We start from the raw sequence: 113974 nt of genomic DNA, 5'->3' as shown, positions 1-113974 counted from the left end.
AAGGAGCACCAGGACACAGGACCAGGGGCTCCGAGGATGAGGAGAGAAGCAGCAAATGGGGGTATGACTAATTGTGCACAGGACCTCACTTTCCCCGGGGGCTTGGCAGGCCCAGGGAAACACTGAGCCCAGAGAGCAAGCCCTGCATCTCTGCCCCTCTTGCCGATGGAGCAGGGCAGCTGTCTCCGAGTGGAGGGGAGGGTGGAGTGCCAGAAACAGAGTCAGTGAGCCAGGCCCCAAACTCGAGAAACCAGCTGGAGATGGCGGTCAGGGCTGGATGAGTCACTTCCCAAGGAGCTGGGCTTCTTGCCTTCTCATGGCTCCTCTGCCTTCTGATCGTTGTCAGTGACCAGAGCCACCGCCAAACCATGCTCTCTCTGTTGTTTGGCACTTCAGCTTAAGGATGAATGAGGGCCTTTAGGAACTCTGTCCCCTCTCCTGCTCCCCATCCTCCGTTGCATGACATCTAGAAGCCAAGACCTATTTCATGTGTTCTGAAGCTGGTCGCAGTCCTGGGCTGGGAGGGAGGCACTTTGGCAACTGAAGGGGACAAGACTGGGAGTGAGAGGACCTTGGGGCTTCTGACCACAGGGCTGACCTTGGGGGTACCTGAAGCATCCCAGGTAGAGAATGGGAGAGAGATGCAGGGGGAGGAACACCAGGCAGAACCAGAGAAAGAAAAATAGGACTGGGGAGTGGGAAAGAGGGGGGAAATTCTTGGGCACAGTCCTAATCATAGCCTTGAAATGAAATTTACTGTTGCACTCAGCATGGGACGCCAGCCAGCGCTGCCAAACCAGCCCCTTCTGTTTGGATTAGGCAATGACATCACAGCCACACCGGTCACTCCCAACAGCAAAGGAAGAGGAGGATGGTGGGAGGGTGGGAAACCTGAGCCTCCTGTTTCTGGGCTTCCAGGGAGGGGAACCCAAAACCTCCAAAACTCAGCCTCAACAAACCCCTGCTGAGCTGGGCAGCCAGTTCTCCTGGTGTCCTGCCCCTTGCCCCTGGCCAGACCCTGGTCCCCAGAATGCCAGCTGAGGCTGCTTCCTGCAAGCCAGGGATAGAGGAGCCCTGGGTTCCCATCTCCACTCTTGGCCCTGCTCCCTAACCTACCCATGAAGGAAGCACATGACCACATGCCCAGGGCCAAGAGGAAATAGCCTGGGCATGAGAAAATGCACAGCAGCGGGCCTGCGAGGAGCCCCCGCCTGTATCTCTAGGTCCCTTTGTTTTTCACAGGAATGAATTCTAAAGTAGGATCCAGAGAGAGACCAGGGCAGGAGATATGGGAGACAGACAGGTGGGATGTGGGAGGAAGGCAGAGCTCAGGTGAATCATGGACCCTCCTGTACTCCCAGAATGAGGGTGTGCAGGACAGGACCTTTCTGCGTCCCAGGGAGGAGAGGTTGTGTTATCTCAGGGTCCACATGGACCAAGGTTGGCAAAGGCTTCCCTGCACCAGAGCCGCCTCCCTGGAGGAGGTGTATAGGTACTTTCAGTCCAGCTATTGGGGGTCAGATGTGGAGTCTCTTGAAGCCAGTGACTTCATTGGCTTCCTATTGAAGCCCAGGACAGCCTGTCTCCCTGCCTACTTGTTGGAGTCACTCTAGACCAGGTCAGGAGAACATGGTTGGTGTTGGAGCTGCTGCTTGGACCTGCTCTGCATATCAGGAGCAGGGGTTGATATCCAGACAGGTTTGTGAGGTGGGGGCCCTGGCTCAAGGTCACCTTTGCCCAGACGGGAGCGGGATGGGGAAGTGACAGGTGCGTAGGCAGAGAGTGAAGGAGAGAGGAGAAGCCCCTCCTTCTAATGCTGTCCTATGTGATGGCGTGAAATACAGCCATGGACAGACTCAGCAAAAGAATACCCCAATGGGAGGCATGCACCCAGAGCAGTGCAGGTAAGGGATTTCGAAGTAAATGTCTTGAGGAGCCACCACCAGGGCAGGCTTTAATAATAGTGTGAGTCAGAAAGCACAGAAACACCACCTTATTTCTACCCTAGGAGCTCCCTATTTTAGGATTGAACCTTTATCTGAACATTGTTTTCCCTGCCCAAAGACCTGGATAGGACCTCTGTCCTGTCACCTAAGTCCCCACCACCTGAAGCCACTCCACTAATGTTTTTTGGTGAACATGCATGTGTTTAATTTCCCATAAATAAAACATCAGGCCCTGGCCGGTTGGCTCAGTGGTAGAGCGTCAGCCTGGTGTGCAGGAGTCCTGGGTTCGATTCCCAGCCAGGGCAGGAGAAGCGCCCATCTGCTTCTCCACCCCTCCCCCTCTCCTTCCTCTCTGTCTCTCTCTTCCCCTCCCGCAGCCAAGGCTCCATTGGGGCAAAGTTGGCCCCGGGCACTGAGGATGGCTCTGTGGCCTCTGCCTCAGAAGCTAGAATGGCTCTGATTGCAGCAGAGCTTTGCCCCAGATGGGCGGAGCGTTGCCCCCTGGTGGGCATGCCGGGTGGATCCCGGTCGGGCACATGCGGAGTCTGTGTGACTGCCTCCCCGTTTCCAACTTCAGAAAAATACAAAACAAAACAAAACCCCCCCAAAAAAATCACGCATGCTGGCCCTGGCCAGTTGGTTCAGTGGTAGAGCGTCAGCCTGGCATGTGGAAGTCCCAAGTTCGATTCCCGGCCAGGGCACAAAGGAGGGGCACCCATCTGCTTCTCCACCCCTCCCCCTCTCCTTCCTCTCTGTCTCTCTCTTCCCCTCCCGCAGCTGAGGCTCCGTTGGAGCAAAGGATGGCCCGGGCGCTGGGGATGGCTTTGTGGCCTCTGCCCCAGGTGCTAGAGTGGCTCTGGTCGCGGCAGAGCGACACCCCGGATGGGCAGAGTGACGCCCCAGATGGGCAGAGCATCGCCCCCTGGTGGGTATGCCGGGTGGATCCTGGTCGGGCACATGCGGGGGTCTGTCTGACTGCCTCCTCGTTTCCAGCTTCAGAAAAATACAAAAAAAAGAAAAGAAAAATCACGCATGCTGTTCACTTATGGACACTTAAAAAAAATCTTTTTAATGTTCCTTGCCCTCCTTCTCTCCCCTGAGAACGAATGTAGACAGATGGGTGTGTCTGGGACACTCACTGATGTGCACGGAATCTTGTTTATGTCTCTGTATTTTCTTTTCTCACGACCAAAGATTTTTATCAGTGAGTGCTTGTCAACTGGAGTGTTGTGCCTGCCCCTCCATACCCCTGGGGAGACATTGAGCAATGTCTGGACATATGTTGGTTTGTCACAACTTTGGATGGGGTGATATTGGAATCTGGAGGGTGGAGGCCAGAGATGTTGCTCAACACCCCAGAGAGCACAGGATGTCCCTCATCAGAGAATGATGTGGCCCAGAGGTTAGCGGTTCCGAGGCTGAGAAAGCAGGCCCTAGCTGAAGACAGTGAGTAATGAAATTAATAGAATGAAATGGAAATGTGCTTTTGAGTGTCCACCACTGACCATGAAGATGCTATATGGACTGTGCAGTGCACTGTGGCCTGTCTTCATGCTGCAACTGGCTCAGTCATTCTTGACTCCTTGTCACCTTCAGGATGTCCTACAGTAGGCAGTCTCGCCAGGGAATGCTAGGTGACACCACTTGCCTACTGTGGTCATAAGTTTGATGCTCAGAGTGGATGGGGGCCCATTGTCCAATGGAAGCTAGCTGTCCATTCCTGTCTGAGAACCACGCATCACAAACCACAGAAACCTCAGGACAGCCAGGCACATGGACCCCTCCTTATACACCCACATATACATATCCACCCTTTCCCTGCTACCCTCAGGCCTGTCCAAACATTTTCACTCTTTTTTTTTTTTTTTGTATTTTTCTGAAGCTAGAAATGGGGAGAGACAGACAGACTCCCGCATGCGCCCGACCGGGATCCACCTGGCACGCCCACCAGGGGCGACGCTCTGCCCCTCTGGGGCGTCACTCCATTGCGACCAGAGCCACTCTAGCGCCTGGGGCAGAGGCCAAGGAGCCATCCCCAGCACCCGAGCCATCTTTGCTCCAGTGGAGCCTTGGCTGCGGGAGGGGAAGAGAGAGACAGAGAGGAAGGAGAGGGGGAGGGGTGGAGAAGCAGATGGGCGCTTCCCTTGTGTGCCCTGGCCAGGAATCGAACCCGGGACCCGTGCACGCCAGGCCGACGCTCTACCACTGAGCCAACCGGCCAGGGCCACATTTTCACTCTTTTGAATCCAACTCCCTGAGTGTGTGAGGCCAGTTTTCATGCTTGTGCACTGTAGAGCATCTGGCTCTCCGGAACTTGCCAGAAGGAGTGTAGGGGCTTTAGCTCCCATCCCGCTATCTCTAGGGAGAGGACAGTCCAGGCTCAGGAGGGAATGGACCTTCTCCAAACTGGGAGTCCCCTGGAAAGAGGGCTTCCAATGCTCCTCTTTGAGCTCCATGGACAGAGCCCAGCTGGCAGGGCCTCTTGCAGAGGCTGTAAGTTCACTCTGACTCTGTTTATCTGACGTGCAGGAGGAGGCATTGGCACTTCCTCCTGGCCCTGGATAGCACTAACTCTACCAAACAAAGCCCAGGATGAGTTTGCTGGGTGTGTGTAGACTGGGTGGGAAGGCTGACAGCCTTGCTGGGTGTGGTGTGTTGGAAAAGCCTCTTTGTGAGACTAAGGAGGCAGGGGCAAGGTTAGCGGGAAGTGGTGACCTCAGGAATGTGTTCTGAGGGTCTCAGAATCACCTTCCCCAGCTGGCCTGGCAAGGCACTGCCCCCTCCTGTCTATCTTGTTGGGAGCCAAAGATACAAGCCCAGGTCCAGCAGGATGTGGTCAGAATGCACACAGGGGTGGGGTCTCCAGTGACCAATGGAGCTTCCAGCCTTGGGTCCTTCTGCCTCCTTCCCTCTCTTGCCTAGGTGTGAGGTAACCTGACCCTGTCCTCCCTCTTTGGGGCCAAGCTCAGAGCCGAAGCCCTTTCTCTGAATTTCTCCTGCCTTGCTGCCTCCTCTTGGCGCAGGTGCAGAAAGCATGTGACACTATTATACGAACAAAAGCCGAAAAAGGGACTTTGAGTTTGTCAGGAGAGCTTAGAATACTGCTCTGCGCAGTTAACTTTTGTCTGTTTTACAGTGCACAGGACCAGGAGGGAATGGTTTTCCACTCCTTTAGTATCTTCCACAGCCATATCTCGTCAGCACCACACGGTTGAGCAGGCAGTTATTCTGTGTCATTTCTCTCCCCTCACATCTCCTGAGCCTGACTATGAGTGTCCTGCCGGCAAGAGGGAGGTCCTGTGTGTAAATGCCCGCAGCCACGAGGCTCAGGGCAGGCTCAGGAGTCCCCAGGGGTCATACTTCATCATACTACACATGCCTTCCACACCTCTAAGATCCTCCGCCTTTCCGGAACACAGAACTGTTTGGGGGAAAAGTTGTCAGGCTCCCACATTTGTGGGGTAAGGGAGGGATATGAGATTGGAGCCCAACAAATCTTTTCATCCAATCCTACTGCTTCCTGGGCTCCTGGACCCACCCCCTGGCTCTTGTTGGCTGGTCAAAAGAATTATGGCCAGTTTATATAAAATCCTATTTTGTTCATAGTAACCACTCCTCCTCCCTTTCCAACTGAACTGACTAAGCCCTCTTAAAATTCTAAGGCCTCCGTTTGAAAAGGAATCCTCAGTAGGTTTCAGGAGGCCACCACCCACAAGGGCATGGGGCGGAGGCCGCAGGGAATGACCCCTGTCTCGAAACACATACCCCTTTTGCTTAATCTAAGGGACCCCAGGGAGGCAATGTACACCTTCCACACCAAGCTAAAGGGGAAGGGGAAGGGATGGTGGGTGGGCTCCCTGGTGCCCTATGGAGTCGGCTGCCAGTCCCAAGCGCCGAGTCAGGGCCCACTGGGTGCTGTCCTCCCCCATCGCCCCCTGCCCCAACCTCTGGCGACTTGGGAGGCTACGGGATATAGCTCAGAGCCGTGAGAAGCCAGACGCGCACCGCCGAGCCCCCAAGCTGAGCACAACAAAAGCCGGGTTTGGGGAAGGGCCAGGGAGGCGCGGGAGGCGCGGGGGCGGGGCTGCCGGAGCTTCCCGAGCCCCATTGGCCGCCCGCGGAGCCCCGCACCCTCTGACTACTATAAAGAGCCGGCTCGGGCCGAGCCCGTAACGCACACGTCCATAGAAGGCAGTGGAGGAGCTAGGATCAGGCCGCGCGCGCTCGCCTAGCCACCCCTCCCCACCGCTTTCTTCTCCGCGAGTCAGCCGCTCCCACGCCCCCACCGGCCCCGCGCCGCCCCGGTTGACAGAGACCCGAAAAGTTTGTGCAGGCGAGTGTGGGCCGGGTGCGGAGGGCGAGCCCCAGCCCGCCCAGAGGGAAGTACCCCGAACCCAGGCGGCGGCGGCCGAGCCCCGAGCCCGCGCCCCCGGCCCGCGCCCCCCGCCCGCCATGGGCGCCGCGGCCCGCAGCCTTCGGCTCGCGCTCGGCCTCCTGCTGCTGGGGACGCTGTTCCACCGGGCCGACGCCTGCAGCTGCTCCCCGGTGCATCCGCAACAGGCATTTTGCAATGCAGATGTAGGTAAGGACGACGGCCGCTCTAGCCCTGTGGGTGCCCACCACTCCCGCGGGCTCCCTGCCCTCGGCGCCCCCTCGAGTCCTGCAAGTTGACGCCGCAATCGCACTTTCTTTTTCCCCTTCCTCCACGCCCTCCACTCCCTTTCTTTCCCTCTCGGCCGAGATGCTTCTCAACCTCAAAATTCCACCGAAATTCCGCTGCAGCTCCAGCCCCAGCCCCAGCCCCAGCAAAGGGAGCCAGAGAACAGAACGGGTTTTGGTTTTGGCAGGCGGAGGGCCCTGGGATGCCAGCGCGGGGGTGGGGCGGGGAGCGAGAGCAAGGGACACGCGCGTAAGCAGAAGGTAGTCTTGGCCTCGATGGGGACCCCAGGAAGAAACTTTCCATGTGAGATGGCACTTGGGCTTCTCTGGGGGTGGGACTGGATGGGGAATGACTTATCTGTCTTGGCCTATATCCCCAGCCCCATTTGGGGGCTAACTGGGTTAAGCGGGGGCAGATGGACACTTCCCTCCCCTGGGCAAGCTCAGGGCTCAGAGGGGCTGCTCAGAAAGGCCTGCAGAGCCTAGGGCCGACTCCTTGCTCCTGTTCTTGCCCAGGAGGCAGTACACACAGGGCTGGACAGGAAGGAGGGTCCTGGAGTGGCTTGCCGCTGGTGACCACTTTTCCAGGACGTCCACAAAAGCTGGAGTTTGGTGCCTGGTGTGTGTGTGGTGGGGGAGGTGTATGGCTGCCTGGAGTCACCGGAAATATCTATTACCTTCAGGACTCCTTGCCCCACAAAGGTGGGAGCTAGTGAGGGAGGAAGAGTCCAGGTATTTGTTTGGTCCACAGAGAGGCACCAGGGTGGAACCAGTTGGGACCCAGAGGTTTGTGTCCAGGTCAGACACTTGATATCCCTGGCGAAGGTCAGCCAGGTTGCCCTGAGGTAAGTTCAGTTTAAGCAAATGGACAGATGCACCATAGGTGGGCCTCTACAGCTCCCTGACTTCTCAACAGGTGGATTTTCTGCTCCTGCGTCTCAGCCAGCTGAGCATCCTGTTGATAGGCCAGATGGGGTGAGGCAGGGCACCCTTCACCTGCATGGACTCCAAGCTGGGGTTCCTGGGTTTCTCCTGTTGTCAACTGTTCCCCCCCACACACATTCCCCACACCAGCCATGGCTCCCGGATACACTCTAATTGGCAATTTAAGCTGCCTCTGCTGCCTAGCCTGGGAGATCTTCAGGTGCTCCTACCTGTGGGTATCCCATAGCTCAGGACACCTGGGCCTGGGGCATACTTGAGGGGTAGTTTCCAATAAACCTGAGTTGAGGGGAGTGAGGTCTGTTTTGGAGCTTGGCTTGATTTGAGGGGGAAGGATAGGCTCCTTTAATGGAGAAGCCAGGATCAGCCTTCCCACAGGGTGTCCCCTAAGAGTCTAGCCCTGTCCAGGCATCTTTGCTGAGAGAGAGAGAAGCCATGCTTCTGACCAGTGAGTCATGGGGCAGAATCAGGCTGAGGCCCAGGAGGCATCTTGGCTCCCAAGAATCCTGGGCGTGCCTCGCAGCAGCCGAGAGGGAAAGTGTCGGACCTTGGGACCACTCCTCAGCTTCACCTATCACTTGGTGCTTGCGCAGTGTCAGCTGGGGTTGCAGCTCTTTCTGCTCTGGGATTGGATCAAGGGCAGCCAGGGGTCAGGGTGGGAGAGCTTCAGCATACCTGGAGTCTCCTTTGTGCTTTGTGTGTTACTCTGTCCTCTGCTTGCACCTCCTGGCATTTGTGTCCAGATCATTACATCAAAATCCCTATTCAGCCAAAACTCTTAACCCTGTCCCAGCTCTGAGGCCCAGCAGGGCACGCAGATGCCAGCTTTGTACGGCAAAGCCCATGGGTTAGATTTCTGGGGCTGCTGGAACACAGGACCACACACTGGGGCTTAAACCAACAGGAATTACTTCTCTTGCAGTTTAGGTCTGAAGTCTGAAACCAAGGGATGGGCAGGGCTGGTTCCTTTGGGAGGCTCTGAGGGAGGATCCATCCCAGGCCCCTCTCCCACTTCTAGTGGCCCTGGCCCTCCTTGGCACTCTGTGGCTCATAGACATATCACTCCAATCTCTGCTCCGTCTCCACACAGTTTTCTTTTCTATGTGCCTTGTGTCTAAATGTCTCTCTTCATTTAAGAACACTAACCATTGGATTTAGGGCCCACCCACATTCCACGTGACCTCATCTTTACTTGATCACATCTGCAAAGACCCTATTTCCAAATAAGGCCTCATGCACAGGTCTGGTTGGACATGAATTTAGGAGGATGCAATCCAAGCGGGGCTATCTGGTCTTGTTCCACACTCAGCCCTTCTGTGCTCCAATGGCTTGGGCTACGGAGCCGAGACATCCCCGGGTGAGGCCAGATGGCCTAAAGTAGACCTCCCCAGGAAAGCAGTGGCCTTGCCACACCCCTTCTCCCGTAGTACAGCTTATGCCTTCCTCTGGTTCCCCCTTGCTGGTTAAGAGCAGGATTACCTGAGGTCTTTCAGGATCACTGAGGACTGGGTCCCTTTGCAGATGCTGAGAGTCTGGCTCAGACCTAGGCTCCTGTAGTTGTGAAAGCCCCACAGGTGATTTTCATGCCACTGGAGCCTTGGCCTAGAGGTCTGGGAGAGGGTCACGGCCTGGTGCAGATAAAGGATGCTACAGGCTGGCTGACCTTTAATGCCACATGCTGGCTTCTATCATTGTTGGCTGGATATTTTTTTAAATTTGTTTTTATTCATTTTAGAGAGGGGAGAGAGAGAGAAGGGGTGGGGTGAGGAACAGGAAGCATAAACTCCCATATGTGCCTTGACTAGGCAAGCTCAGGGTTTCAAACCAGTGACCTCAGCCTTCCAGGTTGATGCTTTATCCACTGCGCCACCACAGGTCAGGCTGTTTGTGGGATTTTGTTAAATGGCGTGATATATGCAAGAGGCAGTGGGCTTAAGAAACAGATTTCTGGGCCCTGGCTGGGTAGCTCAATTGATTATTAGAGCATTATCCTGACATGCCGAGGTTGTGGGTTCGATCTTTCATCAGGGCACCTACAACAATCAACCAAAGATGGCATGTATGAGTGGAATAACAAATTGGTGTTTCTCTTTCTCTGTTTCTCTAAAAACCAATCAATAAAATTAAAAAAATAAACAGATTTTTGTTTGCCTGTGTAAGGATCTCTGGGAGGTAGCTCCCAGTCCTGGCAGCTGGTAGGATTGAAACTGTGGTCTGCAGCCAAGAGTTCATGATGTGGTTTTGCAATTGAGGATGAAGAGGGTGGTAAGAGGTGACCTGGGCTCCTGAGCTCCTCTGCTCCCTGTTCTTTCCTGGAAGGGAGGACCAACAGGAAGCCTTTCATGTCTCAGAGCACCTGTTAATAGTGTGCTGGCCTGGTTCCCCTGCCTAATGGAGCCCTGAGCGCTGCACGGCCCCAATGATGAGGCAGGAGCACAGAGCAGGGAGCCTGCAGCAAGGGACTTGAAGCCCTGGTGCTCGGGCCGGTTTCTGGACCCAGAGAATCAAATCTCCCCCTCCAGCCTGGGTAGAGGTGGCCAAAGCCACATTATTCCAGAATGCTCCGGCACCAGGTGCAGAAGGGCTCACAGCCAAGACCATGCACTGGCTGCCAGAGTGGACAGCCAGCTTTGTGCGTGCACTGGTGGGGGCCAAGCATGGCCACCTGGAAAACACACAAGCACTCAGAAACTGCTTTGTTGTTCCCCCTGACACATGCTGGGGAAGAATGAGGCAGATGAGGTTTCTTTGCATTGAATCAGGCCTCGAGTGCGTGGGAGCTGGGGTGAGGTGGTGATTCCTTCTGCAAAGTGCATCATTGATCTGTGTTTTGTAGAACCGGGTTTTATTTCTGGCTGTTTTCAACAAGCAGTTGTGGAGGTGCTGACTGCACCTAGGGTGTGTGAGGAAGAAACAGAGTATTGTCCCTGCCCTCAGGAGGGGAGGGCTAGACACCAGTGCCATGCATTGAGGAAATGGGTTTAAAACTGCATGGGTCAGGGTGAGCTGATGCCCTGCAGGCGCCCCACCCCTGCCAGGGCACAGTGTAAAGAAAGTCAGATTCATTGTGCTTCAGGCAAATAATTAACATGTAACTGTGAGCCAAGATGACATGCATTCCTGGGACCTGCAGATACAGGGTTTGGATGGAGGTTGCAGAGGGCCATGCCGGGGACTGGAGCTCCTAGGTTCAGTCTTGGACAGTGTGCCTGAAAGGATGTGTTCTTGCAGAGGAATGACTTGGAGTGAGTTGCTGGCAGCTCCTGGGATGGAAGACCAAAGAGGGAAGAGCCATGTGCAGGACATGGAGGCTGCACAGCGGTTATGGCAGGTGGTTGGAATGGAGCTCTCTTGGCGTCACGCCGTCCTCCTTATCTGTGACCTGAGGACATGGTGCCAGCCAGGAACCCGCTCCGTCCTCCAGAGTGTGCAGGCCAAGGGTTCGTGAGCTGTAGGGGTTTGGTCACCTGCCTCTTCACTGCTGTCTCAGCTGGGTTGCCAGGCAGATCCTGCTAGTGTGGATCTTTGGTGACATTTGAGTGCATGGAGAACGCAGTATAGTCGGCTCCCAGGCTTATGGGGGGAAAGGGCGCTCACAGCTACCCTAGTTCTGAGGCAGACCCACTTGGTTCAATGCCCAAAGTGCTGGTGGGGATGAACTCTTTAGGTTCCAAAATAGCTAAGAGATATGTTTGGAAGACCCCAGGCAGCCGGAGGATGAAAACACAGCAGGAGTAAAAATAAGCTTGGGAGGAGATAAAGAGGAAGAGCAAGCAGGAGAACTAGGAAGTGGTGGGGCGTATAGATGTCCCAAACTCCTCTGCCAGGAGCTTGGCTCAGATGCCTGTCCTGGATACTCCTCCACCCCCAACATGCACACCAAACCAGGGACTCAGGGCAAGCGGTCCCATGAGTGGGGAATCTTTCTGGAAAGAGTTGAGAAATAAGGTTGGGGAGCGTGAAGAATCTTAGATCTGAGCACATGTCCCCACTTCATTGTCAGTGGTGGCAGCATGAGGCATGCATGGGTGTGCTCAGCAAAGGGGCTAATAGCCCCGGCAAAGGTGAGAGACTTCTGGGACCAGAGCAGGCCTGAGTGGAGGGGTAGGGGATGGGGAGACCCAGGAGGTTAGATTGGGACAAGATGTTGCTGCTCTGGTTTGTCACATGGACCATCCCAGGGACCCAAAGTGAGCCATTGAAGATGTGTTCTGTAGGAGACAATAGGAACTTCCCAGGAGTTTGCTGAAAGGCAGACACCTGAGCTGGTGTCCCAAATTGGGACTCTTGCAGCTGGGGTAGGAGGAGAAAGAAGGCTCATCAGGGTGTTAGGGAATAGCCTTTGGGCTTTGACCTTAGTGCCAGGGACCAGGTGTCACCTAACATGGTCAGGTAGCCCAGTGGTGTCATGTTCTCTGTCGGGTTCTGCAGAGATACAGTGGTGTTGGGGTCTTAATTAGAAAGTCTCGCCCTGGCTGGTTGGCTCAGTGGTAGAGTGTCGGCATGTGGAAGTCCTGGGTTTGATTCCCAGTCAGGACACACAGAAGAAGCAACCATCTGCTTCTCTACCCCTCCCTCTCCCTCCTTCTTTATCTCTCTCTTCCTCTCCCATAGCCATGGGTCAAATGGTTCGAGCAATTTGGCCCTGGGCACTGAGGGTGGCTCCATGGCCTCACCTCAGGTGCTAAAATAGCTCAATTGCTGAGTAGTAGAGCAGTGGCCCAGATGGGCAGAACATCGCCCCCTAGTTGGCTTGCCGGGTGGACCCTGGTCAGGACTCATGCATGAGTCTCTCTCTCTGCATCCCCTCCTCTTACTTAATAAAAAAAGAAAGAAAAAGTCTCTATGTGTTGCTGTAGCACATGGTAGAAAAGGTGTGAGTGGACCTGGGAGAGAGAGGAAGTTGTGCATGGGGTGGGCAGGGGGACAGAGTTCGGTGGAAGCAGGGAACAGAGATTTGTAGCAAGCATGGTTAGGTTAGGATTTGCACTGCAGCCCACCTGCCAGGCCAGGGGAGAGATCTTAGGCACATGCCCCCTGCCTCAGTTTCTCCACCTGCAAACAGGGCATGTTGATTTGCCTACCTCCTAGGAATGGAGGTTGAGGTCAAATGCTGCAGGCAGGGTCACAGGAGGCTTTCAATGCTGGGGAGGCATTAACCTTTTCTGTGGTGGACCCCACGCTGGACACGTGCTCTTCATCCAACCCCTAGCATGGTTATCACACAGGGAAAGGAGCTCAGAGTGTCACAAGCCGTGTCCTGGTGCCTCCAAGAAGCAGCTGGAAGTGGAGTGGGGTGGGGGTGGAGGGATAGGGGAGACATCATGATCGTTCTGTACAGGGAAATGATGCTGACAGTAAGGACAGCGGCCACAGCTATCATTGTTCAGTGCCAAGTGCTTGGAACTATACTCTGCACATTCTTGCTGTTAACTCAGTCAATTCTCCATCATTATCCCCATTTTACAGATAGACTGAGCCCCAGGTAATTAAGTAACTTGCTCAGGGTCACACTGTTAGCAAATACAAGAGGAGCACTATTTTCAAATGGTGGTGGGGGGTGTTAACAGAGAGAAGAGCCTGGTACATGATTGCTTGTGTGGGGGGGTTGGCCTCTGGGGAGCTGTGGGTGGTTGGCTGCTTGGATGGGTGAAGGGTAGAGGGAAGGGGGGGCACGCCAGAGGGCTGGACTTGTTTGTGAGATTTTCCCATCCACTGGAGATGAACCAAATAAAATTAAGCTCTATCCCGACAGCAAAATATTAAGCAGTCATTTTAAACAGTATATGGCATCATGTTTGTGACCTAGAAAAATGTTCAGCAGGTGTGCATTTAAGAAGTCCAGTTTGGTCTGAGTGCTTTCACATTCTCAACATTGTCCCTCTCCCAGACTGAGTCATGGGCCTGACATACATTTCTTAAAATGTACAACACTTATGTATACATTTTAAGGAGAAGTGAGCAAGCGAGCACCCAGAACATCGCTGCCACCCCCAAAACCTCTCATTTATCCCTCCTGGTCCCAACCCTCCTTTTTCCTTAGAGATGACCATTGTCCTGGGTTTTTATGGTGACAATTCCTTGATGTTTCTTTATACCATTTTACTACTGCTTTGTGTCTTTGTCTCTTTAAAAAGAGAAGTGTGGACACACATCAATGCATGGACAGAGAAAAGTCTGGAAGGTTAGGAATCCATAGAAATTCTTGGCCATGGATAAGATCAAGGGTGATTTTATTTCTTTTTGTTTATCTGTATTTTCTGAATTTTCTCTGACAGACACGATAGTTATGTAATTATTGAAGGCATCGGGGATGGGAGTGGAGAGACAGGGCAGGAGGCGGGCTGTTTTTTAAATCAGTTTTGCAGAGGTATCGTTCCTGGGCTGTTTAGGTCACCCGTTTCGAGTGTACCATTCATTGGTTTTCTGTGCCTTCGCTGAGTGGTGCAACTGTCACCACCACCGATTGTGCAATATCCTGAGGACGGGCCTCTGGGCTGGATTTATCTGATATGTTCAAGATAAGACTCAGGAGGGGCATTTCTGCCTGGCCATTAGCAGCTGGGCTGTGTCCTTTCTGGTTCCTCACACAGGAGGCACATGGTGGCCCTTCTGGGCTTGGCCGACCACGCCAACTGCCACCAGCTTGCTGTTTGTTGTAAACAAGGATTTGGTAGGACACAGCCATGCCCGTTGGTCATTCGTAAGGTCGGGTCCACAGCTGCTTTTAGCCCTGGTAGTGGAACTTGGTTGCAACACAGACCACAGGGCCTGCAGAGCCCAAATCAGGTGCTTTCTGGTCCTTCAGGAACACTTTCCCTGAGCTCTGGGCTAAGTCACAAGGACTAACATGCAGGGTGAGCTTCCTGGTGTGGGCTCGGTCTCTCCTCTGGTTACCTGTTCCCTGTGTTCCAGAAGCAGGGCAACTTAAGAAGAAATTATGCCTGTGGCTGTCCTTCTCCAAACTGACCCCAAAAGTGCAACACACATACCCCCCTTTTCTGGGCTCTCAGCTTTCCTGGCAACCCTGTTGGGGCTGAGCACCTTTATAGACTCGGCTGAGCATGTGGATCCTGCACTGGGCTTGCCAAGACCCCTGATTACAGGCGGAAGCCCTGGTTGGAAAGCATTTCAACAGCCGAGTCTTAAGGACAGAATGAGGAAGTGGTTTTAGAGAAAAGAGTCAACTGGAAGGCATTGGGGAGGAAAAGTCTGGCCTTTGGAGCCAGCCCAGAACTGGTTCTGAATCCTGACTCTGTGCCACTCTGAGCCTCAGTTTCCTCTTCTGTAAAAGCAGGATTAACTTGCCTAGGGTTGTGCCATAGTAGACAGTGAGTCAGCTTCTGACGAATGGGTCAAGTATGCAAGAGCATGGAAGGGGCTCAGGGGATGTCAGTCCTATAGACCCCTAGCTAGGATCTGACACTCTGGATGATGCTTCTGAGGAACCTGTGGCATCCCTGGAGCTCTGTCCCTGGAGCTCTTTAAGGGACAGTTATGTACTATGTGGGACAGGAAAATAACCACCCTGGCTGCATTCCTGGCCAGCTGTTCTCTCTGTCCCACCTAGGACATGGGCACACACTTCTACCCTGGGGGCTTTTCTCCAGCCCTCTTCACATTTCACCTTCAGTCCTCCAGGGTCCCTGGGAGACAAGGACCTGCCTGGGCCCGCTGCTGCGCAGAGACTGGGAGGTGGTGTTAGAGCACAGCTGCGAGGCACATCACCAGTTTCCAGTTCTCGGTTGTGATTTCTGGGCTCCTTGGCCCAGTTGGCTCCAGGGCAGGGATAAAGGAGCACATTTAGAGTGGTCTTTGCTTTTGGGGCACTAGTTCTGGAAAGCAGGCATAAACCCCCCAGGCAGACATTCACCCATCATATGTCTCTTAGAGTATCAATTGTCTGGGGCTCTTCAGTGCAAAAAGACCTCACATCTCCTTGTTCACAAGGACTTAGTGAGGGTAGGTGTCCTCTCCTGTCTGGACAGGAGTAAATGACGACATGCCCAGGATTGTGCGGCTGGCGGGTGGTGCCTGGAGTGTCAGAAGTCCGAGCCTGGCTCTGGCTCTGGCTCTGGAAACAGAAGCGGACATCACACCCTGGACTTTTCTGTTGCTCTGTTCCATCTGACCCAGAGGCTCGTTGTCCTTGGAAGGGCTTGACAGCAGGTATGTATATTTTCTGAACCGGGGCAGTTTAAAAGGACGTTTTGGCTACACCGGTCAAGGGCTTTCACAGGAAGTCTCCCCTTTGATCTAGCAACATTTTATTGGGGGGATTTTTCTGAGAGAAGAAATGGATGCACAAAGCTTTCTATCACAAGGATGCTCATTTCCATCTTGTTTGTCTCAGGGACATGTTGGGAACATGTGTACACTACAACAACTGGGGGAGGGGTGAATAAATCCCAGCTCCCAGCGCTGTGCCCAACCCAATGGTGTGGAATTTTTATTAAAATATCAAGTGTTCAGATAAATGAGGGGAAATCAGACTTTCTTTTTTCCTATTTTTTTCTGGGATGAACTGGGATGAGTGCCATTTTGAGAGTTCGCTAACGTATGAATCTAATTGCAGTCAAGAGGAGTGTGGGCTCCAAACGTTGACAGCTGGGTTGGTCCTGTGTCGGTGGCGGAACCCAGAGCAGAGTACCACTCCTGACAGTTGGGATCACTTGAGCTGTGTCTGGGGGACCCAGCCTTTGGAGAAATGTCTTCAATGCAGAAATGACCTGGAGAGGACGGAACATTTGGAAAGGCCATCAAAGGCCCCCATAAACTATAGTGTTTGACTGCCATGCTATCACCCACCCCCACCCTAGAACTTGTTCCTCACTGGAGGATGGGCACACAAGACCATGCTAAAGGCTGAGGGATCAGGGATTTTCTCTGGGGAAGGAGCAGGTACAGACTTGGCATCTATAGGACCAAGAAGAGGGACCCAGAATAGTGGGTGAGGAGTAGACTTTGGTTGAAACCTCTGTGGAGGAATAGGGACCACATGACCTTGCCAAGGGCCCTTCCAACCCCAGAGAAAAGCTTTTATTCCAGTATCAGCTCTTTTGACACTTAAGATCCCTGAGATCACCGAATTCCAGCCAAGTTCCTGCTGTTGACTCGAGAAACCATACCTCGAGGTGGGTTGTTTGGATTTCTTGGGGTCACCATCACATTCCCCCAGTGACATTTATGAATGGCCAGATTTATGGAGGGTGCCGCTAGCCCCAGACATGGGGTCAGGTGTGTTTCTTATTTTATGTGGATGGGTGGATGGATGAGTAACAAAGGGGGCCCGGGCCAAGATTCCTTGTCTTCCACCTCCCCTTGACTTGGCTCGACAGTGGCATCTGGAGGAGAATGTGCCCGCAACCTGCGTGGGGACAGATGCTGTCCCTCCAGGAGAAAGGGAGCAAGTGCCGTCAGGGAGCCCTGAACTTGAAATGCGGCAGCTCAGAAGAGGGACACCCCAATGAGGAGCACTGTCATGTGCTTTCCAGCTGGCTGAGGGCAGACTTTCTCTCTGCACAGCCCTCCAGAGACACCAAGAACATGCGCACACCAGGGACCTTCATGATGCTCCCATGTGGCCGTCCTTCAGCCTAGTACCCCAGCTGTCTGAGCCAAATCTTTATGACTGGTGGACCCACAGCAGGTGTCCTGACAGGTGCTTGCCGCCTGTCTGGTGCGTCACTATCCCTGACCTCAGTCCTGCTCTGACATCACAGCACAGCAGCTCTGCTGTTCCCGTGGCAGCAACCGGGCCACAGTTCACCAGCTGGGCAGATGCTGGCTGCTGGTGGAGGTGGGGAGCTGCCATTCCAGCCAAGCCTGGTCAGTAGGTCTGGCAGACCGTCCAGGGCTGAGGTTTCTGTTGTACCCACCCAGATCTGTTGCCATGAAAGGTTCTTTCTGTGCCTTGCTGTTTGGCACAGCTCGGAAGAGGCCCTTAGGAAGTGGCCCCATGTCCAAGGCTAATTTAATTCGCAAGTCCCTATATCTGGGGACTGTACCTTTCTTTATACATTTTGATCTGGAAGGGTGGTGGGAGGGGTTGGGGATGAGTGCGGTTGCTTGGAAGAGTGGAAGGTGATAGAGAGATCATTGTGCATCAAGACAGCTCTTGGTAGTGGGGACCCTACCAAGGTTGGCTACCTGGAGTCTGTAAGGTCTGGGGGACACTGATGATTGACATGGTCAAGAGACATTTAGAAAGCCTTGAGTTGGGTCAGCCATAAGCGGCCCACCCGGTAGCCTGGAGTCTCCGGTAAGTGTGGGAGAGTCCATGCCTCCTCTCTGTCTGTGTGAAGCTGGTCCAAGAGATAACAGAGACATGGTGAGCCTGAGCTGCCCCCGAGCTGGCTGCCCAGCCACCTCAGTCTTCAAGAGCTGTCCCAGTCCTGTCCATGCATCAGGAGGGGGTTAGACAGAGTCACAAGCCCCACCCTAGGATATGGGTGAATGACCTGCTCGAGGGGCCTGGCCAGGACTTCTATTCTACCAGGACCACCCCCCACCCAGGGGATTCTGATGCAACCTGTCCAAAACCCAGCAGACTTGAGGAACCATCTTGCCACTCTGCAACTTAGCTGTGTCAGGAAGTGGCCACCAGTGGAGGCTGTGGATAGCACACTGGGTGTCACAGAGTGTATTTTAGAGTCTAGAATTCAGAGAAAAGGAGTTTAAAAATGTCTCTGATGTTTGTTTTATCTGGACATGGCTTGGATGCCTCCAGTGATGGGTGTCTCCCTATCTACCAAGTCAACTCAGTGATTTCAACACAACCCCGCAGAAAGTTTCTTCTTTCCATCGGCCAATTCCTGCCTCTCTCTAATGTGTTCTCGGTAGTCTAGCTCACTCATCTGGAGACACGCACAGTAAGTACCACCCCCTTCCTCAAACAGCATGCCAGGCATTGGGTATTTCTAATGATGATGAGTGTTGCTAGCATCTGTACAGATAGATATCGCTATTATTATTCTCATTTTACAGATGAGTAAACTGAGGCTCCCAGAGTTAAGAAACTGACCCTAGGTCACACAGTAAATACTCTTAACTATCCCAGTATAGGCCCTGGCCGGTTGGCTCAGTGGTAGAGCATCGGCCTGGTGTGCAGGCGTCCCGGGTTCGATTCCCGGCCAGGGCACACAGGAGAAGCACCCATCTGCTTCTCCACCCCCCCCCCCTTCCTCTCTGTCTCTCTCTTCCTCTCCCGCAGCCAAGGCTCCATTGGAGCAAAGTTGGCCCAGGCGCTGAGGATGGCGCCATGGCCTCTGCCTCAGGCGCTAGAATGGCTCTGGTTGCAACAGAGCGCCGCCCCAGATGGGCAGAGCATCGCCCCCTGGTGGGCGTGCCAGGTGGATCCCGGTCGGGTGCATGTGGGAGTCTGTCTGTCTCCGCATTTCCAACTTCAGAAAAAAAAACCAAAAAACCAAAAACAAAAAAAAAAACTATCCCAGTATATTGTTCTAGACCCTTCTATCACCTGTAAGCCCTCCTTAAAACGTTCTTGGTTCCTTAGGACTTTTCTTTCTGTGACAGGTTTTTCTGTTTCTCCTTTTATTGTCATCCTGAACTCTGAGGCTGCAGCCTTTCCTCCCATCCTTACTACTCCTGTTCTCTGATTCCTGTCTGGGAAGACACACAGTTCTCTGTTATTCAGGTGTTTCCTTATTTAGTAAAGATGTCATTCTCCTTTAGTGTAAATTTTTTATTAGATTAATTCCTAGGCATTCTATTAGTTATATTTTGATCTTGAACCTTTTTCCTCATGACGTTGTCTGAGTGTTCTGGTTATCGGTGCCTCTTATCTTTTTAAAGTTATCTAGACCTGTGGCTGAGTGCCAGCCCCTTGTGTGTGGTACCCATCCTTTGTCTTTCCATCTTGGCCATGCTTAGATATTGACTGCGCCTTCCTGTGAGCCACGCACCCTTCAACGGCTTCCTGGGCCATGTTCTTGTGCCCCGTGGGGTGGAAAGTGGCGGGTGCTCCTCGGATGTTAGCACTCCTGCCCATGTGCCCCTTTCACACTGGGGCCCAGAACATCTAGTGAGCTCTGGCTGGACCAGATCATTACCCCACTTGTTCCAGGCATTTCTGTCAACACAGGTAAAAATCACCTGGGCTCTTTGGGTGGCCACGTGTCTCTGCCGACTCCTGGCTCCAGCCTTCTCATTTGTCTCTTTGCTTCTTTGGACCTCCACAGTTGGATTTGGGGGCCCACCTGTGAGTTGTCGATGTATTCCCACTTCCTTTGTCTTGTTTGATTTGTCAGGTGTACGGCTGGTAAAAAACCTGAGCTGGAGGTTTGCTTTCTAGCACCACACTGGTTTCCTAGCTCCCAGTGGATAATTGTGTGCTGTGGGCGTCCGGTTTCTAGAACTGATAAGCTTCGATTCCACACTCTTGGGCTTGACTTGGGGAAGAGCCGTCAATGCCCCAGACTGTATGTAGTCTACTCACATACAATTTTAATAAACTGCTTCGTGTGGACGCCAGTCCAGGGTGGTGTGGAAACTGTGTGGGAAAAGGACCGAGTGCCATTAGACGGCTGACATAAAGTTCCAACCAGGGAAGACACAGGAAGGTATAAAAAGTTGACTTAAAAAAACAAAAACAATTTAGCCTGACCAGGCAGTGGCGCAGTGGATAGAGCATCAGACTGGGATGCAGAGGACCCAGGTTCGAGACCCCGAATTCGCCAGCTTGAGCGCAGGCTCATCTGGTTTGGGCAAAAAACCCACCAGCTTGAACCCAAGGTCACTGGCCCCAGCAAGGGGTTACTCGGTCTGCTGAAGGCCCACGGTCAAGGCACATATGAGAAAGCATCAATGAACAACTAAGGTGTTGCAACGCGCAACGAAAAACTAATGATTGATGCTTCTCATTTCTCTCCGTTCCTGTCTGTCTGTCCCTGTCTATCCCTCTCTCTGACTCACTGTCTCTGTAAAAAATAAATTTAAAAAACCAAACAAATAAACAAAAACAACAATTTAGCCTGACCAGGCGGTGACGCAGTGGATAGAGCATCGGACTGGGATGCAGAGGACCCAGGTTCGAGACCCCGAGGTCGCCAGCTTGAGCGCGGGCTCATCTGGTTTGAGCAAAAGCCCACCAGCTTGGACACAAGGTCACTGGCTTGAGCAAGGGGTTACTTGGTCTGCTGAAGGCCCACGGTCAAGGCACATATAAGAAAGCAATCAATGAACAAACAACTAAGGTGTCGCAATGAAAAACTGATGATTGATGCTTCTCATCTCTCTCCGTTCCTGTCTGTCTGTCCCTATCTCTCTCTGTCTCTGTCTCTGTATAAAACAAACAAACAAAAAACCCCCCAAATTTATATTCTGGGGTCACTCAGCTTAGAGGGACCCTGTCCTATATGGGATCTTCCCTTCCTTCCCCCCAGCCCCCCCCACACATATTAAAAGCTTTGAGACATTCCCTGTATCAGTGGTCCCCAACCTTTTTTGGGCCACGGACTGGTTTAATGTCAGAAAATATTTTCAAGGACCAGCCTTTAGGGTGGGACAGATAAATGTATCACGTGACCGAGACAAGCGTCAAGAGTGAGTCTTAGATGGATGTAACAGGGAATCGTCATTTTTTAAAAATAAAACATCGTTCAGACTTAAATATAAATAAAATGGAAATAATGTAAGGTATTTATTCTTTCTCTGCAGGCTGGTATCGGTCCGCGGCCCAGGGGTCGAGGACACTGCCCTATATTATAGTCCTGAAGCTATTCCAGAGTTTTCCCAAAAAGGGCAAATTATATCTATTCTCTGTAGTCTCAGAAGAGAGAGAAGTGAGGAACTTTTACCTACAAAGTAAGCTTTAATTATATGGAAAGGTGCTGTCTCTGGCCATGCCAGCTCATGGACAGCCCTTTTATATCTGTTTTTTATGTGTTTCAAAGAAGAAAAAAAAGGCTAACTCGCGTCACCCAGGTGCTGTCTGTGGGCCTTCAGAGCAAGGCTGGAGCAGTGTCCCCATTGGTGCGGAGGTCAGGGGACGTCTGCGGAGGAAGAAGGAACAGGCTCTAAGCTGCAGTCATATTGGTAGAATTGGGGGTTGTCCATTTGGGTGTGTGCAGTTCTGGCTCTGGGCCTGGGTGTGGACATGTGAATGAATGACAAGGAGCCTGATAGCTGTGTCCAGCTACGAAAGGAGAGCCAAGTCATGACCCGCTGTGCCGCCCCCATACCCGCAGGCCAGGACTGCCCGCTTGGTGCGATGGTCAGCTAAGCTTATTCCTGGGCCCCGGGGCCGCATTTTAACCAGCATCTCAGGTGATAATGGTGCAGGTGGCCTATGGGCGAGTCTGGAGAGTTGCTGGTGTTGGCACTGAAGTTACACAGCTGAACTGGAGCAGCTGTAGCCTCGGAGCCGGAGGAGGGGTCAGGCGTGGGTGTGGGGGCCTGATTGGGAGACTCTTGGAGAGGCTCATGGGAGACATGTGGGGCTCAGCTTCTATGAGCGAGAAGGCTGGCGAGGAGGGACAGATCAGACACGGACATGGAGTGGAGACCATTTCTAGGGCTTCGCTGCTCTAAGCGTGGTCCGTGGGCCAGTGGCACATTCCCTGGGAGGTCCTGAAACATCAGAACCTCTGCTTTGTCCCAGGCCTGCTGAGTCAGAACCTTTTCATAGACTCGAGAAGCACCCATGCTAGGTCCTACCTTTTGGTGTTTAGGTAAAATACTTGAATGGGAAGGGGAGGGTGGTCTGTTTGATGAGCACAGGTCCCTCTCAGCACCTCTCTGTCACAGGAGGTCAGAAGTCAGGTGAGGACAAGCCAACCCAGGACTGAGTCCTGGCTCCCAGCTCAGACCTTTCTCAGCTGCAGCATAGGAGCCAGGATTGGGGATCTGCCTGCTTGGACTGGAATCCTTGCTGCTCCACTTATGAGCTGTGTGGCCATAAGCAAGTTGTTTAACCTCTCTGAGACCCAGTTCCCACATTGGAAAGTGGGAAAAGGAATAGAGCTCCTCTCCCACAGTGAGATGGGAAGACTGTGTGGGAGGGTGTACATGGAGGGTGTGAGCAGCCTGAGTCACATGGGTCTGCCATCAGTGAGGTCTCCATCGTAATCAGGGCCATGTCTATAGGTAAGCTCCATTTCATCTTGTTTTCTTCGCGTACGTCACCTTGTTGCGTTGTTTGGTTCAACGTCAATGAATGTACATATAGTCCTGGGGCTCAGATCATATGGCAGGGGGCTCTAGCCAAGAATATGGTGCATGCAAGGCTGTTGGAGGCTGGCACAGGGAGAAAGGTGGCAATCAGGATACCAGTTCATGATCTGAGAAGAGGCAGCTTTGAGTCCTATTGTCCCTGGAGACCTTCAGGCCCCCTGTCATGACTGTGCTCTCCAAAGGGTGTGACCTCTGTGCACTGGTTACTTGGGGAATGTGCGTACAAGGCATGTACACATTCTCCAGGCCTCACCATGGTGAGCGGCATGGCATCAGGGAGGGAGGGTCTCTAGTAGCACTGTCACCGTAAAGCCCTAACAACTGCAGGGCCTGGGTCTTTGTCATGACCACCACTAATTAGCTGTGTGACCACTCGCTTCGTGCAGGCAGGCCCATTTAAAAGCTCTGATACAGGCCCGTGAGGATTGGTCATGGGCAGCTATATCACCTGAATGGCCTTAGGTGGGCAGCATGATGCCTCTTGTCAATGTGAGGGAACAGGAGGTCGCGGGGGATGCCTGCAGGGGCTGTAGTTCCCCTGAGCGATGGACAGCAGCTGGCGTAGGGCAGCCTGTTCAGGTCTGGGGGCCAGGATCAGAAGCCAGGGGGTGACTCTGACCCCCTAGGATGCCCAGGGCACAGTGGTCCCAAGCTGAACAAGTGAAGAGGGTTTTCAAGGTTACAGTGTGGAGGGCAGGGAGACATCCATGAGGATCCAGTTACTGAACTGTGGTGGGACTACAATTCTGGATTCAAGATCTCTGCCCAGATGGTTGATGTTTTTATCCATTTGTGTATTTCCAGGGAAACCCACTTATTAGCAGTGGGATTCCTGACCCAGAGGGCCTGACTCAGAATGAGGGAGTGGGTGCTCCTAGTGGGAGGGGCCCATCCAGGGTTTACTCACTGTCTGCTGCTTAACAGAGGGCCTGAGCCAGGCCCAGAAATAGACTTTGGTTCCTGGGGTGCCATTTGCTCCATTCTGTCCAGGTATCTTCCAAGATCGTTGAAGGGACCTTTGCAGCTGCTCAGATCTCTCCCCACCTGTTTGGATACCCTGTGGCCACTCCCCAGCAAGGGGGAAGCTCCGTTTCTGGCATTTGAGACCCAGACTCCACCCCAGCGCCTTGCCGTGAATTGGGAAATTAATTTCCTCTGAGCCCCCATTGCTCTGCGTGGCACGTGCTTTTGTTTCTCATGGGCATAGACTTAGAGTAGAATTGCTGGATCATAGGGGAGTGCTACCTTTATGTATGTATGTGTACACACACACACACACACACACACACACACCTGCCAGGCTGATTTCCATTTTGTGTTCCCAGCAGCTGTGTGTGACACTCCAGTTGCTCCCTGTCCTCCCAACACTTACTGTCTGTCTCACAGTAACCATCCGAGCAGGGGTGGAGTTGTGTCTCCTCTTAGCATCATTGTGCAGGTCCCTAACAACTGTTGATGTTGAGCGTGTTTGTGAGGTTTGTCAATCCCAAGTACATCTTCTCTGCTGACCATTCGTTTCAACCTTTTGCTCATTTTTCAGTGGAATCCCTTGTCTTCTGACGGGGTTGTGAGAGTCGTTTATGTGTCCTGAATTCAGGCGTTGTGTCAGATGTATGACCTGCAGTGTTTCTTGCCAGTCTGTGCCTTGTGCTTGTGCTTGATAATGGTGTCTTTGGAAACGGAATGGTTTTTTCATTTTGATGGTGCCCTGTATCAATTTGCTTTATCGCTTGTGCTGTTAGTGTTGTGTCTAAGATGTCTTTGCGTAACCTAAGGTCACGAAGGTGCACTCCTGTTTTCTTCTGAGCATTTATAGTTTCAGACCTTATATTAAGGTCTATGACCTGTTTTGAGTTCATTTTTGCGTGTAAGGTATATAATTTTGTCTATGGTGAGATAAGGTTCTAAATTCACTGTTTTTTTGCATATGGATATCCAATGGTCCCAGAACCATTTCTTAAGGAAAAAATAACCCTATGCCCCCCTCCTCCCCTGAGTTCAGTTGCTTTGGCCCCTTTGTTTAAAACTTCCATCATCTTGTTTAGTGTGCCCACTTTCCTCCCTCTCCTCTTGTTCATTATGGTGGTGGGCACACTGGTAGAATATAATATTAACCACTGTTCTAAGTGGTCAAAGTTACCAAAGCTGATAGCAGTGAGACCAGCCAAGGTTGGTCACAGTCACTGTGGTTGACCTGAGAGGCCTGTCTCAGCCACTTGCCAGCTGTGTGTTTTGGGTTCAGGTTCTTAATCACTTCCTGCCTCAGTTTTCCCACCTGTGAACCAGGGTGATAATAGCTCCTCGCTCCAAAGGTTACTATAAAAAAGTGCCTGGAGGCCCTGGCTGGTTGGCTCAGTGGTAGAGCGTTGGCCTGGCGTGCGGAAGTCCCAGGTTTGATTCCCGGCCAGGGCACACAGGAGAAGCGCCCATCTGCTTCTCCACCCCTCCCCCTCTAGACCTTCCTCTCTGTCTCTTCCCTTCCCGCAGCCCGCGGCTCCATTGGAGCAAAGATGGCCTGGGCGCTGGGGATGGCTCCATGGCCTTTGCCTCAGGCACTAGAGTGGCTCTGGTCACAACAGAGCAATGCCCTGGATGGGCAGAGCATTGCCCCCTGGTGGGCATGCCGGGTGGATCCCGGTCTGGCGCATGTGGGAGTCTGACTGCCTCCCCGTTTCCAGCTTCAGAAAAATACAAAAAAAAAAAAAAGTGCCTGGAATGGAGCTGCAGGTAACACAATGGTTCTGTAATTGAGGTAGTGTCTCTGCAGCTAGGACCTTGGGCTCTGATGGCTCAGCCTAGCTGCACACAGACCAAGTAAGAGCAGGTGAGGGTGGCCGAGAGGATCTCCTGCAGATGGAAGTTGTCCAGGGAGCTGCTTCTTTAGTTCACAGGCTGGCTGGCTGGCTGGCTTTGACCTCAGTGGCAAGTGCTGGCAGACACTACTCCATGCTCACCTGGACGGGCCTGAGGCCGTGTTACTTCCTGATGCCCAAGAGGCCTCCTCTGATAGTTACATGAGGAAAGAGCTGGGACTCAGAAGAACAGAAATAACACCAGCTTAGTCTCCCCTCTGATTGTTTGCAGTGGATTCTAGTACCAAATGTGCATACACACTCACCTGTATGCACACATGCACAGTCCTCCTCCCCATACATTCCTCCCCGCTTACACGCCTCCCTGTGCACACGCTTCCCCATGTACACACCTCCCTGCTTAAATGCCTCACCCTGCACATGTTCGCTCCCCCCCAGCCCCAACACACACACCATGCCTAGCAGGCTCCTCCTCCTCTACCCTGTCCTCCTTTCGTTTATAAATAGTTCTCCTTCCAGAGCACCCATCATTTGCGTCCTTTTTCCCCGCCTCACACATCTGTTTAGAACAGGACTCTCAGCCTTGGCACTGTGGACGTTGAGCCAGATCATTCTGTTGTGATCCTAGCACCTCAGGGCCATCCTGTGCGTTGTGGTTTGTTTAGCAGTGTCCCTGGCCTCCACCCACGCGGTGCCAATAGCACCTCCTTCCAGTTGTGGCAAAGATGTCTCCAGTCATTGACACAGGTTTCCCATTGAAAACAGTGGCTCTACAGGACCTTCTTAAAGGTGTGCAAGACAGAAATTTGGAGACAGAGAATGGGCCCTGGGGCGGGTGTGGAGGGAAAGAGTGGTGGGGACACGTTTGTGTCTGTCCCCTCATTCAGAGCCCATGTGCCTTGTCCCCAGGGCCTTGCTTACTCTCTAGGCAGCAGCATGTGTCCTGCCCTTCATGCTTGACGTGGAACAGCCATAGCATCTTGTGGCTCCTCGGCATCTGGCGCCCTTGTTCCCCTGCCCTTGGCTTTCACCAGCTGTCCTCCGAAGCCATGTCTGTCAAGGTCTCCGGCATGAAAAGGAACATCAAGAGAGCCGCCCACCTGAGTCCCCATCCCAATGACAAAGTATGGCAGAAACACAAATTGCTGCACGTCCAAGAGAAGGGAGACCTTGCTGTGCAGAGAAGCCTGAACCGTAGGCAGTGGAAAAGCTCTCAGCTCCAGCGCTTGGCCAAAGAGCTAAGGGCAGAGTGGCAGAAGGCCCTTCACCAGCACATCCGAAGCCTGGAAAGGCTATATAGAGCACATCTACTAGGTGTGGGAGGACGGTGGGCCAGGGAACATGACTCGGGGGGGCAAGCCCAGCGAGGAGCAGCCTGGCAGCCCAGGGCCTGGAAGAAACAGAGCACCACCAGCAGAGGAGAGAGGTGGCACAAAGAAGAACTGGTCAGGCTGAACCCCTGGTGCACCAAGTCCTGGAGGAGAGTGGGTGGCATGGAGAAGAACGGGGCCAGCAAAGTCGTGGGCCTGCCGCATCCTTCCCCCAGCCCCCCTGACAAGAATCAAGGGAAATGGGGGCCTTCAAGGAAGACCAGTGGTGGCCACTGTCCCTCTGATCCTCAGACAAATGGAGGCCTGGGCACGAGAAAGCTCTGGACTACTGCAGGGGGGGTCATGCTTCAGGGGGAAAGGGAAAAAGACCTCACCCAGAGCAGGAGGAGGCAGCCGGGGAGGACTGCTCGTCAGGTTCCAGGCCTGGAAAACAACTGTCTGGGTCAGAGTCCCAAGGGCTCAGGGGATGATTTGGAACAGCTGGGACCAGTCAGCTCAACCCATGGATGGAGAGCCTTGCCCCAGGCATCCCTGTGCCAGTGCGGTGGCAAGAGCAAGTGGCAGAGAGAGCTGCAGTGGGCCTTTGAGCAGTTGTTTAATATAAACAGGAAGCTGAAAAGACACCTGACCTTCTACCTTGAGTGCAGGCTGGGGTTGGACGTGCACCCCAGTGAAGAGCGGGGCTTCTCAGAGGTGCACAGACACCAAGGTGCGACCCAGAGGGAGAAGACAGTGGCAGATGCCAAGACAGAGATGGTTACTGCTGGGGGAGCCACACATCTAGCCAGGGTGGACACCTGCCAGTCGCTGTCCAGAGCCGACCTGCAGAAGTTACTGAGCAAGCTCGGGAGCCAGAACTATCAGATGTTGGTCAAGCCCACGTCCAAGGAGGAGAGGAGCCTGTTGTCTCCCAAGGCAGGAACACCTGTCAGTGAGGAGAGCCCACTCTGGCGTGGCTTAGAGTTCAGATGTGAACCGGCCAGACTGGACGCACTGTCACTGCAGCTTCACCTGCCAGAACAGGTGGACAGAGCGGGCTCAGTGGCATCCAGACAGAAGCACAGAAGGGAGCAGAGAAGACTAACACAGCTGGAATTGCTTGGACCCCCAGGGTTGAGCTTGGAAACCCACAGCCAGACCTCACGTGAAAGTGAGAGGGGGAAACAGATGAGAGCCCGCCCGGCTCATAGCAAGGGTTTCTCCTCCTGGAACCAGGAGAAGGAAGGGGGATGTGAGCATGGTCCCGCTTTCTCCCCAGCCAGCAGTGGCAGCACCACCGATGACGAGGGCAGCAGGCATAGTTGGAGGCTCCGTGACCTTCAACAGCAGATTGTGGAGCAAAACAAGTTGCACAAGCAGTTTCTTGAAGAAGCCAGGAAACACTTGCGAGAGTTTCAGATGATATGTTAAAAGTGCAAGTCCCACTATGATTAATACATACATCTCTGATGCCCAGGCATGATGCCGGAACTTGGACCCAAGCCTGTGAGATCTGTGTTTGTTATCGGTCCCCTGTCCTCGTTCCCCCATTGTGACTTTAAAACTGAGTCCTACTCAGGAGGGCTCCCCTAATATGGAAACAGGAACCCACGTGGATGCAGTGATGACAGGTCTGGCCAGGGCAGCACAGAGACAGGCCCCAGAGCCACAGGCACAGTCCAGGTAAATTAGTCACTTCAGTGTTAGATGAATAAACATGGGGCTTTCAGGGTCGTCCAAGATCAGACAGGCACGGTTTCAAAAGCTACATCATCAGTTGCTTAGCTGCGAGGGGAGGTACTAACATAAGGGTTTAACTAAAACCTCTCTTCCTCTTTCATACCAGCAAATGACATTATTTAAGGGGACATTACTGGCCTGACCTGTGGTGGCGCAGTGGATAAAGCGTCGACCTGGAATGCTGAGGTCGCTGGTTCAAAACCCTGGGCTTGCCTGGTCAAGGCACATATGGGAGTTGTTGCTTCCTGCTCCTCCCCCTGTTCTCTCTCTCTCTATCCCTCTCTCTCTCCCCTCTCTCTCTAATAAAAATGAATAAATAAAATTTAAAAAGTAAATAAATTAAAAAAAGAGGACATTACTTAGTAACATCCTTGTAACTAATATTAATAAATGGATGGTGGGGGAGAGTGAGAAGAAAGGAAAGGAGGGAGCCTGACCAGACAGTGGCACAGTGGATAGAGCGTCAGACTGGGACACGGAGGACCCAGGTTTGAAACCCCGAGGTTGCCAGCTTGAGCGCAGGCTCATTTGGTTTGAGCACAGCTCACTAGCTTGAACCAAGGTCGCTGGCTTGAGCAAGGGGTCACTTGGTCTGCTGCAGTCCCCAGTCAAGGCACATATGAGAAACAATCAATGACAACTAAGGAGCTGCAATGAAGAATTGATGCTTCTCATCTCTCTCCTTTCCTGTCTGTCCCTATCTGTCCTCTGTCTCTGTCACAAAAGAAATAAAAATTAAAAATTAAAAAAAAAGGAAGGGAGCCCTGGCCGGTTGGCTCAGTGGTAGAGCGTCGGCCTGGCGTGCAGAAGTCCCGGGTTCGATTTCCGGCCAGGGCACACAGGAGAAGTGCCCACCTGCTTCTCCACCCCTCCCCCTCTCCTTCCTCTCTGTCTCTCTCTTCCCCTCCTGCAGCTGAGGCTCCATTGGAGCAAAGATGGCCCGGGTGCTGGGGATGGCTCCTTGGCCTCTGCCCCAGGCGCTAGAGTGGCTCTGGTTGCAACAGAGCGTCGCCCCCTGGTGAGCAGAGTGTCGCCCCCTGGTGGGCGTGCTGGGTGGATCCCGGTCGGGCGCATGCGGGAGTCTGTCTGACTGTCTCTCCCCATTTCCAGCTTCGGGGGGGGGGGAAAGAAGGGAGGGAGAAAGACTAAAGGAAGAAGGGGAGGAAGAAAGAAGGAGGAGGAGGAAAGAGACAGACGGGGAATTGTTTCCAGGCACTTATCCCTAGTTGGCCACCGTGCGGGGCTGCCAGTGGTGGGGGGAGCTGGGTATCCAGTCAGTATCTTCTCCCAGTATCTAATCAGCAGCCATGGAGACCCCACACTGGGTAGATTTTATCTGCCAGTTGCATCTTGGGACAGGGGATGGGGGGGATGACAAACTTTTTTCTGCCAAAAAGCCAGATAGTAACTAGTTGAGGCTTTGCAGTCTACAGTGTCCACTATGCACCCCTGTGTAGACAAAGTATAAATGAATGGGTATAGTTGATTCCAAAAATAGGTGGGAGTTAGACATGGCCCTGAGCCATAGTTAACTGACTCCTGGGCTAGCATATCAAGGGGCTGGTCCCCAGCTTCCTCTCATCTCCCTTCCAAGGTCTTCAGATACACTGAGTTGAATCAAGTATACTTTAGTTGTGACACATTTGCACCATTGGTCCATGAACGGCCTCTTCCTTTTATGCATATTTTATAGACAAAGTAGTAAACAATTGTGAGCTCACCATGCAAACTCGAGATCTGGAATATTTGCTGAAAGGCAGCTTGTTACTTCCTCTTGCTGAATGCCCCCCCCCTCAGCTATATGCCTCCTGACAGGGGTGGTGTGGTGGGGGGGGGGTGAGGAGGTGAAGGGGTGGGGGGTGCGGGGTGGGGGAATGGGGGGAGGTTGCCTTGCATTTCATGATGTAGATCTATACAAAGACACACCCACGAAGTGCTACATTGTTGAGTTTGACTTGTGTTCGAACTTGATAAAAAGGATGTTATATCATGGGTGTCCTTTTGGGAGTTTTTCTTGGACTCAGCTCAGTTAAGTTATCTGTACCACAGGCTGGTGTCTTACTCATTGTGCTGCAGTCTCACTCATTCATCATGTGACACTCTGAGCCATTGTCCCAGCATCATTGCTTCTTTGTCTTACATCTGTTCCCAAGAAGAACTGCATCCCTAATGTATTTGGATCCAAAAGGCTGGGAGTCAAAGCATGCTCAGGGAAGATTTGAGCACCATGCAGGACGTGGGTTTAGGAAAGGTCCCATTGTTCCTTTTCTACCCCCCCAAATGTTGATCTTATGCTGTTTCTCCTTCACTAATACTGAGTGACTGACCTGCCCTGTTGAATGGAGATGTACAGTGAACTTCACACATGGAAAGTCCTAGGACTTAAGTTCGGGGAGGGGGGGTCTAAGACAATGAGACAGTGATGACAGATGGCAGTGGTAGGATGCCCAGGGAGGTGTGGGTGACTGACCAGTGGCATGTCCCCAAGAAACCTGAGCCTGGCCTCCCTAAGGACTATCAAGAACCCCCCAAACATGCCCACTTGTATAGAGCCGTAACAGCCTCTCATGAGGTGGTTTTGGCTTTGTTTTTAAACCCCTAGCTTGCGTGAGGTTTAACCTTACACCCAGCTCACGCTTTTATCGTGTGGGTTTCCACTGTCTGTCCGTGGCTTTTCCACGTGACATAGAGTGCTCCCTGCCGGTTTATGTCTGGTAACTGCTTCCGAATGGCAGGGGCAGGGCTGCAAAGGGGCCCAACAGTTTGATCTAAGAACAACGTGATCGAGAAAGCAACCCTGTGACGGGCAGGGCTGCCCTTATGAGGATGACTTGTGGGAGAGGGTGCCGCCTTTTGGTTGATGCTCAGCCTTGCGTGTGACAGGACCACCTGCCACTCTGGTCTGCCCCTGTGGGATCACCTCGGCCTAAGAGCTTGGTGCTATGGGATCACTGGGTTTAAAGCCGTGGCCACAGGGGACCCAAATATTGCATAATGCGTCCTTCCTGACTTGTCCTGGAAGCCACAGCCTAATGAATGGACTGACCTGCCTTTGAGTGGATTATTTCTGTTTTCTGTTCCAAATGTCAGATTTGTGGTCCATGAGTTCTAGGTTAAGAATCGCCCCTTCTTGGCCACACTTGAGCTAAAAGTAGGTGTGGGAGACAGGCAGCGAGACACGGTGCAGGGTGACTCATCTCTGCCCGGACAGTTACACCTACACGGTCCCTTGGCAGAAGGACAAGACACCCTGCCCTTTCCCACCTATCCCATAGAAGGCTACAAGAGGACGGGCACTTCTTTGCCCAGGCCAGTGGTGTGGGAAATGAAACCCTCACAGTGAAATCCCCAGGGCCTGCCCCACCAAAATATGGCCCCCAGTGATTCTTAAGACTCATCTCTGCAAGATCCCTGTCTTTGCTCCTCTTGGTCACTTAGATGCAGCTGAACTGGGGTGCCGAGGGCTCTGCAGAGCACCGGAAGGCAGGGTGCAGTGCCTGGAAGGTTTCCGAGAAGCACTCAGTGGCATGAGGACCCCTGACACATGGCTGCATGCACCTTCATCCTCTGAAGCCCTTCCCTGGCCCTCCCCCGTGGGTGCTTCCTCCGTGTCTTCCAGAGCTTCCCATGGGGTTATTGCTTCTGCTTCTACATTTGGGGGCAGCTTCCCTGTTCCTGTCTCACTCTATCTCCTAGAACAGGGGTCCCCAAACTACGGCCCGTGGGCCACATGCAGCCCCCTGAGGCCATTTATCTGGCCCCCGCTGCACTTCCGGAAGGGGCACCTCTTTCATTGGTGGTCAGTGAGAGAAGCATAGTTCCCATTGAAATACTGGTCAATTTGTTGATTTAAATTTACTTGTTCTTTATTTTAAATATTGTATTTGTTCTCGTTTTGTTTTTTTATTTTAAATAAGATTTGTGCAGTGTGCATAGGGATTTGTTCATAGTTTTTTTTATAGTCCGGCCCTCCAACGGTCTGAGGGACAGTGAACTGGCCCCCCCTGTGTAAAAAGTTTGGGGACCCCTGTCCTAGAACCTTCCTTGTCCAGTCACTTCCTTGCAGCTCTGCCTTCTCCCCAGACCTCAGGGATTTAGGAAGGTGTCCATGGCCAACCGGATGGTAGACAGGTCACCCTGTTTGTCCGAGGGGTTTGTAGGGAAGGGTAGCATTGGCTGTGCGTGCTGCCGAGGTCCACTGTTCATAGGCAGGAAAAGCAAGCAGCATTCACCCTGCCATGCAGGCCTCTTGCATAGCTGGGCTAGGGGGCATTGTTAGTTTTGGGCGTGACCCCACATTCCAGGTGTGCTGCCCTGCTGGTCCTCACACTTGTCTGCTCCCCCTACCCCCACCTAGCCAGGTGTATAGCCACAGTATGTGTGATAACATCTGGGACCTCAGAAATATAAGATAATAGGAAAAATAAGATTTTCAAAGTCAGGGGAAGCTGGGGATCTTCTCTGACCTTCAATAATTCTTCCAGTGCTGGGAGAGGCAGCCAGATGCAGATGTCATGCTGCCTCTAGTCCCTTCCTTCTGTGCCATAGAAGTGCCTCCATTTCTTGCAGATAGGGTTCTGACCCCCACCCTGTCCCGGGCTGGAGACAGGAAGGCTGATTGACACCCACCACCATGCACTACAGCTCCACGGGCTTTATCTGCAAGGCTGAGCCAGTAAGGACTAGACCAGGGGTCCCCAAATTTTTACACAGGGGGCCAGTTCACTGTCCCTCAGAACGTTGGAGGACCAGACTATAAAAAAACTATGAACAAATCCCTATGCACACTGCACATATCTTATTTTAAAGTAAAAAAACAAAATGGGAACAAATACAATATTTAAAATAAAGAACAAGTAAATTTAAATCAACAAACTGGTATTTCAATGGGAACTATGGGTCTGCTTTTGGCTAATGAGATGGTCAATGTGCTCCTCTCACTGACCACCAATGAAAGAGGTGTCCCTTCTGGAAGTGCGGCGGGGGCCTGATAAATGGCCTCAGGGGGCTGCATGCGGCCCACGGGCCGTAGTTTGGGGACCCCTGGACTAGACTGCACCATGGGGCACAAGCCGCCCATCACCCATGTGAGTTTTCTCCACAGTGGACACGGAGGTTCCAGCACTTACACCCCCTTTTCTGTATTCTCATTGAGAAACAGCAGACTGGGGTCAGACCACAGACCTCAGAGTCCCCACATCATTCATGCTGATGGGCCTAAGCCATGGGCCCAGACCTCGAGTAGTCACTCCCAAAAGTGGGGCAGCCTGTGGAGGAACAGGCATGCCTGGGGTCACCGCCCACCCACGGCAGCATTGGGCAGGACCCTGGTCTGCTGCCCCTTAGTGCCAAGCTGTCCAGATGGCCTCTCTGGGCCCTTCCTTAGCTTTAGGGTGGGGAGGGTTTGAGGGGCATCTGGGTCACCCCTCAGAGACTGTCCAGGCCTCCTCCCTGCCCCACGCTGCTCCTGCCGGTTGCTCCAGGCCCTGGGCTTGCAGGGCTGAGCTTGGCTGCTCCTTGGGGTCTTGGCGGAGGAAGTGAGAGCAGCAATCCCCTCCACAAAGCTGCACTGTTCTCAGCAAATCCTCCCAGGAGAGGGTGCATTTTTTTCAAATGATTCAGCAGCACGTGAACGGGAAGGGCCGAGCTCAGAGCTTCAGGAATGTAACCAAGGTCTCTGACATGAGATCCCACAGAGCCCACACGGAGGCTGGAGGAGGGCGTCCAGGCTGGAGTCAGGGTGGTGTCAGGGTCCTGGGGTGTTGGGGAGGGCAGCTGGACGGTGATGCTGCAGCTTTATCCTGCATGGCGGGTGCTTGCGTGCTTAGAGGAGACCATTTCCTCCTGTGCCAAGATTGGGGTGGAGGGAGCAAATGGACAGGAAATGGAGATGGGAGAACCGGTCTCCATGGAGACAGGCATCCAGTGGACTACGGCTCACAAGTGTATGCTGAAATTTACAGCGGCATTGGGCAGGCCTGGCAAATGCCCAGGTACCAGGATCATGGGCAGCATGGCCTGGAGCTGGGACTTCACCTCATCACTCTCCCTGTCCCACCCTCAACCCCAAAACACATCTGCTCTGACAGTTGTCATTCCAGACATTTCTAGTCCTGGCCCGAGAGACACTGGACAAGTCTTGCCCTCATCCTGGACGGGCATGGCTCTGCCTAGACCTAGGGGCATCTGCTGGTTCTGGGCATGGGCAGGTTTGCAGGGGCCTGAGGGTGAGTCTGGTCTCTCACAGCCACTGCAGGGACAAAAGAAGCCCTTGGTTTCCCCTCAGCAGTTCAGGGCTGTTTTTAGTTACTAAATGACAACCCCTTTTTTTCTCGTTTCCCAAAAGGAGTGAACTTGGAGGAGGTCTGCCCCACCGCTGACCAAAAGGGGCCAGGCTTGGAGGCCCGGGAAGGCACACTGAGTGCTTGGGGAAACCCTCCGCGGTGGTGGCCGCCTGTGGCGGTGTGGGGCTGAGCGGACAGTGAGGCTGGAGGGGCTGGGCGCTCCCATGGGCTTCGTGGCACCTGGTCAGCACTGACATCATGTGTCCCTTGTGACATCTCCCAGGCTGCTCAACCGCACCATTCCTTATGCAGCTCAGGGTGTGGCCTCGAAACCCGAGTGTCAGAACAGACCTGTAATCTGTGCATGCACGACCCTCTTTCTAGGTCACTGGCCCCTCTAGCCAGTGAGGTCAGCCCACCTGCTAATGAAGCAGATGCAGTTCTGTGGGAAAGGGGCAAAACCTTTGCTATGCCCCCAAGGTAGCCTGAGTCAAGTTTAGTTAAATGCAAGTGGTTAGGGATCCTCAGTAATTGAGGAGCAGTGCCCCCCTCCTTCCAAGTGACAAGCCATGGGAGCTAGTTGCAGGCATTTGTGAGGGCTTTAGTAGCTCTGACTCAAGGGTGAAAATGTCTAAATTCTCAGCGCTCTTCTTTGGGACGTGCAGACAAGTGTGTAACACTATAGCCCCACTACCACTAAGTACCCCAGCAGAAAGGGGCACACCTGGGGAGCCTGGATCCTCTGCCCAGCCTGGTGTGAGTGAAGGCTGGGTTTCATCTGAGAGAAAATGTTTCTTTCTGAACTCCTCTGAAATGGTTGGCATGTCATTCTACCTAGAGACACAGAAATGGAATGACCTGCAGAGGACGTTTGCACCGTTTGCATCTAAGAAATGTGCAGTCCTTCTCTGCAGCCAGCTGGCCCCCTGTGATGACCACACACAGCTGCTAGCAAACCAAGGCTCACGATGCTCTCGGCTGATGGTCATTGCAGTCACAGTGGCAAAATGACCCACCCGCTCTTTTTTTTTTTCTTTTCATTTTTCTGTAGCTGGAAACAGGGAGAGACAGTCAGACAGACTCCCGCATGCGCCCGACCGGGATCCACCCGGCACGCCCACCAGGGGCAACGCTCTGCCCACCAGGGGGCGATGCTCTGCCCATCCTGGGCGTCGCCATGTTGTGACCAGAGCCACTCTAGCGCCTGAGGCAGAGGCCACAGAGCCATCCCCAGCGCCCGGGCCATCTTTGCTCCAATGGAGCCTTGGCTGCGGGAGGGGAAGAGAGAAACAGAGAGGAAAGCGCGGCGGAGGGGTGGAGGAGCAAATGGGTGCTTCCCCTGTGTGCCCTGGCCGGGAATCGAACCCGGGTCCTCCGCACGCTAGGCCGACGCTCTACCGCTGAGCCAACCGACCAGGGCGACCCACCTACTCTTGATTGGGGCCAGTAGGGTCTTTGGCAAATGTGCTGGCCAGTCGCAGGCCCCCATATCCCCTTCCTGACAGTGAACGGCACTGGGAGCATGGGTCTCTCATCAGAGGGACAACTGGACATTTTCCATAGGGCTGTGACCAAGACCCAGGAGCACCCTGTCCCTGCCTATACTCACCTCCCAGGTCTGAGGTGGAAGCTGCAGGAGGTGGGCTGGTTGGGGACGGTGCCGTCTGCTGACACTGAGCCAAGACTGCCAGCCTGAGTCAGTGCACACATAAGGCTCAGATGACCCAGGGCCAGATTTTGACCTTGTATGAGATGGATGTTTTTCCAAATCCTGGATTCTTGCACTCTTCTGGGCAGATGTGTGACATTTCCATCCACCAGCAGTGCAGGCACCGGGGACTGGGCATCAGAGTGTGCTGAGAGAGGGGACAAGACAGTGACTGCCTGCCGGTCACTGTTACTATCCACAGGTGTACAGGTCCTTGGGGTTGGGAGCCCATACCAGCAGAGTGGTTCCATTGGGAAAAGTCCTACAGGGTATATTCATATTTATGACTGGCAGGAGGAGCCTCCTGAGATCAGTGGGACCCAAGGCAAGATAATATAGAGAATTCAAGTGTGACATAAATGAACTTAGAGGCCATTCTTTTGTGGGGTCTGGCTCCCCCAGAGAGTACACACACAGCTTGTTCACCTCCGTTGTGTCCCCAGGAACTTCCATGGGCACAGTAGGACTCAGACATTGTTCGACATGGGAGGCGACATGAGTCTTGGCCTAGGCTGAGTATGCTGTGCCTCCAGGCCGGCTCAAGCCGTGTGGCATGCTGGGGACCCCTGAGATTTGCGGCAGGCCCCTTGCTGTCCCCTGCTCCGCAGGACAGCAGTAGGACAGCCTGGCCTCCGTTGGTTTTTCCCTGGGTGGCTGTCATCTCTCACAGTCTGAACGTAGCCTGTATTCTTTGGATCATCGTCCATGGTCTTGACTTTCCACCCACTCAGTGCTTTTCCATCCCAAATCTGGCGGCTGGGGATTGTTTTTGCAGGCTTCTAGCAGGGGGAAGTGACATCATGTGGTATCTGTGGCCCAGGGTGGGGAGGGGCCCTGCGGTGGTGTGTGCTTTGAATTAAGCGGATGGGTTGTGCATTCCAGTAGCTGACATCTGGCGGTGAATTCATCAGCCAGTGTGTCACCCTTGATCTCAAACCCAGATGTTGTGTTGATGGCAGAAGGGAAAGACGAAAAAACAAAGTCTGAGCCACTCGGGGTAGGGGAGGCCATCGTTTTGAGGAGCGAAGCAGAACATGAGTCTTTATGAAGACTCTCCCTCCTCCTGCTTCCCCTGGTTCCTGCAGGGGGGGGGGGCTCTTGGGGCTCATGGCACAGAGCAGCCCAGTCCTGGGTGGAGGGGCAGGGCTGGGGCTGGTACTATACCCCAGGGCCAAACACCAGACCCAGCACATAGTAGGTGTTCAGTAAACACATGCTCGGGCCTGGATTTTAGTTTCTTCCTGGGTTCTCTGGGTCTCTTTGCTCTCCCTAGCCCCTTCTTTAAGTGGCTCGAGACCCAGAGGGGCCGTTCCCTCACTCTGGGAGGCCTCCATCCTGGAGGCAATGGCAATGCTGTTGCCGTGGGTGCAGGAGCTGCGTGTCTAGAGAGCTCCCCCGCCTCCCTCCCTGCCCACCCCTGGCCATTGGAAACGTGTGCTTGTTTTCCTGTCTGTTGTTGACTGGCTCCTCCCTAGGGTGGATGCTCCTGAAATCCAGGTCTGTTACTGAAGACCCTCGCACACCTCATCCTTTCTCTCTTCGGACAACAGGAGGGGCCCATGTTTTCGGGGTTTGCCCTTGAAAAGCAGCCCAACCCCAAGCTCTTGAGTTTGGCATGGAAGACCACCCCACTCCAGCCTCGTGTAGGGGCAGAAGGCGAGGGTCAGAGCTGGCTGGGGTCCATGGTGACGCCACTCAGCCCTGCCCACCTGCCCTCCCTTGGACCTGTTAGTCCACTTCCCCTCCTACCTTTACCCACAGAGTCCTCAGGCTAGGATGAGTCCATGTTCAAGGCTTTGCATATACTCTCCCCCACCTGGAGCTCTGACCCAGACGGTCGGTCCCTGGCATCTTCGGGACAGGTGTGTGTCCAGCCCCTCCTTCTATCCTAGGTGTTGATATTTTGGGGACGATTTTCCTAGAACTGGCCCTTTTCTGCCTTTCTTGATTCTCATTATCTCCCATTTTGCAAACATGGTGAGGAGGTTCCCACCTGGAATTCAGAGAGGTCCCGAAGAAGCTGAACTCTTATTTCGCATGGACCAACAGAGTTGGAGAGCCTTCCCGCCCTGTACCCCACCCCTGTAAGCTGCTGGTGGCCTCAGGGCCAGTGAGCAGTCTAGTCTTAACCCCACATGTCTACCCTGGCCCCTGGGTTCCCCCAGTCTCTCTTTTCCTGACAGTTTGCAAAAAGAAAGTGTGTGGTTTGAGCCCCAAACAAAGCAGATGCATCCAGGAGCTATGTCACACCTAGACTTGGGGTTCGAGTCAACTGGGACGGGCTCTCTGGACCTGAGCGGTGAGCGGACACAGTTCTCACCCAGGGAGGGGGAGACATCTCGCCAGTCTCCGCAGTGCTGTTCTCCTGAACTAGACGTAGTTATGTGCCGGGCCCTGTGTTACACTCACCACATCTCCTGTCCTTACCACAGCCTGTTGGAGGCAGGTACTGGTGGTGCTGTCCGTGCTGCTCACGTGGTACAGTATTTCAGCAGGGCAGGGAGCTTCCCTGGGACCACTTGGCATGTAGGGGATGGGCTACAGTAGGACCTATCTTATCTCTGTGTGGTCCCTTTCAAATGATTACTCAGACTGCCTGGGCACCTGAGGGGCTCTTGTAGGAGAAAATGCATGGACCTCAGGGCACAGAATGGAACCGAACCTTTGCGCTGTTTGCTTATTTTCTTGTTGCCGGTGGTATTTACTAAGCACCTGTTCTGTGTTACACAGTGTGCAGAGTACTGGTCTTTGAAAAACCCTAGAACCATTGTCTCCTTCGTATGCTCCTGGTTCATTCAGCACCATGATGGTGGCACAAAAGAGAAAACCTATGAAAGGGTTAATCTGGTCCATTTACTGATTTGCATAACAGTTTTTTTGTGTGGTATTGCAATAAGGTATAGGTCAGGCAGGTAACTAAGAGGGACCGAAGACAAACCTCGCCAGGCTGCCAACCCATGTATCTCAAGTTCAGCAAATGTTTACTCATGTTTGAACGCTCACTGTTCTCTGGTCTGTTAAGATGCTCCCAGGGCCCTGAGCAGACAGGCATGCAGGTATTTACAGCAGAATGTGCCACAGTACAGCATTTCCCAGAGGAAAACAGGAAAGGGCAATTTTAGATGGGTCTTGAATGATGAATAGAAATTCTCCAGGCAGGGTGGGGGAGATGGCATTTGAGGCAGAAGAAAGTTGCTCTCTGATCCAGAGGTGGGGACACCCCGGGGCAGGTCCAGGCTTGGAGGAATGGCAAAGTGGGAGACTCTGAGGCAGCCGAAATGGCTGTTGGCTGGCACCAGGTTGCAAAGTGTTTCCTTTTTTTAGATGAGGGATGTGGGCAGCCAAGGTAGATGTTTCAGCTGGAAGGGATGTGACTATAAAAAGACAACGGGTGCTGGGGGTGGGAAAAGATGCTAGAAACAGGGTGACCTGCTACCAAGGGCAAAGCCCTCTGTTCCAGGTGGCCCACCGAGTGGTGTCGGCTGGGTGTGACTGCAGGTTGGGGTCTGGCTTAAGCTGGGAAACAGGAACCTGCGGCCTGGGCCAGTCATGACTCAGCTCCAATAGAAGAAATAAGAATGGAGTTCGGGCCTGGGTGGGGTGCTGGGGCCACAGTGTGGGCTCTGGTACCAGTGCAAGATTTATAGATCAGTTCTGGGGTCCAGGGGGATGGGCATAGATGGGGGACTCATATGCCTGGGCCTCCCTGTTCTTTGGGAAAAGACAGCCCTGGCCAGCAGTTCCTAAGATCTGAGCTGCCTGCTGTGGGGTGGAGGTGGGATGTTCCTATGAGCTGGGAGTGTCTGCTCCTTATTTCTCATTTCTCTCACATTCACACAAATGTGACGCTCACCCAGAGTGACCCTGCACAGCTGTATTTTGGAGGGCAAAGCTCTTAAAGCCATTAAGACAGTGTGAGGCACCAGCTGACAAGCTCCAAAATGAAAAAAGGGAGGGCTCTGACCAGATGACAGCATGAGCTGCTGACCCGCGAGCTGTCAGGTTACAGGGTAGAGCAGAGTCCTGGTTAATTGCTGGTAGGAAGCTGCGTGGTGCATGGCTCCAGAGCAGCCTTGGGTGCCGGGGAACATTCCGGAACCTTTCCAGCCCAACCTCTTCCCTCGTCCTTCATCTTGCGTGCTGGTCCAGGATCATCTTTCTTTCCACTTGGCCTCCTTCCTCAGCATCTGTCCCTGAGGTCTGCCATGTGAATATTCCCTCACCAGACTCGGTGCTTTTTTGGTTAAAACATTCTGATCATTCTGTCATGCCCCTGACGGAATATGTGTTAATACAAAGAATCATCCACAGGACGTTTTCTGGGGATATTTTTAGGACAGATTAGGAGGGTGGCAGGTTAGATTCAAGACCCCCAAACCTAAATATGATGGGGCCTCTGTAAGTTAGGGGACTACTCCTCTACCTCAGCCTGAAAAGGTGTTTGCCTGTGGGCTGTGGATGGAGGGCAGGTGGGGGAGTCTGAGCATCTGAACTCATGACCTAGGACCCGGCCAGTGAATTTGCTCATCTGCTTCCCTGGCCACCACTCCATGCACCTTGGAGAGAATAAAAGGAGCCCCAAGGCCCTCATGTCTGACAGCAACAGAGAGTTTTATTCTCAGAGACCAGCAGAGGGATGGGAGCTGCTGCTTGGCCCCTAATCAAAGAATCCAGGAACCAGGAGGAGTCTCAGTGTCACTTCTTGGCCCGCCTGCTCAGCTCATGGGGCATCCAAGGCCCTGCTGGGGGCTGGGGTCCCCTGTCCTTCGCCTCCTGGCCTCACTGCTGCCCCTTCTGCATCCTCAGAGCCAGGACAGTGCTACGGGGACTCTGCTCACTTGTATGTCTTTGTGTTTTGCAGTGATTAGGGCTAAAGTGGTCAGTGAGAAGGAGGTGGGCTCCGGAAATGACATCTATGGCAACCCCATCAAGAGGATTGAATATGAGATCAAGCAAATAAAGGTAAGGGTGAAGGTCACCACATTGTTCCCTCTGGTGGGGCAAGCTGCAGGAGGTTCTCGAGTGAGGCTGGGTCCCCAGAAGCAGAGACCATGCAGACCCGTCCCCCCACCCCATCTTGAGGTGCTGTTGGGTCCCTGGACAAAGTTCCCGACAGCCGTTGAGCAGACAATAGGGTGTCAAGTTCAAGTCTATCTGATTTCCCTTAACTCAAAAATGGCTGGGAAGTTGTGGGCGTGGTATGGTCCCATCACCTGGGTTATTTCAGAAGTGTGTTCTCTTCCTTTTTTTTTTTTTTTTTTTTTTTTTGTATTTTCCCGAAGCTGGAAACGGGGAGGCAGTCAGACAGACTCCCACATGCGCCCGACCGAGATCCACCCGGCATGCCAACCAGGGGGCAATGCTCTGCCCACCTGGGGTGTTGCTCTATTGCAACCAGAGCCATTCTAGCACCTGAGGCAGAGGCCATGGAGCCATCCTCAGTGCCCAGGCCAACTTTGCTCCAAAGGAGCCTTGGCTGCGGGAGGGGAAGAGAGAGACAGAGAGGAAGGAGAGGGGGAGGGGTGGAGAAGCAGATGGGTGCTTCTCCTGTGTGCCCTGGTCGGGAATCGAGCCCGGGACTTCTGCACGCCAGGCTGACGCTCTACCACTGAGCCAACCGGCCAGGGCCTGTTCTCTTCCTTTTGATGGGTTAATAATGGCACAGCTTCAGGTGGAATCACCATGTTCACCTGAGATTCTGTGGAGGGTTCCGTGATGCCCATCCGTGCCTGAGCTTTGTGGGGTTTGGTTTGAAGACAGCAAGAACTTGGCTATTGCCACTGGGAGCCCTTATTCCCGCAAACTGGTGGGGGGTCCAGTCTTGCCTGGTTAGCTTAACATTCTAAGAGGAGAATGGAGGATTTGTGCACAGGTGAGGTTGGGGAGGTGAAGGTAAAACTGAAACTAAGGCCTCGCTGGTGACCAAAAAGATGATTCGCCTGGTAGGAGAGGGCCGGGCAGGCGTCTGGAGGGGGAGGTGATGGGTGTTTGTTGGTTTTGGTTTTTTTTTAGTGTTGTTTGTGTTCAGGGGCACGTGGCAAGGAGCCCATACTCAAGAAGGAGGCGGATGGCGGGAGGAGGGACATGGGGAGATTGGAAGGCCTAGCACTTAAGAAAGTTACTGTTGTCACAAGAACTAGCTTGGTCTATAAGAGAGAAGAAAACCCTAGGCTTCAGGGGAGGGACAGCTTTGTGGTCATAGTTGTCGCCACCCATATTGAATTTTGTTCCAAAAATAAGAAGTAGAAAATAAACATTAAAAGGTCAGTGACATGCTTACTCCTTGCATCTGTGTCATTTAAGGGGGTGACCTTTTACTCAGTGCCCAAGTCTGTATTTATGAAGCGGGAAAGAGAACACCTCTGTTCTCACAGCTTCATTAAGGTGTTGTGAAAGGCAGGTGTTAGCACTAAGGCAGGGCTTTTAGCTCTTGGTTGAAAGATGTCACATGGCTGCTACCAGCATAACCTTTCTTAATGTGGGTTAGAGTGTAGCCCTTGGAAAGCTAGCTTATCGTGATGTTGGGGATGAGCCTGTGTCATTTAAGTTTGCTTATGAAGCTCTCAAAGCCCTGGCCAGATAGCTCAGTTGGTTAGAGCATCGTCACGAAGTGCAGAGGTTGTCAGTTCAGTCCCCACTCAGGACACATACAGGAACTGATCTGTGTTCCTTTCTCTCTCTACCTCCCTTCCTCTTGCTAAAATCAATTAAAAATAATGAAACTCTCAAAAAAAATGAACCTAATAAAAAACACCTAAGCTGTTAACGTTGGTTTAGCCACGGCCAGAGTCCTACAGAGAGTCTTGTGGAGTTGCAAGGCCTGCTGTGTCCATGTTCTACAGCCGGGCAACCTCCTTCGTGTGTGGTCCTGGTGCCTGTGTGCCTTTCCCCTGTCCATACACCCGGCTTCCATTGGGCTGTACCCCTAACACCAGGGTTGGTTTGCCAAAAGGCTATAAGTCAATCAGAAATTGAGCCATCAGATCTACTCCCCTTACCCAGGAGTTGCTTTCTGATTGCAGGGGTGCCTCTCAGCTTGCTTCCCCCTCCACCAAGTAGCCAGTGTCTGGTTAGAATCCTGGAAGAGTATGAAGGTGGTGCCCTTCAATGATGGGCCACAAGCACCTGAAGACACATGAGCCCCTCATTGATGGCAGGGAGAGCACAGGTGTTGTCCGAGATGGGTCCCTGCAGGTACAGCCACACTAAGCAATGAATGACTCCAAAGAACTGCTCTGCAGTAGGAGCAACTGTCTTCTGTCCATCTCACTGGTACACTCTGTCCCCTTGTCCATGCCGGCAGCACCATGGGCGCCGGTGGGATTGTTCACAGGTCTGCGTGGGAACGGAATTTGCCGGCTATGCAGCGCTCTCTGCTAACCTTTCCTCACCCTCGTCTTTCCAGATGTTCAAAGGACCTGACAAGGACATCGAGTTTATCTATACGGCCCCCTCGTCTGCCATCTGCGGGGTCTCGTTGGACGTTGGAGGGAAGAAGGAATATCTCATTGCAGGTGTGTATGTGGGCTTGGACATGGAATGTTCTTAGAGACCAGTCAGGTCTGTGTCAATGGGAAAAGCAGTAGGTGTAGCAGATCCCTGATGTCCTGACTGGCCATTCAGAAATCTCGGGGGACCCTGCTGTTTTCTATGGAGAATTCCTAGTGCATTTTCTTCTACCACCTCTCCCCCATGGCATTCCCCCTTGTTATATCAGTGTGAGCAGATGTAACTTGATGGGAAGAAAAAAGTAGCCAGGTGGGAATTTGAGTCAGGTGGAGAGAGGTGAGAATTTTGTCTTTTGTTCCTGAAGGAGAGACTTATGAAGAAACGCTTCTGGCTAGGCAGGAGGTGGGAGGGAGAATTGAAACCTTACTCTAAAACTGTTGATATTATTGTACCCCCTAGAATGCTGCTCCTTTTTTTTTTTTTTTTATCATATCTTTCTTTTTATTGTGATAAAATAGATACAACGTAAAATTTACCATCTTAACTGGTTTTTTTGTTTTGTTGTTGTTGTTTTTTCATCTTAACTGTTTTTAAGCATCCAGGTCAGTGGCGTCAGGTACACACACATTGTCTTGCAGCCATCTCCACCATGCAGCTCCTGAACTTTTTCATCTTCCCAAATTGAAACTCTAGCCCCATGAAACATCAACTCCCCATCCCCCTCACCCAGCCCCCCTTTCTATTTCCTGTCTCTGTGACTCTGACTACTTTAAGTTCCTTATATAAAATGGGATCACACAATGTTTGTCTTTTGGTGTCTGGCTTATGTCACTGAGCGTAGTGACCTCAAGGATCATCCATGTTATAGCATGGGTCACAAGTCCTTCCTTTTTAAGGATGAACAATATTCCATTGTCCGGATGGACCCCATTGCATTTATTGCTGCATCTGCTTTGTTTATACCATATTCTTCACTGAAAGCATTTTCCTTTACTTCTTCCTTCAACTTCTGCTGTCCTGCTGGGCTGCCCTCAGGAATCCAGAGTGGGTTGTCATCCTCTGCATTGTTGACATTTGGGACTAGACCATTTTTTTGTCACCAAGGACTGTCGTATGCATTGTAGGCCATTTCACTGCATCCCTAGACTCTACCCACTAACTGCCGTGACATCCTCCTCCTAGTTGTGGGGTCATCACACATCACCAGATGCCCCCGGGCACGGAATTGCCCAGACTTGAGACCCGCTGATCTAGTGATGACAGAAATGTTCTGTACTGGCCAGAGTGATAGGTAGCCCCATGTGGCTGCTGACCCAGGAGCCCTTGTATGGGGCTAGTGCACTTGAGGATTTGAGCTTTCTTTTTTTTTAGTGAGAGGAGGGGAGGCAGAGAGACAGACTGCCTGCTGCATGAGCCCCAACCAGGATCCACCTGGCAAGCCTACTAGGGGGCGATGCTCTGCCCATCAGGAGCTGTTGTTCTGTTGCTCAGCAACCAAGCCCTTTTTTTTTTAGGGCCTGAGGCAGAAGCAGCAGAGCCATCCTCAGCACCTGAGGCCGACTCGCTCAAACCAATCGAGCCATGGCTGTGGGAAGAGGAGAGAGGGAGAGAGAAAGAGAGAGAAGGAAGATGGGTGGAGAAACAGATGGTCACTTCTCTTGTGTGCCCTGACCAGGAATCGAACCCAGGACATCCACACGCTGGGCCAATGCTCTACCACTGAGCCAACTGGGCTGATTTGAGGTTTCATTTTACCTTTTGTCAGTTAATTTCAGTGTCAGTGTAAACACCCTGTGTGGCTGGTGGCCACTGGACTGGCCAGTGCTGAGTCAGTCAGTGAGGACCACTGCTTGTCCCTCCCAGGGACAGCAGGAGTCAGATCACAGACATAAGAAGAAAGGAGAGACAGGAAGGACAGCTCCTCTTAACTGACATAGTATTTTGCTCCACAGTCCAAATTTAACCGTATGAATAAACTGTGAATCCAAATCTCTATGATTTGGGGGATTTCCTTCTGTTTAGGTTATTCGTACCTTTTTCCCCCTTCCACTGAGAATATTCAAAACCCAATACATATTTAGCAGGTCCCTGTTGGTGTCTAGCCTTGTGCTTGGTGCAGCAGGGACTCAGGAGGAGAGACCCTCTGTCCCTTCGGTCAGGACACCACTTTGGGGGTAGGGCACAGGATAGGAAATTAGAAAAGATGAGACGGGTTTTGTGTGGGGGTAGATGGAACAGCAAGCCAGTGCTTGTCAGGTGTAAGGAGAGAGAGACCTTCACAGGTTCAAGGATCTAGATTTAGTATTGAGAGCAGGGGCTGACCTTGGCTGTGCTCCAGGAGGTCACTGAGGGAGGAAGACTTCAGTGACCTCTTCTTGGGTCATTCCTACCTCCCTTCCTCCAGCACTCATCCCCAGATCCCACTTCCCTGGTTCCTGTGTTGCTACCTCAAACTTGCAACTCTTCTCCTTGGAGATGGTGGGAAAGTTTTCTCCCCCTATAAATAAATAAATAAATAAATAATTTTAGAGCAAGAAAATCAGAGAGAGGGATAAATAGGGACAGACAGGAATGGAGAGAGATGAGAAGCATCAATCATCAGTTTTTCACTGTGACACCTTAATTGATTGCTATCTCACATGTGCCTTGACCATGGGCCTTTAGCAGACCGAGTAACCCCTTGCTCTAGCCAGAGACCTTGGGTTCAAGCTGGTGAGCTTTTGCTCAAGCCAGATATGAGCCCACACTCAAGCTGGAGACCTTGGGGTCTCGAACCTGGGTCCTCTGCATCCCAGTCCGATGCTCTATCCACTGTGCCACCGCCTGGTCAGGCTCTCCCTCTCCTTTTATGGGCACTTTTTTTTTTTTTTGTATTTTTCCGAAGCCAGAAGCAGGGAGGCAGTCAGACAGACTCCCGCATGTGCCCGACCGGAATCCACCCGGAATGCCCACCAGAGGGCGATGCTCTGCCCATCTGGGGCATTGCTCTGTTGCATCCAGAGCCATTCTAGCACCTGAGGCAGAGGCCACAGAGCCATCCTCAGCGCCCGGGCCATCTTTGCTCTAATGGAGCCTTGGCTGTGGGAGGGGAAGAGAGAGACAAAGAGTAAGGAGAGGGGGATGGGTGGAGAAGCAGATGGGCGCTTCTCCTGTGTGCCCTGGCTGAGAATCAAACCCGGGACTCCTGCATGCCAGGCCGACGCTCTACCACTGAGCAAACCGGCCAGGGTATGGGCACTTCTGAACATCCTAAATGTTTAAAGAGCATCTACTATTTCGTCAATAGTTTTATTGAGATATAATTCACACACTATACAGTTCACCCATTGACAGTGCATGAATCGTTGGTTTGGGGTGAGCAGCCCTCACCACAGTCAATAAAATTTGTTATTTTATTGATTGTACCCTTAGCTATTACTTTCCCAACCCCTGCTTCCTTCACCCACCCCTGGCTCTTAGCAACCACCACTCTACTTTCTGACTCCACAGATTTCCCTATTCCAGACTTCTATATTATGGACTCATATAATACATGGTCCTTCTGTGTCTGGCTTCTGTCACTCAGCATTATATTTTTAAAGTTCACACGTTATATTGGGTGTCAGACCTTTACGCCTTTTTATGGCTGAATAATCTCCCATTGAATGGATACACCACATTTGGTGTCCCCATTCATCATTTCATAGCCATTGGGGTTGTTCCCACCTTTTGGTTATTGTGAACATCCAAGCACACGGGTTTGTGTGGACGTGTTTTCCTTTCTCTTGGGTAGATACCTAAGAGTAGAGCTGTGAGACATATGGTGACTCTATGTTTAATCACTTGAGGAACTGCCAGACCGCTTTCTAAAGCAATTGTGCCATTTTCCATTCCCAGTATCTACTATTTTTGTAGGGAAAATGACACCCAATGGAGAGAGGGGTACAGGGACAAAATCGGGCTGCCGAGATCTTGCACCCAGACTCTGCCACCACAGGAGGCGGCAGAGATTGCACGGCATACAAGGTGCTGGTACGGGCACCCTGCAGGAGGTTAGGAGGACTGCTCGCCATGTGCACAGAACAACCTGGACGGAAATCAGCCTGCATCTTATCATCAGTTATATATCTCCTTTTTTTCTACTTTCCTGTATTGGCTCAGTTTTTCAAACTATGACATCTACTACTTTTATGATCAGAAAAATGCCATCTGGGGAGAAGAGAAAAGAGATAAAACACTCATCGTGCAGGGAATTTACTGCCGTAGCAAATCAACAGCTTCGATCTGCATCCTCTTTTTTGTGCTGGGAAGACCAACACTGTAAATTGAGAGCCACAATGTTCCGCTCAGGCTTCTCACACTGCCCTCTAGGGGCTGCCTGGCCAAACTGCAGAGCCACAGAAGCACTTACTGAAGGAGGCAGGGCTAGGGTCCAATCACCATGGGTTCCTGAGTGTTCAAGTGACCTTGATCTGGCTTCTGTGACAGGCTTCACCACCTTCCTGTTACTAAAAATCAGAGTACCGTTTTCCTGACACTCCAAATGCATTTCATGCTGAGTCCATTTAATCCTCATAACCCTCTGTGACAAAGATACTGTTATGACCCCCATTTTACAGATAGAAATACTTAGGACTAGTGAGGTGGAGCAATGTGTCTCAGGTACACTGTATGTGCTGAACCCATGTTTCATGTACCGATTGTTAAATTTCAGTTGATGGCATGTTGGTAGCTTAAAATCAGCCAGGGTGGGAGTGTTTACACCATAAAAATTGGCAGATGCTACACCCTGGAGCTTTTTTTCCCAGGAGAACCAGCTTGGAGACATTTCTTAGCATACCTTTGCCAGCGTCATGCTGCCGGGCATGGTGCGGCCAGAATTTAGACCTGGTTGACCTAAAAAAATAAAACGAAAAATAGACCTGGTTGACCTAACTCCTGGGTTTATTACACTCTGCTACTTTGTTCCCTTGGTCCAGTTGTAGAAGTCTCACTGCCTGCCCCATATCCAACCCAGTGTTCCTCCACCTACATTGCTCATTAGAGGTCCAGGGGGAGTTTGTAAAGATCCTGATGCTCAGGCCACACCCCAGGCCAGGGGTCCCCAAACTACGGCCCGCGGGCCGCATGCGGCCCCCTGAGGCCATTTATCCGGCCCCCGCTGCACTTCTGGAAGGGGCACCTCTTTCATTGGTGGTCAGTGAGAGAAGCATAGTTCCCATTGAAATACTGGTCAGTTTGTTGATTTAAATTTACTTGTTCTTTATTTTAAATATTGTATTTGTTCCCGTTTTGTTTTTTTACTTTAAAATAAGATATGTGCAGTGTACGTAGGGATTTGTTCATAGTTTTTTTTATAGTCCGGCCCTCCAACGGTCTGAGGGACAGTGAACTGGCCCCCTGTGTAAAAAGTTTGGGGACCCCTTCCCCAGACCAACTCCAGCAGGAATGTGATAGGAGAATTTATGTTGCTTGGTCCCTTGTCTGAAAGGGAGGGGCTTCTGTATCCCAATAAAGTGTTGAGAATCAAACACAGAAAGCCTAAGAATTCCCGTCAGTCTCTGTAATGTGTGTGTCCTGTGCTGTTCCCACATACGAGCCCATTAAATGTCTCTAATCTGAATAAGAAGTCTGTTCATTATACAAGTACCTGTAGCACCCATCATATAGGCCTGCTACAACTGAACCATCCAAATTATATAGCTCCACATGTAATAAAAATTAAAAACCTCTGAAGATTTATTTACTTGATAAGTGTGTGCCTATCACCTCCAGCTATTTCACAGGTAATATTGGAAGCACACGCATTTCCTAGCCGGTCTGGAGGCACTTCTAACGTTGTGACTCACCCCACTACAGAGGAGCCTGGCCCATCCAGCTTCTTCCCTGGCCTCAGTGACAGTCTGATCAAATCTAGTGTTTACGTTCTAAAACACAGATTCTAAATCTTTTTCTCTCGGAGTCAAAACGGGCTAGTCAGAAATCAGTGTGTCGTAAGCTGCTCCACCGGCACGGTCTGGCTGCAGCCTTGGGAGTGACCACGTGGCCCAAGGCAGCCCACCCCGCTGGGGCTGGTGACTCACCTTCACATGTCGAGTTGGGCACTTGTGTTCAGGAACTCTTACAGAGTAGGCCCTGTCATTTTCTTCTACTGTTCTTTCCTCCAAAAGGAAATATAAACCTATGACCCTAACAAATTTTAATTAATTCCTGGTTTTCTGTGCCTGCTTTCTCCAAGGCAGACACAAGCAGAATGTAGTAACAGATGTTCACTTCATGCATTCCCAAGCAAGTCTTAATTATCTATGTCAAGGGGGGTCTCCTTTTAACATTCTGAAATGCTATTCCATTTACAAACAGCCCCCAAACTTGAAATGCTACTCCCATTTATAAACAGCCCCCAAACTTGAAATGCTACTCCATTTATAAACAGCCCCCAAACTTGAAATGCTACTCCATTTATAAACAGCCCCCAAACTTCATGTCAGCCCAGCAACTCGGGCTGTGGAAAAGATACAATTTGGCATTTCCTCTCCTTGTCCTGCCTTTGCCTCCTGTCTGCAGAAGCTTGAATTGGTGGTGAAAAAGTCAAAAGGGAAGGACACAAGAAAAAGACAGATGATGAAGCAAACTGTTATAACACATAGCCCCCTTGTCATCAGTAAACTTTTATTGAGTAATTACTCTGTGCAAGGTGCTGTGGCTAGAAAAGGATTGAGACAACAACCTTTACTTTCTGCCTACGATGTGGTTAGGGGGCAGCTGTGTAAGAAAGACAAGGAACAACAGAACGAGGATGTTGACGCCAGTCAAGGATCTTATCACTATCACTCCAGGAGTTTGGAGGGCGGATCCAGAGTGGACCTCCACCTGTCTGTAGTGAATGAGCTGGCTGGGTAGGGGAGAGGCTCTGGTCTACCTGTATGGGTGGTAAATGTCAGAAGAAACCAGGATAGAGGGTGGAGTGAGTTATTTGTTATCTGCTAGTTGTGCTCCTTCCTTAGATACTCTGAACTCACAGAAAATGGCTACAGGTTTAGAAGAAAGTCAAATATATATTTTTGAAGCATTGAAGGCCACTCAAACACTTCTCTTTTTTAGTTATTAAGATTCAGAATAAATGCTGTAGTACAGTGGTCCCCAACCCCCGGGCTGCGGACCGGTACCGGTACCGGGCCATTTGGTACCAGTCACAGAGAAAGAATAAATAACTTACATTATTTCTGTTTTATTTATATTTAAGTCAGAACGATGTTTTATTTTTAAAAAATGACCAGATTCCTTCTGTTATATCTGTCTAAGACTCACTCTTGATGCTTGTCTCGTAAGTTCGACAATTATATTTAAAAATACCACAGTTTTTATGTCGGTCGCATAATTTTATATTGTACATTTATCCGTCCCACCCTAAAGGCCGGTCTGTGAAAATATTTTCTGACATTAAACCAGTCCGTGGCCCAAAAAAGGTTGGGGACCACTGCTGTGGTAGTAACCCTGCTTCTTGATTCATTTCTTTCCCTGGAATGTCATACAAGTCCACACTGATACAAGGAAAAATAGAGCTCCCAAAGCTAAGGACCAGTAAAACAGGCAAAGGCATAGAGAGAAGGCTTCCTGTAACCTGCCCAGCACACAGGATGCCACGGTGCCTGGCCGACAAGCTGCAGTATTACTTCACTGAGTTCGTTTCTATTAGCTGGTGCTCCTCGGCAAGTGGCCAGCGCTGTGCCTGCCTGAGGTTACTAAGCTGCATGCGCTGAAACTTTGTTATGTGGAGCTGCTCAGGGTGCAGCTCCAGGCTGTGGTCTGTCTTTTGAGGAGTCACCCATCACTCTTAGGCCAAGCTCCTCTGGGGCTCATTGCTGGGTTTTTGTGTCTCTTGACAAGGTGCTGTCATAGCAGGAGGGATGAGATGTTAAGTGACCTTCATTGCCCTCCATAGGTTCTGTTATTCCCTGGAGTACACTCGTTTGTCTTTTTCTCCTGCTGGGCAAAAGCCAACACTGTCAGCAGCACAGCGGGAGCTCTTCCACAAAGCTCTTCCACAAGGTTCAGGAACAGAGTGTAGTCAGGGGCCTCAGGTCCAGAGACCAGCAGGAGCATCCCACAGAAGGGAATTCAGAGTCGGCCTCCAGCTTTATAGATGTCCATGCTTTCGCTGTTCCTAATGGGAAAGCCCCGAATTCCAAGTGCCACATCAAATGGAGGACATGCTCGTGAATAAATATTTGGTGAAAGATAAAACAGGAAGCAATGTAGTCTACCTACCTACAACATGACCTAAAGGAATATTGGGAGGAAATATATCAATATGTTAATTGTATGTAAGGAAAATAGAGGTTTGGGTTTTTTTTTATTTCTTCCTGTATTTTTTATGTTTTCTACAGTGAGTTTTACACTCAGGATTAAGAATTCATGGTGTGTTAGTCATACTGGGCTGCTGTGACTACAGACTAGGAAGCTTAAACAACAGACATTTATTTCCTCACAGTCCTGGAGGCTGGAAATCCAAGATCAAGGACTGGTCGGCAGGGTTGGTTTCCCCTGAGGTTTCTCTCCTTGGCATGTACATGGCCGTCCTCTCCGTGTCCTCACAGGGTTATCACCTCTGTGTGTGTCTGTGTCCTGACCTCATAAGGACACCAGTCAGATTAGATCCGAGCCCACCCATATGACCTCATTTTAATTAATTCACCTCTTTAAAGACCCTCCCTCTCACCAAATATAGTCTCATCCTGAGCTTCTGGGTATCAGGGCTTTATCCTGTGAATTTGGGGGCACAATTCAGCCCTTAACACACGATGTTATTAGAACTAAACTTATGCATGGCTGAGCCGCAGCCAGACACAGGAGGGGGACTGAAGGAAGACAGCTTGCTCTGAGCTCAATGATCCCTGTCTCTCCTCAGGAAAGGCCGAGGGGAATGGCAAGATGCACGTCACCCTCTGTGACTTCATTGTGCCCTGGGACACCCTGAGTACCACCCAGAAGAAGAGCCTGAATCACAGGTATCAGATGGGCTGTGAGTGCAAGGTAAGCCAGCACCTCCTTCTGGGAACATCACCACCAACTCCAGGAGGACTGCCAGGGTTTGACTCCTGGCTTTCCAGGGCCTCTCAATGCAGAGTCCCAACATTGCACAGGCCTCTAGGGATGTGTGGCCTCCCCATGGGTGAGGCTTTCTGACAGGGATAGGACATTTGGGCCCCAGCCTGGCCAGTACCCTGAGACATACCTCTGCCAAGGGATATCTGAGAGGTAGGGGAATCTGGCCGTGTGGACCATAGCTTCTAAGAAGGGAAGCCTTCTAGGAGAAGGAGTTTTGTGGGGAGAATATGGTCCTGTGAGTACTTTTTCCAAAGGTACATGTGTAAAGACTGTGCTTTGTGAAGGTGTCCCAGGTGTCACACTTTTGCCAGCATCTGCAGCCCGTGGGGGCCTTGTGAATGCGGGGTCTGTGTTGGTCATGTCTGAGCCTTCTGTCATCCTTTTTTCTTTTTTTTATAATGGTCCCACTGGGTACTTGACCTTAAAAAAAAATTTTTTTTTTAATTCATTCATTGATTTGAGAGAGAGAGAGAGAGAGAATGTATCTACTTATTGATACATTCATTGGTTGATACTTGTATGGACCCTGAGCTGGGATTGAATCTTCAACCTTGGTGTATCAAGATGATGCTCTAACCCAGTGGTCCCCAACCCCTGGGCCGCGGATCAGTACCGGTCCACAGAGAAAGAATAAATAACTTACATTATTTCCATTTTATTTATATTTAAGTCTGAACGATGTTTTATTTTTAAAAAATGACCAGATTCCCTGTTACATCCGTCTAGGACTCACTCTTGATGTTTGTCTCGGTCACGTGATACATTTATCTGTCCCACCCTAAAGGCCAGTCCGTGAAAATATTTTCTGACATTAAACTGGTCCGTGGCCCAAAAAAGGTTGGGGACCACTGCTCTAACCAATCGAGCTACCTAGCCAGGGCCCAGCCTCCCTTCTTAAAAAGTGGCCCAGAGGTTGTGCTGAGCATAGTGAGAGCGTCACTAACACTCATGCAGCGGTAGAAGATGCGCTGTCCTCCACAGCCCCCAGGCCTGGATCCTGTTACCACCCTCCCTCCCTACCAGCCCTACCCAGGAAGCACTGCTGGGTACCAGGCACCCCTCTGCGTCACCACTCGTGAATGTTGGTCCAGAAGGTGCTGGGCCAAGCACGAGCCTGTGGAGAGGCTGCTGGGACTGGCCGGTGCTGGTGGGCGCTGGGTGTGCGGCCCTCCTGCCCATCCTGTCGGTCATCAACAGCCCAGCCCTGAGCTTATTTGAAATGAGTGTTCTGACCTGTGGCTCCCCATAGGCTAAGCAGACTCCTCTGTGCCCAGCACAGAATCAAAAACAAGCTCTTCCTTTGTCTTCACTTGGCTGTGAAGGTCTCACCCTCTTGTAGCCTCAGCTTCCTCAGACCAGTACTATTTGCTGATCTCCTCTGAGCCCAGGTGTGCTTGAACAAGATGCCACCCTTTTTATTCCACTTCCTTTGTTGCAGTTATTACTCATTCTCCCAGGGGGATGGGGCTGAGGTAAAGTTTTCTTGCTGTGCTCAAAGAAGGTAGATCAGATGTCCCAAAGCAGAGGGGTGCCTGCACTGGTTGGGGGTGCTGAGGGGGTGCACAAGGTTTCCTGGCTTCATCTCCCCTTGGGCAGGCCACCTGCTGCCAGTGGAGCAGCTTGCACTCCAGTCCCAGCTCCCCGTGCTGCTTTCCCGCGGGCATTCCCTCAGCCACCTTTGCCAGGCGCACGTCGCTGGGTTCTGGAGATGCCCCTGAGTGGCCTTGTTCCCCGATTTGAGTCCTCCTCCGTGCCCTCTTCCCAGATCACACGCTGCCCCATGATCCCCTGCTACATCTCCTCCCTGGACGAGTGCCTGTGGATGGACTGGGTCACAGAGAAGAGCATCAATGGGCACCAGGCCAAGTACTTCGCCTGCATCAAGAGAAACGATGGCTCTTGCGCATGGTATCGTGGAGCAGCGCCCCCCAAGCAGGAGTTTCTCGACATCGAGGACCCATAAGCAGGCCAGCAGCACCCCTGTGGCCAACTGAAAAGCCTCCAAGAGTGTAGACTGGTCCAGTTCTGACATCCCCTCCTGGAAATAGCATGAATAAAACAGTCATCCAAGTGGGTCTAAATTAGTGTCATTCTCCTCCCCGCCCTGTTTCCCCCTTTAACACGGCTGTGGTTCTGGAGGAAAAAGTCGGTCCTATACTGCCCTGCCAGCCTGGGCTCTGTGCGTGTCAGTCTCGATGCTGGGCTGCAGGCCGGGGTGGGACCCGGGCTTCCCTTCCAGGCCCGGCCTTGGCGCTGTTACAGATGCTGAGCAGGCAGCACTTAAGGGTGCCCTCCTACAGCCTGGTTAGGGCAGAGCCTGGAAATGTGCATTTTTCAGAAACTTGAGGGTCGTTGCAAAACTGTGTAGCAGGCCTACCAGGTCCCTTCATCTTGACAGGGGCATGTCCCTCATTTCCTGCCACTTCCATTCCTCTGGCCCTCAGGTGTCAGTCCCTTCCCCTTTCAAGTTTCCTCCCCTCACCCCCAAGCTCCTCTCTGCTGACCATGGACTCCCTCAACTGTGACTCCTGTATCTCAGGAGCAGCTTGTTTTCAAAGGAGCCCTGATTACTCTTATTAATTCACAGAATTCCAGTGGGAGCCGCCCTCTGGGCTGTGTGATGTGGGGGCAACAGGCCTGGGCTTCAGCCAAGGCATTGCATTCCCCTTGCATACACACACATTCCCCAACACTTAGGGTGAGTGTGGGGCATTCCGCCCTGAGGACAGACATTTGGGGGACACTTGGCTGCCCTTGCATTTCATTTATGAGCTTCTGAAGTCCCTCCTGCTTTCCCTCCTCATTCTGTCATTGGTATCTGGACCAAGTTGCACAGATTGGCTTTGCAGGGCATTGTGTGTGACCCATGGTGTGAGCTAGCTGTGCTCTCTGTGTGCACATCCTGGGGAAAGCAAAAGCTCGGTCCTGCTGTGTACCCCTTACCTGAGAAGGTTTAGTACGATCCCTTCCAAAACCAACAGCCCAGTCCTGTCCCTGGACTCCTGCGAGGGAAGTTAGCTAGTGTCTTATGTAGTCCTATCTAAAGAGGATGAATTTTGGTGGCAGGTGGCCCCAGTGCAACTCATTTCCTTCTGGGCCTCCAGGATACCGTGCTGGCTTTAAGAGACATCTCATTTTTATAAATATGAATTTTCAGATAGCATGTGAACCCAAGTTACAGGTGTACCAACCTCTGCTGACATTTCTTATATTACAAAAATGTCCCCATTAAGAAACCCCATTCCTAGGGAACTAGGGAACCTATTTAGTATTCCCTAAAAATGGTTTTCTCATGCCAGCAGAATGGGGGTTAACACAGGCAGAAATTCCTCAGTAAGAATAAAGATAACCTTTTAAATCCTACTTGCTTTTTAAAGACAAACTGTTCTAAGTCTATCATGCACAAGATGCAAGCATATGCACACATTAGCTCAGGTACACACACACACACACATGAAGCCCAGGTCTGTTGGTCTGAGTGGTCCTTCTGCAAAATATTTCCAAAGTCATCATCTTCCAAGTCTGCTCTATTCTGCAGTGACCCCAAAGCACCTATAGAAGACCCCTGGCCCCCAAGTGGCATGCAGCGCCCCCCCCCCGTGCCCGCCCAGGACCTGGTCAGTACAGACTTTTGATGACTTCCCTTTCCAGGGAAGACTAGAGGACCCAGGAATTAGACCTTCTCCAAGGGCACTGTCATGCTGTATAGTGATAGGAAGTCTGTGAGGTGTCATGATGGACCAGTCCGTGTGACTCAGTATATACAAGAACACCAGACCTTCCAATCCATAAAACAACCTTTCCTGTTTGCTTCCTGTATGGTGTTATTATATCACATGTAACCTTTACTCCTGTTTCATCTGACTTTTTTAATGTTTTTGTTTGTTTCTGACATCAGTTATAATCATTCCTGTGCTGTGTTTTTTATTATCCTTGGTAGGTGTTAGACTTGCACTTTTTTTTTTTTTTAGAGGTTTCTGCATCGTGGAAGCATTTGGCTCAGAGTGGAAAGCATGGCATGATCCTAGCCTAGGATGGTGGGTCCCTTCAGCTCTCATTCTTATTCTTTTGAGTATCTGTCTCCCACCTTTGCTCTGGTTCAAATTATTACAAAGAAAAGAATCTTTGAGTCAGTCAGTTCTGAAAGATGGTGTCTATATTTAATCCATGCACATTGGTCTGTTAGCCGTGCCGAACAGAAAAAAAAAAACAGCAAGAGGAAGTGCCCAGTGGCAACCAAGAGACAGAGCCACTCAGATACCTTCACAGTCAACAACTGCAATAAATACACAGCTTAAGAAGGCTGTCCATTCGGTGTTGTTAATTTATATTATATTCTAAGCATTGCTCTTTCTTTCCTCTGTTGTCCTCATGCAGGTGACTCAAAATATTTAAAATAACGTTTACATTGTAGTTGTTTTCAGATCTTTGCTTGCTAAGTCATAAGAAATATTGGACTTGCTGCCATAATTTAAAGCTTTGTTAATTTTTGTTTGGTTTTTTTTTTTTTTTTTTAAATTTTGGGACGATGTGTTTTTTGCTGGAATATGAAGTCTGAGACCTTCCTGTGCTGGGAACACATGAGAGCTGTCGGGAGTTGATAAGCAGACTTCGCATGTCTCCAATGCTTTGTATCATTTCTTTTTTATTTTTTTTTGAGCGATCACTCTGTCAATGGACAATAAACAGTATTATCAAAGAGAGCTTGGCTGTCTCCATGTGACTGTGTGTGACATTCAGAGCATAGGCCTTTTTGTTCTCACACGTGCGCACGTGCACACACACACACAGACAAGCAGAGCCCTACACCCACTTTGCATCTCCCACGGGGAGGATGCACGCTGGTGTCTTCCCTCCCACCCACACCCCTACCCCCCTGTTCAAGATTATCATGCAGGTTCACCTCTAAATGTTTCAGTACATACCTCTAAAAAAATGAAGACTGTTTTAAAAACATTCTCCAAATACCTTTACCATACCTTAACGATTAATTAGAACCCACGACTGTCCTTGACTACCCAGCCAGTGTTGCTATCTCTCTAATGTTCTCATGAGTGCTTTTCTGCAGTTTATTGGTTTGAATAAGGATCCACATAAGGTGCACATATGTGGCAAGTGCTCCCTGGAGTCTCTTAATTCTGTAGGCCGTCTCCTCCCCACCCCCCTGCCTCCCTCCTTTTCCTCTTGTGCCAGGAAAGATGGCCCCATCATAATTTAAACTCGAATGAAAGTCATATTACTTCAAGTCATCATATGAAAATTCTTGAGTGATATGTTTAAATACCTGCCCACTCCTGGCCCACGGGCAGAATCTCTTATTCCGAGGATACCCAGAGCACTTGTTTCCTGTTTTGTGCAGTGTTTGCGTAATCTACGAAAACAAACTTACCAATGCCTTTCTGAAGCATGAAAGAGTTAAGGGAACAATCTTCGCACTTACATCTGTGTCACCAAGCATTAAATGCCATCCACTTAATATCACTGACTGCAGAAATATTCTGATTGTTTTTTTCTATATGGTGCAATATATGGGGAAACTGGCTCAGAGCAGCATCTGACAATAAGACCCAAACTTCCTGTCATACAAGTGACCTTACTTGGCATTTGTGCCCGTCTTTACCTACAGGCCCCGTTTGGGGTCTTAGCAGACCATTACTACCAGTTTCATTTATTTTAGGTACTCAGGGTCTAACATGACATTTTTAAAAAACACTTCTCCTCATGGAAAATTTTGAACATATACAAAAATGAGAGTGATATAAAAACTTTATGCACCCATGATCCAGTTTCAACAACTATCCAAGTTTTCTTGTTCTTTGCACACAACTTCAAATCAGTGTGGAGAGCCCCATATGGGGTGACCAGGTTGTTAGAGAGTCTACCGGACACTAGTATTTCCCCCTTAGTTTTGCTCATTCTGTGAAAGAACAGAATGGGGCAACTGCGGACAGCTGGCTCTCTGGTCAGAACATCCTACAGAGAGGAGGTGAGAGTCGGAAGTGTTTAGAGAGGGGGAGAAAGAGCTGCCAGGACTGGTTGAAATACTTTAAAAGTTTGGGTATTACTGTCTTTTCACTCCTAATTACTAATGGATATGTTTACCTAACCTAACAGTTTTTAAAAAAGTCAAACTGAACAGTGGACCTTCAGATACTTTGCGACAGTCAGTTTTATACAGGTGATATACTGTTACCATAAGTTTTGCATTAAGACTCCAGGTCTACCTCTGGCCTGGAGTTTGAGCTTTGAGCCAACCCACAATGCACCTCATCACAGGCAGTTGCCTTGAATATCTTTCAGTGAAAAAAGGTGCTTTGATTTGGAGAAATCATTTAGCTGTAATAGATTTTTTTCTCCTCCAAGAACCAAAGTGATTGTGGGGGGAAAAGGACATTCATAAACATAAGCTAATTCTGCACACTTTCATGCTGCAACAACTGGGAGAAATAGTTCTTTCCAATTAAAATACAAAAGTAAGACAGCTCCAAATTGAGTCTTCAGAATGGTGGGGTGTCGGCTGGGGGGGGGTCATAGGAGGAAGGTTGAGTGTTAGGAAGATTTGAGGATGGGATCCAAGATTGGGGCAGAAGTAGTGCTGCTTGCATTACCCCAAAGCTGAAAGTCTTACTTTTAGGCCAATCATGTCTTGCTTTGCCCCTTTAAACAGAGTAGGGGAGGGGCAGGGGGAAGGACCAGAGGCAAAATTCTAATCCAGGGGTCGGGAACCTTTTTGGCTGAGAGAGCCATGAACGCCACATATTTTAAAATGTAATTCCATGAGAGCCCTACAATGGCCCATGTACGTTACGCATTATCCAGTAAAAATTTGGTGTTGTTCCGGAGGACAGCTGTGATTGGCTCCAGCCACCCGCAACCATGAACATGAGCGGTAGGAAATGAATGGATTGTAATACACGAGAATGTTTTATATTTTTAACTTTATTTTTTTTTATTAAAGATTTGTCTGTGAGCCAGATGCAGCCATCAAAAGAGCCACATCTGGCTCGCGAGCCATAGGTTCCCGACCCCTGTTCTAACCAATGGGGCTGGTTATAGACCTGGCCTCGGTGTGGTGGGATGCTGGCCATGCAGGTGCCCTCTGCCCAGCATGTAGCACAACTTCAGGCTCCCAGGAGGAAGCATCAACAAACATGGAGGCACATGAGCTGGGAATGGAGGAACCCCTCCAAATCCAGGTTCCCAGACACTAACCTGGCAAGCAGACTTCCCAAGGAAAGCAGTCAAGCCTGCTGGGGTAACTCTTTTGTGCATGCAAGTCCTCTCCATTTCTTTTCATGATCTGTCCTCCAGACTTCTTAGAGGAGGTGATGCCAGATGTGGTGGTTGACCTCATAGAACCTCCGGGGAGAGATGTCCAGGAGGCACACAATTCTAAAGATGGAGGGAGAGTGGTCTGCCTCTGCACATTTGGAATCTTCCCACCTATAGCCCTGGTTACAGCAGCAATAGCAAAGGATGTGTGCTTGCACCATACGTGCTCCTGTTACTTAAAAGAGACAAATTATTTTCCAAAATGGTTGCTTCATTTTACCTTCCCTGCAGTCTTACACGGGTCTATATGCTCCCTATTGTCTCCAACATCTAGTTTTTATAGTTAGCTGTTCTAGACAGTGTGCAGTGTACCTCATGATGGTTTTAATTTGCATTTTTCAGGTGACCTCTGAGATTGAACATACCGCCAGAAGATTCCACTCTGAAGGCCTCTATGAGGGAAGCTGAGGGCAGCAGGGCCATAGTGTGGGTGGCCAAAGGCTCCTCCCAGCATCTAGGTCTCAGATTACATTCTCAGGCAGGGGTGTAGGCCTTTCCCACTGTTTCTTTGGTAAAGGTATGAACTTGGAGCCTAACAAATAACTGGGTTTAAACCCCCAGGTCAGTACCACTTGCATGCTGGGATCTTGCATACTCAAGTGTCCTCATCTATAAAATGAGAACCATGTGTTTTGTAGGGTTGTCACAAAGATTAATTCAGACAACGTTGGTCAAGTAGGCAGCTTGGTATCTGGCACATATGAGTTCAGCAATGGAAATAATAGTAAATACCATTGGTTTTGTTATGAGAACTAAACAGACACTAGAGATCATCTTTATTTCCTTTGAGGAAATGGAGGCTAAGGATTAGTTAAAAGAAGTGTTCAAAAAACCCTGCCAATTAAGAGTTGGAATAAAACCCAAATCTCCTCATTCCCCTGCCTGCTGCATCCTCATCCCCACCTCCACACCCCCCCTCCGCTACCTGCCTCAAACTTTTAATCCCTCACAGAAACATTGGTAGCAGGCCAAGAGCAGTGAAAACCGTCTTTGAAACACTGAGGGCACAGACAGTACTCACACTGGCACAAATCTCAACCCGAAGCTTAGTCGAGGATTCTCAGGTGGGGAATAGGCTCCTACGGTTTTGTCTCTGCTCATTTAATTTTTCAAAACAAAACAAAACAGGAAGACTCATGTGTTAACTTCACAGTGCACTTTATTCCCATTACACACATTCTCTCCCTCCATCCCCCAGTTGAAGGACTGGAAGAGGGAGCTGAAGACAAAGACACAGCAGACCGGGCTGTGGACTCCAGTTTTGTGTTTTGGGAAACCTTTATTCCCACTATTTGCTTCGGTGAGAACTGTGAGGTCGGTTGGCAATGGGGGAAGGTCACATGAGGAACCAGGTCCGGGGACTTTGGCCGAAACCACCCACACCCATGACCGCCAAAAGAAACGGCCCAGGAGCATTTTGAAAAAATCTGTCAGTCAATGAAATTTTGCCATGACCACCACCCTACCGACGCTATAAATTACCCCGGGCGAGGGAAGCTGTGCGACTTCCCTGGCCCCTGTCTTGCGGACCAGTGAACCTCGCCCAGGATGTGCTCTAAATAAAACATTTTGCTTGTCCACACTTGGTGGCTATGTCTTTCTTCCACGGCAGAAAATACCTTACACTCAGAGCTATATTCAACACTGCACAATTTGGATCAGCTATACCCCGTGTTTGTCATATGCAGCCAGTTTATTAATAAATCTCCTCTTATTAATAAAACTCCTCAAAAATTAATTTGGACTTGGTGTCTCTACGTAAACCTGGCGGAACGCTACTTTACAACATTTGGGGGCTCATCCGGCATCTGGTGTTCCATGTCACCGGGTAGAGACACCCAGATCGGCTGATCTCTCCAGAGGGTTGCCTGACCCTGCTAAGATCTCAAGGAGAGGCGCCACCTGAGACGTTCCAGGGCTCCCTGTCTTCCTGTGGTGTTCGGACAACTCTTTGGCAGACACCCCCAATCCCAAAATTTGACAATTTGGCGGAGAAATCAAGGAGGTAGGTAAAGCAACTATTTTGCTTTACTGAATTCTAGCTTTTTGTTCTGAATTCTAGTTTTTCTGTTTGGAACTAATCAATTTGGACTATTGCGTAGAGGACCAGACGCAGTTACACTCTCGCAATAGGCTCTCCAAAACCGAGACGTCAGTGGAGAGTTTTGGGTCCTGTCTCGGGCTTTTCTGGGACACGTCTGGTTGTGCTCTAGGAAGACAATTAGTGGGGACTGATTCCTGCCTCGGACTTCTAGGGACATCTAGTTGTGCTCTCAGAATAAGATATTAGTGAGGACATTTGGTGGTGCTCTCAGGAAGAGACCTGAGTAGGCACTGAGCTAATCAGTCCTGTCTTGGACTTCCAGGGACACTTTTGTGCTTGTTGAGATCTCATTCTTTGCTTTCATTGTTTCTCTCTAAAACCCCTGAGTAATTGGTGTGTGAGTAAGATCTCTGATGCCTGAGCCTAAGCTCCTGTGAAGAATCTGGCTGGGCGAGCACCTGAGAGGCCCCTGATGGGGGAACCCCTTCCTTTGTCTATTGAACTGTGTGCCTAAAAGTCAAGTATTGAATATAAATGTAAATTAGTAAATTGTCTGTTTTTTAAGTTCTCTTTGTTGGTCAGGAAAATCTCTGGTATAATTTTAATTGGAATAAGTAAAACGCACTCATTTAAATTTCTTGATTTGTGTGATTGTATGTGAAGTCTTTGTTTAATGTCTAAATGTGTCTGTTTTTAAGGCCTGAATTAAGTTCTTGCATGGAAAAATAGGAAATTTCTGACTTAAAACCAGAGGGCAAAAGTGAAGGGAAATTTGTAAACTTCATATGAGCTAGTGGCTGTTCACTAGAGCCCACAAATTCACAGAAGTAAAAATTCATGGAAGTATTAAAAATTCTTAAATGGTGAATTATTCATACTGTAGATTCTCTTTATTCATCCAAGAAATCCCTCATGGCATTTCATGGTATGGGCCTTTTCCCCTGGACTCACTAAATCTCTTTTTTTGGATCCAAGACCTCTGGTTTCAGGGCACTCTGTCTGACTTCTCCCCTGAAGAAATTGTTCTCTTCTGTCAGCTCCTGCCTCTTGTCTTGTGTAATAATTGACACCTCTATAGTCAAACATCCTTTATTCTGAGTACTAATTATTATCTGTCTTATCTTTCTTGCCTTTATTGGTGTGCTGATCCCTGCATTCTCCCAGACAGTTTCAATTTTGTAAATCAGTGCCCTAGCTGTTAAATATGGGAGAAGGGCCCAGTACACGGAAGACCCCCTTAGGTTTCTCTTAAAGCACTTTCAAGAAGCCTATGGAGACAACCGTGGGTACGAGATTAAATGGTCAAAAAGAAGACTTCGCACTCTCTGTGAATCAGAATAGCCCACCTTTGGGGTTGGATGGCCATCGGCTGGGACTTTTAATCCCTGGGTGGTAAGGGCAGTCTGGAATATCATGACTGAGGATCCAGACCACCCTGACCAGTTCCCTTACATTGATCAATGGCTAAACTTAACAATGAACCCGCCACAATGGCTAAAAGCATGCTCAATACAGAAAGGGTGCTACATCTTCCTAGTCCGGCCAGATTTACATCTAGGACAAAAAGGGGATTTGAGAGAAAGGACGAGGACTTCGCTAAGAAAGAATCAGTGCACATATTGCAACATGGAGAGGGCTGAGGAATGTGCTCTAGGAAATGTTTCTTCAGCCTCTAGGAAAAAAGGGCAGCAAGTGAGCAATTTGAGTGAGAGAAGAGTAAAAGGCCGAGCCAGGACATGCCATGTGCGGAACGATGGGGTAGGGCCGTGGCCGCAGAGAGGTGAGCGCAGGCCTGCTCCCCCCCTTTGCGCTTGGCCAGGCTGGGGTTCAGCCTGCCTTGGGTTGTGCAAGAAGGGCCAGGTAGAAATGTTTAGAAAATAACAAACCACAGGTGTAGACCTTGTTAATTATTAGTTTCTTGAAATGAATTACAGCTCCATGAAAGAGAATGAGTGATAGGATTATAGGGGATGGGATTGTCAGGGACAGGCCCTCCACTGCCTCTCCCCTTCCCCTTCCCCTCCCTTAAGACTTGAAAGTCACATAGGCCCTCCATAGGAACTCTGGTTGGCAAACTGTGGCTCACGAGCCACATGCGTCTCTTTGGCCCCTTAAGTGTGGCTTTTCCACAAAATACCATGTGTGGGCAATACCTCGATAAGGAATGTACCTACTTATATAGTTTAAGTTTAAAAATTTGGCTCTCAGACGACATCAGAGAAATGGCATTGTAAGGAGTGATACCGATAAATCTTCCCCAAAATTCAACAAGATCTTCAACCAGAGCCAGAAAAATCTATCCTTGGAGCCTCCAGAAGATCCACACTAAACGTGAAGGTATGATTGAGCGAAAAATTGGCTAAATATATAATCAACCCCGAAGGCAATAAGGAGGAAGAAACACTCCACCTTCTTCACTAACCTAAATAAGGGCTGCTTTCATTGGGAACTGAGAGTATAGGAACTAAGGCGGGCATAGGGTGTGAATAGAACCAGACTGTGGCACAAACATCTGAACCAGGCTGTGGCATGGACATCCAAGCCGAGCAAAAACTGTGCTTGTGGCAACCCAGTCAACACAAGCTAACGCTTGCGCGAAACCCAGACAAAGAAAGGCACTTGAAACAGCCATGCATCCCAATCTCTTGGTCGGCGCACGCAGATAGTGGGCGAGAGATTCCTCCTAGAGCCCCGGAAGTGGGCTCCCGTGTTACCGGACAGAGGGGCAGGGTCAGAGGCCTTTCTGTGGGCTGAAACCGGAGTCTCGGGGATGCCCCTGCACCCCGAAAAGCAGCACATGGGGAGTGAGTTGGAGCGAAATTTCCTACGCTTGAACTTTTCTGTGCAGGTGGGGCACCTCACTTGGAGTGAGAGGCAGCTGGCCTGATCTCCTGGTCTGTGAGTGCAGAGAGTGGGCGAGAGATTCCCCCAGGAGTGGGCGCCCATGTTTCCGGACAGAGAGGCAGAGTCAGAGGTCTTTCTGTTGGCCGAAACCAGAGTCTTGAGGTCGCCCATGCGCCCCAAAAAGCAGCGTGCACGGGGAGTGAGTGGGAGCGAAATTTCCTACACTGGAACTTTTCCATGCGGGCGGGGCGCCTCACCAGGAGTGAAAGGTGGCTGGCTGGATATCCTAGTTGGTGAGCACAGATAGTGGGCGAGAGATTCCCCTGGGAGTGGGCGCCCATGTTCTCGGACAGAGGGGCAGAGTCAGAGGTCTTTGTGTGGGCCAAAGCCCCGCCTGATTATACTAGCGGCTCTGACTGATTGAGCCTTACCCAGAGCCCTGTGCATAGTGGGAATAGAGTGGGGATTTTCCAGCTCTTTGAGCCTCTTACTCCAGGCAGAGGAAGCAGCAACCCCATAGCTGGATCATCAGGCTACTAATTGAGGAAGGAAAGACTAGGAGAGAGGCTCTGGGAACACGAACTCTCTCATTGGCAGAGCCTGCAAATGCTAATGAGCCTCGACTGCCAATGAGACTGAAGCCCAATACATGACATCGCCATAGAGACTTATCAACTGCAAACCTATACCTAAGCATGCCACAGGGGTAGAACCCGGGGTATAGAGTCACCGACCAGGAAGAGGGAGAGAAAAGAAAAAGCAAGAAGATAACCTCTCAAAATCAAGAATAATCCACAGACTTTATAACCTATCCCATTTTATTATATTTATTCGTTTGTTTCTCTTCTTGTCTTGATTATTTTCTTCCTCTTCCAATTTGGTCATTTAATTCTCTGCTGGTCTTACTCTCTCCTCTCCTTGAAGTACACTACCCATAAGTGTTACATCTCCCATTATCTTTTCTTTCTTCTTCCTTTCTCTCTATGAGGGTTGCACTCTAAAACCCTTAACTCTCTCTCTCACTCCTTTTATTATTTTTTCTCCTTTTTGTGTTTTCCTCTTTCTTTTTTTATCCCTCTATATTAGTTTCTTCTTTTCTCCTTTACTTTTCCTCTCATTCAATTCTCAATCATGAACAAATTACTTTATCTGGGACTCAAATTTTTCTTTGTGGTGCTTTGGGGGTTTTTTACTTCACTTTTTTAACTCACTAGCAGTGCTTCCAACCCTGGCTCTCCATTTTATCTATTTCTTGCTCCACTAAATACAATAGTAATTTTTAAAATTTTTTTCCCCTTTTTCCTGTTTCCCTCTTATTCCTCTCATCATATCTCTTAGTCAACCATCACCTAAAAGCAAATCATTTTATTCTTGACCCAAATTTTTTCCTTTTTTGCATTTTGTGGGTCCATACCCCCTTTTTTGCCCCTTTATCACTTCTCCCCAACACAGGCCCTCCATTATAGGTAGTTTTTGTTCTATTTAGCACAATATAATTCACTGTTCACCACAAGATTTTCTCAAGAAGGAGGGAAGAGGGGAGGAGAGGAGAGGAGAGGAAAAAAAAAGGGGGGGGGAATAATAATTTTTTTAATTCTCTTATTTTTATTTTCTTAACTTTTTATTCTTTATTAATTCTCATTAATGCTATCAACAAAACCACCCTCAGATGCCATTAAGGAAAAGGAAATCGAATATCATGGATACAAAAGACAGAGAGGTAGCACAGATAGATGAGGAAAAATCTATGGAGAAAAATATTAATATATTGGAAATGTTGGAGCTAAATGACAGAGAATTTAAAATAGAAATCCTAAAAATACCCAGAGATATACAAGAAAACACAGAAAGGCAATTTAGGGAGCTCAGAAAACATCTCAATGAACACAAAGAACATATTACCAAGGAAACTGAAACTATAAAAATAAATCAAACAGAGATGAAAAACTCAATTCACAAGCTGAAAAACGAGGTAACAAGCTTAGCTAATAGAACAGGCCAGATAGAAGGTAGGATTAATTAAATAGAAGACAAGCAACTTGAGGCACAACAGAGAGAAGAAAGAGACTCAAAAATTTAAAAAAAAATGAGAAAGACCTACAGGAATTGTCTGACTCCATCAAAAAGAATAACATAAGAATAATAGGTATATCAGAGGAGAAGAGAGAGAAAATGGTATGGAGAACATATTCAAACAAATAATAGATTGAGAACTTCCCAAGCCTGTGGAAAGAACTAAAGCCTCAAATTCAAGAAGCAAACAGAACTCTGAGTTTTCTTAACCCCAACAAACCTACTCCAAGGTACATCATAATGAAATTGGCACAAACCAACAATAAAGAAAAAATTCTCAAGGCAGCCAGGGAATAGAAGAATACAACATATAAAGGAAGGCCCATTAGATTATCATCAGATTTCTCAACAGAAACTCTACAAGCTAGAAGAGAGTGGACCCCAATATTTAAAGTCCTGAAAGAGAGGAACTTTCAGCCACGAATACTATACCCATCAAAGCTATCCTTCAAATATGAAGGAAAAATAAAAACATTCACAGATACAGAAAAGATGAGGGAATTTATCATCAGAAAACCCCCACTCCAGGAATTACTAAAGGGAGTTTTCCAACCAGATACAAAGAACAAAACAAAACCAGAAGTAAAAGCTCCAAGAAGAACACAATAAAACCAAATTTAAACTGTGACAACAACAAATAGAAAGGGAGGGGGGAGAGGATGGAGATTAACAGTAGCAAAGGACGATGGAGTGCAAAAGTACTCACAAGATAGTGCACTACAATGAAAAGGGTAGGAACCCTTTCATTGAAAAGGTAGGAACCCTTTTCATTACTTAATGGTAACCACCATTGAAAAAACCGCCACAAAAGCACATGATTTAAAAAAGATAGCAACAGAGGAAAGATGTATGGAATACAACCAAACAAAAACAAAAGATCGAAAAACGAAAGAGAAGAATCAAACAAGACACAAAACTGACAGAAAGCAATGGATAAAATGGCAATAGGGAACTCACAAGTGTCAATAATTACACTAAATGTAAACGAACTAAACTCTCCAATAAAAAGGCACAGAGTAACAGAATGGATTAAAAAATAAAATCCAACTGTATGCTGCCTACAAGAAACTCATCTAAGCAACAATGATAAAAACAAATTCAAAGTGAAAGGCTGGAAAACAATACTCTAAGCAAATAACATAAAAAAGGCATGTGTAGCAATACTCATATCTGATAATGCTGACTACAAGACAGCAAAAGTAATCAGAGACAAAAATGGTCATTTCATAATGATTAAGGGGATGCTGAATCAAGAAGACATAACAATTCTTAATATATATGCACCAAACCAAGGAGCACCAAAATATATAAGACAGCTACTTATTGACCTTAAAACAAAAACTGACAAAAATACAATCACACTTGGAGACCTCAATACACCGCTGATGGCTCTAGATCGGTCATCCAAACAGAGAATCAATAAAGATATATTGGCCTTAAACAAAACACTAGAGCACCTGGATATGATAGACATCTACAGGACATTTCATCCCAAAGTGACAGAGTATACATTTTTCTCCAGTGTATATGGATCATTCTCAAGAATTGACCATATGTTGGGCCACAAAAATAACATCAGCAAATCCAGAAAAATCGAAGTTGTTACCAAGCATATTTTCTGATCGTAAAGCCTTGAAACTAGAATTCAACTGCAAAAAAAGAGGAAAGTATCCCCACAAAAATGTGGAAACTAAACAACGTACTTTTAAAAAATGAAAGGGTCAAAGAAGAAATAAGTGCAGAGATCAAAAGATATATACAGACAAATGAAAATGACAATACAACATATCAGAATCTATGGGATGCAGCAAAAGCAGTGATAAGAGGGAAGTTCATATCACTTCAGGCCTATATAAACAAACAAGAGAGCCCAAGTGAACCACTTAACTTCACACCTTAAGGAACTGGAAAAAGAAAAACAAAGACAACCCAAAACCAGCCGAAGAAAGGAGATAATAAAAATCAGAGTAGAAATAAATGAAATAGAGAACAGAAAAACTGTAGAAAAAATTAATAGAACAAGGAGCTGGTTCTTTGAAAAGATCAACAAAATTGACAAACCCTTGGCAAGACTTATCAAGGAAAAAAGAGAAAGAACTCATATAAACAAAATCCAAAATGAAAAAGGAGAAATCACCACGGACACCGTAGATATACAAAGAATTATTGTAGAATACTATGAAAAACTTTATGCCACTAAATTCAACAATCTAGAAGAAATGGATAAATTCCTAGAACAATATAACCTTCCTAGACTGAGTCAAGAAGAAGCAGAAAGCCTAAACAGACCAATTAGCAGGGAAGAAATAGAAAAAACTATTAAAAATCTCCCCCAAAATAAAAGTCCAGGCCCAGACGGTTATACTAGTGAATTCTATCAAACATTCAAAGAAGACTTGGTCCCTATTCTACTCAAAGTCTTCCAAAAAATTGATGAAGAAGCAATACTTCCAAACACATTTTATGAAGCCAACATAACCCTCATACCAAAACCTGGCAAGGACGGCACAAAAAAAGAAAACAACAGACCAATATCTCTAATGAATACAGATGTTAAAATACTAAACAAAATACTAGCAAATCGAATACAACAATATATTAAAAAAATAATACACCATGATCAAATGGGATTCATCCCAGAATCTCAAGGATGGTTCAACATATGTAAAAAGGTTAACGTAATACACCATATCAACAAAACAAAGAACAAAAACCACATGATCTTATCAATAGATGCAGAAAAGGCATTCGATAAAATACAACACAATTTTATGTTTAAGACTCTCAACAAAATGGGTATAGAAGGAAAATATCTCAACATGATAAAGGCCATATATGATAAACCATCAGCTAACATCATATTAAATGGCACAAAACTGAAGGCTTTCTCCCTTAAATCAGGAACAAGACACGGTTGTCCACTCTCTCCACTCTTATTTAATGTGGTGCTAGAGGTTCTAGCCAGAGCAATCCGACAAGGCAAAGAAATAAAAGGCATCCATAATGGAAAATAAGAAGTAAAGGTATCACTTTTTGCAGATGATATGATCCTATACATCGAAAACCCCAAAGAATCTACAAAAAGACTACTAGAAACAATAAGCCAATACAGTAAGGTCGCAGGATACAAAATTAACATACAAAAGTCCATAGCCTTTCTATATGCCAACAATGAAACATTTGAGAACGAACTCAAAAAAAAATAATCCCCTTCATGATTGCAACGAAAAAAAAAAATACCTAGGAATGAACATAACAAAGAATGTAAAGGACTTATATAATGAAAACTACAAATCATTGTTAAGGGAAATCGAAAAAGATACAATGAGATGGAAGAATATTCCTTGTTCTTGGATAGGAAGAATAAATATAATCAAGATGGCCATATTACCCAAAGCAATATACAAATTTAATGCAATTCCCATCAAAATTCCAATGACATTTTTTAAAGAAATGGAACAAACATCATCAGATTTATATGGAACTATAAAAAACCCCGAATAGCCAAAGCAATCCTAAAGAAAAAGAATGAAGCTGGGGGCATTACAATACCTGATTTCAAACTCTATTATAGAGCCACGACAATCAAAACAGCATGGTATTGGCAGAAAAATAGACACTCAGACCAATGGAACAGAATAGAAAACCCAGAATAAAACCACATATATATGGTCAAATAATTTTTGATAAAGAGGCCAACAACACACAATGGAGAAAAGAAAGCCTCTTCAACAATGGTGCTGGGAAAACTGAAAAGCCACATGCAAAAGAATGAAACTCGACTACAGTTTGTCCCCTTGTACTAAAATTAATTCAAAATGGATCAAAGACCTAAATATAAGACCTGAAACAATAAAGTACATAGAAGAAGACATAGGTTCTAAACTCATGGACCTTGGTTTTAAAGAGTATTTTATGAATTTGACTCCAAAGGCAAGGGAAGTGAAGGCAAAAATAAATGAATGGGACTACATCAAGACTAAGAAGTTTTTGCTCAGCAAGAGAAACTGACAACAAAATAGTCAACTAAATGGGAAATGATATTTTCAAACAACAGCTCAGATAAGGTCCTAATATCCAAAATATACAAAGAACTCATAAAACTCAACAACAAACAAACAATCCAATAAAAAAATGGGAAGAGGACATGAACAGACACTTCTCTCAGGATGAAATACAAATGGCCAACAGATATATGAAAAAATGCTCATCTTCATTAGTTATTAGAGAAATGCAAATCACAACTGCAATGAGATACCACCTCACACCTGTTAGATTAGCTATTATTAACAAGACAGGTAATAGCAAATGTTGGAAAGGCTGTGGAGAAAAAGGAACCCTCATTCACTGTTGGTGGGAGTGTAAAGTAGTACAACCATTATGGAAGAAAGAATGGTGGTTCCTCAAAAAACTGAAAATAGAACTATCTTTTGACCCAGCAATCCCTCTACTGGGTATATACCCCCAAAACTCAGAGACATTGATACGTAAAGACACATGCAGCCCCATGTTCATTGCAGCATTGTTCACAGTGGCCAAGACATGGAAACAACCAAAAAGTCCTTCAGTAGAAGACTGGATAAAGAAGATGTGGCACATATACACAGCAAAAGGCTGAATTCTCCCCACTCCACCTCCATATTGGCTATGAAGCTGAGTATTTGCACTCATCTGATACCCGCACTTCACTTGCTTGCTTAAGTTGCTGGAAGCAATTTACGTGCTCTTAGTCTTACTCTTTGTTTGTTCTAATGTTGATTGATTTTGCTTATGCATGGTGGGGGTATTCCTGTTTATGCCTTAAGAGAGTTTCTGTTTTTGCCTCAGATGTGTGACTTTGTATCAAAGACTTCCTTATTTGCATATGGCTATATAATAGAGCAACCTGGGGGCTATGTCTCTCTCTCTCTCTGATATTGCTGTCAGCATTGAAGAGGCCTCCCAATCCCATCCTCTTTTTTCAATTCTATTTTCTTCATTCCTCACAGTTCTCCCTCAAGACCCAGAATTTCTAGCTGCGCTGGTCCGCGCATGTGCCCCTAGGTTACAGTGTTTTGATAAATAAGCTTTAGTAATTGCTGTGTAATTAAAGTGCAAGACTAGTGGCTTAAAAATGTCATGATCTGCCATTAATATCTGTCAACACTTTCTTAGCACTATTGAAGTAAATTTGTTATTGAAGCTGATATAAGACTGCACAAGGTCATTACAACTGCCGATCCAAATTTCTGAAGGTATATTAAATATCAAAAACCTGCTACTACGGGGGGGATAGAGGAACCTGGCAGATGGAAAGCAAAACTAGAAGACTTTTTTTTTTCCTTTTTGGAACATTTTTCACTATATCTTTTTTTTTTTTTTTTTTGCTATTTCTGAAGCTGGAAACAGGGAGAGACAGTCAGACAGACTCCCGCATGCGCCCGACCGGGATCCACCCGGCACGCCCACCAGGGGCGACGCTCTGCCCACCAGGGGGCGATGCTCTGCCCATCCTGGGCGTCGCCATGTTGCGACCAGAGCCACTCCAGCGCCTGAGGCAGAGGCCACAGAGCCATCCCCAGCGCCCGGGCCATTTTTGCTCCAATGGAGCCTTGGCTGCGGGAGGGGAAGATAGAGACAGAGAGGAAGGCGCAGCGGAGGGGTGGAGAAGCAAATGGGCGCTTCTCCTGTGTGCCCTGGCCGGGAATCGAACCCGGGTCCTCACTATATCTTTTTATACTTAACACTTTTTAAAATTTTTTATCAATTTTAATGGGTGACATTGATCAACCAGGACATACAGGTTCAGAGAAAACATTTCCAGGCCTCCTCGACACTTGATCATGCTGCAAACCCACCACCCAAAGTCAAACTGTCCTCCGTCACCCTCCATCTGCCCCCCTCGTGCCCCTCTCCTCACCTCTCCCTCACTTTCTCCCCTTCCCCCACAACCACCACACTCTTGTACATGTCCCTGAGTCTCATTTTTATGTCCCATCTATATAAACAATCATAGTTCTTAGTTTTCTCTGATTTACTTATTTCACTCAGTACAATGCTATCAAGGTCCATCCATGTTGCTGTAAATGATCCAATGTCATCATTTCTTATGGCTGAGTAGTATTCCATAGTATATATGTACCATATCCTCTCCATCCAATAAGTTATTGAAGGACTTTTTGGTTGTTTCCATGTCTTGGCCACTGTAAACAATGCTGCAGTGAACATGGGGCTGCATGTGTCTTTACATACCAGTGTTTCTGAGTTTTGGGGATATATTCCCAGTAGAGGACTTGCTGGATCATAAGGTAGTTTTATTTTTAATTTTTGAGGAACCACCATACTTTCTTCCATAATGGTTGTACTACTTTACATTCCCATCAGCAGTGGATGAGGGTTCCTTTTTCTCTGCAGCCTCTTCAACACTTGTTATTACCTGTCTTGTTGATAATAGCTAATCTAACAGCTGTGAAGTGATAGGTATCTCATTGTAGTTTTGATTTGCATCTCTCCAGTAGCTAATGAAGATGAGCATCCCTTCATATATTCATAACACTTTTCAAACCATATAAATGTACAGTATTAACTATTCCAAATGTAAATAAAAACTTCCATTGTTCAACATCATAATAAAATGATGAAGTCATTATAATAAAGCATTTCTGTGAGGATTTCTTTTGAAACCGGCCTCTGCTTTTTAATTTTTTTTATTATCACTTGGCTGGGTTGGCGCTTCAGCGAGACCTCCCACGCAGCAGGTGGCGCTGCACGCACCGTTTGCACTTCCCCTCAACACCTTTCTTAGCAATGGCGGGTGACGGTAGGGTGTGTGTGTGTGTGTGTGTGTGTGTCCTTTTTCCAGGGGTGGCCATGCTGAATCCTGACCCCAGGTGCGGACGATTGTTTTAACCCCGTGGGAACTCTGTCCTCGAGAAGGGTTAGAGAATAAAATGGAGTTCTCTGTGCATTCTTTCGCGCGAGCTGGTGTGGCGGTGGCAGCGCGGAAAACGTAGGCTGGGGAAAAACTCATGCCGGGCGGCAGGCGGGGCCGTGGACAGCCCCGGGGCGGACGAGGTCCTGGACGGGACGTGAGCCGGCGACCGGAGGAGGCGACTGAGCAGCACACCCGGTCAATGAGGAGGCGGGGGAGAACCAGCGGGGTCTGAGCCGACAGGTACACTGCAGAGCCGGGCGGGCCAGCGAGCGGGTGGACAACTGCAGGTCGCAGCCATGATCATGTCAGCCGGTGAGTGCCGCCGCGGCAGGCGCCAGAAGGGACGAGCCGCGGCGCCGGCTTTTAGCTGAGTCAGGGCCGGTGACTGGGCACCTCCCGCCGGCGCGCCGGCCTGTTTAGCCGCTCACTGCCCGGGGCCCACTGCCAGGCCACGGGCTGGCAGTCTGGGCGGGCCTCTCTGCGGGCCCCGGGTCGCCCTCCGGCTCGGGGGAACCGTGCCAGGTCTCCCACCTCGGCATCCCTCGCGCCATACCCCCATGGCTGCACCGGGTGGGGGGGGGGGGCTTCCTGGGCCCTTCTCCGACCCTGAGGTTAGAATCTCTTCATTTCAACCCTCCCGACGGGGGTCACGGAGGCCCAGTTTTTCCTTGGCCCGCCCGGGATCGGGATGGGACGACCCCCCACCCCCGGTGCCACCGGCCGGACGGGACAGTGAGGGGTCAGTCCCGCGCACATGGCCTCGGTCCTGACTCCGGCTGTTCTCCGCAGAGGAAACCTGCGCTTGGAGGCTGGTCGGCTCTGGCCGAAGGGGTTCAGGGGGATCGCCCAGCGAACGTTTGTGTTTGGGGGTGACAGCACTGAGGGTGGCTTTAGAACAAGAAGCGGGCTTGGTGTGATGTCTTCTGAGGCTGGGTGCTCATCAGGTCTCTGAACGGCAGAAAGCACGCAAAGGTGTGCACACTCCTCTCACCATCGCAACCGAACATTCATGCAAAGATTCTTGAAACAGGATGAACTGGAGACAGCAAGTTCACGTGGTCACGTTGTGACGCTCTCGCCATGGATTGATGTGCTTAGAGCTGTCCACGGCCTCCGTGCCTTTTTTTCTAGGTTGTCCGCCCCCCCCCCCCCGGCACCCCCCTCTATTCTCGTCCCATTTTCCTTTTCTCTTGGCCCACGAGTGTTTTGTTGTAAACAGTGGGGGATGGAAGACAGCAACTTGTCCTGGGAAGGAGCTCACGACCATGTTATTATTAAGATTGCTAGAGAAATGGGTGGAGATGTTGGGAGTCATAAGTCTTTTTTAAGAGGTTTGAGGAGCTGTGTCGCCTATACTTGCAATTAGATGTTTGTCTCCAAGAGATGAGTTTTAGTTTAGTAAAAAGAAGAGCTATACCAGCCAGCTCTCTAAAGATAAAATAAGCACTGAGTGTCTTGCCACCTGTAAAGGAAGGCCGCCTTCGACTTCAAACTGTCCATTACCGCTGCTTCCCTTGTCTAGGTTACCATAACAGACTGGAAACTTCCATACAGTCCATTCTTGTAATGGTCGGAGAATTCTTTTTAAAATTTTAATCACGTGATATCATTTCTTTGCTTAAAATCCTCCAATTCTCTCAACTGTGTGCTTAGAGTAAAATCCAGACTTTTCACCAAAGACCTCATGACGTGATTTCTGGTTCTGTACTCCAGGCAGTCCTGGGTTATGAAGGAGATTGGTTCTGTAGCTTTGTTCTTAAGTTGAATTTGTGTGTAAATTAGAACAGGTACATTTCCCTGTTAAATGCAACTTAGCTGTTGGTCTTAATACAGTGTTTTTTTACCTTTCTGTGCATATAAATATTTAAACATTTTCAAATACAACCTCAAACAATCATGGGTGATGCAGAAGATGATGGACTTGTTGGAGAGGATGGGACTGGTGTTAGAACGTCCGGGGTTGGCTCCACTGCTGGAGTCAGTTTCTGGTTGGCCCCAAGGGAGGTTTGCACAGAGCTTTTCTTTTTCTCATTGTAAACAGCCCTGTAGCATCTCAGGCCTTTAATTGTACAGTACACTTCCGTGAACCTCTCTGGGTCAGGATCTTGTTCCTCTAACTTTGCCATTCCTGCTTCAATGAGACAAAAAAGCATCAGCTATCTCTTCTGTAGAAGCGTTTTCGGTTCTGTAGTTTCTAGGTCTCTGTTTTCTTCCCCAGATAACTATCATCTGCTGGTCTAGTTCCATAAGGTCTTCATTGGTTAGTTCTTGGCCATGGCAGTCTAGTACCTCTATGAGATCATTTCCAATGGTGTCCAACTGCAGTTAATTACCAATAGCCTCATAGGGCGCCCCAGTAGTAAGTACGAGTTGTACCTAAAGTGGATGTTTGTAACTCAGGAACTTAACTGTACTCTCTTCCTCACTCACCACACCCTAATCATACTGGCCTTCTTTCTGTGTCTTCCTGGACTGTGTCGCTTTCTCTCCTACCTAAGGGGTCCTGCACATTCTGCTCCATCTTTCTAGATGCCTCTTCCTCATGTTTCTCAGTCATTAGCTGCAGCTCCAATGTTAGTCTTTCCTGATCGTTTTATTACAACATACTGCCTCTCTCCCCCTTAGCTGCCCCCTGTCTTCATCACAGCCCTATAATTACTTTGTTTACTTGTCTGATTACTGTCTTTCTCTCTGGTAGAATTTTGAGGGGGAGACTATTGTTTTCATAATTCTTGAAACATTGCCTGTCAGATGGCAGAAGTTCAAAAGTACATGTTGAATAAGGAAATCAGTCCCTAGGGAATTTGTGTTGAGGCTGAAAAAGCCTTGGTGGGAATATAATACAGAGAATTTAAACCTATCAAATATGGCAGGAGTAATGGTTTTTAGGCCCTATCCTGAGATGCTGGTGATAGAGTGAGGTATATTTGTTACTATCATTTGTTACGTTTACTGGATTATGTATCACTCTCTGCCTCAAATCTTCTGTCACCTTGTTTCCTGTTCCTTGGCTCACATTTTTTTAGGATCTGTCCCAGGTACTAACCAGGCCAGTGACATGGTTCTAATTTGAGTTAGTCTGTTAATTCTTTCATTTACCCATTAGGCACTGAACACACAGCAGTGAATAAGAGGTCAACATATACGTATGTTAAGTTTTTCAAGAGGTTTGACAAAAAAAGGGAGTGGAGAGATCGAGATAGGTGTTTGCTGGAGGGAGATGTGTGACAGAGTGGAATTTTGTTGGTTTGTTTTAGTTTTAACAACATAGGCACATAAAGAAAAAGTATGATAAAAAGCTTTAAAACAATAGTCTCCCCTTCCTTATTCCCAGAGGCAACCATTTTCAATTTTGAAGCTGTTTTTTTCTGGAACATACCTCTATATTTGTAAATAATATCCAAATATTGTTACAAATTGATGCAACAGTTTTAGATTACAAGATTTTTTTTAGCATGCTTGACCTTCCCTGATCCCCCTCCCACCATCTAAAGCAGAGTGCTCTGCTGTTTTTAAGATGGGAAGTGTGTGTGAATGGACTGTACAGTATTTGATTTAGTTGTTCCATGAACAGTGGTTTTGTTTCTAAGCCAGGACAACTTTGTAACAAATTAATTAAAAGTGAAACCAAACAGGAGAGTATAGAAAAATTTATCACTTCTTTTGGTAAAATCAATTCAAAACACATTATTTGTTGATGATAGGGAATGGGGTAGCCTTTTCCATATTTTGATGAAGTGTCCTACTATTTCCGGTCTGTGCCACATTTAAAGCATCCTCATTTATCAGCTATTCTGCATCACGACTTTGCAGCCCCTCCCCACCACCCCCTATTGGTTTCACTTTTTAACGTGTCTTCTCTCCATACTGTTGGTTCAGTCTCTGTTCTGGACTTGCCATACCAACCTAGAGTACCACGAAGCTCTTTTTATCTGCTTTTATGCTTTTAGAATAGTAGTATCCCCTAGCTAGAACCATAGTATTGTTTTATTTGCTAAATTGTATATGCTTTCATGTAAAACTAAGACTGCTGGAGCTGTTTGGCAAGCCTACACTGATCAGTTAGAAATAGCTGTATTTCCTAAGTTGCCTTTACACTTTTTAATTAAATCACAATTTCAACTGAAGAACCATTTTAAGACCTACATGGTGGCCCTGACCGATAGTTCAGTGGATAGAGCATCAGCCTGGCATATGAATGTCCTGGGTTTGATTCTTGGTCAGGGCACACAGAAGAAGTGACCATCTGTTTCTCCACTCCCCTCCCCCTTCTCTCCTTCTTCTCCTTCTTCTCCTCCCACAGCCAGTGGCTCAATTAGTTTGAGCGTGTCCTGAGGCACTGAGGATAGCTCCATTGGAGTGCATCAGCCTCAGATGCTAAAAAATAGGTTGGTTCTCCAGCATCGGCTTCAGATGGGAGTTGCCGGGTGGATCCTGGTCCTGGAGCTTGCGGGAGTCTGCCTCACTATTCTCCCCTACCTAAAAAAATTAAAAGACCTACATGGTATCAAAGAGACAATTTGGTTTCCTTTATAGTCCAAAGACAGTTCCCGTATCTTTTTTCTAATAGTATCTTTTGACCTATGACTGTATTTCAAGGAGCATTCTTTTAGAGAGAAGCCAGTTTCCTTTACTTTTCAGTGTTAGTGCTTAAACCTCCAGGTCATATGGGGAACACTGTGCTTGGGTAGTTCAAGTCCGAATAAATAAGATTGCTCGTCTAGCAAAGCCTAGGTTACTTGTTCCTTAATATAGGCATCTTGAAATAGTTAAAATGTTTTACTAATAAGTTAATGACTAATACTCCTTTCTTAAGTATATAACTGTATAACTGTTGGTATGTTTTGTGAATAATTTTATTCTAAATTGTATGGGAAAGTTTTCTGTTTTGATCAGTAAATTAGGCCTTTGATTTTCTTTTTTTTTTAAACACTTTATTTATTTATTTATTTATTTTTATTTTATTTATTCATTTTTAGAAAGGAGAGAGAGAGTGAGGGAGAGAGAAGAGAGAGACAGAGAGAGAAGGGGGGAGGAGCTGGAAGCATCAACTCCCATATGTGCCTTGACCAGGCAAGCCCAGGGTTTTGAACCGGCGACTTCAGCATTTCCAGGTCAAAGCTTTATCCACTGCGCTACCACAGGTCAGGCTAGGCCTTTGATTTTCAAACTATAGTGAGCATCAGTATCACAAGGAAGGCTTGTGACCCCATTGTTGGACCCCGTCCCTACAATTCCTGATTCAGTAGATCTGGCTAAAAATGTTGCATTTTTAGCTAGTTCCCAAGTAATGCTAATTTTATTGGTCCAGTGGTCACACTTTGAAAACAACTGAATTAGGCAAAAAATGTTCTATATGCAGGGTTTGATAAGTTAATTCTTAAACTTTGAAATGTAAAACTTTCAGTTATAAAGAAAAATAATCCTTTAATGAAGTCACCCCTCAAAAGAATAATTATTTTCAACTATTATATATTTTTGAATAATTCAGTTTCTCTCAGCATATAGTTCATAATTGTCTTATTTCTCTTCTGGATGAAGAAGAACTACAGCTTAAGGTATGAGTTGAAGAAAAATTAACTGGGCTTAGTATGAATACTGTGAAGCTGTTTGAACTTAGTGCTGTCTGTATATCGTCCATCATTTAAAATAGCCATCCTGCCTAACCTGTACCCAGTCATTGAAATCAAGCCCCAGAAGACAGTGTGTTGAGACCAGTGATTGGTTTTCTCTAAAGTTTAACACAGCTAAGGCACGTAAACCTCAGTGTGGCTCCTGAACACCCCCACCCCTTAGTTTGTCAACAGCACAGAAACTTGTTGCTTCTGTAATACATATTATAAAATTATTTTTATTTAACAGAAGTTTGCAGTATACTTCAAGTAGCTCGAGAGACCTGAATTCATTTATATTCAAACTAGCAACTTAAGTCAGTTTTGTACATTCAAAAAAGAAAGTATTCATGGTATTAAGGAATTGCATGATATGATCATCTGATGTTTGATGGTTGAAAAACAAAGGAAATGTCTAAAGCCAAGAGAAAATATAAGTCAGTTGGTAAATTTTTATATTTGTCATAGATTAAAAGTTTTAGTAAATGTGACAGTTTGGCTCTTGATTTGTTGGAAACTATTTTTTAAGGAAGTGTAATGGTGAGTCTGTCTCAAAATTGAATTTTGGTTTTAACTTCTACAGGAATTTGCACTACACAAATTGAATGCTGTTGTCAATTACTTCTGGGCAGAAATTTCTAAGTCTGTAGACAAATGTAAGAGAGTACTTTATTTCTATAAATTGGTATAAAGTATATCAACTTAACTTATCTATAGATGTGGGTCATGTGGTTTATAAATTCATTTAGAAACTTACTGCTACTAAATTGAGGCTTGACTATATAAAGTTGGAACTTGAAAGGAAAACCACAGTTTGAACTAGGCCTATACTTGCTATTCTTTCAGAGAAGTTTTGTATGAAATGAAGGTTTCCGGGAGTTGGCAGTTTGCAGCCTTAGTGGCATCTAAAGTATTTTATCACCTGGGGGCTTTTGAGGAGTCTCTGAGTTATGCACTTAGAACAGGTGACCTCTTCGATGTCAATCATAACTCTGAATATGTGGAGACTATTATAGGTAATTACCTTCTGTATGTCAAAGCTTGACATTGTCAGCTTCTTTCTTGTTCTAGTCAAACTTTTTATAAAAACCGCCCACTTTTGCAGTGCTGGTAGACCTGGTCCCTACCGCCCACTAGTGGGCGTTCCAGCTTTCATGATGGGTCAATTGTGGCGCTGTTTGGTTGCACGGTAGGGACCAGGTTGACCAGCACTGCAAAAGTGGGCGGTTTTTATAAAAAGTTTGACGACCCCTGCTCTAGTGCATATAGCATCCTTTTTCCTGAATTACTTTTTGATATTGCCAAATTTTATTTTAAATGGAAGTTCATATCTTTCTATAATAGTTTTACACAGGCTGAATTTTTAGATTTAATTTCTAATTCTGAGACTTACTATTTTTTGTCAAAATGAACAGTAACATTAATAACAGTAATAATGAGAGCATTTTAGGAATGAATCTAAGAAATGACTCAGAAACAGCTAACTTAACACAAAGATAGTTCTCTCAGTGATTATGGTTATCTCTAGCCCAGTGAGCATACTGTAATATTAAAAAATTAAATCAGGTTATTATGAATAACAAATTAATTACATATAACAATTTATAGAGTTGGTTCTAACACAGAAAACCATTATTGCATTGTCTCCATTGTACTAGGCACTGAGCCAGTCCTGCTTCGTACTATGGTTTCTTCCACAGCTGCTGTGGGGGACAGGATCTAGCCCCATTTTACAAGTGAGAAAGCTTGGGTTTCAAGAAGGTAAACTGATAGATATATGAATTTACCAGAATTTCCAACTGCCCTTTGGTTGTTCTGCCTGGCTTCTGACTTCACCCTTACTTACTGGACAATCGCCCTTGAGGCAGAAGAGTTCCAGGAAACTGGTCAGCCACCTCAAGAAGGAGTTTTCCAGGAAGCCAAAACCTAATAGGGAACATACCAGAACTTCTGACTCAGTATCCCCTCAGGCTCTCCCAAACCTTATAGAATTCACCTTATAGTCTGTACCGGTGCCCTTCTCCCTGGAGAAGTGCCCGGCAGGGTTCCTTTCTTCCTTTCAATAAAGCCTGTTACTCTGGTCTTTTCCAACTCCCATGGATTCCAACATAAACATACAAGGCTGGCCTGACCTGTGGTGGCGCAGTGGATAAAGCGTTGACCTGGAAATGCTGAGGTTGTCGGTTCGAAACCCTGGGCTTGCCTGGTCAAGGCACATGTGGGAGTTGATGCTTCCAGCTCCTTCCCCCTTCTCTCTCTCTGTTTCTCTCTCTCCCTCTCTCTCTCCTCTCTAAAAATGAATAAATAAAATTAAAAAAAAACATACAAGGCTATTAAATGAGAGGGTCAGAATTTAAAACCCAGGCTTACTTCAAGATCCATACTGTTTCTACTATTAGCCATTGTTTTCTCATTTGTCACTTTATTTTAAGAGGATACACACAGGAAAGGCTTCTGGTACTCGGATCTCAGCGATTTTCAACCTTTTTTATCTGATGGCACACATAAATGTATAATTACAATTGTGCGACGCACCAAAAATAAAATATTTTTTGCCAATCTGACAAAAAAAATAGGTATAATTTTGATTGACTTACAAAAATAATAATTATAATAAAAATAATTAGCCACCCTTATTACTCCAAGGTGACATTTTAAAAATATCAGGTGCCTGTAAGGATTTCTGGTGCAGAGAATTAACCAGTTAGATGCAACCTTATTATGCAACGTGGCCAATAAGATGCACCCCTATTATGACCTGTATATAATATTTATGGTTCAAGACAGGGTGCTCACACCAGAGAGCTAGTGTTGTGTTGGCTAGTGTAAATTTTTTTATTTGACCATCTAAGGGAAAAGAAGTCAGTGCCCTTGACTAAATAGGTTTGCATATTTTAAAAATTCTTGGAGCACACCACTTGAAAATCACTGCTGTATCTTGTAAATTGAAACAACTCTGTAAGATTTCGTTCACGGGTTTTGTAGCTTTAAAACATATTTGAAAACTTCTGATCTAGTCGATGAAAGAAGGGACTGCATGCCCTTCAGACATGTCTCTGAAGAGGGAGTTTTAGATCATAGTTACAGGGAGCCTAAGAGTGTGTTCCCTCTGTAGAGTAGTGTAGAGTGGCTGTTTTTTGAATATTTCCTGATTAAGAGGAAAAAGGCATTATTCACCTGAACCCTTAAAAGGAGGAAGTAGGTATTCTCTTTCAGAAGTTGACAAATGACAAGGTGGTCCAAAGGGGTTAAGAGGATAATGAATTCAAGGGGCCATCTAAAATGGTAAGTCTGAGATTATTTTCTATTAATTACAAATTTTCTTATTTAAATGACAGTTTTAAGTTCTTAATTTTGTTGATGGCCTAAATATTAATCAAATGTCCCTGAAGTTCTAAGGAGGATTGTATTTTCACATTTTTTAAAGTTTTTGCCGTGATGGTGTAAACAGATTGCAAATAACTTGACTGCTGTTGGATGCTCATTGAATTAGGGTTTCCATTTGTGGATCCTATGCAGAAACAGATGGTTTTAAAGAATAGACCATACATGTCATTTAAACTAGAGCACTTTCCCTACATTAAGTTAGAGGTGAGGAGTTCTGTACACTTATCTCTTTTCTCTCATTTGAAGGATTTTTCTGATGGACGTTGATAATTCTTTCCAGCAGTGCTCCGCAAGTACTTGCAGGCCTGTCATTTTATCAGTCATGGTTTTAAACAGGACTGTTGGTCTGTAAATGGCTGTGAGGTGGTAGATGCCTTCCCTTGTCTCTAAACGTTATCACCTTCGCTTATAGAAAGTGATTGTTGATCAGTGCAGACAAGTTCTGTTTGCTTGTTGTTATGTGCACGTTCCTATAATATGTATCCTTCTAGTATTATAGGGACTGTTAAAATGGGTTATTTTAAGTGTCAGGGATGTGTGAGAGGATATACAAAACAAAAACTGGAAAAAGTTTTCTGTTGTCTTAGTATCATAAATAGCACATCCAGAAAATTCAAGGCTAGTAAATCTTTTCCCAGTTATAGTAAGACTTCAGGTTCTGGGATATAGTTATGACATAAACCTGCTAAGAAAGAACACAGATTTAAAACTGGGATGTACATTTTTTCCCTCTCAGTTATAATCTAAGGAAAACTCCCTAAATTCTATAATTCTGAGGTTCTTTAATGGGGTAGGGGTAATGTTTTCTCACTTAACTACATTTGGTTCAAAAAGCTTATATTAGGGCCTGGTAAAGATTTTCTGCATCCAGAATTGTTTAAGATCTACTTTGTGACTGCCCCCCCCCTTTTTTTTTTACAGAGACAGAGAGAGAGTCAGAGAGAGGGATAGACAGGGACAGACAGACAGTAATGGAGAGATGAGAAGCATCAATCAGTTTTTCATTGCGCATTGCAACACCTTAGTTGTTCATTGATTGCTTTCTCATCTGTGCCTTGACCTCGGGCCTTCAGCAGACCGAGTAACCCCTTGCTCAAGCCAGCGACCTTAGGTCCAAGCTAGTGAGCTTTTTTTGCTCAAACCAGATGAGCCTGCGCTCAAGCTGACAACCTCGGGGTCTCGAACCTGGGTCTTCCTCATCCCAGTCTGATGCTCTATCCACTGTGCCACCGCCTGATCAGGCCACTTTATTCTAACTGTACCTGAACCATACAGTTCTACCTGAATGGACCCTGAATGTGGTATATTCCAGTGTATAAAAGTACTATGCTGCCCCCAAAACATAAATCCATTCATTTATTCACATATTCAGGCATTAATAATTTATTATGTACTGTATAGGGGTGCTGAGAACATACAAGTAAATCTGATATGGTCATCTGGAGATTTATTTTTTACATACAGAAAACATGCATAAATTTGATTTAAAAATATAGATTCTGTATGAGGGTTCTGGAGAAATGGGTACAATAGGAAATATCTCTATATTTATATACTTCTAACACATGTATGAATTTGTGTGTGTATATATGTATGTGTGTGTGAGAGAGAGAGATTAAGGAATTGGCTTATACGATTGTATAAGCTTGCAAGTTCGAAATCTCTAGGGCAAGCCTTCAGGCTGGTGACTCTGGGAAGAATTGATGTGGCAGTCTTCAATCCAAAGGGACCTCAATTTCTTCTTTTAAGACTTGTATCTTATCAGATGAGGCCCTTCCACATTTGTAAAGTAATCTGCTTTACTCAGTCTGATGGCCTAAATGTTAATCATATCTAAAAAAGTACCTGCACAGCAACATCTGGACTGATGTTTGCCCAAATAGCTAAGCACCATAGCTTGACCAGGTGATAAATAAAGTTAACCATCACAGATACAGGTGAACTCAGTATTTGTTTTTGTTTAGTTTTAGTTTCATGATGATAAGATATGATTCAGAATGAGTTACATTTTGTTAGATTGTGAATTATTTTAGAAGGATGTGAAAATTCCTTATAGTCAATACTTAATACAGGTAATAAAGTCTGATTAACAAAATTAAGAACTTAAAACTGTCATTTAAATAAGAAAATTTGTAATTAATAGAAAATAATCTCAGACTTACCATTTTAGATGGCCCCTTGAATTCATTATCCTCTTAACCTTGCTTCTGCCATTTCCTGGAATTTTATATTCTCCATAAGGTGCTTGTTACAAAACTAATCCCTGGTAACTGCTGAACTGTCACTTATTTAGTAGCCTGTCAGATTTTGCAAACATAATTGTGATGTGCTGTGAGGATCACATGAGGACACAAGCTATCATTTAAAGAAATAAAATGGCAAGTTAGAAGCAGAGTGATGAATATGGTATCTTCGTTTTATTTACATGTCATGACTTTCTAGCTAGATGGGAAGGTCTGGATCCTTATATCTACAGTGAGTCACGTGGTGTTTTATAACCAGCTGAAGTCCAATTCTGCAAGAGAAATTTAAAACTTTGGAGTCAGATAGACCTGATTTTAAAACTAGTCATAGCTTTTCACTGCCTTTGTGATCTTGGGAGAGTACTCTATAAGCACTAGGTTCTTTATGTGTAAAATGAAGAGACCACTATATCTCATAAAGATTAAATATATGAAAACTCCTTCTGTTGAGTAGGTGCCAAATAAATAGCTAGCTACTTTATTAAGAAAATTTGCTAATTGTGTTTGGACTGCCTTTTTTTCCTCAAAGTATCCTTAAGATAATAACTTATCATGCTTCTGCCGTCCAACCTCAAACCTTGCTCCCTGCTTCCTTCTCTGTCTCTTCTCTTCTCTTTTCCATTCTTCTTTCCCTCCTTCCCTCTTTATCTCTAATTTAGGAATAGCCTTCATTTGTGATCTAAATAGACTACCAGATCACAGAGGAATTCTAGTTTGTATAAATCTTGGCTTAAGTGTATATTCCTGTCAGTATCAGTTATTTCCAAATCACAACTTTTATATAACTCTACCAGTGTTTGTAACAGGGAGTGCTGTAAACAAACTTAAGTGTTAATTTAAATTCACTTAATTTTAATGTAGACATGAACAAAGGTGTTTACAAATTTAACAAGTGGAAGAGTAAGACTATTCCTTCACTGGAGTTAGATATCATTGATACAGCCATATTTAATCTTTTGTGAACCTGGATTGATTTAGCACAATCCAGATTATTTATTAAACAGTTGAAGTATACTTCCATTATTATTTTTTTTTTTGCATTTTTCTGAAGCTGGAAACGGAGAGACAGTCAGACAGACTCCTGCATGCGCCCGACCGAGATCCACCTGGCACGCCCACCAGGGGGCGATGCTCAGCCCATCCTGGGCGTCGCCATGTTGCGACCAGAGCCACTCTAGCGCCTGAGGCAGAGGCCACAGAGCCATCCCCAGTGCCTGGGCCATCTTTGCTCCAATGGAGCCTTGGCTGCGGGAGGGGAAGAGAGAAACAGAGAGGAAGGCGCGGCGGAGGGGTGGAGAAGCAAATGTGCGCTTCTCCTGTGTGCCCTGGCCGGGAATCGAACCCGGGTCCTCCGCACGCTAGGCCGACTCTCTACCGCTGAGCCAGCCGGCCAGGGCTATACTTCCATTATTATTTAGCAGATTCATTTGACTAAGTTCTTTTTTATTTGGGGGGGAGGGGGTTGTGTTTTTTTTGTTATTAATACTGATGGTATTGAGTCCTGTCCCAATCTAGGGAAAAGCTGAGTGAATAATCAGAAGAAAGAAAAACTATTTATGTACATTTCAGTGGTTCTAGGTAAATCTCCAGGTTTATTTTTTGTTGCTGTTGTTGTTTTTGGAATAGGTATCAAACAGTGCTAGTTATATTAACTGCGTCCCTGCTACAGGTTCTGATTTAGCATGTGACATAGAGCTGGAGGCGCCTGAAAGGCACAGCACACTGCACTGTTCCATGTTTCTCCATCCTAACCAGGGCTGAAAGGGCTGGGCTGCCATGGAAATGTAGTGATGACGCTGAATTTGTCAAGATAGAAGTGGAATTACAATATTACAAACTGGAACACCAGTTATGCTTCTCACGATCTTTAGAACTTATTTTTACAGAGAGATTTTAGTATTTATTTTCTCTAGGCTGCTCATAACATCTGGTAGAATTTTTTAAGTCAAAGCGCAAAAACACAATGACATTTAATTTCAAATACAGTGTTTATATGAATATTCGCATTAGCCTTCAAGTATTTTTTATCTTTAGAACACAAATGATACAATACTTAAACCTATTTTAGATAGCATTGAAGAAACTATACATAATTTATATACATGGATTTTTCTTATGTCATTTTTTTTTCAAAACTGGAAACGGTGAGGCAGTCAGACAGACTCCCACATGCGCCCGACTGGGATCCACCCGGCATGCCCACCAGGGGGCGATGCTCTGCCCCTCTGGGACTTCGCTCTGTTGCATCCAGAGCCATTCTAGCGCCTGAGGCAGAGGCCACAGAGCCATCCTCAGCGCCTAGGCTATCTTTGCTCCAGTGGAGCCTTGGCTGCGGGAGGGGAAGAGATAGAGAAGAAGGAGAGGGGGAGGGGGGGAGTAGCAGATGGGCGCCTCTCCTGTGTGCCCTGGCTGGGAATCGAACCCGGGACTCCTGCACGCCAGGCTGACGCTCTAGCACCAAGCCAACCGGCCAGGGCCTTATGTCATTTTTTGATGCTCAGAATAAATATAATTACTTAATTTTGGTTTTGCTTGGTGATGTAGATTTGGCATTTTATTGAGTAGTTACAGTGTCAGGCATGATACTAAATGGTGTTAATGTATTATTTCATTTCATCTTTAGGACAGCTCTATAGGCATATACTAATAACTTGATGGGTGAGGAAATGGAAGGTTTGAGTGGTTAATTAACTAACACAAACAAGTTTACACATTCAGTTGAGTGTCCTAGTTGGAATTTATTTTCAGATATATCTGCCTCCACAGCCTTTGCTGTTACCCTCTAATAAAATTTGCTTTATGCTTTTCTTGTGCAAGGGTTGGTTAAAAATTAAAATTTGACATATCAGAATAATAAATTAGATTTGTTTTTGGTAAACTTTTGAAGCCCTTAATGTTAAATTGTGTGAAGTCTTGCTTTTAAACAAGTAAAGATGGAGCAACATAAATTGTCATTAATTTATGAAGAATTCGACCATTTCCTCTTTTAGCTTTTTTTGAAAATTATTTCATTTACCCATGTCATGTTAGTCATATAATTATAAGAATGTACTAAAATCTCCTAAGCCAATAAGAAATAAGATATTATAGGTAAAGACAATAGATTCTGGTGTAAAGAGCACTGAATGATGAATTGGAAAACTTGGGTTCTAGTTGCCCTTGTCTACAGTTAGTTTGCTTTCCTGTTGAATGGGAGAGCTGGACAATACCAACATTTCCAAAAAGTGTATTATGATGCACAAGTTTTATGAAATGATTTATGTGGGATGAGGTGAGGGAGTTCTATGCCTAAGTCATTCTGTGAATCACAGTAAGCTCCCTCCTCATTCTCAGATTAGCAAAGTGTATATTAGGCACATATTAAGACTTCTAGTAGAAGCATGCATTCGGTATACAATTTCCTGTACTTAAGTGAGCCTTTTTATTTTTTTTGTGGCAGACAGAAAGAGAATCAGAGAGAGGGACAGATAGGGACAGACAGACAGGAAGGGAGAGATGAGAGGCATCAATTCTTTGTTTTGGCACCTTAGTTCATTGATTGCTTTCTCATATGTGCCTTGATGGGGGGTGGGGGAAGCTACAGCAGACTGAGCGATCCCTTGCTCAAGCCAGCAACCCTGAGCTCAAGCTAGTGACCATGGGGTCGTGTTTATGATCCCATGTTCAAGCTAGCTCACTCCTTGCTCAATCTGGTTAGCCTGTACTTTTTTTTTTTAATTTTTAGAGAAGAGGGTGAGAGAGAGAGAGGGGGGGGAGAGAAAAAGAGAGGGAGAGGGAGAGAGAAGGGAGCGGGAGGAGCAGGAAGCATCAACTCCCATATGTGCCTTGACCAGGCAAGCCCAGGGTTTTGAACCGGCGACCTCAGCGTTTCCAGGTCGATGCTTTATCCACTGCGCCACCACAGGTCAGGCCAGTTAGCCTGTACTTAAGCCAGGAGACTCAGGGTTTTGAACCTGGGTCCTCTGTGTCCCAATTCAATGCTCTTGTTACCATCAAATCATATTTAAAAAGTATCTTTATAAACCTCACAGTTTCCAAAATAACATTTTGATTATTTACATCTGACTTCTTATTTTTTAGTGACCAAAAAAGCTGTAAAGAAAGATGCCAAAAAAGTTGTTGCGAAGTCCAAAGAGGCACCACCACCTAAAGGTATTATAATTAATTGATCAAAATATGGTCTTACTATTTTATCCTTGATTAAATTTTTTATCCCAAATAGTGGAGGGTGGAAGAAGGTAAGAGTTTTAATGCACAAAATGGTAGCTCTTCCTTCACTTACTTTTCACCCTCTTCTTTGACTCAGTCCCCATTTTCTCTTTCTCAGCTTTCTTATTTGTCCCCTATCCTCCCATGTCTGCCCACAAACCCCAATGGCAACACCAGAGAATTCTTGTTATCTCTGAATGGTATACTGTATAAAGAAGGCCTTGCCCTCTAGTCCAACAGCTGGTCTTGATCAAATGACACCAATAAAAGGTCAAGGGCTGATGTGAATTTCAGGTGGCTGCTTTATCCCAATTCAGCATCCTTCCTGGTTCATCTAAGGAAATGTCAATATTTGCAGGAAAAAAGAGTTCTTTTTGAAGAAGGATCAATTCAATTATTTGAATTTTTATATATCTTGGAATGTTTTTAGGAAAAGGGGAATGAAATATCAGCAAATGGGCAAATTTATTTACCCACTGGGGTAAATTTATTTACTCATTGACTAAGATTATAGTACAGCAACCTCCAAAAAAGAATGAGAATCAAGGATCCCAGGGTACCAATCACTGAGACTTGTTTCTGAGAGATCCTTGTGAAATATTATGGAATAAAAGAGAGCTCAAAAAACATGTCTATTTCCTGAATTTTACAGTTGATCATTGAAAAAAATTAAACATGCACTAATGTTTACCATTAGACATATTGAATAGTCTTTATGTTTCATGTTAATTTAAATTATTTTAAATCAACCTAAACTAAAATAAAATTTCAGATAACCTATCCTGCATTTTCTTTTTTTTTTTTTTTTTTTGCATTTTTCTGAAGCTGGAAACGGGGAGAGACAGTCAGACAGACTCCGGCATGCGCCCGACCGGGATCCACCCGGCACGCCCACCAGGGGGCGACGCTCTGCCCACCAGGGGGCGATGCTCTGCTCCTCTGGGGAGTCGCTGTGTTGCGACCAGAGCCACCCCAGTGCCTGGGGCAGAGGCCAAGGAGCCATCCTCAGCGCCCAGGCCATCTTTGCTCCAATGGAGCCTCGGCTGCGGGAGGGGAAGAGAGAGACAGAGAGGAAGGAGAGGAGGAGGGGTGGAGAAGCAGATGGGCGCTTCTCCTGTGTGCCCTGGCCGGGAATCAAACCCAGGACTTCTGCACGCCAGGCCGACGCTCTACCACTGAGCCAACCGGCCAGGGCAATCCTGCATTTTCATTAGTATGGCATTGCATAACATTTTTGGTGAGCTAAATTTGGAAATGATGAAAGCACTTGGTATATTAGTAGTAGTCACAGATTATACAAATGACTAACAAGGTTGCACTGGCTTAGTAAGCATTAAAAAATGCATGATATGAAAATAAACATAAGTTTTATTCTTTTTAAATCTCAGAGGTTGTCGAGAAGCCCCTGCCTCCTACTGCCTTAATTCCAGCAAAAGGCAAAGAAAAATAAGTATTTTTATTCTATTTATTTCTAAGATTGGCATCTCTGTTAGGTATTCTTATTTTTACATAATAGGCTTCCAGCTAAAGTTGTAGAGTTTCCTCCACTGTATTAAAACTAGCATTAGAAATGATGGCTATTTCATATTGCTCTAATCCCAGGTAAAGAAACCCGGGCAGATGTTTGTGCAGACCCAGTGTCATAGACACAAGAAAGGAAGTGGTGAGGGCTAGAAGGGGGAGGGGAGTTATCTCTTATTGATTTAATTGCAGCTAACACAAATGTTTAGGATCATATAAATAATATAGGCCTTCAAAAGTTTCTAAAAGTTAGGTCCTGGCCGGTTGGCTCAGTGGTAGAGCGTCGGCCTGACGAGCAGGAGTCCTGGGTTCGATTCCTGGCCAGGGAACACAGGAGAAGCGCCCATCTGCTTCTCTACCCCTCCCCCCCCTTCCTCTCTGTCTCTCTCTTCCCCTCCTGCAGCCAAGGCTCCAATTGGAGCAAAGTTGGCCCGGGCGCTGAGGATGGCTCTGTGGCCTCTGCCTCAGGCGCTAGAATGGCTCTGGTTGCAACAGAGCGACACCCCAGATGGGTAGAGCATTGCCCCCTGGTGGGCATGCCGGGTGGATCCCGGTCGGGCGCATGTGGGAGTCTGTCTGACTGCCTCCCCGTTTCCAGCTTCAGAAAAATAAAAAATAAAAAAACCCAAAAACTATATATACATAAATATATATACTCACACAATTATGTATATATGTACATGTATACACATGAACACATACACACTTTTATTTAATGTGTATGCCTTCAATGGGACATTTAGTCCCCATTCCCTATTGGCCTTTATCCACCTGCTCTGGACAGCACATTGAAAAGAAGCAGTTGGCTGATGGGACTGCAAATTAGTACAACCATTATGGAAGAAAGTATGGTAGTTTCTAAAAAAAATTAAGAATAGAACTACTACAATATATGACCCAGCAATTCCTCTACTGGGTATCTACCCAAAAAACTCAAAAATATTGGTATGTAAAGACACATGCAGCCCCATGTTCATTGCAGCACTATTCACAGTGGCCAAGACATGGAAACAACCAAAGTGTCTCTTAGTAGAGGATTGGATAAAGAAGATGTGATACATATATACAATGGAATACTACTCAGTCGTAAGAAATGAAGACATAGTGACATTTACCACAACATGGATGGAACTTGAGAACATTATACTGAGTGAAATAAGTAAATCAGAGAAAGCTAAGAACTGTATGATTTTACATATAGGTGGGATATAAAACTGAGACTCATGGACATAGACAAAAGTGCAGTGGTTACCAGGGGATAGGAGGTATGGGGGAGGGGGTAGAGGGAAGGGTGTAAAGAGGGACAAATATAAGGTGGTGGAAAATTATTTAACTGGCCCTGGCTGGCTGGCTTAGTGGTAGAGTGTCAGCCCAGCGTGTGGAAGTCCTGGGTTTGATTCCTGGCCAGGGCACACAGGAGAAGTGGCCATCTGCTTCTCCACTCCTCCCCCTCTCCTTCCTCTCTGTCTCTCTCTTCCCCTCCCGCAGGCAAGGCTCCTTTGGAGCAAAGTTGGCCTGGGCACTGAGGATGGCTCCATGGCCTCCGCCTCAGGTGCTAGAATGATTCTGGTTGCAATGGAGCAATGCCCCAGATGGGCAGAGCATTGCCTTAGTGGGCTTGCTGGGATCCCAGTTGAGCACATGCAGGAGTCTGTCTCTTTGCCTCTCCACTTCTCACTTCAGAAAAAAAAAATGATTTGACTTTGGGTGATAGGTATACAACATAATCAACAGTTCAAATGCTATAGAAATGTTTACCTGAAACCTATGTACTTTAATTGATCAATGTCACCATGTTAAAGTTAATTTTCTAAATAAAATTAAAAAATTAAAAATAATAAAAAATAAAATGTTAAGAGAGAAAAAAAGAAGCTGTTGGCCCTGGCTGATGGATCAGCCCAGTGTGTGGATGTCTTGGGTTTGACTCTCAATCAGGGTACACATCAGAAGTGACCATCTGTTTCTCTTCCCTCTCCCCCTTCTCTCCCTCTTCACCTCCTGCAGCCAGTGGCTCGATTGGTTCAAGCTTGGCCCTGGGTGCCTAGGATAGCCTGGCTGGTCTGAGTGCATCAGCCTCAGGAGCTAAAAATAGCTCGGTACTCAAGCATCAGCCCTAGGTGGGTTGCCAGATGGATCCTGGTTGGGGCATAAGCGGGAGTCTGTCTCTCTATCTCCACTCCTCTCACCTAAAAAAAGAAATGAAAAAAAAAGCAGTCACTGAGGTTTTATCCCAGAGAGGCCAATTCCAAGGCCTGGGGGCGGTCTTGGAATCTCTGAGGTTGGGGTTTTAAGTTGGGTTGGAGCTGAGTTTGGTTGGGACGGAGGGATTAGCATCTAGAACCAAGACACTGAGGATCACTATGCTGGCCAAGGCTCCTGTCTCTAGCAGCTTGTGCCTCGGGAGTCCAGAAGAGTAGGGAGCAGGGCCAGCGCAGCCATAGAACATTCTTTAAGCCCATCATGGCCTTCCTGGAGAGTCATGGGTAAGAGGTTCATGAAGAGGGCTGGCCATCAGGTCCTTAGAAGGGAGTTGGAAGGGCAAGCCCAAAGGAGATATAATCATGGACCCTCCCAGTTTCAAGCCACCTGCTGGGTTGGGTAAATGCAGCCTTCATCCCTCTGATGCTCAGAGTCCTCTTTTCACACCCTGCCCACTTGCTCTGATGGGAGACCACAGTCCCTGCCTATCCTATGCCCCCATCCCACCCTGACTCTTCCCATGCTGACATTTTTTCTTTTTTATTAAAGAGTAGTTTGCATACAATAACTATTAGGATATTGGTGTGAAGCTATAAAACATTGACAAGGACATTTAATATGCTTGCTTGATGCCTGTTGTAGCAATAGGCCAGCTTAATCTCCCTGATAAAAAAGAGCCTCAGAGATACCTAGCTGGACTTACCAGCCAAATGCATAACACCAACTATGTAGACCACCAACATCACCCCTGATGTCAGCACTGGGTGGATTGGGGAGAAAAGAGATTTCTGCATAGCGCAGACAAAATCAGAGGAATGGCTCTTCCTGGTGGCTCTCCTGTTGTGGGTCTGTGGGCTGGGTGTTTTTTACAATCCTGTGAGAAGAAACCAAGAGCTCTGTGCATGAGGCTGCACAAGGTTGGTAGCTCCAGGATGAACTGCAGACCAAGCGCCAATGATTGCATGAACTGGAGCGAGTTCTGGAGAAGGAGGCTGACCGGGTTCGAGAGCTACAGTGTTAGATGCAGGCTGAGCGCCAGTGGCACCTGGAACAGGAGTGGTTTCTAGAGAAGGAGTTAATAGATTCATGAGCTCCAGTTTGCCCTGGAAGCAGAATGTTGGCACCGGCAGTTGAAGAAACTACTGCAGCTTCAAGAGCTCAAGCTTTAACTTCAGGCTAAGAACTGGCAGCCCCAGGAGCTGAAACAGTCGCTGAAGGAGCATCCATGCTGACAGAGTGGCTCTGAGTAGACAGGAGCAGGTGTTTCCAATTCCTCCTCTTCTGAGCTGAAGCTGCCATCTGCAGGCTCAGAGCCCGGCCAGTGGTCACCCAAAAGGTAAAAACCCAGCATCCAAGAGCACCCCAGGGGCAGACACAGTCTCCTCCACAGGTAGTGGGGCACTCTGTGGTCCAGCCTTACACCCAGGCAGAGCTGATGGAGTTGGGGGTGCAATTCAGGCAGAAACCCATGGAGCTGCTGGCACCCTGGTTACTGAGGTTGTGGGACGTAGGGGTGGATGGCATCATGCTCTCCAGAACAGAGATGGAGAACTGGCCGCCATTACCACACACACTCCTTGAGGCAGCGTCTTCAGAACTGCCATGACAACCCAGAAAACCATACCCTATTAGAATGGGTGATGGCTGCCATTCAGATGGTCTGGCAGAATGCTGGGGACTTGCCAGGGGCAGTGAGTCGGTGGCTGTGCTGTAGTGAACTGCCCTGGGTTCTTTGGAAAGTAAATATGAAGAATGCTGCTTTCAACCCGGGGTCCTGTGGACCAGATGAGTAAGTGTTTACAGCTGGGATGTGGAATCTTGTCCTCTGCAGCGCCCCATCAGCCCTTTTTGGGTCACGAGTGGCTATCCTGGGCCCCCATGTGGGACAGCCTATCAACATGGTTACACAGATGGTAGCAGATTTGGGGGAGCTGGAGGCAGCACAGAATCACAAAGCTGTGAGGGCTGCTGCCCGTGCTGCCCCCTAACAAGGGAAACGGGCCTGTGAAAGTTACCTGAACACAGATGTGGGTGGATTTAATTGCAGCTGGGGCAGATAAGGAGAAATTAGATGGCAAACCTAATAAAGTTCTTCCTGGAGCTTAGGCAGCAGCTTAAACCAGGACAGAGGTTCCAGCCACTGAGGTGAAGAGCCCCAGCAGCTAGCAGTAAAATGGTTGCTGTGTGGGTGGCACGATTGCAAGATTATATGATGGAGACCACTGAAGGAGAGGAGGACCCCAAGACCCGCTGTTCCAGTTTGAGTAGGGGGAAGACCGAGGGATCTAACAGGGACAGGCGGGGACTGGAGGCCCCATGTGGAACTGGCTATCCACTGGTCCCCTTCCAATGTACAACGGGTGTTGGCCTTGGTGGATACAGATGCAGAATGTTCCCTCCTCTATGGGAACCCAGAGCGGTTTGCTGAGACCCCAGTGGCCACTGACGGATATGGGGCCAAACTGTTCAAGTGAAAACCAATACCTATTCCATCAGGGATAGGAAGACTGCCTCCTAAGCCATGTAAGGTATATGTATCCCCTATTCCTGAATATATTTTGGGGGTAGATGTCTTACAAGGACTGTGGTTGGAACCTACAGCCGGGGAGTTCCGCCTGCGAGTCCAGGTTGTGAAGGCAGTGTTGTGGGGACACGCATCACATTCCCCTTTGCAATTACCTGTTCCACAGTGTGTGACTAGCGCAAAGCAATACCACTTGCCAGGTGATTACGAAACAGTCACAGGGACAATCCTCGAACTAGAAAGGTGGGGATCATCCAGCCGGCACACAGCCCTTACAACTCCCCGGTGTGGCCTGTGCGCAAACCAGACGGAACCTGGAGAATGACAGTAGATTACAGAGAACTTAATAAAGTTGTTCCCCTTTGCACGCTGCTGTTCTCTCGATAGCTAACATGATGGATTGGTTAAGCCATGAGATGGGGACATAACACTTTGTAGCAGATTTGGCTAATGCCTTTTTCTCTATTGATATAGCTGCAGAGTCAAAACCAATTTGCCTTTACTTGGAAAGGGCGGCAATGGACATTTACAATATTACCTCAGGGCTGTTTGCATAGCCTCACCTTGTGCCATGGGCTGGTGGGTGCTGACCCGGCTAAATGGAAACAGCCAGAGGCAGTTTATATGTATCATTATATTGATGACATTATGCTAACTAGTGACTCTCTTCCAGAATTGGAGCAGTTCCCACCCTGCTATCCCATATGAAAATGTGTGGCTGGGCAGTCAACACGGGCAAATTACAAGGACCTGGGTTATCTGTTAAGTTCTTGGGGGTTGTCTAGTTGGGTAAGTAAAAGGTTATCGCCCTGGCTGGTTGTCTCAGTGGTAGAGCATCGGCCTGGCGTGCAGGAGTCCTGGGTTCGATTCCCGGCCAGGGCACACAGGAGAAGCACCCATCTGCTTCTCCACCCCTCCTCCTCTCCTCCTTCTCTGTCTCTCTCTTCCCCCTCCCGCAGTCAAGGCTCCATTGGAGCAAAGTTGGCCTGGGCGCTGAGGATGGCTCCATGGGCTCTGCCTCAGGCGCTAGAATGGCTCTGGTCACAACAGAGCGATGCCCCGGATGGGCAGAGCATCGCCCCCTGGTGGGCATGCCAGGTGGATCCCGGTCGGGCACATGTGGGAGTCTGACTGCCTCCCCGTTTCCAACTTCAGAGAAACACACACACACACACAAAGGGTTATCCGTGACGCGGTTATAGATAAGATCCAAGCATACCCTGTGCCGGCACTGATAAAGCAGTTACAGGAATTCCTAGGTCTGTTAGAGTATTGGGGAGCATTCATACCCCATTTGGCTCAGTTACTGCACCCCTTATATCTTATTTGGAAGAGGGTTCGCTGGGATTGGACTGAGCAAGCACAAGGTGCATTTGCAGCAGCTAAGAGAGCTGTCAAGGTGGCACAGGCCTTGAATGTGTTTGATCCTGCCCGGCTCTGTGAGCTTGATGTCCATGTAATCTCTGAAGTGTTTGGATGAGGCTTGTGGCAATGGACAGAGCACCTACGACAACCTATTGGGTTTTGGTCCCAATTGTGGAAAGGCGCTGAAGTCCATTACTCATTAGTGTGTACGCTGCCCTCCTAGACACTGAGAGTATTACAACCACAACACCAGTTAAGGTCAAGACCACATACCCTGTTGCAGGATGGGTGAGAGATTGGGCAACCAAACCTCGTAGTGCTACGGCCCAAACCTCCGTCCTGGCCAAGTAGAGTGCATACTGGCAACAATGCTGTGCTGTTAGCACCAGCCAATTGAGGGCAGAACTGCAGGAAGTCTTGGGTCCAGTTACTTAAGTGACCTTAGAGTCAGGTGCAGCTGGGGCTTAGGGGCAGAACCTGAAGTCAGTCCCTACCAGGAAGGGTGAATGCCCATCCCTGAGGATGCCTGGTATCCTGATGGTTCTAGCAGGGGCCAACCTGCCAAGTGGACAGCTATAGCCTTCCATCCAGCCACTGAGACTATTTGGATAGACACAGGCACAGGCCAAAGCAGCCAGTGGGTGGAATTAAGAGCTGTTTGGCTAGTTGCCCATAATGAACCTTTACCTCTGGTGATCTGTACTGACAGCTGGGCTGTCTATCATGAACTGACCCTTTGGATTGCTACTTGGCACACTAACCAGTGGATGGTAATGCACCGTTCACTATGGGGTCAGACCATGTGGCAGGATTTATGGGAAATAGGACACCAGAAGCAGGTGACAGTATATCATGTCACAGGGCATGCCCCTCTAACCCATTCTGGGAATGATGAGACCTTGGCAAGGGTGCGATGGTTGGAGACTGCCTGCAGGTGATGTGGCACAGTGGCTCCACTGGTGTCTGCTCCACGCGGGACAGAAAACTATGTGGGCTACTGTTAAGGCATGGAACTTGCCTGTGTCCTATGCAGAGGTACGTGCAGCCTGCGAGCAATGTGCAGAGACAACTGGTGTCACCTGGACAGATCCAGAGAGGTCGTGTTCCACTGACATGGTGGCAGATAGACATCATCGGACCCTTGCCAAAGTCAGAAGGGTACCAGTATGCAGTCACCTGTATAGATACTGCCACTGGTCTGCTTGCTTTTTTACCCTACCTGTAACCCAGACCAGAGGGCAGGCATATAGGCTCTGGACCACCTGCCTGCCCCAACAGCCCTCCTTAAAGGCCAGCAGTTTCAGTGGACATGGCCCTGGACTGTACAGGCCCCCCATCTACGATGGGTGGCCTTGTTGGCATCGTGGGGTAGGGGATAGAGGTGCACCTCCAGTTAACTCCCCAGGAAACCAGCACCTGGCTGCCTAAGATGGAAGTGTATTATCCCTTGAGTGCTCAGGGGGACAGCATTATGAAGGGCACCTCTGTAATTTCCTTATGGCCCATAATGAGTTCTCCCATTCTACTGCACACAAAACCAGCAGATGCTGGTGTGCAGGCCAATAAGGTTTGGTATGCCTGCCCGGGGCAGCCTCTGGTACCAGCTACTGTGCCATCTGCAGACAACTCTGGCCTGGATTCTGCCAGAAGGGAAAGATCTGCCTCTCTTGCTGCCACTGACCACTCTCATTTTGCCCATAGCTGTGTTTTGTAATTCTGTTGCTGTAGTTTGTACCGTTTCTGTTTTTGTAATGTACCTCCCTCCTCGTACAGGGAACATGGTGGAAGAAACCTGTGGCATAGATTGTGAGGCGAGCAACCCTAAAGGGGTGGAAATGTGGGAAAACAGCTGTGTTAGACCTGCTGGCAGGTTTACTGACTGCAAGCACTTTGCCTGATTGGTGCATGGACGTGTGACACCGCCACGTGTGTGTGGTCTATGTAAGGCTGTGGGTGTTTCCCCTCAGTGGCGATTCTCCCAGATCACTCTCCTGCCACCATGAGGTGCAGTTTTCCCTGTTCCCTTACCCTTCCTTTGTTTATTAGCTCTTTTCATCTTGTTTATTTGCTCGCCTGTCTTTGCAAGCCTCCAATAAACAGGTATGGCCTAATGCTTTCTGACTCCGCAGTTCCTCTGTCATCTGCTCAAATTCAATGAGAACCTGCCTGGCCTCAACCACTAGCATTACACATTGTCTCTGTTTTTTTTTTTCCTGCCTTGTATTCTCCACAAGCTTAGCCTGCCCATTCCTCCCTGCCTCCAAGCACCAGCCCGTCCTCAGACTACCCCCTACCTGTTACATTCTGAGCACTGGTTCTGCAGAGAAATGGCCCCAAGGGATCCAGACCCACATCTGTGCCAACACATAGTTGTCTCCATGTGGACATATATGCATACACCCCAGGAGTACCCATACCAACATGCATGGGCTTACAGAAGAGCACAGGTGCCCATGGGTGTGGGTATACAAACAACCGGTGCCATGGTGTCACCATTAAGACCTACCAAATTCTGGGCAATTTCTGATCAGCAATCACTGTGGTCCATGTCATACGTGTGTCGTACTGTACTAGATGGTCTGTTCACATGTGAACTCATTCAGTTCCCACCATAGCTCTGTGTGATAGGCAGCATTCTGATGATGAAACAAGCTCAGAAAAGTCACCTGCCCGTGATCCGACCCCTGAAACATTCTCCAACATAATGCCCAGAGCATGGCAGCCAGGCCGAAAGCCCATCCTGTGCCTGCCCCTGTACACCCTCCCCTAAGCACCCTCCCCCAGGTGGGGTCTTCTTTGGTTAACGGGAAGGGAGCCCAGGGCCTCCCAAAGGAAGCTTTCTTGAAAGCCCATTTCCATCCTCAAGTGGGGATGCCCTCTATTTCTCTAGAACACTTATCCTACTGGCCAGAGTTCTCTGTGGGAGGGCAGGGCAGGAGGACAGTGAGCTCAGGCAGGGCCAGGAGAAACATCTGAGACAGGTCCAGCGTGGCCCCAAACTTAACACTAGACTTCTCCCAGCACCTGGCCTGATGGATGCTGGAATCCACTCTGAGCCTGGGACCTGGGCCTGACCTTCCAACTGACCAAAGCACGTGCCTGCCCATCGCCTTTCAATCTCCTGTCCCAGGTCCAGACTTCACCTGCTTTCTGGAGGTAGAAAGTGAAACCAGAGAGAGGCTGGGATTTTCCTATTCAGAGTCAGAGGTCCGGGAAAAGTCAATCTTTTCTAAGAGGGTCACTTCAGGGCAGTTTCCCCCTAATTGGATTTAGTCAGAGCAGGGACCGGGACAGCCACCCATTTAGCCAGCCCTGCTGCCAGACGTCAGGGAGGACCCTGGGGCCAGGCTATAGTCCAGGCTCAGCCTGGAGAAGAGGGCCTGGGAGGCAGCTGACCTTAATCTCCAGCATCTGATGGGCTCGGGGAAGGAGCTGGGGTCAGGAGCTGGTGGGCTCTGTTTCAGAAGAGGCCTCACCAGACAGCTCCTGTCTCAGGCCACACAAAGACCTTTGGGACGGGACAGGTGCCTCCCACCTCTGTAATCTGGGCACATTCTGTGGGGCTGGGCAGAGGTCAGACCCTAAGGTGATTTTCCCAGCTCTGCCCCTGTCCCTCCATGTGACCTGTGTGTGAGAGGTGTCTCCTTAGTTTCTTCAGACAGGGTAGCAGATATGAGCTCCAGGCCCCAGTGAGATCCTCAGGATGGGCTGGTGTGTGTGGGGAGCCGCGGGGGTATTAGAGATGAGCAAGACCTGGCTTCCCTCCCTGAGGAGAACACTGCCAGTGGGAAGACCAGCCGGGCTCCAACTCCCAGCTGTTTGGGGCAAAATCAAGGGGTGAGGCTCAGAAGAGAGGGAAAAGGAGGAGGGATCCTGGAGTGGGTGGGGTGAAGGGGGCCAGGGCTCAGCCAGTGAGGGGGATGGAAATTTAGTGAGGGTAGACTGAAGAATTTTGAAAGGCTTGGGGAAGGGAGGGAGACAGAGCAAGGAAGGGACATGCAGGAGGAAAGAACTGTGTGCAAAGGTCTGGAGGTGGGAATGTGGGCAAATGTGGGGACTAGCGAGCAATTCCTCTGGGCTGGGGTGCGGGGGTGAGACCACAAAGGGTTCAGGGCTTCGATCATAAAGGGCCTTGACAGGAATGGAAGAAGACATGGCCAAAGTCACTGACAGTCCTGGGCCAAGGACAGCTTCTGGATTCTCAGCCTGGTAGTTTGTTCAACTTCAAAAACTACGTTCATGTATTATTTTGATCAAAATACAAATTGAAAATAAGAACAGGTAGCATTTAGATAGGAAGTAGGCTGAGCTGTGAAAGGGGAGCTAATCACCCAAAGTTTCGAGGGCAGAAAACACCACAGCGAATCCGCGCTTGGGTCAGAGGCCAGTAGAGAGAGCTCAGGTGACCTCGTCCAGACTATGGGCTTCACCTGTGGGATGCGTGGCTCACCAAGTGCCCGTGAAGTCTACAAAAATGGGCCTCAAGCCCAGAGGGCTGCACCCTATTCTTCTGAGAAGGGAATGATGATAATACTGACAATGCTGGGACCTAGGGCTCACTCCTGCTGTGATATTTCCACAGCAGCTGTCGGCCCCATTTCCAGGTACGAACACTCCGAGGGGCCTCGCCGTGTGTGAGTGGTGGAGCCACACCTCAGGCCTTGCACTGCCCCAACAGCTACTGGCCTGGACTGTAATCTGCAGATTACATACAGATACCATAAACGTTCTTAATGAGGAAATGACAAGTCCAGGCCTGCATTCCAGGAAAAAAAAGAATTTGTGTCTATGACAAGTGACACCATAAACAAAGTTAAAATACAAGTAAAAGACTAGAAAATAATTTTGCCATACATATTGCACAGGATTAAAACACAGAATACATAAAGTGCTACCAATCAATACTAAAAGATAAAAACAATGGGAAAACAGACAAAGACTATAAACAAACTTTTTATAGAAGGGAAAAATAAAACTATTAAATAATAAAAGATGAATCAACAAAATGAAAAGGCAACCAAGGGAAGGGGAGAAAATATTTGCAAACTATATCTGATAAGGGGTTGATATCCAGAATATTTAAAGAACTGGTATAACTCGATTGCCAAAAGTGAGCAATCCAATTAAAAAAACATGAGCAGAAGACATGAACAGACATATGCAAAGAAGACAAATAGTCAACAAGTGTATGAAAAGCTCAACATCCCTAATCACCTGGGAAATGCAGATCAAAACCACAAGGAGGTATCATCTCACACTGTCCCCCTGCTCACATGCGCACCATCTCTCTGGAGGAAACACATGGGAGGTTTCTGCCCTCTAGCGGCCACCAGCAGCCAGGCCTCTTCTCGGCTCCTGGACCTCAAAGGAGCCAAGTGGCCCCTTTACCTTCTCTACTGCCTGCTGCACAGAAACAAGCCCATTTCACAGGGGCTGGAACTGAGGCGGTCCCAGGAATCTTAATCTCTGGCCACTTTCGATCCCTTAGGGCCCTGCTTCCAGAAGTGAGCCTCCTAACCTGAAGCTCTGGGTGGTCCTAGGTTCAGAGGGTCTGAGTCCACTAAGAGGGAGACCTGACTGTGCCCAGAATAAGGGCACTCATGGACAACGGTTAACACAAACACTACAGAAGGAGGGAGACTCTTCTCTACAAAGTAGGGATGTGCTACCCAAGCCAGGGTGCTGCCCCACCCAGCCCATCCCCTTTGCTTCCCCCTTACAGGCCACACTCGGCTAGGTGTTCCATGCTCTGTCATTTTCATTTTAGCTGCCATTGGGCCTGGCTGGTGTAGGCCTCCTGTCGGATTATGGCAGGGGAATCTTGCCTGGACTGACCTGAAAGGTGGGTGGACAGCCAGCCAGGCCTGTCTGGAGCAAGCTTCCCAGCAATGCTGAAGTGGCCTGCAGTTGCTGAGTCCATTTCTAAGAAGGGGGTGGTGAGTTGGCAAGACCACTTGAGGGACTGTGAAGGACAGGTGGAGCTCTGGCAGGAAGCCCCAGACTCTGAGCCCAAAGGCTGATCAGCTTCTATTCAGCTGGGCGTATCCCACCAGAACCCTGCTCCCTGAATCCACTCCCAGGGCAGGTGCTGAAAACAATGCTAAGTTGGGTCCACCTGTCTGACAGTCACCAGCCCTTCCCAACCACCCTGAAGGACAGAGGGCCTACTGGGGATCAGCCCCATCATGGCTGCAAACCTACAGAAGTCTGCCTCATCTTTGAACAAAATCAACAAATAGTGCAGAGGCCTTGGAGAAGGCAAGGTCCCAGCTCCACAGGAGAGCGTTCCATTTCCTGGCTTCCCCAGCTCGCCAGTGGGTTTGAATATGCTTGGCTGCTTCACTGGTTTGTTATAAGGATTGATAGAGGTAGATGTAGAAATGGCCTGGAAACCAGAGTGTTGCTGTGGGCAAAAGGAGTCTGTGATGGGGGATGTGCTGCCCCTCTGAGCCATTTCTCTCTGAGCAGATTGGCAGTAGGAGCATGAACCCAGGCATATCCCAAGAAGAATGGGGGAAGTGTGAGCTGCAAACCCAGAGTCCTGCTTCCTCTCTGTCCCTCAGCCTTTCACAAGGATCAACAGCTCCCTTCCAGTCCCACCCCAACTCTGGGCACTTGTACGTTACAAGTGTGCACAGAACCTGTGACAGAAAGACAGACAGAAAGACCTCTCTCTGCTATCACAGCCTCTTGGGTGATGGCAACCTCTGTATGGCAGTGAGCATGGAGAACAAAAGGGAGAGGACATGGTTCCCAGCACGACCTCTGCTGGGCACTCCTCCCTGATGAATGTTATTAAGGGGCTTAGATGTAGTTAATGCATTAGCTCGTTTAAACCTCTGAGGTAGGAACTGAGACTACCTTCATTTCTTAGGGGTAGGAAAAACATGGCTTAGAGAGGTTAAGTGACCTACACAAGGTCACACAGCCAAATTCTAACTATGTCTCTACATAGTTGGAATTTGAACCCAAGTTATTTTTTTCTCCCCAGTCAGATTGCCTGGGAGCCCTATTGGCTTGAACTAGAGGAAACTTCAGGTTGGACTCACTGATATTCAACCCCCTGTGACCCATCCAGGCACTGGGCTGGATGGACACAGATGACCAAGGGTATTTGATCCTTACAACAAGTACCATTTTTATCATCAACCCACAAACAAGGAAACTAACATCTAGAGAAGTCAAGAAACTCGCCAAGGACACTCAGCTGAACCTGCAGAACCAGAATGGAAACTGAGGTCTCCACCTCTGGCTGACTCAAAGGCCCATGTCTGTACCACCATGACAGTGGCTCTCAAACTCCATAGCAAGGAACCCTGCGATTCTGCAAGTGAGTACCTGTGGGGAGGAGAGCCTAAGCAGGAGGGCTTCTAAGCCACCCACCCTTGATTCAACAAGGACCCTGTACCTTTATGTTTCACATACCAGGGTTCTGTGTAAGATCTAATTTGACAAATAAATGGGTGTGTGGCTCAAGGGTTATTTGAAAGTCTGTTCTTCTGGGGCTACCTGGGGCTACCTGGCAAACAATACTGTGGATGCCAATAACCCCGACAGCGTTGGCTTCTACCTTTTTGGATCAGTCACCTGATGTGACTGACTCCCTCTGTGTTCCTCCAGCTGTCGGAGGCTCCTCCCTCCAGTGAACATCTCCCCTATTATTACTATGTAAACACTTTTCTCACCTGCTGGCTGAGCATGAGGGCAAAAAATGCAGGAATTTTCTAGTAACACTGATCTTTGGAACCTTGGTACCTACCACGGGACTGACACAGGATAGGAGCCTAGAACCTGTTTGCCTAATGACTGACTGAAGGAAGTAAAGGGAGCAGTTGATCTCTGTAACAACTTGTCAGATAGATGCCACAGTGCTCTGCCAATTTATAGAAGGGGGCACAGAGGATCAAAGAGACTGAACGTAGTCGCGATCAAGAGAGGGACTGGGTGGACCAGAAGCTAGGCTGCTTTCTTGCCTGTGTCTTCCACAGGAGATGGGGGGAGGGGAGAAAGGGTGGGGCCCCCAAAACCGGTCTGGTAAATACAGGACTTATCGGCAAGGTTGTTTAAAAATGCGCCCACTCCTTTCCCACTTGCCAAGGCTCAGGAAACGGCGCTCAGAATCGTGAGCAGGGATGTGGACCTCCGGCCGGGTGGGTGTCCTGTCCACTCGCCCTCTGCACCGCTCGCCCCGCCAAGGCTTGGCCCCACTGACCTACCCGCTGCACCGCTCAACGTCGCGTCCCTTAGTCTGTCTCTAAGAGGGAGTCTGAGTCCGTTGCTAACGGGCGGGACTATCGGCTCCGTGGGGCGGGAGCTTTCTTCGGAACCTGCCGAAGTCTTCGTCAGCCTCCCCCGCCACACTCCGCGACTTGGTTCCTCCCACCCCTTCTCGTAGCTTCCCCTTCCCGGGCCTGGGCCAACCTCAGAGCGGCGGGAAAGGGTCAGTCCTCTAGGTTTTCCAAATTAGGTGCCATAATCCCTTTCCCCTCCAGACTGTTCTGGAATAAGACGCAATACAGCCAAATGCAGTGTGAGAACTTTGATGGAATCTTTCTTTTTTTTTTTTTTTTTTTTTAGCTATGTAAATAATTTGGGGAGAATAATTGGGGAATTTTACAATTTGGAAATTCGTATTTAAGCCACAGCTATAGGACTGATGGTAAGGTCTGCCGAAAGGGTGGCTTCTGGTACTCTCTGTGGGTTCAGTGTAATAGCCACACCCACCCACTGGGCGACAGTTCCTCCTCCCCATCCTCATGGTGGCTGTGGGTGCGCCTGCACCCCCTCCCTAGTTCAAGCTGCCCATCGCTCCAGTGTCCTGGCGTGGGTTCAGGCTTTTATCCTTTCTGTCCTGGCTATCGAATTGTGTTTCGTTTCCTTAGATGTGATAATAGTATTGTGGTTATATGGAGACTGTCCTTGTCTTAGCTGACACAGACTGAAAAAATTCAGTGAAGTGTCAGGAGGTCTGCTGCTGCGAATTCCTTTCAAATGGTTTAGCCAAATGGCTAGATGAGTGTAGGTAGGAGGTAAACAAAAGCAGTCCAATGCGAACGATTAAGGAATCTGAGGGTTTACAGGTGTCCACTCTTCCAGTCCTTCCATTTTTCTGTAAGGTGGGTTACAAACCAGAAGAAAATTTAAAAATCACCCCACCTCAACCTGAGAACCCCTGCCCAGAGCCTTCTCAGAATTGGCCCCATTTCATAGGTGGATACACTGTGGCACAATAAGATAGGCTGGTGTTAGAGGAGGGAGCAGGACCTGATGCTCGTTACATAAGTGTCCTATTTTACTTGGCATTTTAGTAATGCTGGCTTGGTGCCAGATCTGTGCTGGGCACTAAGTGTTCAGATTTGAACTGGACCCTGTCCTTCCATAGAATGCGTGTTGTGTAGGAGAGCCGGGAAGGCAGGGTCCGAGGGTCTCGGAGGGAGGGCATGTACTGTGACTGGAGACAGTGGTTTGGCCTTTGCACAGGCATCTGCTTCCTTTGTCCAGAGCAGCTCTCTCCACCAACTCCTACTCCTGGCCAACTCCTTTTCATCCTTCTGGACCTGTGCTGGCGCAGCCTTTCCTAAGCCCCAACAATGGTTTTATTTGCTTTACTTGTTGAGATTCACATGGTAGGCACTCAGTGATCATCATGGAAAGAAGAAATGTGAGGAAGATTGGAGGCAAGGGTGGCCAGAGCTCTTCCAGGGGGTGGAAACCACCAAAGCCTTCATTTGGGCAGCCTGGTCCTAGCTCCCTCTGTGGATGTGTACCCCATTTGGTCTGTGGAGACGTACTTGCTTCCCTGCTTTTGCCTGGCACTTTCCACACTTGGTAAAGCTGTCCAAAAGCTGCAGTACCCATCCAGTTGCCAGGGCAACATCAGCCCATGGCGGGACATCAAGGATGACAGGGGCAGAGTGCTAATCCTGAAAAGTTGCCAAGCAACACAGTGGGTTGGTGACATCACAGGAACCATGGCTGTTGGACTCATGAACAGGCCACTGCAAAGAGGACCCATACTCAGGAGGTTCAGCTCATAGAGTAGCTCAACCTCTGTTATGCAATAGTCATTGTTGTGCCCCTCGACTGGAAGGTGGGCTTGAGTAATGGGGACCAGGATGGGGCTGCTTCTCCCAGCAGCCCTGGCAGCTCCACCTCACACTTCTACAGGTGTGAGCAGTGGGTGTGGCTGCCTCCCTCTCTGGCAACAGACTGTGATTCAGTCTGGGTCTTGGGTGCCCACCCTCTAATGCCCTCATCTTCGCCAGTGGTTGGACATGGGATCAGGCTTTGATGTCCCTGCCTTGCCCTGGAGGCTCCCATATCTACTTGTTCCTTAGAAGAGGAACAAGGGGCTGAGCCATGAGCCCACCCTGAGTTCCTGAGCCTCCTGTGGTGGGAGGACAGTCTCTCACCCTGTATGGGCTGGAAGGGAGGTCAGACTTACACTTGCTGAAATGAGGGGAGAGTGGGTTTCTGCCAGAGTTTATGGAGGGGCAGTTCTCTGCCCATCTCTGGTGGGCTAGGCAAACAGACTGCCTAGGGTGCCCTGGCCCAGCCCATGCCTTTCAGGCAAGGGGTGTGAGGGCATAGCAGACCTGCCTCTTCCTGTGTGTTCTTGACGGCAGTGCTGAGGTGAGAGCACTGCTTCACTGGCTGCGAGATGAAAGCCCAAGTGAATGGGCGACAGAATGGACTCTTTATGTGGCCGGCTGGCCGGCTAGAACAGAGAGCACTGGGCATGCAGACAGGGTGACTGGAGCTACCCACCCCCTACCTGCCCCCAGCCAACCTCTTGGGTCCTCAGGATCTCCCTCTGGTTTGCTAGGCCAGGGCTCTTCTGAGCTGCTGCCAAGTGAAACCAAGCCATAGGCATGGGGGGGGGGGGTGAGAGAAGGCTGGGTGAGGTCTGCGGTTCACCTTCTCCTCAGGCCTCCCCTGGCCCTCCACCCTTCTGCCACTGGCCAGCTGGCCCCAGCAGCTCTCATCAGAATTTTCTTTGATGAATAAAAATGGAGACAAATTGGCCCTGGCCAGTTAGCTCAGTTGGTTAAGAGCGTCGTCCTGAAACAACAAGGTTGTGGGTTCGATGCCTGGTCAGGGCACACATGGGAAGCAACCATGAAGTACACAACTGAGTGGAACAACAAGTGCTTCCCTTCCCCTCCCTTACCCCTCCCTCCCTCTCTCTGTCTCTCTAAAATCAATTAAAAAGTAAGCCCTGGTTAGATAGCTCGGTCGGTTGGAAGGTTGTCTTGGAACACGGAGGTCCCAGTTCGGTTGCCCAGTCAGGGCACACACAGGAGCAGCTTGATGTTCCTGTCTCTCTCTCTTTGACTCTCTCTAAAAAAAAAAAAAAAAAAAAAAAAAAAAGAAGGAAGGAAGGAAGGAAGGAAGGGCTGAGAACCACTGGCCCATGAACGCTCAGTTCTCATCCCAGCCTCCAGCCGAAGCCCATGCCAACCTGTATTCATGTGGAGCTCCCAGGCTGAAATCTCTCCATCTTTCAGTTTTTCTACAACCTTCCATCCCGTTTCAGGCTATCCCCCCTCAGGAAGCCCTCTTTCAGCCCACGGAACACACTCATACTCTCCTCGGGCCTCCCAGAGGACCACGGTCAGCACCAGTAGGTAGGCAACCATACAGTGGACACTGATGTCCCCCAGCTGGAAGGTGAACTTGAGCAACAGGACCAGAGGTTACTGCTTTTCCCAGCAGCTCTGCCCCTCCATCAGTCCTAGAAAGACCCTTAGGAAATGACGAGGAGACAGAGCAACTCACATTGCAGCCACTACCCTGAAGATGGTGGCCGCTGACAGCAGCCCAGCTGCACGTGACCCCTCTTCCTCAGTCTACCCCCTACTGACCACGCCAGTGGACAGGGTCCAAGATGCTGAGGCTCTGCTCCCCAGAAGCAGCTGCCAGGAGAGCACCCGTCGGCCCCTACCTACCAGGGCCAAAGCTCCGGTGATGGTGACAAGACAGCGATGTCTTCCCAAAGATATTTCAATGGGGCCCTGAGAAGCTGCATGAGAGCTAGCTGTTCATCATAATTAGGCTCTAAGTGTCTCTGATTTCCCTTTGACCTCAAGGAGCTTGGTGAGCATCGGCTGAGTGATCTCTTGGCAGAATAAGTGGCCTCATCAGTTCAGCCCTGCGCCTCACCAAGTGCCCACCCCAATCCTTCAGGGAGCCTAAGTTTACTGAGTCTGGGGACCAAACTGCCATTCTGACCCTTTGCCTTCCCCTAGATAGGGGTAGACCTATGAACAGGACAGGAGGCCTGGGTCCTGCTGTGACTCACTAGGCAACTCTCTTCCCTTGCTAGGCCTCAGTTTTCCCATTTGCACAGTGGGGAGCACAAACCTTGCCCAGCCCTGTACTTGAGCCACCTGTACAGAGTGGCCAGAGGGCACTAGGACTTTTACCCTGCCCCCAAATACCTCCATTTCTGGCCAAAGCTTTGCCCTCACCAGACCTCTGTGATGGAGTGTGGTTTGTTCAAGTGAGGGAATTCCTCATTTTCGGAGGTAGGGCAGCTACAGTGGCCCACATGCAATAGGCTGGAGGCTTTCAAACAGCTAGGGCAGCAGCTGGTGCTACCGTCCCCTTGATAATCTGCTCCCATCCTCCAGGTCAGCAAAGATGGCGAGGAGGGACGGGCCTCACCAAGGTTGCAGCAGGGTAGTGCAGGAAACTGGGGCTGTCCTGCAAGGCTTAGGGAGCAGCTAGGATGTGGACCAGGAGACAAAGACCAGTTGCCATAGGAATCCCCTTCCCATTCTTGGAGGAGGAGGGGCATCTGCCAGGGCCTCCCATTTCTCCTGCCCCCTAGTGTTTCTTCCCCACCTGGTGGGGCGTACCAGAGAGCAGACACGATAGTTCCTAGAATCTCAGTTTCCCCACCTGAACTGGACTGTTGGATCACCAGAGACCCCCCAGGCCACCCTTCACAGTAGTCACTCTCCCTGTGGGAGGTGGGAGGGGTCCCTGCCCCAGTGCCCTCTCCTTTTCTCAATACTCCTGACATACCACTCAAGAACCTGGCACTGACGGGTCCCCTGTACAGTTCCCCTGTGCCCTGAGGGGCCTCAGGAAATGCTGTCACTTCCTTCAGCAGTGATTATTAAGTATGCAGCAGGGTATCGGGTCTCCAAGCAGTTTAACAGGTGGGCTTGAGACAGCCCCTTCCATCTTCTCTTTGCAACCTCACTGCCCATCCTGTACCCGCTCTGGGAACATCTCAATCTCAGATCTCCTTCCAAGCAGAGGGAAACAACTCTTGAAGGACCCGAGGGAGGGAATGGCTACCCCCATTTTACAGGTCAGGAGACTGAGGCTCTGAAGTAAAGGCCTTGTCAAGGGCACACACACTGCTGGCCAGGCAGATCTGGCTTGGCAGCTGGTCCCTTTGCTTTTGCTGGGGTCCTCCCAGCTACCCATCCTGGTTCCACAGCCCCTGTTGGCTGGCCCTCAGAGAAGGCAGCTGGGCCTGAGGATGGGAAGGGATTGCCTTGGGGAGGGTGCCTGGGCTGGGGAGCAGGTGTGGTGGTGGGGGGTAACAGATGCGGGATAATGGGGCCACCGGGGGAGGCCCAGGGAGCAGGTGCTGCCATGGAGGGGGTGAAGCTGATCGGCTCTGGAGGGGGATCCCTGTGAGCGCCTGGGCCACCCTGGCTGATGCTCAGAGGTCGTCCAGATGCCTGCACTCAGGCACACAGCCAAGTCCCTCCCCTGGGCCCCAGCAACCACTAGGTTGTCATAACAACCAGCACTTTCATCCTTATCCCTTTGGTCACAGTCCAGCTTTTGTGGGCCAGCCATAATTGGGGGTGTGGAGAAGGGGGCCTTGCCTCAGGACACGCTCAGCTGGGGCGGAGTTGTGAGTGGCAGTAGAGGGGCTGGAGGGCAGGTGAAAGAAAACTGGGGACCAAAAGGGCTGGGCTTTGCTGGCCACTGAGCCTTGCAGCCTCCTCCCCTACTGGCTGACCACACACTCAGAGCTGGGTCTGTAGGGCTGGGAGTGACCAGGGCCCAGGTTCTCCTGTCCCCTTTCTGAACTTCATTTTTCCTCCTGGAAGTGGAGCTGTGAACAGCCCCTCTGCCCTGGGGCACTGTGACTCTGGGAAGCAAAAAACATGGGCCAAACCAGAATCAATTGATTGATTCCCCACATAATTGGGGAAACTGAGGCAAAGGGCAAAGCTGGGCCTTGGCTTGATTGCACCATAGTTAGCAAGTGGCAGAGCCAAGCCTGCTGGGGGTCAAGGCATTAGTGCAAATTGAAGCCCCAAGGTCATCCCTCCTTCTGACACCTCCACTGGGAGAAGCCTCGCCTGTTGGCGTGAGCTGCTGCAGGATCTGCCATGCTCCGGGGAACTGGGCTCTGCAGGACCCTCAGGCTCAGGACTGACCCCCCACAGCATGGGCACACAGACATGTTAGAGTCTGGTGACATGCCCCGGAAAAGCCTCAGGCAGATGTCTCAGTCAGGGAGGGTCTGCATCCCCCGTTCTCAGCCACCACTGGTTCCCCTGAATGAGACTTGGGGAGCAGGGGGCACTGTGAAGGGGCTGAGGCTGTGCCTGCAACTGGAGTGACTACTGAGCAGAGAACTGACTCAAACAAGCAGGGCGGTCCCCACATCAAAACTTTGGGCCATCTCAAGAGAATGTCACTTCCTCTTCCCCATGACCATCTCCCTCTGGGATTAGCTCTGCATCTGCGCTAGATATGAGAGGGGGCAGCAGTGGGGCCTGGTACTAAGCCTAAGCTGGAGCTGCACCACTGGGCAGCCCATGCCAGGAGGAGGACAGTGTCCACCTCTGTAGTTATTCATTGTTATGAGTTAATAACCCATTATTGAAGAATTAGCATATGTCACAGGGTTTATGCACATTATGTCATTTAATCCTAGCACCAGCCCAGAGAAGTTAAGCTGTTTTGGGAAAGGAGATCAGCAGACTCACCTGAGTTGTGAGGAAGAGTAGCAAGCAGAGCTGAGGCCACTGTTAGGTAGAAGATAGTGCAAGGCAGATCTGGGCTCAGGGGAAAACTTCTTATAATGGCACAAGCCAAGGCTGCTCAAGTGGCAGGGAGCCCCTTCTCATGAGTCATGTAGGAGAAGCTGGATGGGTATGGAATACCTGCCCAGAGCGTGTATGACCTCAGGCAGTGCTCCCCAACCTTTTTTGGGCCACGGACCAGTTTAATGTCAGGAAATATTTTCACAGACTGGTCTTTAGGGTGGGACAGATAAATGTATCACGAGACCAAGACAAGCATCAAGAGTGAGTCTTAGACGGATGTAACAGGGAATCTGGTCATTTTTAAAAAATAAAACATTGTTCAGACTTAAATATAAATAAAACAGGAATAATGTAAGTTATTTATTCTTTCTCTGCGGACTGGTACCGGTTTGCGGCCCGGGGGTTGGGGACCACTGACCTAAGGTATCAATCCCAACCCCAACCCAGCCCTGAAGGGTACAGAAAAGCCAGCACACCCCAGCAAGGGACTGAAGGACAGAGTGGGGACACTGCCCAGAACTATCCCTCTGTTGCCCTGTCTCCAGGGGTGGCTTACACTTTCTGAGATGTCTTTCTTTTCTTTTCTTTTTCTTTTTTTTTTTTGTATTTTTCTGAAGCTGGAAACGGAGAGAGACAGTCAGACAGACTCCCGCATGCGCCCGACCGGGATCCACCCGGCACGCCCACCAGGGGCGACGCTCTGCCCACCAGGGGGCCATGCTCTGCCCCTCCGAGGCGTCGCTCTGCTGCGACCAGAGCCACTCTAGCGCCTGGGGCAGAGGCCAAGGAGCCATCCCCAGCGCCCGGGCCATCTTTGCTCCAATGGAGCCTTGGCTGCGGGAGGGGAAGAGAGAGACAGAGAGGAAGGAGGGGGGGTGGAGAAGCAAATGGGCGCTTCTCCTATGTGCCCTGGCTGGGAATCGAACCCGGGTCCCCCGCACGCCAGGCCGACGCTCTACCACTGAGCCAACCGGCCAGGGCCAAGAGATGTCTTTCTTAGTGAGAAATCTCAGAGGACAGGGACACAGCACAGGTGGGAACACAAGGCTGGAAGTAAGCACCTCAAATTTTCTATCCTAGGCACTTCCCTTCCCTCACCCTAGTCCCAGCCCTGTGAGGACATCTCAGAGCCCAGCCCCCAAAGCCCCTCCCTAGGGGGCTGATATTAGCTCTGCTAAACATCCCGCACACTCAGCTGCTTCTCTACAGATCCACAGCAGCGGCCCTGGCCTCCCAGGGCCAGTTACCAGTCCCTTTTCTACCCAGCAGCCCTGCTTAGATCCTCCCGGGCCGCCTCAGTCCTGCCTGATTTGGGCCCTCATTTTCCCCACTTGGCACCTGTCCTGTCCTGCAGCCAGTGTGAGGCCTGTTTAGTTCCTGCCGCTCCCCAGGGGCCTGCCCCCCTCACCTGGATCGTATTCACCTCAGCACAGACATCTTTCCTCCCAAGCCTGCGCCAGGCCCCCTGTGCTCCCACAGCCATGACAAAACTGTATCGTATGGCCAAGGCCATTAGGGTGTCTGCCTCCTCAGAGAGACCAAAGGCACCAAG

The 113974-nt window shown here is 48.7% G+C and overlaps 2 protein-coding genes and 1 long non-coding RNA gene across 3 annotated transcripts; all 3 read left to right on the top strand.

Moving 5' to 3' along the window:
• The first annotated feature begins 6123 nt into the window (after positions 1 to 6123).
• TIMP2 (TIMP metallopeptidase inhibitor 2) lies at positions 6124 to 57833 on the top strand. Its single transcript, XM_066234192.1, has 5 exons — positions 6124 to 6528; positions 41456 to 41556; positions 44000 to 44108; positions 52931 to 53055; positions 54896 to 57833. The coding sequence occupies exons 1-5, from the start codon at positions 6399 to 6401 to the stop codon at positions 55091 to 55093; spliced, it is 663 nt and encodes a 220-aa protein (XP_066090289.1). The 5' UTR covers positions 6124 to 6398; the 3' UTR covers positions 55094 to 57833.
• On the top strand, positions 26623 to 28293 carry CEP295NL (CEP295 N-terminal like). The gene has a single exon (XM_066235711.1). The coding sequence runs from the start codon at positions 26623 to 26625 to the stop codon at positions 28291 to 28293; it is 1671 nt and encodes a 556-aa protein (XP_066091808.1).
• A 16489-nt stretch (positions 57834 to 74322) lies between the features above and the next one.
• Positions 74323 to 93301, top strand: LOC136307646 (uncharacterized). Its single transcript, XR_010725970.1, has 3 exons — positions 74323 to 74648; positions 89659 to 89730; positions 92797 to 93301. It is a non-coding gene; the product is annotated as an uncharacterized lncRNA (long non-coding RNA).
• Positions 93302 to 113974: the final 20673 nt, after the last annotated feature.

Source organism: Saccopteryx bilineata, chromosome 6, assembly GCF_036850765.1.
Source record: "Saccopteryx bilineata isolate mSacBil1 chromosome 6, mSacBil1_pri_phased_curated, whole genome shotgun sequence".
Taxonomy (NCBI): Eukaryota; Metazoa; Chordata; class Mammalia; order Chiroptera; family Emballonuridae; genus Saccopteryx; species Saccopteryx bilineata.
The sequence above is the reverse complement of the archived record's forward strand: the minus strand, read 5'-3'. Positions and strand labels throughout refer to the sequence as shown.

Coding starts and splice junctions, on each gene's coding strand:
- TIMP2 (XM_066234192.1), top strand. CDS start 6,399: ATGGGCGCCGCGGCCCGCAGCCTTCGGCTCGCGCTCGGCCTCCTGCTG. Junction 44,109..52,930: donor GAAGGAATATCTCATTGCAG/GTGTGTATGTGG, acceptor GTCTCTCCTCAG/GAAAGGCCGAGGGGAATGGC. Junction 53,056..54,895: donor AGATGGGCTGTGAGTGCAAG/GTAAGCCAGCAC, acceptor CCCTCTTCCCAG/ATCACACGCTGCCCCATGAT.
- CEP295NL (XM_066235711.1), top strand. CDS start 26,623: ATGAAAAGGAACATCAAGAGAGCCGCCCACCTGAGTCCCCATCCCAAT.